Source organism: Plectropomus leopardus, chromosome 13 (assembly GCF_026936395.1).
Source record: "Plectropomus leopardus strain MGB_pleo_1.0 chromosome 13, ASM2693639v1, whole genome shotgun sequence".
Taxonomy (NCBI): domain Eukaryota; kingdom Metazoa; phylum Chordata; class Actinopteri; order Perciformes; family Serranidae; genus Plectropomus; species Plectropomus leopardus.
The window spans coordinates 5,207,415-5,333,580 of NC_142188.1; the positions used below are offsets into that span (position 1 = coordinate 5,207,415).

Genomic DNA, 126,166 nt, shown 5'->3' on the forward strand with positions numbered 1-126,166 from the left:
GTCCCAAGGGGTTGAACAAATAATTATTTTCATTCAGCTTGTATTTCACCTTGATCTATAAAGCCCAATATCTTAGCCTCAGAGGGTTTTATAACATATGATATCCCTTTGTCAGTGGACCCTCAAAGCAGATAGGGAAAAACTCCCCCAAAACTCCTGTAGCTCGCGTTAAAAGTACCACAGTAGACAAGGTGCAACAGATTCATTACCGCTGTATTTTACTAAATAAAGTGAAAGAATGTGGCATCTGGCTGAAGGGAGATTTCCAAGAAGCTGAATGTCTCTGTTAGGTGATGCTCAGCAGAGCTTGCTAAAGCTAGCTTGTTTTACAAAGTGAATATGGTGTTATTATATAGTATGGTAGCTACAAGTTACCCACGATAGTATTGTTGTGAATATGAATAATAACGATGCACATGCTCACCCAATTTTTCAATGGTTACTCTGAGCGCACAGCTGATAGGTATGGTTTGTTTACATGGTATGACCAAGTTCCTTATATGTATGGAAAACGAGTTCATTATGTGTAACGGATCTGCTTGGGACAGAGTGTCCGATGAACTGCGCTGCAGCGTGATAGTCAGATGCTTGCTTGATGTTAGAACATGATGTGAGGAAAACCGAGATGGTTAAACTCTTTGGAGAGAGCTGGTAGATGGATCTTGTTTTTATCTTTGAGATGATAAATTTTGGCGATAACCCAATGGACTGTTTTTTAACCTTTCATCGCTTAGGGTCATACCTTAGTGCGCAAAATCCTGCTGATTTGACATTCTCTGAGGGATTTATGAGGACATCAGCATGGATACAGAATCAAAGTCTCATTTTAAAACCCATTTAGTGTCATAATGATTACAAATAACACCTAATATTACTCTGAATCAAACATGGGTCTGCGTTCAAAGTACAGTCTCAGAGATGGCCCAGCAGGTGCATCACACACTCATACACACACACACACTGGACTCAGAGCAGTTTGATGTGTGTTATTAATTAGATCATATTTCTACAGCAGCAGAAGCAGGAGGCTGTAAATAGGTGGTAATGTCAGGCAGTAAATGTCTGTGGGACAGACAGGGACACTGACGAAATAACACACAAATACCACACACACACACTCACACACACACATTTTTCTCTACTATACTTGGGCGGATCCTAATTGACACTATATTAAATCTTATTCCAATCTTCACCCTGAAGAAGGGGCTGAGAAACGGTCAAAACATCCTCCAATGCTAAAACATCTGAGGGTCCAAACTCAAACTGGTTCTTATAAGGACAAGACCACACACACACACACACACACAAACACACACTCACACAGTGGCCTACTGTGCTCTGGTCCAGAGGGACAAAGTCTCAAAGCTGTATGACAGGATGTTACTAGGTCACCACACACACACACACACACACACACACACACACACACATATGTCAAATGAATCTAGACAAAGGTGCACATATCAGGTTAAAACTTTGCATCCATAATGTCACCTTTCTGACAGATAGGGTCATTTAAACTGAGTTTACTTGTGAATCACTCTCAATCGCTCTCTTTTTGTTTACAGAATGAGGACTATGTTTTGTTTTGTTTTATTTTTTTAAATCCAGTGGTCATGTGAATGTACAGGGCTTCACTTCCACACAGGCCCATCGAATAATCTGTCCATAGTTTGAACGCTCACTTCTGTCAGTCAAACTGCTACAGCTCAGCTACACTGACAGACAATGAAGAAGATTAAATGGTTAAAATCTAAAAATGGACACACCAAACAATGAAAACTGGTGGCTTTCAGCTGTTCAAAATAAACAACCTTACACCTTCTTGAGCGGTCAAATCCACAGAGTCAGATTGCAGCTTGTGATACAGTGAGAACAACTGCATGACAATTGCTGCGAGAGGTGAGAAGAATGCAGACCATGAATCATTGGTAAAGAGCAGCCTCTTGTGGCGAGAGAAGACACTACAAGTGATGTGTAATAAAAGTTACTGTTAGACAAACACTCAGCGGTCCAGTCTGACAACAAACACTATAACAATGTTCTTGTTTTTAAAATGTATTTTCCCTTTCATATTTGTTTTGCAGCTTTTTCTTGCATATATTGTTGCTTTTAACTTAGAGCCTGCACATCCACTTGTTTGTTTATTTTTCATATTTATTTCTTCAATATTTTTCCCTTTTGTAACTTTCACTTCTTTCTTTTCTTCTTCCTCTCATCTTTCCAGTCTCTCGGGGCAGCGCAGACACACTCTTGTGTACTGAAATGTTCAGAACACACCCTCGTGTGCAGGAAATGTGTGCACCATTCACCCTCCTCCTCTCTCTCCTCTCTCTCTCTCTCTCAAACACACACAAACACACACAAACACACACACACACACACACACACACACACACACACACGCTCCTTCTCTCTCTCTGGATCTCAGTTGAACTAGAGTAACCTCTCTCCCTCTCCACTCCGGTTTTTGAGGAAAAGGCGTGTGTGTGTGCTGCTGCCAAAAGGTCTGAAAAGAGGATTCTGCTTCTCTCTATCCCAGATGTTCGTTCTGCTCTCTCTCTCTCTCTCTTTCTCTCTCTCTCTCCCCCACAGTTTAAGGCGTTGCTATGAATCAAACCAAATATTCCTCCTGACAACAGATGCGTCTCCTCCCTCTCAGCTCCTCTGTGTTCTCACATCAGTGCAAACTGACAGTGATCGCAGTGAATGAACAGATGATCCTTACACACACACACGCACACGCCATCAAAGTGAATGTGTTTCTCAATTTGTTTGTGTTTCATTCACTTGCACATTTTTTTATGAATGCGTTGTATGTGTTTCATTCATATGTTTGTGTTTTCTGCATTGTCATTCTCTCAGTAAAGATGACGTCCCCATTTCTTTAAAAAAATCATACGTTTCTTATGGTGGAAATTAAGGCTTATATAAAGAGACTGTGGCACTTTTTGTCAGCAGGACGAAGCAGGTCAGTTCATTTTCTCCCTGACCTTAATTGCAGCATGATTCAAGTTCATCAGTTCCAACAAATAAGATTCGATGCATTCGATGTCAAATGAATTAGTTTTATGTTGACAGTGAGTGGAGATACAGAGGTTCATCTGTCAAATCTTTAACTTTTCTTGCACTGAACCTTCTTTAGGATGAGGATGGAAAACCTGGAGGCAGGGTTCTGTTTTTCTTTTCTTTTTGGCAGTTTTCTCCAGGAGTGCCCAGACTTTAAAAAGTTGTGTAGGTCAGCAGCTTTGATGCTTATGTGGGTTATAAATACTGCAGAGTTTCCTCTCTGCCAACTGGTCCCCGTCTTCCCAACTGCTGCTCAGTTTAGTGTGAGAACACTCGGTTAGAGTCACAAAGAGCCAACAAACACACCAATGGTTTCAAATTAGTCTGTCAGTCAGTCAGTGGATGTCAGTCTTGTTCTTTTCAGTCAGTCTGTGTTCTTTTAAAGAGCAGAATGTCTTCAGTGTAGCGACAAAGCAAGTTCACCTGAGGTCTTTACTTGTTTTATTATATAGCCCCAGTTTAAATTTAATTTTTTTTTTAATACAATATCATAATTTGTCAATTTGTTTACCAGGACAAGCTTCACCTCAAGTAGCTATTGTGGAACTTCACACAAACACACACACACACACACACACACACACACACACACACACAAAACAACTTTACATTAATTATTATCACAAACTATCTGATCAAAGCATTTTGCATAAAGTAACTAAGACAACAAACCTGACACACCTCATTTGGGTAGTTGTGGCTCAGGGGGTAGAGCAGGTTGTCGACTACGTGGAAGTTTTGTAGCTTGCTCCTCGGCTCCTCCTGCCAACATGTCAAAGTACTGATAGTGCATCCCACATTGATCCAGATGTACTATGCTGATAGTGTATTATTGTGTTTTGTTTAAAACATTTTATTGAGAGGGGTCAGTTTGCACAAATTGTTAGCAAATATACACAAACATAGACATCATTAATACATGCACAAATGCCACATGAATATAATGAGTGCATTTACATAACTAATACAGACACCATTTTTACCCAGGATTTTTAAAATAAAACAATGAAAATAAAAATAAAAATAAGACAGTAGAAAAAAGGGAAACAACAAAACCAACAACAAAACAAAACCAAAACACACAACCCACCCAACCTAGACACCTAACACTAAATCAAAGGATCCTATATTAAGTTGATAGCTAAAATCATCATATAGGCCTAACATTACATCATTGTTTTCTCCAAATATTGAACAAAAGGTTTGCATCAAATAATTTTGCCTGCTCATTTCTAATATATCTTATCCTCTTCTCCTTGTGTATGAATGTTAAACTGAGGGGCGTAACGATCCATCAATGTGGTTTATCAATTAAATGATAAATGATGCAAATTGTGTAGTGCAAAGTGAAGACATCAATCCATGTCATTATCTTTAGGATACGCCTTTATTTTGAAAGGAAAATAAAGGGTCAACAGACAGAGCACGTCATACGTAAATATTGACGTCATGGGTACTTGCGTGGGTGGCCGGGAGTCTCCTCTCTCTGTTAGCTGCTGTGATTCAACGATTTTAGACTAAAAAAACGAGCATACGGGCTTAAATTAATCTTGGCTGCTGTGTCAGGTGATGCAGTGACTTAAACTAACGGTGAGTAAGAAAAAGTATAAATAATAACGTGTAAATTGTTGAGATAAACTCCGCTAGCCGGTAGGGTAATTTATGCTATGTAAAAGTGCTTAAGCTAACTAGCAAACAAACATCTGTTGTGTTTGTGCACTTTAGCAGTTATTATTGAGCCTACTTTGATATTTCTGTTAAATGATGTTTTTAAAGCATATTTATGGCTGTTGGGAGACGTTTTAAGTCGACTGCACTTCACTTGACCGTTACACTTATTAACATTATTTAGGTGATATTTGTATCTTTTATGGTAAAAGACAAACAAAGAAAAGGGTGGCAGCTTCTTCTGCAACAGATAGTGTTAAATGGACATGATATTGTCTCATACTGATATCAGCTCCCTGACTGGACCTTTATTCAAAGCACACATTTTGGCTTATCATCATAGGGAAAGCACAGTGGTATTCAATAACATTAATGATGGCTCAGTTACATTAAATGTCCCAGTGAGCATGACTACCATGACATGTCTAATGTCGGCTGTGAAAAAGGTGTGTCGAATTAAATTGAAGTGAAATTGTATCGTGGCAGACTTTATTATATTGGCAAATATTGTATCATTATCCAAAGAATCGATATAATATTGCTTAATATAATATTGTGAGTGAATAGTTTTTAGTACTCTGTGCTTGTGACACGTTTCTGTCCTTTAAGAAGGTATAGGTTCATAACCAAGCATCAATTTTAACTTTATGAGGAGCAAATGAATACACCACTAGTATGAGTCTGTGTAAGACTAAAGGAACAAAGGTGAATCTTTTCTAGATCTTTTTTCTCTGCAAAAGAGATCTCATCTCTCTTTCATCTTCTAAATGAAACAGTTTTGTCCCTTAATTTGGACAGAGCTACAAATATGAGTACCTTCAGAGAAATCAGATGTCAGCCACAATGTTGTGTCTGTGGAGGGTCTGTGAAGGGCTAATACAGTGATACTACATTTATGGCCCACAGGCCAAATCTGGTCTCTAATAGCATCCTGGTTGGCCCTCCAACCATATTCTAATTCAATAAAAATGAAATTATTCACACTTGGAATTGTTTATCTACTTTTAGTATATGTAAGGTGCCAGAGTGCATAAATCAGCATGAAAATAGGACTGCTTATAAAAAAAAATCTTAAATATCCCCAAATCCTAGAAATGCCTTAAAATCCTAGATATGTCTTAAAATCCAAGAAACGACAAATAAATGTCTTAAAATTCAGAGAACTTCCTAGAATCCTAGAAATGTCCTAAAATCAGAGCAACTTCCTAAAATCTGAGAACTGTCCTAAAATCCTAGAAGCATCCTAAAATTCTAGAAAGGTCAAAAAGTCCTAGAAACATGTATGGGGCTGCTGCGACCGGCCCCTGGCCCCCGGTCATTGTGCAAAAGTGGCCCTCAAGCAAAGCGAGTTGAGTTTCTTGGGACTAACGTCTTGCTGAAGGGCATCTGAGGAAGATAGGTTAACCTTCCACATTCCAGTCTCTGTTAAAATAGACCAAATACATTCATGTGTCAGCGCCGAAAAACAAATAAGCCGTCGTTCAGTTGGCCTCTTGTTCATTATTTCACTCATTCATTCATTCACCTGTTTATTTATTCACCTCCTGACTCATGTGTCCGTTCCCCAGCTCTTGTGTCGTGTCCTGGCTGAGCTTCTTTTCCGAACACGTCCCGCAGAAGAAGCCCACAGCCCATAAATCCATGAGTCAGCCACAGCCCATCTGCTCTTACATAAGACTCCCATAATGCAACACTGCCTGCTGCCTCAATGAACAGGTTTGAATCAGCTCTCAGAGTAGGACTGTAAACTATCAAAACAATCTGTGTGTGCTATAAACTCTGTTCAGAGTTCTGGCGCCGTATATTATACCCAAACTCCCAGCAGGCTTTGTGTCTCTACATCAGGTGCAACTGGCTGCAGAGAGGCTGGACTCAGAATTTGAGGCCCAGATGCCATAAAAACTGAAGCAAAACACATCTGCTGTTACAGTAACACACCTTACGCACTGACTGCAGAACGGATTGAGCTCTGAAAACAAACAGAGCTCAAACTGACGCCGAGACTCAACCAATTTTAGAAAAGCTGATGCTGAAAATTTTTCATAAAAGAATAAATGAAATTAATTTTTTTCTTACAAAAACAGCAGTCCACTTGTCAGAAAAGGAAAGGGTCCAGTGTTACATAACAATGAAAACTTTTGACAAAGACACTGTTCATGCAGCTTGTTGTGAAAAAAAAAATCTTTACAAGCCATTCAGGGTCATTTTGGTAAGTTGATGAGGTGTTTCTAATATGTTGTCCTCTTAAAAAGGCAGAGTTGTTTAATTTTCTATTGGCTTGGGAATTAAACCGAACAACAAAAAAAAAAAAAAAAGCAGAGTTGTCATTAAAAGAAAATCAGATCTAAAAGTGTCTTCAAGGCTTTTCCAGGACCTGCAGAAAACTCTGAAGCTGTTTTTAGGAAACCAGACGGAGAGCTCAGATGATCTCAACTTTACCGAGAAACCACACACACACACACACACACACACACACACACACACACACACACACACACAGAGATCTGCGCCATCAGGAGCCCTTTAGTTTCTTTATGTTCAGTGAGAGTTGGCCTGCAGCCCGGATCCTGTTTCTCACTAATTATGGACAGAAGTTAAATTGTAGTGGTGACGCAGAGTCTGCAGAACCACAGTCAAGACGGAGGGAACCACAGCACACTACTTCCTCTCTCAACTGTCAAAATAAAGGCCTTACTGGGTAGTACGGTATAACTGAGTAAAATGAAAAGAAACAGTATTGGGAAATGTTTCAAAAGATTCATATGGCAACAAGTCAATAAATCAAAGTTATCATCAGAAACTCAAAGGGGATTAACGAAACTCAGCAATATGTAGCCTCGTTATTTTCAGATCACTGATCACTGAAAAAACAACACTCAATGTTTGGTTTATTTTATATCAATTAAACCTATTTAATTGAATTAAATTATATTAAGTGTATCTCTTCAGAGAATTTATTATCTGAAGATACTATTTATTATTTTTTTTGTTCCCTGGGATAGTAGATTATTTTTTCAGCGTTTATACTATTTTTTTTAAATACAGACAAAAGTATTTCTTTATGTATTGATACCTGATATGTGACAGGAAAACACAAAAAAAAGAAGATAATTTCCACACGATGAAATTCAATTTCAATATCATAGTCAAAGTTACGAAATAGCTTGCATGTCACAGTTTTTTGTTTTTTTTTTACTTTGGAAGTCATTGTTATTAATTATTAAGTTTATTAAGTCAGTATTGTAAAATAACACTTTAGGTCAAAAGTACATGATACTACATTAACATCTTGATTTTATGATTTGGGACGTCATCATTTTGAAATAATACTATTTTAAAGTCATAATTTTTTAAGTACCTCCTGCTAGTTCATTTATCTTATTGTCATTTTTCAATAATGCATCTATTCTGTATTGTTCTCTGCAGAAATTGTAGGCTTGTTTTATACTTTCTTTATTTTTTATTGTATTTTTTTAATTTAAGTTTTTTTTAATGTTGCGATCGGTAATTTTATCTCTGTCTTTTATTGTGATGAAGCTGACGTTTCCCGTTCTCTCTCTCTCTCTTTGTGTGTGTGTGTGTGTGTGTGTGTGTGTGTGTGTGTGTGCGCGCGCGCAGCTCTGCTGTCTCCAGGCTTTGCTCTCCAGGCGCCTCCTCCTCCTCCTCCAAACATGGCGCCGGCCCGCAGCGTTGCTGCTTCCCCGACAGACGACGTAGAGAGGGACAGAAGGAGGAGAAGAAGCAGCGGGTAGAAACTCACCCTGAACGTGTTTTAAAAACTCTTTAAAACGAACACAACTTCACGCTCTCTAAGATTTCCCTCGGAAACTTTACGCACATTTTTTTTGGAGACGTATACGCGTCAGGCTGTGCGCGTAACGGAGAGCCCACCTGTCCGACGAAGGTAGATTTCACTCCCGTTTCTTCTAGGATGTGAATCTCCCTGATTTAGGTGAAATAACGGAACAGACCGAGCAGACAGACGGGTACCTCGGGGTCAGAGCTGGCTCTGGTAAAAACATGTGCAGCCCTCTGAGGAGCAGAAACACCGAGGCTGTAGAGGACTGAGTGTTTTCAAGGGAAAAAAACAACTTTTTCCGCTCTTTCACACCAAGAGGATGGATGGAGAACATTTTGCGCTTTCAGGAGTTGAAAGGGAAAGAGAGAGGCTTCCACCAATTTACAACAGCTCCGCTCCTGCTGTAAGAAAACTCACTTTTCTACATAATTGTTCTCCCAAAAAGTGATTTTCGCTGTATTTTTTTGTGCAGAAAATGTTTGTTTTTTTTCTCATGTGAAGATAACGTAGTATTTGCCAGTGAGAAAAACAGTAACCCAGCATTCAATAAGTAACTTCTTTTTTTTTCTTTATTTCAAATTGGAAATTACAGTAATAATATCAGTCAAAATGGTGCTAAAATTGCAGAAAGGTAGGGCACTACCAGAAACTTTGTATTGACAAGCAACGATTAACAAGAGAAAAACATCAAAGAAGAGATTAAAGAAATTAATATATATAAAAAACATATATATATATAATCTGCAGCTTTTTAGAAAGCACTTACAATAAACACAATAAACAAAATACTTACAATAAACAAAGCAACAACAACAAATACATAAACAAATTATTTATAATTGATAATAATAATTCAAGTGAATATCACTTGAATCATATATGTATATATATATATATATATATATATATATATCAGTAATTAAGATTGCAGTGGCCAGACAGCGTAAGTTTAAATGATGCAATAATGTATCTTGTTTTGTTAAAATTGATATTTTATTGGTTTTATTAAAACATAATACAGCCAACACAACACCTAATTAGAGAGTATTTCAGAACTACAGAACAGTAGATAATAATCTTCATTTGCATCTCATTTTGAAGCAATTTTGAGGTCAAATGTCACTTCCTCACTTGATCCTGAACCACTCTATCAGTACATCAGATATCCAACAGATTCTGATGATAATCTTTTGAACTTTCATCTTTAACATGCAGTGAATATGAAGTGACAGCGGACTTTAAAGCTGCAGTTTTTCCTTGTGGAAAAAGTGATGCCCTTGTCTTACATAATGACTTCTGACCTCAGCTCTCCAGCAGTGTCTGATGATGTAATATTGTGTTTTAAATGCATAGCACTGAGCTGAGTGTTGGACTGTTTATTGGTGTGTTTTGAGTTTTGTTCTCGGTGTCACTTCGGCGCAGACTTGTGGGTTTGAAAGCTGGTTGGTTGATGTCATCTCCATTGTGTCAGGGAGCAGGAATGTGCAAATCAGATGCTTTTGACCAATAAACAGTCTGTCATTGCTCAGACTGACTCTGGTTGTGCCTGGAAATGCCATAAAGTGGCTGCATGCGTTCGCTCTCCGCAGCTCGTTTCTCTGGTACTTCAGTCAGACCGATTCTCAGATTCCTCCTCAGAAGTCTACTGGCCCCTCAAGCTCAGTTCTGAGGAAATTCAGGCTCAGAGATGGATAAAAAAAGGTCCTACACACTGTGGGCTGTCATTGTATGGCAGACTAATAAAAACAGTAGAATTGAAGGCAGCTGGTATTCAGTGAAGAAGAAAGTTTGTTTTCACCTGAGAAGAAATTAAACCAGAGCTGCTGTTTCTGGAGGTAGCCCCAGGGTTCCAGAAAGTGTCATTTATCCAACTTTCTTAACAAGATTTTCTCCAGACCTCCAAGATTTAAGTCGAGTGAATCTTTAATTCTGTCTGGACTTTGGTGTCATTATTTTGTTTCCGTCTGCTTCTGTCATTCTTTATGTTTATCTGAGCTTTCCTTCTCACATTACACTTTTACACCCAGAGAGCCAAAGGGACCAGCGGTGGCCTAAATCTGTCACCACTGGTTGCTGCACTAAATCCCAGACTTGTGATGAATGGAGCAGAATCAGCACAAGCCCGCTTTGATCGATTCTGTTAGTCATCTCTGGCCCAAAGCTGGCCCGAGTGCTGTTAACAAGAGCTGATTTATCCGCTTAAATTGACCCACATCTGCAGAGCCAAACCTGGTTAAACCTGGCAGCCGCATACGAGGCAGAGTCGGCCCATTTCTGGTGCCAGAACTCAACCAAATGTGCCGACGGTTTAATGCATTTTTGCCCCATTTTTAACCAAGTACAGTCTAAGTAAAAACTTAGTTGTCGTGTTTATGCAGATCTGCTTCTCAGCTGCAGATCAGTCTGTCTGGTGATTCATCACTCAGGAGAAGAAGTTCAGTATAAAGCAATAAAAATGAAGAAACCTTTGGACATAACAGAGTGAAATCACTAGTTGACATGAAAAGACAAGCGTAAAGTTTGCTTATTCTTAGAAAACGCAATATTTCTCTCATGAGCCGTGCCTGATATTGATACACACAGTCTGCAGGATCTGATTAGAGATTAGCCGCTGAGGAAGAGAGGAGGGAAAGCAGAGGGAAGTGTGTGTGTGTGAGAAAGAGAGAATCTGATGTGGAGCTCCTCTTGGTGTGGTTTCTCTCTGGATGACAGCATTTCCTCTCAGACTGAGTGACTGAGCAGAGTTGGACATAACTGACATCACAAGACCCACTGATATAAAAACCGCTGCTAAAACTGTTCTCGGATGTGAACCAGGATGTAGTCGGTGTTCATTTCATCGAGGACAATAAGATAATTAATTGCTGACGACCTTTTTTTCCTCAATGAAAATCAAACTGTGACCGATGTGGAGCTAATGTCAGTGTTTGTTGCTAGGTTAGCGTCACTGTGGCGTCTCTGCTTTCCCCGAGATCACCTGTCAGTCAGCTGGTGTGGGTGGGGCTGTGATGTTGATAATGAGAGAGAAGAGAGTGATGTAGCTGCTTTTTGGCTTCTCTGAGAGGAGAATGTAATTATACACACATCATTGTAGGTGCGAGGATGTATCAAACCAGGGGGCGTTCGGCCCTTATGAAACATTGTAAAATTTAAATGGTGCATGAATACGCAAGTGCACTGCCTTCTCCAAAATGGTGGGGTTTGTATACACATCACTGCTGATTGGGTAACGCCTCCGACAAACCCACTAAATGAGAGACAACAAAACCTCAAAGCCAGTTTCACAGTTTTCACACGGTTGGGTACTGATATCAATATTTGCATACTGATGCAATTGTCTACTCTGCTCATCGGTCTGATTATCTATCGATTCTCATCTTGATCCCTGATCAATTCTGTGTGGGGAATGTTGTAGGCTGATATCAATTTTCAGTGTCAACGCAACTCTTTAATTATCTTTGAGTCTGAACACAGAGTAGAGAAGAAAAAAAGGTATGCATGTGACTCAAGTGGGCAAAAAGCTCCACTGTGGTGCTGCTAATGTTATAATTCGGGCTGGGCAATATTGCTTTAAAATACATCATGCTATTTTTAGGCTGTATCTCAAAACACAATATAAATCTCAGCATTTTAAAATCTCCTCTAAACTACTGTAAACTACTAAAATACAAAATTATTAAATGAGCTACAATTAAACTGAAACAAAGTGGTGCACGCCGCTGCCATAGCAGCTCCATGAGGCTTTGTTTTGGCACTGTGGTGCTAAGTGCTCAACATCAGCATGAAACATACTCACAGTGACATTTGATTTGTATTTGGATTGTATTTATTTGTGTTTGGATAATTTCAGGATGCACACTAGTTGTGCCTATGAGTTCTCATCGCTTTGTCAGTTGACTTTTGCTTTTGACTTTTTTAGATGTTCTGGGATGCCACAACCAATGCCAGGATGTTTAAAAAATGCCCATAATTGGGTTTCAAAATGACACAGAAACATACAACAGATGACAGTAATCTGCACACAGGGTTACTTGCACTTACGCACATTCAAGCTCAAAGTTAATGGGATCGATCCTTTGGAGATCGTGAATATTTGCCCAAAAAATAAATAGCAATTCATTAAATGGTTGTTGCAATATTTCAGTCTGGACCAAAGTGGTAGATTCACTAACCTTTATTACTTTCCTTAGAGTCATGCCACTTACACCGACACACTCAGATTCAAATTTCAGTGAAAATAATAAGAAGCATCTTGTCTGAATGTAGGTCATAATAAATGGACCGGTGCACCGTGTAACCCAGATTTGTTCTGATTTCACAAATGTTTTCAATGATTTCTGTGGATCTGTTTCATAAACCTGTTTGTGTGTTTGACAGTCACGTTGTGTTTTGTGTGCAGATCAGTCTGTTATCTCGGTGTTTGATCTGAATGAAGAGCCTGTTGTATCTCATTAGTGCTCTCCCAGAGACAGAGCATCTGTGTAAAGACACGAGATGAACATGTACATGTGTTTGTGTTCTTTAAGTGCGTGTGTGTTTGTGTCATAACTCTGAAAACACAACCTGTTACTCACCATCTGAGGTTGTTTTCTTCGGAGACAAACCGTCCTTTGTTTTCTCTCTCTATGTGAGAGAAAATGATATAATGACATGGAAACAGTAGAAATTGTGTGCTTGTTGTGTGTGTGTGTGTGTGTGTGTGTGTGTGTGTGTGTGTGTGTGTGTGTGTGTGCGTGAGTGTGTGTGCGTGTGTCGATGCCAAGCCTGTGATTTTGTTCAGATTTTTCCTGAGTGTCTCATTTCTTTGGAAACTGATTGATTCTGAACGTCGGATTAACTGGCTTCCTGCTTCTTCTGTTCTGGAGCCCCTGAACACGTTGCTGCTGGACTGTGTGCGTGTGTCTGCGTGTGTGTGTGTGTATGTGTATAAGAGAGAGAAAGAGAGAGAGAGTGCGTGTGTGTGAGTGTGTGTGTTTGCTGCTGTCAGGAGCGGCTGCTGTGCATCTGTTGATCTCTCCACCTCCTCTTCTTCCGCCTCTTATGCCTGCTCCTCTTCTCATCATCTCATCATACTGTGTGCTCACTGCTCATCTGTCCAGTTTCTTTTTTCTTCCCCCTCTTGATGTCTTCTTCTTTTCATCATTTTTCTTTCTTTTATCTCATTTTTCCTGCTTTCCTCTCCTCTTTTCGTCCTCTCATTTCCACTTTCTTGACAATTTGTCTTTATTTCTTTCACCACCATATCTCCTTTTCCATACCTCTGCTTACCTCATTCCCACTCTCCTTCCTTTTTGTCTGATAATTTCTTTTTTCTTCTCCTAAATCCCTCCCTCCCCTCCTCTTCATGTCCTCCTCTGCCTGCACTTGTGGCCCTTCTGCGGTGTGCAGAGACCTAAAACCTGTCTGACATAGCAGAAGAACAGAAGGTGATTAATCACAGGGAACATTTAGGAAATGTTATGTAAGATCAGTTCAGTTTGGGTTATATAGTCATTGTCTGTTCATGCAGCTGAAAGTCTGGAGTGATTTAAGAAGTTCCCAAGAAGTTCTGGTGAGAAAATCAAGGATGCAGAGAGTTGCTTTAGTTAATTTAACAGTAAACTTGGTAGATGCTTGGTATTTATTTAAGATATTTTTCAGAAACATGCAAAAAATACATTTTTTATTTAGCATCAGTGTTGCTTTTTTTGTCTGTAACAAATTGCAAAATGTTTCATATTATGAGCTCCAGTTACTTACATTGTATTTGAGCTTTACATGTAGCTTCAACCACTGTAAAAGTAGCTTTCGTTCACATTATTTTCAGGTTTTATACATATTATAATTATTGATATTGTTGGCTTTTCACAGATATATAAGTGGATATTTGGAGTATTAGTAAAATAAATTGCAGTGCAGTTAAAAGGTATAGTAAGCAGAAAATGATGGATACATTCATAGATAAGTAATGCCTCTCAAACATAACTGATGACTGATGGTGGGTGAAAAAAATCGATACAGCATGGTATTGCAATATTTTTTGTGCGTTATTACATCAATAGATAGATGCAAAGTATTGATTTTATTATATAAATAATGAATACTACAATTTCAAATTAAACTTTTGGTAGCCTAGTAGAATAATAAAAACAAATGCTTTTTCCAGTCCACTAGATAGAGTTTGCTGCAATAAATAATGACTGAAGTGAGATGAAAAGACTGAACACTATATTTGATAAAACGATCCTTTGTGAGCATAACTTGCAGGTGAAAAGGGTTAATAAATCACAGTATTTCACAATGTATGTTATCAAAATACTTTTCATAGGGCATCACGTTTAAAATTGCAGTAACATTGTATTGTGATTTGAGTATCACGATGTATCGGGACCTCCCGTATTTCCACTCCTACTTTTAACCCACTATTTTATTTATTTATTTATTTTTTACAAAGACTCTGCCTGTATTTTCTTCTCATTTTGCTGTATTCAGGATGTTCTTGGATCCAGTGTGCAGGTCAGATTGGGAATTGTATAGAGGATAGCGACCAGGTACAAGACTCAAAGCATGGGGCATCTAAGAGGGAAGTTACGGAAAATCGTCAATATAGTGCAGAAAAAATGCAAATGTTGCAAGGTGAAATGCCAATGTGAATACATCTTGGCTTGGCTTTTACTTTGCCAACAATACTGTTTACAAACAGTAACCAACAATCCTGCAGAGTATACTTTTAAACATTAAAATATTCTGTGCCTAAAATACACCCGTAAAAAACACCTCAAATTAGCGCATTTGTACAAAATATGAACGTAAACCTCTTTGAAACAGCAGCATTTTCTGATGTTGATTATTTGATATATTTTAATAACATTATAGTGTCAATCAGTATGTCTTCAACATACCTAATACAAGCAGAAATTCTGATGGTGGTGTCATCTACCTACTCCAGGGTTTTGGGCGAGGAGCCAAGCAGCCGTTTCCGTCTCTGGGCACGTTCATCTCTACATTGAGCCAGAGGAGGGACGCAGGGGGACGCGGCTTTGCTGGCGGCATGACGGGCACCCTGACCAACACCCAGTGGATGAGACACGGTGAGTTGACGTCCAGTGTTCTGTTATCTTTCATCAAACAAACAGTCGATTTTGATCTGTTTATGGGGCACATTGGTTTTCAAAATAAATCTGCTCATTTTAATCTTCTTTTCCATTTGTCCTCCTGCCCATCACAAGAAGACATTGTTAATTAAAACAAACAAACAAAAAAAAAACCTCAAGCTCTAAAATGTCTTGTTCTCACATTTGGATTTTCAAACTGTTGCTTGCCATTGAAAATTAAGAAAAAACTTAATACCACACTTTTTTTGCCCCAGTTGTAAAATACACGCCTGTAAAACTGTTAAGCAGCCTCTCAGATTGCAAACAAGGTCAATTATGAATCTTTCTGTTTTTGAGCCATGGCGGTTTTATATTTGTAAAAATGTCCTTAAGCCAAGAAAAGTAACTTAAAAATGAGTGACTTCATCACAATTTAAAGACTTTAAGGTCTTGGGAACTTGCACGTAGAGCCAGCCTGAGAAACATTTTTGTGCATATTCAGTGGGCTGCAAACCATGGAAGTAAACCCGGCATATGCGCCAGGTGAGGAGCTCCATTGGAATGAATAGGCACAATCTTTGGTCCAGTGACAAGGTATTATTAAAGTCTATGATTGAAATATCCGCTTCACCATGTTTCATATTCCATAGTGATTGTGATAAGACGTTTCCCCATTTTCGCAGTAAGTCAGCTATTATTTGGATGTATAACATAATTGGTGAACTGTGTATTTCTGCAGGTGGAAAATGCTTATAATACAACATTTAACTTGTGCTATTGAGATTTTTTTAAAGCAAATGTTACCAATACAGCAGCTCAGCGCCACTGAACTCCAGTGTGAATGTCAGTTGGTGTGTTCACTGTCTGTCTTTGTTCTGGTCGTGGTCTCTGTCTCGTCTAGGATGTAATGATGTGTTACTTCCTCTGTTTACAGCACGCTTGATGTATGTGCGCAGACTCTGTTTATATTGAGTAGCTAGCGACGACATTGGAGCAGCAACTCACGTCTCCGAAATGAAAGGTTTTCAGAAAAGAGAGGATGAGGAAAAGCTGTTCATGTTTTCCAGTTGGTGTCCGTGCATTTAAAGAATCTCACAGTATGCAGAAAATCATAGGATCACACTTCTAATTAGATAGTTACAGGCATTTTATGTGGCTGTAGTTAAGCTTCTGTTCTTGATTTTCTGCCATTTTGACTTTATGGGTCATGGAGAAATTTCAGATTCTCTGTTGAAAAGTGTTGGAATATTCTCCCTGCTCAGTGTTTCATGAAAAATGAAAGTTAACTTGCGTTTGATTCAGCGAAGTTCTCAGAAAATTGGAAGGAAATGTAGTGAAATCAAAAATATAATTTGTGAAACTGAGACAGAGAAAAGAGAAATCAAGATGACAATGATTCATGAGGCTCTTAACAACGGCAATACTGTTTATTCGTCGTCAGCGTTTTGACATAAAAGGGATAAAATGTTGCTTCCTGTTAAAGGCGAGGTTATTTCTGACTGCCGTGAGAACGCAGACCCAGCGAAGTGCTCACCAGCCCGCTTTGTCACCACGGCTACTGATGCCAGAATAATTATGCAAACCTCCGCCCCAAATGAAAACCATATGAAATTGAAAACACTCAACACACACACACATAAGATAGCGTAGCATTCCTCAGGCCCGTTACAGTTACCCGGCCTTCTGGATAATCACCTCAATTTGCTTTTTCATCTGTGAAGTATTACAGGAGGTTTGTATTTCCTTTTAATATTGTCAAATATGGTTTTGTGTGCTGAGCAGAGATCCGTCTGAGTTTCATTTCAAGATCAAAACACAATGACACCTTCTCTAGAAACACTGGCATCAAAGTCCAGCTTGTTATGGAAAGAGATTAAGAACTTTATTGATCTCAGCAGGGAAACTGGGGCACTGGATACAGTGACTGCAAACAGAGCAGGAAATAACAGAATTGGTTGCATAAATGTCTGGTTTCTCTCTTTTTCTTAAAAAGTCACATTTGACAGTCATGCACACCAGTTTCGGTTCTTATTTAGACATTAAACGGCCTCAGTGCTCAAAGAAAATAATTATACATTTGAGGTTTGTAGAATAAAATGTGTCTTTCGCAATATGCAGTGTAATACAACATATAAACTGTGCAAAAGTCAGGGTTTCCTACACATTTGTTTATTAGTGGCGGCCCGCCATTATAACATCTGCTGTCACGTATTGATTTTTTAAATTTTACAGCTGGACTGTTCAGTTGGAGTGCTGCTGGTGTGAAATATACCGTTTGGTTATTTATTTTACCACACAAAATACAAAAAATACAAAATCAAAACAAGCAATATAAATTAGCTGATGGGTTCTGAGATTGCATTTTGGCCAATGCATTCCACCTGTCCACAGGGACTGTTTACCTGCTGCTCAACGTGATTGATGGATACTACTCGGCCTACAAACAAACCAGAATGCTTCCAATACTAAAACCTGGTTACCTACAGATTCTGCATACATATGCAGATATCTTCTTTATAGAGATTAGATGGCTGCCCGTTATTAACAGCTCATATTCAGTCCCATGTTTGTGGACTGCCTCATTCATTAAACCCCAGCATGAACAAAAACATGAATTAATGGACAGCACTTAATGACACTTAAGAAAGATTGTCCTCCTTTAGGAGCGTGTCCTTGAAGGTGAAAATAAAGGGTGTTGTGACGACCAAGGCTCGTTGCAGTCAGGACTAAATTGGGTGATGCACAAGCTGACAAAGAAGGGGTAATTAGGAAGGAGGGGGGGGTGCAGAGATGGAGGGAACAGGGTCTTCTCCTTTTTCCTGCTTTCATCAGCTGTACATGTCTTCCTTTGTGTCCTGTGGAAGAGATGGCCTAATTGGGTCAACTGCTTCTATCAACTAAACTGTAAAGTCAGAGATTTGAATGATCAGCCAGAGAGTTAAGCCGTAGTTTCTTTTAATTAATTTTTTTATTGTCTTAGCTAGTCAGTGTGCAGTGCAATGTACTACTTTTGGTGCCAAAATTTTGCTGTAGAGTGAGTTCTCTTGAATTTCATGGTACTCTTTGGTATGGGGAAATGGGGACATGCAGGCAGTGGCACAGAGGAGGAGAGACCCTCTGCTCAAAAGTGGTGAATTTACAGCACACAGCAACACAACGTGATGTTGTTGGCTTTTTTCTTTTTGATTGCCTCCCATATTTTTTGTAAGTTTTTTTCTTCTTTTTAGGTTTTTATGGGAATTTTTCCTTTGTCTTCTCAAAGAGTTTTTAATGGGTTAGTGAGTGTTTCTGTGTTTGCCCTGTAAAGCTCATTGACACATAATTTGTGACATTGAGCAATAATTCTCAATGATTCAAGTCCGTTGATTTTACAGTGTGCTTAAACAAGTACGGTAAATAAATATTCATACATAAAAATGTTACAATAAACAACAATAACAATGCGTAAAACAATCACAAAGTTGACAAAAATATAGATACATAACAATAAAAGATACCATTAAATAATTAAAAAAAATATTGAACTGAAGCTCTTTAACCTTTTATAACATTTTACATATATCTGACACATTAACATATGACATAGTATTCCAACATATTTTCACTTGTGCACAAAAATGAAAATTAACTGGATAGATTTACATGAAATTTCCTGAACACATTCCTGCTCATCAGACGATGATCTCTTTTAAATAACATGACCCAGTGACCCTTTCTCTTGTGCCACCCTCAGTTTAATGCTCCTCCACTTTTAACACAAAAAGAAACATTTGGGTTCCTGTGATGTAACACCTGCTCACTTTGTCCTGTGTCTGTCTGCTATCCTCTGCATTTGTGTCCCTTTTATCTTCTGCTTGTGCAATCTGTCCTGCCTGCAGAATGAGCACCCACAATGCACCTGAACAGGCCTGCTGGTGGCTATTGTTACTGTGGAGACGGAGACAATGGGATGCTAATTATAAACAGAATAAATAGATGGTCAGAAGTGTGGGAGGATGGAGGACATGTTGTGTTGGTAAATTACCGTGTGTGTGTTTGTACGTTGGGGTCACGTCAAGCAGCTGGACCTCTGTTATTACACACTGATTGCGGCTAATAGCTGTCGTTGGTGCTGTTATGTTTTTGTGTATGTATATGCATAAGTGTGAACATCATCAGTCTGTCCTTCTGTCTCTTTGTCTTGCTGTGTACTATCCACAGCTTTAGATTTTTCCACATAGGAACAGTTGAAAATGTTATGGTTTTTGCTTGTTTTGTTGTTTCAAACATGGTCTCTCTGGCAAAATCACTGATTGTACGGCTAAAAATGGTAGCCAGCACATTGAAATAATGTTAAAAAGTGGAGAGTTAGATCCTTTAACTAGTTTCATGATTGTGATGAACTTTCCGATGAACTTATTACCTTTATCAAGGAGGCCATGTTTCTGGTGCAGTTTGTGTGCTCGATTTTAAGCAGGATTATAGAAAAACTACTGCCCCAAATTTCATGAAACTTGGTGTATGGGTGTAGCCAAGGAAGAACCCGTTACGTTTTGGATGGGTTCCAGATGTGTAGATATGGAACAGCCTCAATAGCAGCGTCTGTCTTGTCTGTAGCAGTTGCCCTTGTTGTTATTTTTCCTCATCAGTTCTTGAGCACTGCTGGACAACAGCTTGACAATAGTGGAGCTGATTGACTAATCAACATCCCCCCTGTAGTGCTTACTGGATCGATGGATTGTCAATCAAAAAACGACTGATGTAAGTCATGATGTCAGAGGAATTAGTCAGTTCAGTTGAGTGGGTGGATTCAAAGTCTGCACCCAGACAGTCATAACTGTAAATGTTGAGTTTTGAGCATTAGATTTCTCCTCTAGAGCTGAAATGAACATGACAGCTCTGCTCCACTGGAAGCTCAGTTAATTAGCATTTTATTGTCTGTGTGTGTTTTTCTCACCCAGGGAGGGAGCTGCCTCCGATCTGCAGCGATGTTCGCCAAAAGCAGCGGCTTTCCATTGACACCCTGCCCCCAGAGGTCAAAGCTCCATTCCCCTCCGACCCCATCATCCCCCTGCGGACTAAGACCACCAAAGAGTTTCAGTGAGTTTCCCTGAAGACTGATCCCCGCCTAAAACAAAACAAACCTCACTTTTGATGCTTGAGACACATTAAAACAAGAGTTATCTGGAGCTGGTTTGCCTTTTTCAAGCTTTGTGTTTGTGTTTGCAGGGAGGACATGGAGCGTGCCGTCCAATCAGGTGACTGGAAGGAGGTCCGAGAATTTTACCTGACCACCTTCGACTCCTTCGTAGAAATCAACGCTGCCTTCAAGGTACAACACATAAACACGCACGCACAGAGTCTGGCTCTCAGCAGATCCCTGTTGTGAGAAAACTGTTTCAGAAGCTGTTAAAACTTAACCAGACGCCATAACTGTTTTACCATGGGAAAGCATTTTTTTCTCTGTTGTTTTTCCACCTTCTTTCTCATGCTCTCTCCTTCCCTTTCTTGCCTCAAATTTTTTGTCCTCTTTTCCTTCCCTAGCGAGAGGCGAATGGATTGTTTAACACCATAGACGACTCGGGAGTCAACGCCAAGTTTGTCAACGCTGTTTACGACGCACTGCTCAGCACAGTAAGAACGTGACACAAAGACCCCACATACAAACGCACACCGTCAAACTGCTTCTACAATCTGTCCCCTTTGTTTAATGCCTTAACCACTTTGAAACCTAAGCAACCTGGCTTGATTTCTATCAAAAACATGGAAAAAAAAGCAAAGCAGCTTAAGAAGAAATTACCCCAAAATTAGCTAGAAATGATTAAAAAGCACAGGAAAATTGCCTAAATATCAAACAAAGAATAAAAAACAAAACAAACAAGGAAATTACCAGAAAAAAATGTTTAAAAATAGTAAGAATTCTGTTAAATAATGTAAAATAAATAAATTAGAGGTATATATAGGATATTATTTAATCATTTTCTAAATCTACAAATTTCTTGTAAAATTAAAAAAAAAAATGTACCCGTTTGCTCAGGTTTCAAAGGTTTATACTTCTGAAGGTGTCTGAATTCAGCGCAAGAAAAGTGATGTTGATCCAGGTTTTAAAGGCTTCATGGTGCATTTCAGGTTTCAGATTCTCGACGCTCCAGACATCAAGTCTGTAACCGAGTTTATAGCGTCTATATAAGTTCACACACATTCTATAAAACTGGCAGGCGATGCTCATTAATGACTTCTAAGAACAGTTTAAGAAAATATTTTGCCTGGATTCATCAGCTCAGTTCAGACAGTGAATATAAAAGCAGCGGAGGATCTTTTCAAGCTGCCCTGTAAACACTTCAGTGTTCTTAAGTGACCTCGCTGGTTAAGTAAAGGTTACATAAATATGGCGGCCAGTGTGTCCATTTCTCTTTGTGGATCCCTGACATTCAGGGATGTTGACTCAACCTTCTGATTCTTTTGTGTTTTGGACGTTGAATATGTTTTGGTGTGTGTGTTTTAGCCTCAGGACATCCAGAAGTCAGTGTTGAAAGGGATCATCAACAGCCTGCTGAGGGAGTGGAAAGGGTGAGAATGCCTTCTGTGACACGTTCTGCATTTTCTTGACCCATTTCCTTAATTTTATATTCTACACGATCTCTGTCAGCTTCAATGTATTTTTCAAACAATACAAATGAAAATTATAGAGTAATGGACGTGATTTCCAAGCTGGTAGATGTGATAGAACAGAAAAGGTGCTACGTATTCGACCACTCAGTCGTTCTTTTGTGTGACAGGTTTTGGTTTGTGTGTATTCTGTTTTCAGGCCTCGGACAAAAGATGACCTGCGAGCTTATTTCATCCTCGTTCAGGTGAGACACTCAGTAAAAAAAAACACCTTCACACCTTGTATAAAAATGTGTCTTGTACCCAGATTGTATCAAGATATGATTTAACCTGATTACATTTACACCTGGTATTAATGTGTTTCCAGTGTCAAACAAATTTCACTCCTCTGGCTGTCCATCGTGGTGTGGTTGTAATATGAAGTTTTTCTGGTAGTAGCTTAGCTCACTAACTGTCACGAGCGATTATATATCCCTGCCCATGAAGCTGTTGTATATTGACTGAAAACAAATGCATTTAGACTTGTTAGGATCCCTATAGTTGTGAAAATCCTAGAAAAGTTTTGAAAAAGAAAAAAAAAAAGTTTTCCAGGCCTGGAAATGGTTTGGAATTAACAAGCGTTTGTTTAACAACAAATAAATACATAGAAGATTATAATGTAAACACACATCAAAATACATTGACAACTATGAAATCTTCAAAATCCTTTGATTTGATTTTCTGTCCTCTAAAAAACTGACGTGGTCTTAACATTTTGCAAACTACCTGTATGTATCGTACTGATCTAATGGCGTATGCAGCTAGTTGGCGGCTGAGATGTCTAATGAGCGAGTAAAGTTAAAAAAAACGCTAGCAGTTTGCTGATCCACAAGGAAATGAAAATGCACTGATGAACACCTGACTGGTGTTCAGAGTGGTCACAGTGTATCCCTGGTTTGGTTGATTGGAATACATTTTCGGTGCATGTACACCTGCACTTTCATGTGGTAAAGCACTTTTTGACTGCAATCCGATCACCCAATACACGTTATTGAACACTATTAAAGGAGTCAAAGGTTTCTTGATATGTAGAAAGAAAGAACTCAATAAAAGGTGGGGAGGCAAGGAATGCTACTTATTCCATGTGATGCTAGAAAATACTGGATAACAACAATGTTAGAGTAGAGTTACAATAAACAGGATCACAAGTGGATTAGGTTTATTCAGTAGACTGATCCATAAATGTGGTCCCTCCTGATCCTGCTTCAGCAGGTCAGCTCAGGATCTCCATACTTGATGGGAACATACAGTTTATTTGCTGGTATCCTTATTTAACACTGAAACTTAAACCGAACAACAGTTTTTTTTTATCTTTCTTTTCCTTCTTTTTTCTCCAGCACCCTTTTTTTCTCCTCTTCCATCTTTTTTTTCTCACCAGCTCTGGTGAACAGACGTCTCCCCCTCGTACCTCTCTCTGTCTCTTTTTTTTTATAATGCCCTCCATTTCTGTCTTTTTTTCTGTTTGTAGAGTCCGTCTTTTATCCTTTTTCACCCTGTTTGATTTTCTCCATCTCTCTCCTGCTCTCTCCCTCTCTCCCTCTCAGTCTGATTTCCATATATGGTTTTGAGGATTAGAATCAGATAAAGACAGGAATCTGCAGTAGTTCCACTGTGGTTCCACGCTCCATCAACACACACACACACACACACACACACACACACACACACACACACAGGCAGAATGTCTGATTTTGTCCCATTTTACTTTGAGGACTCGCCTCGTCTTCCAACTCTCATGAGAACACAACCGCGCGCGCACACACACACACACACACACACAGATTGGGACTGGGTGAGGTCATGTTGGAGTTGAGGACTGCTGGTTTCCTGTCTGATGACGACTCTCCCTCCTTTATAGGCTCTGAAAGCTCCACATTCAGCTCTTCTCTCTCCTTCTCATCTGTGTCTTAAAACTCTGTAGAGACTGGATGGACCGCTCGCTTATTATGTCATGTGTTATTACTCCGATTGCATCCAAACAACGATCTAACAGACAGAACTTCATGTTCTCAAAGTCAAAGTGAGTCATGTTTTCGAGAAAAAACACGCAACAGCCATTTAGATCCAGCTTGAGTCTGACCTGAGGATCCCAAACACGGCTGAATCGCTCTCGCTTTCTGTTTGAAGGACAAGTGACAAATTCTTTTCCCATGACATCAAAGTCATGAATCAGGTGGTGACAACATTATTTGATAAGTTAATGACCTTTACTGAGTCCAATTTTTCCCACACAAAATACTATTTTATTCCTATGAAACCTGAGAAAATTGGCTTTATTTCTTGCAAAAACATAGGAGGATTTTTTTAAGTTAAGATGAAGAAGAAACTAAACTAACGAAAATATAATAATAATAATAATAATGATGCGATGGGTGATAAAATTATTATTATTGTTATAAATGTCATTTTCTGGACATTTTTACCTTTTTTTTATAATTATCTATTATGCTAAATAGAGCTTTTATTGTTGAAAACTAATTGAGGTAATTTTCCTAATGTCTTGCAATTTGTAGGACATCTCTTGCCAAGTTACTCATTGCCTTTTTAGCAGTTTTTTTTAATACAAAAAGAATATTCATGTGAAAGGAGTCTGAACCCTGAACAAGAAATCTTTTCCCAGGTTTTAAAGTGTTATTGAAGCTGTTTGCTTTCACTTTCTCGTCCTTTGAGAACTTGTGTTTTCTGTCGTTTTTAGTGAACAAAATGTTGTTAATACTGCTGATATGGTGGACAAAACTACCATTTTTAATTATGTCTGTGTGTGTTTGCATGTGTAGAATCCCCAGTATTCAAACACCAGCACCTATGTGATCTACGCTCACCTGCTGAGGCAGATCGCTGCTCTGTCCGAGGCCGACCACCACTTTCTGGTTCATTGGCTCAAAAAGTGAGTAAGTGTGAAAGTGGTAATGTGTATGTGTGTTTGTGTGTTTCTGTCAACCTCTGATGTTTGTTTGCAGCCAGGTTGCCATGGTGTTCTTTGTCTGTCTGAAGCTATTTCTGTCTATTTGTCATCTCTTTCTCGACCTGTCACTCTCTTCACTTTGCTGTGCAAATATCACTCACTGCTTCGAGCTTTGATGAATCTCTCTTGTCATTTGGTACAAACCCCAAATTTTGAAAAACTGAAGCAGTTGCATTCTTTTTAGCAACAAACTTCTTTTTTACTCATCTTTTTTGTTTCCCCCTTTAATTCATTTTTTTGACATTTAAAAATGCTGCACATACACTATTACCATATTACATTCCAGCCATGACAGATGTATGGCTTGTGTATAGCATCGCTACCCAGTATGGAATAAGAACTGTCAGTGGCTTTTGTATGTTATTGTACTTATGTAGTTTACGGCTCATTTTGCAATTTCAAATAAACCTGACAATAATAAATGAATTATGTTTGCTGGGTGTGACAATAAATCTAATGAGTAACAATTTAAATCTGTTTTACTGAGTGTTGAAAATGTTCCATAATGTAGGAATAACATTATAAAGTAACATACAGATGCTAATTCTTTATTTTGGAAAACATAATACACTTGCCAGTTTTATCAAACCTCGTAGCTTTATAATTTGACCCACAGCCTAAAATTACACATGTAAGCCAGCTTCTGTGCGTCTCAGCCTGGAGCAGCACTGAAGAATGCATCCTGTATGTGGTGATGATTTACAAGAGAGCTGCTTTAAATTACAAGTTCTGTTTAGCTCTGCTCAGATCCAAAAACCCAATTTTTCCATCCAACTGTGGCTATTTTTCCCTCTTGAAGTGTAAGTATCTATTTTGTGTGTATTTTAGGGTAGTGTTGACAAAAATATCGGTGTGCAGTTTGTGCAGTTTTGACTCTGCCAAGCTGCTGATGTTCACCAATATTAACTCTCAGTGTGTGTGTGTGTGTGTGTGTGTGTGTGTGTGTGTGTGTGTGTGTGTGTGTGTGTGTGTGTGTGTGTGTGTGTGTGTCAGGCTGTCAGCCAGGCGTTTCAGGCAGCTGGTAGAGCGCCTCCTGCAGTTCATCTCCACCCGTCTGTTTCCTGCAGAACCAGACGAACTTCCTCCTCTGGCCAAGTGCTCCTGGTGGATTCCTTCTGCTACCAAAGTGCTAGGCCTGTTCAGTGAGTCTCACACACACACACACACACACACACACACACACACACACACACACACACATGCACACACATTCAGATCACCTTAACTTGATGTATGTAGAACAATGACACACACGTCACAGCTGACTTTGTTTCTCTTCCCTCAGATGCAGCCAACAGTGTCTCCTCTACTCCCATCATGCCATTCACTGACTTCTACAACATCACGCTGGAGCACATAGACTTCATGGAGGAGTACAGGACCTGGCAGAACTACGGCAACTCAAATAGGTCAGATACACTGTTGCCAGCTTGGTGACCTCTTCGCTAGATTCAACAACTTCTCAGACTGTCTTCATGACTTTGGGGTCGCCCACACATTCAATTATTTGCAGTCAGCCACCACAAATATATCATCTGCTGCCACAAATAGATTTTTGGGGCTGGACTGTTAGTTAGGGGCGCTATTGAAATATATATACCGTTCTGTTATTTTAGCGCATTTGGGGCAGAGACATCACAGCAGAAAATCAGGCACATTGTAAATGTAACTTAATTGTTAATTCTGCTGGGTCTAAAACTTTGCTTTCACTTAAAAACATCTGCAAACAGCTCCTCTCATCCACTGATGTGATCTAATCAGCTGTGAAAGAATCAGGAGGTTAATTATCCAACCCACGAGTTACAAACTGCTGCAGAGGAAAAAAAACAAAACAATGAAAAGCTCCGTCTGTAAAACATTGCAAAAACCTTTAGAGTAAGAACACACAAAAAGGTCAGAAATGTATTCTAAATAATCCCCATGCATGCTGCACAGATTAAATCAAACTTTCAGACCCAGCACAATGAATGGTCAAGTTTCTCTTTTACTGCACCTGGTGTTCTGCTGCTCCGTCTGTGCCCAGAGTGCACTCTGCAATACTAGACTGTGGTGCAGTGAATAACCGAATGTTATTTATATTCCAACGGTGCTCCTAATAAACGGTCCAGCTCCAAAAATATAAAATCAGCATGTGGCACAAAATATTGATATTGTGATGGCTCCCCTCATTAAACTGATGTGTGGGAAACACTGAGTGAGCCATTGTTCTCATGCCTTTCAAACAGCCTAAAAATCAGCATGAAATTAGTAAAATGTTATAAATAGTTATGAATGCAGTTATAAATAGTTATGAATAATAATAAGTAATTCTTGTAAATTGTAATTCTTGTAGTTTTTCAATAATATTTTATATTCTTACATTTCTCCCAGCTAATTTTGTTCATTTTGTTTACTTTTTAAATTTTTTTTTCAATGTGTGGGGCATGTCTTTTCAAGTTACTCATTGCTTTGTCTTCCATGATGTTTTCAAAATAAATCAGACCAATCGTCTCAAGTTTCAGAAGTTCAAAGTTTGTGAAAGACGTCTGAACGCAGCACAAGAAAACTGATGTTGATTCAGGTGTTAAAGGGTTAAAATGCTCTTATGTATCCAAAATAACGCTCACATCTGGTAAACTAAAACCAAATCGTGTCATTGATGGAAATAGAGTTTATTTTTTGTTAGAAAAATGTGTCTGCAGGCTGTATAATAGATTTGTTGCTTTTATGAAATGTTCAAGGAAACAGAGAAACACTGACTCACTACTAGTTAATAAGAAATGGATTTTAAGTGTCCGGGGAATGGAATAGACGGGGAGTGGAGACTTTTCCCAGGGAAAGTGTCTCTGCTCTCGCCTGCTAATAAAGAGCAGAAATGCTAACAGATGTGACAACACATTAACTTGACTCACTACCCATGACCAAGATCGATGTGAGCTCCTTCCGAAGATTCCTGGAAGTCAGATGGAGTATCTCCCCCTGAGCAACGGCAAAATAACATTCCCACAGCTGCAGTTTGTCCACAATTGTGGAAATGCTTTCAGAAGCCGTGAAGTCTGTTTCACGCTGCGTCACAGCTCGTTAACGTCTGATAAAAGAAATGGATCCAGAGTTTACAGTTCAAACGATCGGATCTAAAAGTCGCCGGCTGCTTCGGGGGGATTATGCTGTGTACCTCTCAGAGCCTATCTATGATTTTAAAAACACTCAAGAGTTGGTCAAGAATGAAGTGTCTTTGCTTTTAAAATATATATATATACATATAGTTTTAACTGGTAATAGCAAAACCTTAAAATATCTTTTCAGGGTTATTAACTTTCGTATATCATGTCGTCATATGTCAGGTTTTCCTTCTGTCAGTTTCCCTTCATCCTTTCGACTGTGGTGAAGAAAGCAATCATCCAGAAAGACTCTGAGCAACAGATGATCAGCCAGGCCAGGGTGAGACACACACACGCACACACACACACACACACACACACACGCACACACACACACACACACACACACACACACACACACACACACATAAACATCTTTGTACTTTGCTTGTCATATAAATAATACATGCAAGTTTATCCTCACCCTAAAGTAAATCCCAGCCTTAACTCTTAAACAGTGTTTTGGGCAATAACTTTACTTGCTAATTCTGAGGTCCTCTCAAAGTACAGTTCTCATGCTAGAAGCAGACACTTGTGTGTTAAATGTCACACCTCTCATGTGTCCTTTGACTCAAAAAACTGGTCAAGTCGTGCAGTGTTTGCTCAGCTTAACACAGACGTGAAAACTAGAAAGCAGGTAGGATGTTAAGATGTACACAAACAACAAATGCAGCACACTTTAATCGTGTGTGTTTGTGTGTTTTACAGCAAAGCCTGGTCAGCAAGGTTTCTCGCAGGCAGAGAGTGGACATGAACCTTCTGTTTCTCAACATTAAAGTACGACGAGCACAACTCCTCAGCGACTCACTGGATGAGGTTAGTACACACACACATACACTCTCTCACATCTGCTGAGGATGTTTTTAATCCAAAATACTCATAAAAGCAGGAATACATAACAAGGTATCACAACGTAAGAAAGTAATTAACTAGCTTGAGAAGAAGAGTCATTTTTCCTCCGCAGAGGATTCATTATTTCATGTACAACAACACCTGGGAGTTAATCCTGTCTCTCGAGGTGAACGTAAGTGAATGTGCACAGGTGTTATTTCTTTGTTCCAGTGAGATGTTTGCATGGTTGTTTTATACTTGTACAAACATGAACGTATGTTTTTCTTCTCTATTTCAAACTCCCCTCCCAACAGGAGAAACAAATTAGCTTGTTTGATTCTTAGAGTCACATGAAATGCTGTTAACACTTGAAAGGCTCCATTTTATGGGCCTCTATAATCACAGAAAGGTTTGCATGTATCATTCGGTCCAGTGCCAAACTAATTTATGACCAAACCAAATATACATCATTTGCTGTTTAATTACAGAATATCTGCATTTATTTTCCTGTGTTTGCGTGCATCCTCCACTGAAGCATTGTGCAAAGATAATGAAGGAAGGCACTTATCTCACTGAAAACTGGACATTTTAGGGCCCTGTAGAGGTTTTGATGACAAAAACAAAAATATATTTTTTCCTGTGTGTTTTATATTGAGAGAAAAAACGGGCCAATTTGTGGTGTGGGAACACAGACAGGGCGGTGAAAATATTCATGGAGATGAGCCTTTAAAGTTCTGCATTCATGTGTTGACCTCAGACGCTCAATCTGACCTAAACCAAACTGTAAATCTCCTGTAAACCCGCAAATCTAAGTGATGTTAAATGTTAGTTTCATCAGGAAGAGAGATTCAGCCCGGATGTCTTCAGTTTTGAAGACGGTTCTGCACTATTTAAGTTATTTGGTCTGAAGAAGTTTAGGAATATACGATCATAGCATTGACGTACATAGAGTAAAATAAAGGATTGGGGGCCCGTTTAAGCTAAAAAAAAAAAATGGTAGATTTTAAGAATGAAGTCAAAATATTATGAGAATAAACTTGCAATTTTGAGAAAAAATAGTTTTTCTTTTTTATTTATTTTTTTTTCTTTAGCATGGCTCCAAACCTCTGTCATATGAGAGAGTGAAAAACTAACAGCAGTGCATAAAAAACAGCAATTAAATGAAAAGTTAACTTTTTTTTGTTTTTGTTGAATCTTATCTGTTTATCTTCTTCCCTCTACAGTTGACGAGGAAGAGGTGTGATCTGAAGAAGAAGCTGCGGGTGACGTTTGTCGGGGAGGCGGGGCTCGACATGGGCGGCCTGACGAAGGAGTGGTTCCTGCTGCTGGTCCGACAGATCTTCCACACAGACTACGGTGAGACACACTTCCAGTTCACAGAAATCAAAATCTGGGTTGTCAGTGAGTGTGGGCCATCAGTGTGTCTGCAGTGTCGCACAGACGGGCTTCAGCTGACATTGATCATATAAACTATAACCATAATTTAAATAGTTTATGTCTCTCTCAAATGTGAATAAGGAAAATAGAAAAGATGAGATCTCTCAGAGAACAACAGATAACGCTGAGAGTCTGGAGGGAAATCCAGTCTGATGCAAAGTCAATGGAAAGTGAAGCCCTACTTTATTGAAATCAAGTGGAAAGAAAATTTTATTGGATCAAAATGGGAAGTAAAGTTTTATTAGATGGAGGTCGCAGTGGACCAGCGCTGTGAGATTTCAGGTCGGTGGAACTGCAGCAGGAATAAGTGTCAGATGGCTGAGAAAAGCGGTCAGTGTTGGTTTTGGAAACTCTGCAACAAACTGGAGCAGCTTGTGTTATGACTGTCCTCGTCTCTCCGTCTGTTTCTCTTTACTCTTTACTCTCCTGTCTTTATGACTGCCTGACTCTAATTATCTCCATGTCTCTGTGTCACTTTGTTTGTGCGCCCTCGTCTCTTTTGCTTCTTCACGTCTTCTCTCATCCTTTAATAAAATCTTTTGTCTTTGATCCTCTCCAATCAAGCCAATATAAAGGAACAGTCCACCAAAAATTGGTCTTTTACATGATCGAATTTTCCCCCAGTAGTGTCAGAAAGTATCCTTGCGACAACAACAGCTGTGGCAAAGTAATGTTTCTGGGTTGTCGATACGTCTGTACATTTCATCCTAGTGAATGTGATATCTAAAGAATGTATAGAGCAGTGTATGAGCATCAAATACTTCATTTCCTGCAATCTGGGGACTTTTTATGCACCAATTTGTGTCTTTTCTGCACATTTTGTGGTTTAAATATCTTTAATTTTGTGACAATAAAAGTCTCCTGCTTCTGCTAATGCACATGCACTACATATTGATGGTAACATGTGTCTTGCATCCCCCCTAAAATCTACACCTATGGTCATAGGTCAAAGTCATTGTGACCTCATAAAATATGTATTTGGCCATAACTCAAGAACTAATATGCTTATTATGACAACATTTCACACAAATGTGTAATAGGATACATTGATCAAGTGATTACATTTAATATGCAAAAGATCAAAGGCCAACTTTCCAGTCACATCATAATGTAAACCGTAAATACAACTTGACTGGTTTACAGAGACATAAAAGCATTACAAAAAGCAGCAAAATTTCCACAGAAAATTCTCAAATGGCTCCTGCAGCACAATCCACTTTTTCTCTTATTGATCCATATGTTCAGCATGTTCCAAACAGGCCACTTTCCAAAAATAATATAATATATTACTTTGTGTTGCAATGTCACCTCCTCATAGGTCCAAAGATCTGCCTGAAGTAGAGTTTGATTGTTTGGATTTTATTAAAACGTACATCTCAATAGCGGAAAAACCGATCATGTTGCAGGAGTTGGTTAAGCTCTGGAAGTTTTGATACATTTTTGCTTCACTGGATCACTTCTGAAGTTCATTATATCCTGGTTGTCCAGACATGTTTACACCTAAACATGACCTTTGTTAAAGGATAAAACTGGTATTCTGTTTTTTTTTCTTTTCTTTTCTTCTGACATCAATATCCCATGAGAAGGCAGAAACCAAAAATGTGTTGCCTTCCTCCCATTTTTTTGAAAGAAATCATTTATTTATTTTTAACAACTGCTGCTGTCGTTCTTCACTTTAGACACAATCTGAGGCACCAACTAATGTCCATCAGTCGAGTCATAATGCATACGTGACTGGGAGTTGGTGGTTTACAGATGTTATTTTATTCCAAATCCAAATTGAACTGATGTGAAATTCGAGTAAATCATTTCTCCCTTTTTTCATTCAACAAGTGTTTCCGTCACTGTTGCTCCAGTATTTCTTTTGACCACAAGAAATAGTCTCATGTTATGTGAAGAAAAAAATCAGCTTTTTACAATATTGATCTAGAATTTTCTCCAAGATTTGCTGTTTTGATTTAGTACATTCTGTTCACTACATCGGAGTTTGCATAAAAAAAATAGGTCTGCATCTGCCTCGTCTCCTCTCTCTCTCTTTTGCTCACTTTCTATATTTGTGTGTGTGTGTGTGTGTGTGTCTCTCTCTCTCTGTCTCTCTGTCTCTGTCTCTCTCTCTCTCTCTCTCTCTCTCTCTCTCTCTCTCTCTCTCTCTCTCCTCTGGTCGAGTTGTTCTTTCCATCGTCTTTCCATCTTTCCGCGGTCGTCTGTGTTTTTGGTGCCAGGGGACGTCGGCCCAAAGCAACACACTCAATGAAAGCTGTGTTCCCCTCATTAGCAGCACAGGGAAAGCCCCGACTCTGCCTCACACACACAGACACACACACGGAAGCACGTACTCAGCTGCACACAGGCAGGTGTACACACACACACACACACACACACACACACACACACACACACACACACAGGCTCTTTTATGCGTGAAGCGGTGTCAGTTTCTGGTGTTCAGAGATGTGAGTGGTCCAGATGTGTGTCTCCACTCAGAACAGACTGCTGCTGTTTCTCTCAGTCAGAGCTGGAAAAGCTTCAGCGCTTCACAATTCTGTCGAATTTATTCTACTAAACTACCTGCTCATTGTCCTTTTTATCGCTCTGAAACGACCTTTGACAAGTGATGTACTGCTCAGCAGAGAGGAAATATACAGCATGCAGATTTCTGTGTTATTAAAGTAGAAAGAGAGGCCTGTTATTCAGCACTGTCACAATTTGTAATAGCTTTATTTACCAATCAGAATGCAATGTGATAATGTGTGTTTCTTCAATCGGTTTTAGTCGAACTGCTTGATTTTTTTTTAGTAATTCTTCTTGTGAAAACTTCTCTCTTAAAAGCAGCTATAACTGATATTTTCATAATAAAGTATCAATTGTGAAAAGGGGTCACTCCTACTAATGAACCTCCAGATAATGATCAGCTGAATCTGCAGCTCCGTCCGGCCCTACGGAGCTTTATAATGAGTTTCAGCTCATTGTTTATCTGTCACGCCCACAACTCTACTGTTCTGGTTCAGTCTCACTGCTCTCACTGTGTCGTTTTCAGAGAAATAGCTGAGAAAAGCCACGCTACTCTGCCTGTTCAGCAGACAAACACAGTGAAAGACTAGCTGGTGAACTTAGTGGAGCATTTAGCAGCTTAAAGAGACAGATTTCACTCCTTCTTTCCTTAATCAGGGAGTCAGCAGGTTCTTAAAAGGTCTTACAAGGTCTTCAATTAAAATATGTAAATATTGGGCCTCAATAGTCAATAGTAAATCAAGTCTTACATTTCAGTTTGAGCTCATAATTTCCACAAAAGTGATCTTATTGAATTTATCCGTCTGATACTACAAATCTTAAACCCCACTTATCAGTTGGCAAAATGTTCCTACATAAAACCTACCTTTTTACGGGACCACAAATAAACGTACCTTTGTACCTGGAAAGCTGGAATATGAAAAAGACGATTTGTCCTGAAATCTATCTTAAATTTGTGCAAAAATTAACCTTTAAAAAAAGTCCTTAAAAACATTTAATTTAAGTGTCTAATACCTGTAGACACCTTGTTAATGTCCTGTTGTCTCATGAGTCTTTATTTCTTTATTTTCATTTTTCCTCTTTGTCTCCATCCTTCTTCCCCACCCCTCTGTCCCTTGTCAATCCATCAAGTTATTGTTCATTTCGACTTTATTGATTTATTAGCCACCAGAAAAGCTAATTTTTGAATAATTATTCTTTTCAGGAATGTTCACCTACATGAAGGACTCGCGCTGCCATTGGTTCAGCAGTTGGAAGTGCGACAACTATTCTGAGTTCCAGTTGGTTGGGACTGTATCCTTTATCAAAGAAATAAAAGACATCAGGTTATGGGCTCACTGGTTATAGTGTGTGGCATGTAATGCATGTTTGTAGGGGAAGGTGAGTGATATATTCTTGGTTAAGTAAAGGGAGAATGTGTTTTTATCCAATTTTAAATTTAAGGTTTTAAATTCAGTTAGATTTTACATTTTTAGACTTTTTTCCAGCAGGAGTAGCATGTTTAGTGTTTGCACAAACAGACCACATTAGCATTTTAATGTTCCTCCATTATATTTAATATTATCATTGGTCTCCAGGGTTTTCACAGCTTCTGGTTGTAGCTGTTTGTCTGTGGCTAATGTGCAGACGGGCACAACTACACACACTTGCAAACACATACATTCTCACTATTCTCTTTTACTCCTCCCCCTTACATACTTAAACACTCGCCTATTTTAAACCACAGAGGGAAAAGAGATACTATAATGTGTGTTTTTAGGCTGTAAATCTGCTCACTATTCACATATATCTCAAATAAATAAGTCTTTTTTTTCCGGCACAGAATATAAAATAAAACCGACAGGATTTCACACTGAAACATTTCTCCAGAACAAGACAGCCGCAATGATTTCACACCCACATGCTCTTACATAACAAATGCTTCAATAAAATTTGAGCACTCAGCTGAGTATTATAAAAGATTACCGGTAACGTTTTTTTAAAGCTAATAAACACTGTAGGCCTCAGATGCAGCGAGCAGTGCTCTAGTCTTTTAGGTGCATGCAGATCAAATGTGCAGGGAGATTTTTCTGGAGTGTTTTTGTAGTCATGTTTTGAACTGCCAATGCACCGACTGCACAGATGTTTGGACAACAACACCAGCCAACTTAGAGTTTTTCAGCTGCGAGACAGACAAATCTTACCAGGACTGTGGCTAATTTTTCATGTTTCTCTAGTTTCTCTTTGCTTTATACTTGTAACTATAGTTGACATATTTTTTTAAAAAATATAAACAATTGCAGTACTGTGACTTGGAGGTGGTGAATGACATGCAATTTCTGTTGCATTAATGATATAAACTGCTCATCTGTAACACAAAATACTGACAGTAATTAATGTGCACTAACTCTCTCAAGATGGAGGGGCGATTTCAGAGCAGAAATCTAAGCTGTAATCCAGAAAGTTTGTGTCCTTGTAATTATGTTTTTATGCTACTAATTTGTTCTCAATTGCATTTTGTGTAATTACTACCTGGGTTATGTTCAAAGGCAAGTTAGGTAAGTATTTAGTTTTCGTACTTCACAGAAGTCACAGGGAGTTGGCTTGAGAGGTTGGTGGGCATACAAGGCAAGGGACGTAGACACCAGAGGTGGATTCATGTCCTGAATCCTGCATGTTGTCAGGTTTAGGCGACAGAAACAATTTGGTTAAGGTTGCGGAAGGTTGTGATTTTGTTTAAATGTCGATGAAGTATTATATGTCATGTTTCAAGCATAAACTGTATGAATGATGGATTTACTGTCACATCACCCATTGGTTTGTGTATTGCCATTTTGAGGCCTTGAGTCTAGCATTTTAACAGTTGCCACCTTGTTTTTTGGAGCCAGATGTGTCCATATTTGAGCAAGAATTGTTGAAGAGTTAGGGGTGGATCTGACTGGAAGCTGAAAGTTGGATCTGACTGAAACATTACACTGTTTACACATTGCACCATTTTATTACACCTTAACAAAATGTAAACTGGTGAGTTATTCAAAAATTCACCCCCTGCGCAGTTGTCGTGTGTTGACATTAGCTATAGAGACCAGGCATTAAACATGTTTATTTCTGCCCTGAAGCTGGGCTAAGTAAGAAGTTGTAAGAAAAATTACCTGAAAACAATCACAAAAATATAAAAGTAAAAAACAAAAACAGAATTAACTCACAGCCAGCCTCAAGTGGCCATTAGAGGAACTGCAGTTTTTGGCACTTCACGTTGGCTTCATTTTTCAGTCTTGTTAATTGCGGCTTGGTGTCAATTCATTTGACTTTTTCAGTATCAGTTGTATTAATGCTTTGTTGCTACAAGCAGATATTATATGGAAAACATTTTTCTGATGCATTCAACAAAACGTAATGACATACCAGATTTGTTAACAATGTTTCCACACTGTGTTAATAATAGTCTGATATCATTATGTTTCTTTCAAAACATTTTTGCTGTTCAGTATAGATAATATGCATATGTAATTTCTTAGAGACAGAATTGTGTCCAGCAGCTTTCGGACCAAAGAGCACATATTAGACCTCAGAAAGATGTACATTTTTTCCTCCACTTGTAGGTAGTTCGCGCAGGAAATGAGCCTATTTTGGCCAACACTTAGAATAACTACACAGTGTGTACCTACACTCATTAAGAAGTGGCAATACAGAGCAGTAAGAAATGGTTGTCAGCTGGCAAGAAATCAAACATGCTGGTACTCCAAACTTAGTACTCATGGTGGTGGTTAGGGTATTTTTTTTCTTTTTTATTTGAATCATTTTTAACTCACATGAACAAGTCTTCACGCTGAGCCCCACCTACAGCAAACCTGTTTTCTTGTGCATCTTTCCTCTGACTTTCTGCTTTAACACCACCCCTCAAATTCTCTTTGCATCCAGTCTAAACACACTCACAATCTTATTTAAGGTTTGGTCAAAACAGTGAGCTCTTAAGTTTCCCGTTCTGACGTGACTTTCTGGTGGCCCTGAGCCACTGGTCAGCAGCTGTTATTGATAATGTTCATGCTATTGATTTGTCAGTATTATGATACAGAGCAGGAATGAGGTGGACAGAGTGTTCTGCAGTAGCTTTATCTGTTATATTTCTGTGAAATGTTCGTACATGACCCTATGACTTTTTTCTTGTAGTTTTAAATACTGCAGGGTAGCTCCGCTGATGTTCACGCTATCTGTAAAATGTAATTTTTGGAAGATGTGCGTGTGCGTGTCTGTGAGAGTGTGTTTATATACAGTATGTGTGTGTAAAGAGAATGATCCAGCACTTCAGACTTAGTTACTAGCCAGCTGGGAACTGTCAAAAGGTTATATAACCTAATAGCTCCCTGCTCCTCGCCAGGTTATTGTGTGTGTGTGTGTGTGTGTGTGTGTGTGTGTGTGTGTGTGTGTGTGTGTGTGTGTGTGTGTGTGTGTGTGTGTGTGTGTGTGCGCGCGCGCGCACGCGTATGTGTGTGGTTGAAGGCAGGAACATTGAGTTCTATGGGTGTTCCATGCATGTTCCACATGTGCTCACGCTAAGAGCTAATTTATCAATCTCCCTCGTTCCTGTTTAGTCGTCATGGTAGCGTTGTGTCACTATGGAGATTGAGCGGGAACAGTAGAGAGAGGAGGAGGCTGGAGAGAAAATGTGTAACAGAGAGAAAGAGAGAGAGAGTGAAACCAACATAGAGAGATTGGGATAAATGAAAAGCAGAAAGAAAGAGGTGCAGTGGGGGTGAGATGGAAAGATAGAGTATAAACAGATGTAAACAAAATGGAACAAACACTGATGAGAAAGCAGTGAGGAACAGAAACAAAGTGGGACATAAAGAGAGAAAGACAGTAAAGAGACGAGATTGAGGCGGTGCAACTGCCGTGTTTCCCCGCTCTTTGTGTAATGTAAACAGTATTCCTGCGCTTGGGTATTATTTCAGCCCAGTTGCCTGAAAAATTGTTGCAATGTAAGATTTGGCAAACATTGAATTTGCGTGCTATTATGTAGCAGATACACTGAAACTTTATGTTTCAGCAACCCTGTGGTGGACATGCAGTGAAGTTTAGGCACAAAAAACACTTGCTTATGATTAGGAAAAGATCAAGTTTTGGCTTCATATATCCAGTTTAGGAGGCATCGTCCCCATTGGAAAAGCAGCAGTGTCTCGTTAAAAAAACAACCACAATTTGTTGCACTATCCCACCAGGAAACACAGCAATGACCAGAGAAAACAATCGCTATTCATGGCACTATCGCCGCTGGAAAATCAGCATCAGGACACAAAAAATACACACTCAATTGGGAACAAAGAAGCTTTTGGAAAAAAGTCATGGGTCACCAAAACACCAACGTTTGGGGGCCAAAAAGCCGCACCAAAGTTGCAGTCGTTAGGACCGCACAATTAATAGAAATGATATCCAATATGCCCAAGCTGCAATATTGCTGATGAAGATAAAAAACATTGCAGCATACCATTTAAATAAAGCATTAATGTGTGACAGAGATGCCGTGGCATACAAATATACTTCAGACAAAAGGCTTTTTAGGTACAGACCCAGAAAAAAATATATCAAATCTTTTTTCCAATAAAAAAATTCTGACTGAAATCACAACTTATAATGCAATGTCTGTCAAATTTTTTTTCAATTTTATATCGTGCAGCCTTATCAATCATGACGTCTTGCTAACTGTGAATCAGGTGAGGCTCTGCACAGCACCGTGTAAGGAGGCCAACATGTGTGCACAGTCCTTTTTTTTCTCTAAGTTTATGTTACTGGCTGGGCATAGTGGGGAAAGTGCACAACTTCAACGCACTGGAAACTCTAGGTTACTCTGTCAGCTGGCTTTTGCTAATGTAATTAAAATCCGCTTGATAAAAGTCTTAAAGTGGACATTTCTCTGTTTCCTGAGGGTTTTTTGCAGTTTGTTTTTGCAGAATATTGTTGTAGAATCTGTTTTTCACTGTTTTTGTGTTGTGGCTTGATTTGCTGTTGCACCAGTTAAGTAACACCAAGTTTAAAAAACAGTCTGGCAAATAGAAGGAAGTGGGTTGAAAAACAGACGGAGAGATAATGTGAAACAGAGCGGGCATGAATGGAGAGATAAAGAGAGAGAGAGAGCTTTATTCATGTCTGTCCCATAAAGTGAAGATATATGAACGAGGGCCTCTAAATGCTTTTCTGTTACACTCGCTTTGATATTGTGTGTGTGTGTGTGTGTGTGTGTTTGAGTTCATAATGACCTTAATGGTTGCGGTAATAGTACAGTTTCTGTTTATTTTCATGCTGGCGTCTGTGTGTGTGTGCTGAATATTTGTTTATTTGGGTGTGTATGTGTGTCACCTACCTGTAATCAGTAGTTTTCAGTTCACAGACACACACACTCGACCTACACACACAATTACTCCACAGATGGTCACCACATGTGGCAGCTGTGAATACTTTTTGTGTGTGTGCGTGTGTGTGCGTGCGTGCGTGCGTGTGTGTGTGTGTGTGTAGGCCACCACCCCTTAGACTTGAAAAAATGACTGCAGGTGGATGGGACATTTAGTACATGAACTCAAACACACACACACACATGCACACACACACATTAAAGTAGCACAATGAAGTCATTTACCCTACATTAAACTCTTTATGCTACAAAAAAAGACTGGCTGGTCTTTTTTCCAGTTAACACACACACACACACACACAGTCTGTTAAATGAACCATGAGGTCAGATTCTACACAGCGAGTTTCAGACTGAACACCAGTAGAGGAGACGTGTCCTCACTCCAGCTGTTTTCTGTCCGTCTGTTATCGATGTTCTGAAATTCATTTGTTCATCTGTGTTGGATTTTCAGCTTCATGTTTTTATAAAGAACCTGTGTTAGCTTCTGTTCAGCCAACCTCAGCCTCAGACAACTTCTTCTATCAGGTTTTTGAACATCTGAATCATGAAGGTTAGTTTATGGGACTGCTGGAGGCTGCTATACACTCCCAGTGATTCTAAAAAGGCATGAATTAATGATTTTGTCTTGTCTCACTGTGTATTTAAGGTAATGAGTTGACATAGACACTAAAGGATACAGTAAATGCAAACAGAGTTAAGAACACAGTGTATCATTGCCCTAGTAAGTTTATTGTGGAAATATGTTACATTTACAGTGTGTGTGTGTGTGTGTGTGTGTGTGTGTTGGTGTGTGTGTTGGTGTGTGTGTTGGTGTGTGTGTGTGTTTGCTCTGTCAATAGTTTCTTCTTCCTTAACCTGCTGTGTTATCAGCTGATGGGCTTAGCAGTTTACAACAGCATTGCTCTGGACATCCATTTCCCCCTCTACTGTTACAGGTATGTGTGTGTGTGTGCGCGCACGTGTGTGTGTGTGTGTGTGTGTGTGTGTGTGTTTCTGTGTCTGTGTCATATCTTGACAGTGTTTTCTGTAATGACTGCTGCAAGGATCAGATGGACAAGCATCAGCTCAGATTTTCAGGCATCTACTTAAATCACAAATGTTATTAATCATGCATCCTGCATCTCAGTACTTCTCTGTGGCTGTAAAAGCTGCGTCATCTTTAATGATTACATTAAGACAATAAGAGTCTCCATAATACATCTGTCGAGGTAGCAGCAAAACATAACCGTCATAGAAATCTGTCTTTTCTGTTCCAACCCCAAGAGCTATATTTTAAAGGAATTTGGAGTAACTTATATTTAAGATTAGTTCCTGTTTTTTACTTATTGTTTATTTATTTTCACGCTGATTTTGTGTCCACCGTAACAGGAAGCTCCTCACTCCACCTACTGTGCCATGTGACCAAAATGCCCTCATCGGCATGGCGACCGCCACCCTGGACGACCTGCAGCAGATCATGCCGGTATGTTTATCTGCTTGTTAGTGGTTCAAGTCAAAGACTGTGCGTAAGAATCTATTGTGACAGTGCGATGAGATGAGAGCTCAGGTTCTTAAGTGGTATTATTGATAAATTATTGATGGCTCCACGGTCACAAAGACAACCATGTCCCTTTTCATTTTCCTAGAAATAGCACATGAATAGCATCATGTATATATTACTTTATTAAGTATAGGCAAGATAATTACAGACGGGCGAAGTTGTGCAACACGTTTGTTGCAGCATGAATAATCTACTGAATCAACTGAAACTGCTACAGCGACCAAGGAAGGCCCATTTGCGCAGGCTCTCTCTCAACCCTTAAAATCTATAAATAGTACAGTCAATAAAAATACTTAACCTGAGAATAAAAATAGCAGCATATAGCTAAAGCTAAAGCAATCGCAGAATACAATTAAAGCAATAGCAGCTTATAATAAAACATTAATAATCCTACAGTCATTTAGTGCTATTGTGTAGAAATCTGACCACCTGGGAGTAAAATCTGTCTCTGAGGCGAGAGGTCCAAGCTCTGATATTCTGGTGATAACTACTGATACAGGAGCAACTAGGAACACAAAGGTGCTGTCCTCTTACTGTTTTAGTTTGACAATGGTAGACTCACGTACTCAGATGCAGACAGAATTGCATACTAAAATGTAGTTCATACAGAACCAGTCTACACACTGATGTTGTCATTGTTATATAGTAATTACATGGTGCAAACAACATTTACTTCATAGTAATACATTTAAGCAAAAAGTTAATAAGTTAAAGGATGTATTGCCACTTATAAATTTGTAATAAATCAGCACTGGTTAATGTTTTGCTTGTTGATGCATATTTTATTGGGGCAGGAGAAACACCAAAAGTTGAAAAGGACAACTCAACCAAAAATCATCCACAGCATATTTACCTGCACATATACACACACTGTGTATGTTTAGCTTGAGAAAATAAATTTTCAGTTGGAAAAGATGTCAAACTAAAAAGCTCGATCCTTACGTGGTGTGCTCACACTTGCAATTATCTCCACTGCCACTAGATGGTGTCAGAGTTATACTTTTCAATCTCACTCTCACTCCCCGAATCCTGCTAGTAGCATCTTTTCAGAGTCTAAATTTAACTTCATGTGTTGCCGTCAGAGTGAAGATAAGTCTCCCACCAGATAATGTTCAGCTGTGTGAACCTTGAGTCAAAACTCTGGCATGCACTCTGTCTTCTGCTCCAACTTTCACCATGTTTTGAACATATTTAGCACATAGTTTTATAATTCTGCATTATTTTACTGTGAACAAACAAGTTGGGTTGAGTCAAACACTGAGTGTTGAAGTTCTAATTAGGATTTTTTCTTTTTTCGTAAAGTTCACAAATAACACGTTGACGATATAACATCGAGTTACAAAGTTTAGTTTCAGCTTTTGAGTGTTCCCAGATGTGAAGCTTGTTAAACCACTGTGGCCCACTTCCCTCTGTTTCCCTCTCTGTGTCTCTCACACACACACCTAGAAATGTCTATATGGCACACACAGTAGACATTCACAATCACAGTCAGGCGTGCCAATGTATACATCACATCTGTACACACTGTACTCACATGATGTAAGTCTCAGCCGGAGCAGAAGGCTTTACATTAAAGGATTTGGCAGTAAAGCAAAACGTGCGTCTGAACAAGAGCATGTTTCGGATTGTAAAAACAGGATAACGTCCTCTTAGTGTTGTTTGTTTGGATGCAGTTTGGAGATATTAAATTGAAAGAAGACCTTTGCAGAGAAAAAAACTCATTTTAAGCAGTTGTTTTGTAATATTTTAAATTTCAAACTACAGCAAGGTAAAATATATGTTTGCAAGCCAAAATAGCTAAAGTGCAGTTTTAGTCTAATTTAAATGAACGACATAACAGGGCTGCAATATGCAAAGATTTACAAACCTACTTATCCTGACAGACAATGATGTTCTACATGCATTTGCTGACAAAGCCTGAGGTGCACTAGAGTAAAGCATTGTACTCCACACACCTGCTGCAGGGAGCTGACAGTTTTACTCTACAGCTGAGTGAAAATATTGTGCTCAATTTGCAACAGAGACACATTGTGAGACAGATGATGACAATGATTCACCTCTACTGTGCAGCAAAACTGAGGGATGGTTCCTGAACTCTCTTGACATTCACTCGATGTTACCCGATCGTTAAGGTGTGTCACATCCAAGACCTTACTCACTGTGAAGGTCGAAATCTCTGGATGTCACCAGGAAACAAGCACACACACAGTTACACAGACTGGGAAGCTAAAACGGGATCTGTGGTTGCATAACAGCAGGATATAAGATATGAGGCCTGCAGTTGGTGTCCGTATCGTGACTCTGGTGACCCCAGACAAGAAAAACATGCAAACGTTATTCAGCAAATAAATAAATCTGTACAAGCAAGTTCAGCTTATGTTCTTGCTTAAGTGTGTTTGATTCATTCTGATTCATTCATTCATTTGTTCACTCATTTAAAATAGTGACATAAGTGTGTGTTATCTCCTATTAGAGCTTAGATTTAATCACTTATCTTCTAAGTTTGACAGTCTTTCAAAGGGAAATGTGGTTGAAAAGCTGTTTCATGTCAAACATGAAGTGAAAATTTAAATTTGCTACCAAAATCTTTTCAGCTAGAGAGTGCTCCAGTGAGGCCATTTTTTTCCATAGGCTGATGTGCAAGTTAGCTCTGCCCTGGTTCCCTGGTCAAAAAGCTTATGAGATTTTTCGATTGGATTTTGGATTTTGACAGAAAATAAGCTCTGTGGTAAACAAACGTTCATGATACTTACATGTTCTGTTCAGCAAGATAATCTTCACATATGAACACCAATTTTAGGATTTTTGAAGCCTTAATTCAGTCACCAGAAGTAAAAGCTAACATTAGGCTGTGACAATACGGACGTGTCGCCACCACAACCAGGCTGTAAAGTCGTGTTTGACGCAGCTCAGCAAGATGACGTTCTGATGTCTCCGTAAGCCGCTTGTTAGCAATTGCTTTTTTCAAGGCACATAAAAGCTTCAAAGTTCGCGAATGGGGTATTTATTAATGTATCTTATGTCATAGAACAAAATGTGAAAGTCACTTAAGCTTGTGTTAACCTCAGACCTTATTGTAGGCTTCAAATGTAAAATCCTTTCAAAAAAATACACTCACTTGGAGATGAGGGAACCGGTGGTGCTGAAATGCTAACTCATTTCCAGGTTTTAGGATTCATTACTTGGGTTTTCTGTTGATCTGAAAGCTGTTTTCCTCATGGGATGTCTTTCTTGTAAGATGACAAAGACTGTCGGCTGGAAACATGATGTGCCTCTCTCTTTTTCAGAGCAAAGTACTTGTCTGATTCAAATTTTCTCAGTTGATTCAGGACTGAATCAGTGACATCTTTGTCCCATCACTGTGTGTTTGTGTGTTTGTTGTTCCACAAGATGTTTCCTGAACTCTTGTGTCTGTCTGCAGGAGCTGGCTCATGGTTTGGGAGAGCTGCTGAGCTACGAGGGAAACGTAGAGGAGGACTTCTACCTCACCTTTCAGGTATAAAGATACACTTAAAGGTTCAATGTTTAGGATTTACGGGATGTATAAGCAGAAATGGATATAGTTTAATATGACCTCACCTCAAAATAAGAATTGTAGTGTTTTCATTAGCTTATTGCAAAACAGGGAGCAGGTCTCTGTCCCAGGGATCGCCATGTTTCATCCCCATGTTTCTACAGTAGCCCGAAACAGACAAACCAAACACTGGCTCTAGATAGGACCATTCAGGTTTCGGCCCCCCTGTGACAAGCAGCATTTTAAAAACATGTGAAACAGCTTTATTCAGTGTTTTTAATGGTTTAAGTCACCTGATCCGTTGGTTTTGGAAAGGAGGAGACCTCTGCAGATAAAAAGATAAACTTGCTGAATCATGAACACTGAAGGGATTCTAACAGGAAGAAGTTTCAGCTGGTTACAATCTGCAGTCCTCAGAGCTAGACTCCACTAAATCCAACGCACTGCGCCTTTAAAGCTTGGGTAGTAGGTCCATGATGCACACTTATTTAAGTTTAACAGTAGCAAAACAAAGTTGCTTTGTCAAGTGCATTTTACTCATTTTTAATTCATAAAAGTACAAAAATAGTAAAAACAGTGCCACATGGATGAAGAGAACTGTTTTTCTTTGTTGGCGTCACGTTAAGGTTTCAGTTTAGAATCACCAAAATGCCGTTAAGTGTGTTTAACTTAAGTGCAAATCATTACGTCGTTGCCAGGTTTTTTATTTTTATTTTATTACCATTGTTAATGATGTGAGAAAAATTTGAGAACATATTAAACTCTTTAAGGGACTCTGTTAAAAGTCACGGTAGAGACGCACACACATCACAGCTGTCATGACGACATGTCCTGGCAGGTCTGACGGTGCCGACAGACAGCTGTGACTGCTGTCACTGCAGTGTGATTTTAATAACATTAATTTTAAACCACAGGGCGATCTGTATAGTCATTCTGACGTCATACACTAAATGTATTTAAACATCAGAATGTAGAGAATGTAGGATGTAATCCAAAGTATTGAAAAAACTGTAAAGTCTATAAAGCTGGCATTTATGTTCAGTCAGATTATTAATCTTGTTGATTTATCCGTTAATCTAATGCAATAATACATGAGAGAATTTTTTTTTCTAAATTTTATTTTCCAGTATGAGAATAAAGTCAAACCTACAGTATAAAAACCAGGCATAAGAAAAAATAAATCAGAGGCGGAACATTTTTATTATTTTTCAAGTATTTACAAGTTAACTCCTCTTGTGCATCAAATTGTGTCTTGTGATACAACATATCCTCTCCGTATTTCACGCAAGTGTAACCACAGTTATCTTTGCATCTGTCTATTACCAGCTATTTTAAACTGCACAAATGCAGCCACCTCTTCCAGGTTTGTGCAATTTTTTCCCCTTTTCAGATGTTATTTTTAGCACAGTGTCTTCAGAGTACTAATACTTATTACCATGCTGTGTTTATCCCCTAAAAGAGAAATAGTCACTTATTATTAAAACTGAATTATTTCACCTTTTTCTCTACAAAAGGCATTTTTTAAAGGCAGCCATTCCGCTAATGTAGTTTAATTAATTTTCAAATCTTCCACTTTACTCATGAAATGTCCAGCTTATTTTCAAAATGCCAAAAAGAAAAGAAAAAAAATCCTCTGATTTTTAGTTTTTTTTTGTTATGTATGGCCCTAATAATGAAATTTTAATTTTATTCTTGTGTTTTTACTTTACTCTATAAATGCATCATCACAAAAAATCTTTCTCAGTGTGTTTGTTTTTTTCTTCACCTGACTCTGAAACTGTGTGGATCAGATAGTTCCTGATTTTAATCATATTTTGCTAGTTTTAGGCTATTTTATTCAAATGTTTTCTTTCAGGACTTATGTTTAGAAAACAATTAACATTTGAATATTAGCCTCTCTTGTTAAATTAAAAAGAAAAGGACTTAAAAAATAGGCATTTAAAGACATGCATCCTTACCACAACTGAAAATGTTGAAACAATACCAAACCCTTTTTATTTTCCTGTATGGATAAAAGATGACTAATGAGTTTTAAGTAACTGGAAACTCATGTTTATTTGTGTTTTATTTTGACAGTCATAATGATGACCTTCACATAATGATTTCTTTGGCCTGCTCATTATAGATGCTTGGTGCTTGAAAACAACTGACGCTTCTGTTTGATATGCTGATTTAGATCTTTATTCTTTCACCAAAACAAAACTCAAACTTAGACTAAAATTTTAGTTTATTTTGATGAGAGGATGACACACTGCATTTCCTGCATTGAAACTCTGCTGACTAAATTCACAACAAAAAGTGCCCCAAACATGGTGAATTTCCTAGTTAGATATCTGTGCTGATTATCACGACAGGAATGTTTACCAACTGTTCACCAAACCTACCGGGAACTAAATACGTACTATTATAATCTGTGCGTGCTATTATTACTGAAGCAGACTTAAGAACCAGTTTGTTACCTCCGTAAAGGAGGTCATGTTTTGTTTGGTTCGTTTGTTTGTCAGCAGGATTACAGGAAAATTACTGGTCAGTTGTTCATGAAACTTGGTGGAGGGTTATATCATTGGCCAAAGAAGAACCCATAAAATGTTGGGACAGATACAAAATTATTTTTCACTTTTTTAAGGGGTAATTTCAGCATTTTTCAACTAAAATTTTCCCATGGTTAGTTGAAGTTTGTCCTGCATTGAGAGAAAGTGCTGATATTGTGCACTGTCCCTTCACATCCATCAAAAGTGGTTCTGTTTGCCACAGAAAGGCAAAGATTGTTAAAGTGTTTAAAGTGTTTCTTTACCGTCTGATTGAGCCAGTCTGTTTGTTATTGTGTCTCACTAAAGGAGGAGTCTGGTTTGTGAAATCTCACAAGACGTAACTTGTTGCAAAAACATTTGAAACACAAGTTAGAGTGAAAAGGTGATGCCAAGAATAGTTTGTTGTGTAGAAGAACAGAAAACATGGTTTCATGTGATCTAAAGATAATAGAAACAAGGGAAAAAAGCAACGGTTTATGTTTGTGCATTCTTGAACTGTGCAAACAAAAGGTTGTGTTACTCTTGGCATAAACTCATCACAATAATAAAAGCAAATGGTGAAGAGACACTTAGGACACATACAGTAACAACCTGAGCCTGTATGTGGCAACAAAAAGTCTTTCAAATCTGCTCTTTTTTTTAACATATTTTCTTTTTAAAAAATCTGTAAAATCAATCAATTCTTTGTCTTCTTTGTGCATCGAGCACTGTGATTGGCTGTTAAACATTATGATGTCACCACTCTGTTGCAGCTTCACATATAAATAAAACCCCTCACATAATAAAGTCCCACCCCTCGAATGCAGAATTAGCATCAGGCAGTTTCAAAAAGGGTCCACCAAGTATCCCTAGATTCTCACATGCAATCATTTCAGATTTTATTTATTTTCAGGCTGGTTTTATAGACTTCAAGTTAAATGGCATTCTCTGGGGCACATGTAAAAATAAAACTCCTTACCTGAAAAGGCTGTAAGGAGATATATAAAAAAACAGAAATAACGGTCCAAAACTAAAATTAATCCCTGAAAAGGCGCTGGTGGCCCAGGGGAAGCCAAACACGCTGCGATGACACACAGCTGGTAGAAAATCTGCAATGTTTCCATTTATTTTCAGTCATCAGTGATGTCACTCTTACACTGTGATCTGGAGGCTCTAGCCTTTAACTTTTAACCTGTTTTCTTTGGATATATCCTACATACACATATTGTAGACCCTTGCATCTGCTTCTCTCTTAAATCACCTCTCAGTTTCCTAAAAAATTATAATATTTCTTGAGGTAGTACAGTAAGTTATAATGTGGGCTCCATGCTACTTCCAACAGCTCAATGGACACCACACAGCGGGGCGGGGCTTAGCAAAGGGTCAGTTGCCCCATCTGACGACATTATGGTTGTTGCTCGGCTGCAGCCCTCTCTCTCTCAATACTGCACCAGTGTCGAAAATCATTGTCCATGTCAATTACTTAGACACAAATCCGAGGAAATAGTTTCCAGGATGAAAAATACTGAACTTACTCTTTAACATTCACTGCAAACAATACAAAAAGATGCAAATTGCAATTACAAGTCATCAAATGCCTCTTTGAAATTCAGCCATAGTGGCCCACAGTCATCTTTTTTTTTACATGGTGAAGCTCCTCACACTAGGTTTTACGTTACATGACATCTGCATGTTATGAAGCAGGCTTGTCAGGCCGCTCTCTGCCGCTCAGCGTAGTAACCAGATACAATGGAAGACTTTATGGTGCAGCTGAGGTTACATATAAAGGCGGAACATATGTGAGAAGAAACATTATGTAACAGCCGCAGTGGAGATGTTATTTTAACCCTCAGTGTGAGCTGACTGGGAGCTATAGGCTGGTCACAGTCGCACCACTGTGACACAGAGAAACCCAGTGACCTGCAGTACACTGGGTCTCTATCTCACTGTGTCATTTCTTTTTTTACTGTGTTTCCCCGGCTTATTCTGTGTGTTTGTACATCTATGTGTGTCTCTCTTCCTGTATTTATAACCCTCTATTTTTTGAACACATATGTTTGTACTGCTGTTCTCGCAAGAGCCCCACTGACACAATTCATTCCTTATGGCGACTAACCTCAACCGAATTCTAACCATAAACCCAAACTATTTAAACACTGTATATGGAGAGCTGTTGACACACATTTTGATACCACTGCTGTCTGTGTGTTAAATATATAGCTAGTACACATCCAAACCGTGCAATACATGTTGTATCTTGTTTGTTTAATCCTACATTTCTAATCCTATAATAACCAAAGTGTAAAAACGAACAAGCTGCTCTGTGCTAGAAATATTTTTTGGCAAGGTGCAGTGACCTGCTGGAGTCTTGTCCTCAGCGTGAGATGATCACCTCTAATATATTCACTAGAACATCAACATTTTAGACCCTCTGTTACTTAAATGGCAATAAAATGCTCCTTTAAGTGCATTGCAATGCAATAAACTAAATATATATATATATATATATATATATATATATATATATATATATATTGTTTGTTTTCTTTGAGTAAGCTAATGACATAAATGCAAGTATCTACCATTTAATTAGACAAAAAAAGGTTTTGGAAGTTTTCCCAATTAGGGCTTGCAAAAGTTACACAAGGGGTTGCAATACCTTCTTTACAGGGTGTAAGAAAACTTAAAAGAATACATTTAGCATTACATTAATTTCTGTAAAGAAAACTAACAGGATTTATTATTTTTAAGGAAGGTATACGTAGCACGAGCGCTACTGGGGTCCATTAGTCCGACGGTGCTCATGGAAAAAAGGCTGCATTTGTCACAAAATAAGTCTTTTTAATGTGATTGTTAAAGAATATTAAAGAAAATCACATAATGCAAACAAAGAATGGGATAAAAAGTTCCTGAAAAATATCAGGAAAACTTATTTTTGATGTAATATTCACAGGATTTCTTTTGCTTCTGCTTGTTTTGGGTTATTCATACAGTTTTTTAGGTGCTCTGTACTGGTATTGTTATGAATTAAATATAATATCCACAGTCACTGAGTGTGGGGTAGTCACTGTCCTCAATGATGTGAAAGGGGTCCTTTAAGGTAAAAGGTGGGGGGCAGCTGACCAGCGTGACACACTCTGTGTGTGTTGCAGGTGTTCCAGGAGGAAATGGGTGTGGTGAAATCCTACAACCTGAAGCCCGGAGGAGACAAAATACCCGTCACCAAGCAGAACAGGAAGGGTGAGTCCACACTGAGAGTCAAAGCAGCGAGCGCGTTTCTTGACTTAAGCAGTGACTGAATCACATTTATGAAACGTGCTCCCTGGCACACAGACCCCCGTCATACCTGCATGAACCTGCGTCCTGCTGGTTGGCCAGGCCTGAATACACATTAAATCCAGGATGAAATCCTCTACAATGCAATAAACACCAGATCATCTACACTGACACTAAGTACTACACACAGCTGTACATGGCGACAGCTCAAATCTGAAAACAGCTGCACTTTTATCCCCTGGAAGTTTAAAATACCAGCACATCTCTGTTCAGATGACTGGTGGTTAATTTTACGTTAGGAAACTTAATATCTTCTAGACGTTCAAACTCAAAGTGAAGAACATGAGCTGGGGCCTGTCCAGTATGCTTCATTACAGTCTCTCACCTTTGGCATATTCCTCTGCAGAAAATCAACCCGTAACAATAAATGTGAGGGAAAAAAAATAGAAATTTAAAAATAGATATTGATCACAGAGATGTCTGCCAGATGACACCTGATTTGTTGTGCTGTACTTGCCAACAAATACTTCTGAACTCAACAGCAGTGTCTCTTTCTAAAAAAGACATTACACAGACCTTGTCGTAAGCTGTTTTATGTAGGAGCTATTTGCTTTTCTTTCGATCTACACCCACCAACCGAATCACAGTTCAACACAAAGTGTGTATCTACTGCTAGCTCACCTAGCATCACTGAGTGAGATAACGTTACAGCTCGGCTGAGGAGGACATCATTAACTGTCAAGAGCACGAGTCTCTCATCCATGAGCAGATGCACGCTTACTTTTGCGTGGTGACTCAGCTGGCTTAAGTAGGTTGGTCGAAAGCAAATAGTTCCTAAACTGCTCACAAAACCTCATGCATTTATCTTGAGCAACCGGGTCATGATTTCTGCAAAGAGACATTGCTTCTGAGTATCTCAAATGTACTTGTTTTATGTTCTGAGTATCACAAGTCAATTCCCATTTAGTTCCATCATACTGGAGAGAAGGCAAACATCTCTATTGCCGATATCACCAACACTCGTAAACTCACACCAAAACAATGAAGACTAGTAATGTTCATTACAGTTAAGAGGAAGAACATTTGGGTTTTGGAGTGAACTGTCCCTTTAAAGCAAATAGTTTCTTAACGTTTAGTACAAATGACTTTGGTGGTTCTGCAGTGAGTGCAGACAGCGAAAATACGAGCAAGATGCTCCTTGAGTATTTCCATGAGTGACGCACTGCTCTGTAAAGAAAGGTACTGCACTGCGTAAAGGTTATAATCCTCAGTAGCTGTTTAAATCCTCTTTATGTGCCCTTTGACTTCACGTGAGCAGCAACATAGAAATCTGGCGCAGCTGAAAAGCTTCTTTGTTCTTTTTAAGAGGATGAAGTGGAGCTGAGAACGTCAGCTTTATTTCTTTTATTACACCTCATTTTCCATTTGGCGGCTCTTGTTGACGTCCAAGTCCAGCGCTCTGCCAGTGTCCCTCTGTGTGTGAGATGGAAGAGCCGAGACTGCAGGCTGAATTGGCGAAAGTTTGTAATGGAATATTTAAATATGCTTGTGCTCTTTCTGTGTCCACAGAGTACGTCCAGCTCTATGTCGACTTCCTGCTGAATAAATCCATTTATAAACAGTTTGCTGCCTTCTACCACGGCTTCCACAGTGTGTGTGCCTCTGATGCACTCATGGTGAGTCCAATGTGTATGTGTGTGTGTGTGTGTGTGTGTGTGTGTGTGTGTGTGTGTGTGTGTGTGTGTATGTGTGTATGTGTGATAAAGGTTAATGAAACAGGGGAGACTTTATTGTTTGTTACACAAATATTGCCATTAGTCAGTCCCTCCAGTTTCTGAGTATTGAAGGAAAACTATGTTTGCAGACAAATTATGCTCAAGGTTGCACTGATTTTACAGTAGGTCAGTGGTGTGCACTCGCTGACACTCCCTGACAATACATGAGCAGATTAAATGCCATCCTTTTACCTGTAAGCTCCATCCATCAAAAACAACACACCTTAACGTGGAAAAACTGGTATCCCGAATTTCTGGAAGAGAGCAGCATGAGACTGGAACTGTGGCTTGATAGTTAGATTTACTTTCAAAAAATGCCACAAAGATATTGATTTTATATCAATAATTGATGATCAGTAGCTGTAAATGTACATCTGGTACAAGTAACACATTGTTGCAAGTGTCATGCAAGGTAAGTTAGAAACAATGTCAAAGCACATTGTATTTTTCAACTTTATATGCTCTTGCTCATTAAATATGTGAGACACTAGCTAGGTTTTGTCCTGTCTTGTCTAGTCTTGTCGTTTGTTTGTCACAAACGTCCACTGGACTCAGTGATGAACTGATTAGAACATGGCAGTCAAAGGTCAAGGTCACAGAGGCAGAAAACCACATGGTGGTAATTCTGAATTGGTGTTATTTGCCCCAGAAATCCTGTATTGGTTGAGTTGTAGTCAAAATGCACAGTGATGTTTGAGACTGCGAGGCTGAGTATTTGAGGGGATTTTATATTCTCTTCTCACTCATTTACAGTACATCCAGTATTACCAAGCCTCTCTTAAACAGCATTGTTGCATCAGTTAAAACATTGAATTTCTGGTGTAGTGATTCTTAGGTCTGAGGGTTTTATCAATTTAAGGATGAACAGACATCATTGCATCATTGCATTGCATTCCCCTGCTCACTTTTTCAGTGACCTTATTCAGGCTCGTTTCAAGATAAACTGCGGCTAGAAATTTCCTGGAACAGCATTTGAAACAAGCTGTTAATGTTGCGTATCCCTTCCTGTGCAGCAACAGTGAAAACTTTAGTATGTTGAGGTACTAGGTGCATTTAAATAAACCCTGATGTTGCACTAATAATCAGAATTATTGCCCAATCAGAATTTTTAAAAATGCCTTAGGCAAGAGACTGGCCTGATTGGAAAAAAATTGCAATCAGGTTGAGATGTAAATATCCATTTAGCAAGAAAATACTGGCAGCTAAAAACTAAATGCTTAATCCGATCACACTGTCTGGTTGGAATAAATGTATTCTTTGATTGCACCAGGTGGGGATAACATTAAGTGATTTATGGGTGTGTGTGCGTCACACACAACATGCCGAAACAGCTGTTTTGTTTGTTTTTTTTTACAAGATTTCCTCTGCTGATTTTGACAGAAAATGTCCGGAAATTCAAAATTATTTAGCACTATGATAGTGCCATTTTGTCATGTGAGCACTCTGACTAGTAAATATTTCCTCTGATTTTGAAAACTAGCCGCGGTTCTCGGTACCTTGGGGTCGTGCTCTCGATTGAGGGAAGAGTGAAGCGTGAGTTGCATGGCGCTTTGGTGCAGCATTAACAGTGATGTGGGCGTTGAGCGTCCTCCGTGGGGTGGCCGGCTCAGCCTCAGATATAGGGTGAGGAGCTCCGAATTCTAAAGGGAGATCGGAGTAGAGCTGCTGCTTTTTTGGGTCAAAAAGGGCCAATTGAGGTGGTTTGGGCATCTGATCAGCGTCCTCCTGGACACCTCCCTTTAGTGGTGTGTTTAAGCACGTTCATGCAGTCAGAGGCCCCGGGGCAGACCCAGAACACACTGGAGAGATTATGTATCTCATCTGGCCTGTGAACACCTCGGGGTCCCTCAGGAGGAACTGAAAGTATTGCTGGGTGAAGGGACATTCAGAGTACTTTTCTCAGCCTGCTGCCCCCGCAAAAATGAACAGATGAGAATGGATGGATGGATGGATGGATGGAACTTACGTAACGCTGGTAAATTGTAGCATCTACCGAGTCTGCATTTGAGGTGATTATGTGTCATTTGCAGTATGTGTAATATGTGGCTAGTGAAAATAACCTGGGTTACACTTATGTTACTTACTAATAACTACTTGCTTCACAGCTGCTGCAACCGCTTTGCACAGGTCAGAAAGTTATATTCTGATTAAATCGTTTAAATCAGGATGGGGATCAAAACCCAGTTCTATTGATGACCCGGTTCCGCTTTTTTTTAAAACCTGAAAATCAGTAATGTTTGAGCTTATCAATATTGCCGTGAAGTCCTGTGGGTCCTATAACATAACATTACATCTCAAGTCGAGTCACATCATTTAAATCCGATCACTGGTCAATATACATCAATTATTCATCAAATTAAACCTGTATGCAGTACCTTCGACTGTCTTTAGGTAAAAAAAAAACAGCTGCTGCTGCAGCACATCCAGTCTTCATCATCATCCACTCACAGCTGCAGTGGTAAGCACAACTGAACTTTGTAACAAGTCCCGTAGGTTAGAAATAGTAATCAAATGTTGAAATCTGAGTTGAAATCGGCAGGATAAGAGCTAGTTAACTAAATAAATAAGATTTCATTGTGTTGTGTTCAAGGTCCGCTAAGTAAAATGACTATCAGGCAAAGGTAAATACAACATCAACAAGAAGTTGATGATCATTTTCGGCGAGAAACTTGAATAATAGAGTTGTTTGGGTGAGAAATTTGTTTTACCAGAAATAAAAATAAAAAAACAGCCACTTAAGCAATAAAAGCAAAACCAGTTCTGTTAAAAACTTATTGTTGCCTCGTTTTTCCACTGAATAATAGAAAATTTGACAGTGGTATCGGTAAAGACTTGGATCATTAAGGAGTCTCAATAATGGTGTCAATATCATTAAACATGAACAGTCCTCACCCCCACATGTTAGATGCACATCTTATCAGATCACTTTGTTTAGTTATCATGTAAACCGTTCAGTTGGAATCTCTAATCAGGACGAATATAATCAGGTTGAAGAAATATTGCTTATGTAACCGCAGCTGTTGTCGTGTTTCAGTAGGAAGTTATTGATGAGATCAGAACCCACATTTGTGAATTGAACTTTGAATTTTTTCCACCACCTCCTCGATCAGAAATGGAGCTTTGGCAGTAAATTGTGTTTGTCTTCCTCTGTGGTTAAATGTTAGCTCTCCCTGATAAACAGCTGCTGACTCACATCTGATCATGTTGTTGTTTGTTGAACTCTGGGGACCCTGAAGAGAGGCCAGAGGCCCCCGAGGGACCCAGATATTCACAGCAGAGAAATCCAAAACATGCACCCAACCTGCAGCTATAATGTCCCTCCTAATAACGGTAAAATAACGGTTTGTATGTGACTTCACTGCAGACTTTTTTTTAGCGTCATATTGTCTCCAGATTTTATGTTTTGATAAGGAGGGATTTTTTTTTGGGGGGGGGGGGGTATTTTTCTTTATATGTCATTTCTTTTATTGTGTGTGTAGATTATTCCACAACTGTATTGGGTAAGGTCAATGGTATATTATTATTATAAATGTATCGTTATATTTTTGATAGTCTCGGCCTAATTTAACACACCTAACACAAAAATAAACAAACTCTTTGTAGCTGTTGCTATGTTCTCGCTGCTAAAAACAGAGCAGAGAGAAATGTCTTACAGGTCCCTCTGACGTTTCCACAGAAGCTCATTGAGGTGCTGTAGTTTACGTTGACCTCTGACCTCTTGGGTTCTGGCCTACATATTTTGCTGTTTATGGTCTGAGGTCATGTCAGACAAGTTCACAGTGATCCATTCAGGATCTGATCTGCAGCAGAGAGAACACAGTGAAATAATTCAGTGTGTTTCTGACTGCAGATAAGACAGACAGAAGGACAGTTTGACTGCAGCTTATCGACTGAATCTGGGTCAGCGGGGGGACAGGCCGGCCAAAACTGTGAAGACTGAGATGAAAAGGACAAGTTTCAGCTGTGTAGATAATACGTAACTACTACTCTGCTTTTGCTCGCCTCCTCGACTCTGCTATATTGTGTCTTACTTTAAGGTTCCTCACTGTAGCTCTGTAATAATACTAAACAGCACCTCCAAATACAATACAATTTTTCAGAAGTTATCAACAGGGTTGCCACGGTCAGGGAAAACCTGGAAAAGTCATGGAATTTCGAAGTCACATTTCCAGGCCTGAAAAAGTTAGTTATTAGTAAAAATCACTTAAAGTTTTGGAAAAGTCATGGAAATTTTGCTGTGTGAAATGAAATTGTTACAGTAATCTTTCATGATTCAGGTAATGTAATATAACTGCTACTTGTAGAATTATAATTTTATTCTCTGTAGCTGTTGACATAACGTCGCTTTAATATGTGTTCATTTGTGAATATTTGTTTACCATAACGTACATTTCTCCATTTTCGTTTGTTTTTCCATTCCGTCTCTTCTTGTATGCCAACTACCTGACATCATGTTTGAATGGAGTTTGAATTTTATATGTTGCAAAAACACCAAATGTCATGGAAAAAGTTTTGAAATTTTGTCCATGAAATGTGTGGGAACCCTGTATCTAGTTTTCGTGGCAAATAAAAAAAATCCTGTGAATATACTTATACTTTGTAACAAGATAATCAATGTAATTCACTTAATCTGCAGGTGGTTTTAATATTTTGGCCGATCAGGAATACTGTGTATATATCACGCTCTAACTTTAAGAAATCACCTTTTAATATTTGCATTGTTTTTTTGTTTAATTTGGTTAAAGTTCCCTGTGAGGGAAATGTCAGCTCTTCAGCTCAGATCTTTCAGTTTCTTATTCTGCTTGTCTCTGTCTCTTTTGTCTTTGTATTCAATCTCTTCCTCAGTCACGTCCGCACTGCCTGTCTCAGGATGTGATGAGGCAGCCTGTGGGGTGATTTTGATGTGGTTGTCTTTTAGGCTGTGACACAGTGTTGGGGAGTTTCTCAGATAATTAGTGTGTCAGATTACAAAATCAAGGTCGTACTCTGTGTGAGGGGCTGTCGCTGCTGGCGCCATAATGTTACAAGTATTTGTATGAAGTATTTAAACTATTGTCATCGGTATCTTCCTGCTGGAGCCACGACTGAGTTAGTGAGCATACTGTATGTATCACAATGTCAGTATAATCATTAGTGTATTTAACATTAATTATTAGTATAAAGACTAAAAAATACAACAAAACATGGTCAGCTCAGATTTAGAACTTGAAGACTGGGTTCTGGATCACTAATGTGGGTTATAAAAAAGTACAGACTGCAGTTCAATTTGACTTATTAATAGTCAAATTTAACTGTAACCAGCAAAAGTACATCTAAGCAGCATCCCAGCAGGATGTTCTTGTTGGGACCTACTTTTTTCAAAACTTGTCTAATCTACTTTTCATATGAAATGTTTTAGTATTTGTGACCTGCAGAGTGAGATTCCTCCTGTGTGCACACTTGCAAGACATTAACTTATAAATTGGTTCACTTTTGCATTGTTGTTAATAAGAAGCAAAGACTTTTGCTGCTGTAAACTGACCTGAGGTAAACTTTTTGACACATTTTCTGTTATCAGCTGCTCTGATGACGTAGAATTTCCTGTTTCGCCTCCAACATTACTGGTTGTGAGGCTCTTGCAGGATGTTCTTGCACCATGCCTGCAGCGGAAACAGCAATTACGTTCGGCCGCTGTTGTGTTTCAGTGGAAATTCTGCTGAAAGGCTGACGTTACAGCCATCTGGCTGGTTTCATAAAATGCTTTCTCGTGGTTGGTGTATCTTAACGTGTTGAGCTTAGCACTGTCACTTTCGAGGTTAGAAGTTCAAATCCCACTCGAACTCACAACAGATACTTTGATTTTATGTAGCTTTTCACAACTACACATTTTATCATGCTGCGTTGTTACTTTATATTATGTAACTTTTTTTCTTTACATAAATGTGTGAATACTTGGGTTTTTCAAAAACAGGCTGACCTTGTTTTTGATTTGTCCTGTAGTGTGTTTACTTTTTTCTTCAAACACGTGAAAAGGCTTGTGAGATGTTTGCTATTCATTCTGAAAAAACACAATAAAATTCCAATGTCAATGAGTCAATGTGGGTTAAATTTTGCCCCAAATGGCTTGTATGTCAGTATGTCACGAGTGTATATTTATTTTTCTCTTGTTTGTGCAGTTGCTGCGGCCGGAGGAGGTGGAGATGTTGGTGTGCGGGAGTCCAGAGCTCGACATGAGTGCTCTGCAAAAAGCGGCTCAGTATGAAGGATACAGCAAGACCGAGACCACCGTACGGTAAGACTTCTGCACTTCCTGTTTCCTGATACTGATGTTTTCTGTTTCATGTGTTTTCAACACATACTGCACACTCATTCTTTTAACAGTGAGTCAGACCTCCTCCCATTTCTTTGTAATAAACAAATTTAGAAAACTTTTTCCACTCAATGGACCGATCCCACTGTGTGGTAGAAAGTCGGTGCCCAACTAATATTTGGTGATGAGGACAGTCTGCACTCTCAAAATGTGACATTTCTGCGTAGGACTAAAAAAAAAATGTCATTTGTGGCTTATGGGCTTCAAAATCTAATTGCAGCAATTTTGGTCCGTTTGTTTTTTCAATTCAAGTGAAAGTCAGTGATGATTAACTAATGGTTTGCAGTGTGTTTAAACTGCAAATGCTTGCATGCCAAGCATCCATTTTGTAACAGGAAGTAACTCTCTCTCTCACAAACACACATAAACATACACACAAAGACACAGATGTCCTTCAGTTCCTTTGTTTGCAGCGGTAAGGCAGGAAAACGAGCCAGCGCTCGTCAGCCACAGATTAAGTAACCCAGCTTGGTGCCGACAGCTGGCAACAAGCAGCTGCATGCCCGACACGTAACTTCAGCACCGTCTGTCTGTCTGTCTGTCTGTCTAGCTGTTTGTTTCTTAGTCTATAATTTTAGAAACTAGCTGCGTGCAAACATCTTGTTTCTTCGTTTTTCTTGTTCACACTATAATCATACAAGTTAACGTTTTCAAAAAGCACATTTCTTTGAAAATGAGAAACTCCAGCTCGTAATCACACTCAAGGTCAGAAAGCCACATGTACTTCAGTTCTCCCTGCAGCTCTTATTCTGTTCACACTAGCCCCCTTCGCAGCAAATACAATGCATATTTTGTTGTGCTGCACCAGGTGTTTCTGGGATGTGGTGTTGGCCTTCCCTCTGGAGCTACAGAAGAAGCTCCTCCACTTCGCCACTGGAAGTGACCGCGTTCCAGTCGGAGGAATGGCCGACCTCAACTTCAAAATCTCCAAGATCGACGTTTCAACTGACTGGTAGGTTCAAGAGACCATAACATAGCATTAAAAAAAAACTCGTTGACGAGATGCTGGGAGTGTACACTGATACCCCTTTTCCAGCAAATACGCTCTGGATCTTAAAGCACTTCCGTTCAGGACTCTTGAAACGTTGGTGCTCCAGCAACCAGCTCCCATTTCCACCAGTTTTGAGCAGAATCGATGTGTCATCAGTGGAGGGCGTGGTGTAACAGAGCTAACAGTTGTATTAATGTGAATTACATTGATAATATCCTGCAAACTTTTGTTCTGTTAGAACAGATATTTGTTTTTACCCAAAAAAACAAGCATGGACCAACTATCAAAGAGACCACTGCATGCTCGTTTTTGTCTGAAGATTTCTCACTTGACTTCTCCATCCTCTCTTTCCAAATTGTAGAATAAGACACGCCCACTGATTTTTTCATGGAAAAATATGCTTTTTTTTTTGGTTGCAGCTGAGAACCAACATTTTGAGTTCTGAATTTATTTTTGGTTGAAATGCTATTAGGGGTTCAAATTTAGGGAACCAAAAATGAAACAGAACCAAATACAGACTTTTATGGGTTTTTTTAATTGCTTCCAAAAAGCCACAGTGAACACAATAACAGAGGGAAGCTCAGTCTTACACAAAACTTTAATATCTTACTCACACACACAATCTACAGACAAAAGAATCACGACAACACCACAACAGCCTTCACTGACTCAACTGTCTGTCTCTTCACTTTCTGATTTGATTATCTGTTTAGTGTTTGAGTGGCATCACAAATACAGTAGATAAGTATTAAAACAACCGTGTTCAAAAACGGTGTTTTTGAATTTGATGTCCCTGCAGTTCAGATTGTTACACCCCTGTTGTAAATTCAAATTACACCTGTCTTTGAGTGTTTGAGTGCAGTTTTTGGCCTCTGTTAAAACTGTAATACAGGGATGACACAGATAAGGTGACAGCCTACGTCATAATCTTTTAAAATACGTAGTGTCAAAAGAAAACATCAGAGTATGACTTTACAGATGAAGCATTGAGAGAACAATGCAAAAATGCAGTGACTCAGTTAAATGTTACATTCTTCTCCCGGGATATCCGACCTGGCCGCTGAGGTTACATGATGTAATAACAGGCGTTTGGGCCGCACAGTAGGAATAAAAGAGGGGGCATTCTCATTAAAGCTTTTATTTGCAATAAAAAGTTGCATGATATTGTTTGTACTCAGTAACTGTTTTCTCCTCTTTGTGGGTCGTAATGAATCAAATGCACTCACAGTCTGAAGGAGATACCTTTAAACTTTAACTGCAGAGAATTGACAAGTTGCCTCTCTGCTCTTCTTTGTGCTGATTGCTATAAATCCTCTGTGCTATTGAGCTGAAGCATCCAGATTTTAGAATCTGCAGATTATTTGCAGCAACGTCCATATTTGCAGCATTGTCAACTGTTACGGCTACATATGAGTTTGCACAGACATGGATGTAACCTGAAACTGAGCGGTTCTTGGAGACATACAACTTTGGTTAAAACAAACTTTGACAGCTAAATGTTTCAAATCATATCCAAATTATGATTGAATAACTATCTTTGCTATTTCCTCTTCTTTCTCTCTCTCTCTCTTTCTGTGTCTGCAGGTTGCCGATCTCTCACACCTGCTTTAATCAGATCTGTCTGCCTCCATATCGAACCAGGAAGGAGCTTAAACACAAACTCACCATCGCCATCTCCAACGCTGAGGGCTTTGGCTTAGAGTGACACTGCCTGCACACACACACACACACACACACACACACACACACACACACACACACACAAAGACTTATAATCCACGCTAGCTATCTGTCACAACTGCCGCAACGCACATTATGTATCTCTGTGGTCCTGGATCAGACTGTAGAGGAAACAAATCTCTTAACAAGTGAGTTCTCTTGTCAGACAGTACTATTATGGACTGTGATGCAGTGTGTGTTTTGGGAGTTGGATTTATCTCTTTTTTTTTTATGTTGAACTTTTTTTTGCAGGAGACACGATGGGAACTTTTCCTGCAACAGCTTCAGAGAAACACAACATACCCTTTGATTTGCACACAGACTGCGTTCGCTCTATTATGAGACAACTCCAGAGACAGTTATATTTTTGATTTCTAGATGTTACTTTAAAGAAGAGGCCTTCCAAACTCTCTGATCAAATCATAGTTACAGTTTCATAAACATTTCTGGTCCAATACCATTGAAAGCATATCAGTATGTGTTCTGTAAAAACTTTGTAGCAACAAAACAGCAAACGACTCTTAAATTATAATAGGTTGCTGGTTTACTCAGGTGATTATTATTATCAATAGTTCTATTTTTAAACAGAGTTCCAGATATTTGCCGAACATTTTATGGACCAAACTAAACTGAAAGTGTGTCTGCATCTGAACAGAAAATCAAAAGTCACATTACAAATCGCAAAATGACATGGATTCACTGAGCAATATTACATCCTTGAGCGTGACATAAAAAATAAAAAAAATACACAGGGAAGAATTTTAATGATAAGAGGGAAAAACGACAGAGAAGAGTGTCAGTAAAAACATATTTCTGGATGTTTGAGATGTCTGTGTGTTAATATTTCCTGTTTTGTGTTAGTTCTGACTTCACCGCTTTGGTGACTTTTTAAATGTATATTTTTATGAAGGCATAGGAAATGTGTTTATATATTGTTAGCTTTGTTTGCAGCACACGGTCAGGACATAAAGCTTTGCTGGGAGAAGAATGCTATTGTGTATCATGAGATATAGATTGTCTTGTGAAGTTTTGTGATTGTTGTTGTTTTTTGACATTGCTGCAAAAAGCTGCAGCAGAAATTTTTAAATTTCGTCTGAAATGTTGTGATATTATTGTACAGTTGAACCAGAGCTGTTCAGTTGACAGTTCAGTGTTTATGTTGTTTTGTTGAATCATTGCTGCCATCAGGCTGAGGGATGAGCAGCGGGTAGATGTTGCCTGGTAGTCGAGTGTCGTACTGAAGATGAAGCAGGATTGGAAGCAGCCGTTCTCTGGATGTCCTGTTTCTGTGTGTTTATGTAGGTGAACAGTCAGTATAGTTATCTGAGTATTGAGATATTTTGGTGATTGTGGCAAAGTGCTTGCTGATTATTACATACAAACATTACAAAAGAAACTTCAGTTAAGTTCCTATTTCTGGCATTCAGTGTTTATAAACGTCCTTGTCAGATCAATCTGAAAATACAAACCCACTGTGTTTCTTCCTCATTTAGAGACTGAAGTTCTTCTTTCAAGCCCTGTGCTCTCTGCTGCCAAGGTGGTCAGAAATGTGATTGCAGCAATATTCATTACATGTTTTACATGGTCTGCCTGCCTTGTTACTTCATGGAAACCAGTGTAACTTCACATGTTTCTGCAAACCACGAATGTGCTACATTTGCACTTTATTATGTAGCAGCTCTGTTGAACATTGGCGTTTTTACGCAGTGGTTAACCTGGTTAGCTTTATGCACAAAAAACACTTGTTTATAGTTAGGAGAAGATAATGTTTGGGCTTAAAATACCTGTTTTTTGTGGTTCTCAGCGGCTCACCTGGTAGTCAGGCCCTGTATGTGCAAAGCTATATCCTGTCTGCAGGTTCAGTTAAAACCCACAGCCTTTTGCTGCATGTCATCCCCTTAGAAATGTGGGTATGATACATATAAAACATGCAAATGGAACAAACTCCTACTTTGCAGAAATGTACAATTACGACATTTTCTTCTTGTGACTGGGCTGAACACACAAAAAGAAAAACTATTGACAAACTGCACAATGCACAACTCTAAAAAAAATAACTCCAGTAATTGTAGACTGGACTGAGGACGACATCTTTGTTTTTTACATAGAGTGTTTTCAGTATAAAGGCACCGGCTCTTTGTCATGTTTTTTTTTCTTTTGAAATTTAAATTTCATCTTCTTTTGAGTAGGTCCTGACTTTCAAGATTCAATTAACATGAAACTTCATTAGCAGATGCGTCCCTCTCGTTCTCGTGCTTTGATTGTGGAAAACTTTTACTCAGTACGATGATGTCGATTATTTTGTTCTTTCCTACTCTTATGTGATCTCAGCCGCTCCAATTATGAAGGTTAAACACAAATAACTGGCTTATGATCACATGGAATATGTACACATTGTGTTGCATAACTTTCACGTACAAACAGTGCATTAACAGCAAGCGACCGAACAGCTACTGGAGGACTTTGAAAGTCTTGAAGTGTGAATGAGACCTTACTAGAGAATGCCGACTGTAACCTGGTACGAAGTGGAGCTGCTTACACAGCATCCGACTTCTCTAATGCTTTGATAGTTGCCAAGTAGATCAGTGAGGTTTGGCTTTTTTACGTGATCGTTTGTGGTAGCCAAAAATACATTGAAGATCCAATGAAGTGGAAACTGTCTGCCTTTGGTGCAGCTTTATGTAACGTTTTTGGGTCTCAAGCTGCTGCTGTGTCCTGTCTGGAGCTGAGCAGTGCCGGCTTTAAACACTCAGCATTGTCCTGTGTAGAGTTGCCATGGCAAGATGTTCAAAGTCCTAAAAATGAACTGGCAAAGACCCAGAAGTAACCAAGCAACAGTGAAGCAGCTCACATCAGTCTGATCTGGGTCACTCATTGACTCAGTCCCACTGAGCGTCTATAGCTGCTCAAACAACAATGGATCCTTTTTTGTCATTTAACGACAAGTCCAGAGCAACACCAGGAGCCAGAAGTATTTCTTGTCCAAGCATCTGTTCGAGGACATCGTGCCACATTCACATCACGTCGGACTTATCAAACAAGCTGCTGACCGGAAAAAAGGTCGTCATCCTTCTGCTAATTCCAAAACGGTCAAATTTTATGGCTTTGAAATGGGAGAGGATGTAGCAGGAACTCGTACTTGGACAAATGCAATAACAGGACGTCAGAAAAGTAGTTTTTTTTTTTAGATGTTATTCTGGTCTGTTGATTGTAAATGGGACCAAACTGTGTCAGGTTATACAGTGGGAAGGCTGCGTGAAGACCTGGTCAAAAATCAATTTGAAAATAGTTCAAACTGATTGCAAGAGTTTGTTGAGATGTAATTATTTTAGAACGGTGGCGTATTTCTGATGTTTTTTTATTATTATTTAACAAATATAAACCTTCAGGTTCATCCATATCTGTTAAATGTTGTGTACACTTTGTTCTGTTTGGTTTTAACGTGAGTTGCGACAGTTTGTAAAGACACGATGAATGAACATATATACTGTGCTTCTGTGTTGCGCAAGTCTTTTCTAATGTACTGTATGTCCTGCATCGACAGTAAACCTGGGCAGTAGGTCATTGCTCTCGAGTAAAGATTTGCCTTCTGTGCCTTTTTTTTTTTTACACCTCACTTAAAATTAATTTATCCTGACATTCCCACTGAGGGCTGCACACGACAATCACAGTCTTCTGGTTTAGGATAAGTGTTTGATAAAATATTCAGACCCCTGCACTTGTTTCACATTTCAAGTTAAATGTATTTTTTCCCTTATCTCTATACACTCACCTCAGAATAACACAGCAGAAATAAGATTTTATTTTTGTTAAATTAACTTATTTTTGCTTTTTTTGTTTTTTAAGAAAAATTTAATTGACAGAAGTACTTGAATTCTTGGCAGTGACACTTGAAACTGAGCTCAGGTGTCTCCCGTTTCTCTTGATCATCTCTGAGATGTTTCTTCGCCCCGATTTGAGTCCACCTGTGCTTAATTCAGCTGATTGGACTTGATTTGCAGAGGCACACACCTGTCTGAATCAGGGCTCACAGCTTACAAGGCAGAGCACAAACCAAGCTGTGAGGTGGAAGGAACTGCCTGCAGAGCTCAGAGACAAGACTGTGTCCAGGCACAGATTTCAGCAATCTTTTAAAAAATTTTGCTTGGTTAAAGGTTCCCAGTAGTACAGTGGTCTCCATAATTCGTAAGTGGAAGAAGTTTGGAATCTTCTTCTTCAGCAATCCAAAATCCAACCAATAAACACCATAGACTTTTTGAGGAGAGAACCAGGGTGAGGAGAAATACTGTGTTGGTCTTCAGAAAAACGGCATCCCTGAGGCGCCTGTTAGCTACAAAATAAGATGTAGGCTCTAAATTTTAAAAACAGTACATCGGTACAATCCACAATGCAATGTTACAGAAAGAATTTTTAAAAAAGTGTTATTGGCTTCATGGTTGGATTGAGTTTAGGTCATGAACTGTTACCTTTACACCCCACATTCACACACACACACTCTCATATTCTGCGTTTCTCTCTTCTTTACTGTAAACACCAATTAATGCTCGATGATGCTTTTTCTCAGGCCCACTGTCTTTTTTTCCCCTCCGTCTGTCTGTCTGTGTTGGTGAGGTGCCCTACTTTAAACCCGGGACTGAGGGAAGTTATCGTTTATTAAGCAAACAGAAGTATGTAGGCCATGGCCAGCGCCTCTTTGTCACTCAGTAACCAGCTAACAGTCCACTATTATGTTTTTTAATAGGAGAGCAGACGAGCTGACAGGGCAAATTTCACCCTATTAATTTCAAAAATAATCACACTGTTGTGCCAACTGTTTGGACAATGACCTTAAGTTGGTCCCCTTTTCATATTTGCTGTTGATTCAGTGTGGTTTAACACTTAAAATGCCTTCATTCGATCACATGCAGCTCATCCTGATGTGTTATGTCATAAGTGCACGTTACAGACACACAGGGGAGGAGTGGAGGTGGTGCTGGAGTCATTGGTGGCTTGTTATTGACACTAATACATACCCACAAAGTCATTTTTAGACACTTGAGTCAAAGTCTCTGTATTTGTATTTGTTTTGGGGTCGTTGAAGGGGTGTGTGCAGCGACAATTTGACCTATATTCTCCTCAGGAGGCTGCAGAAAGAAAGGCTGTGCCTCCATGATACAGTAGGCAGGTTTCCATAACAGATTTGCAAAAAGCTTAAGCAAATTTCAAAAACCACAATTGCAAAATGAATGCGTTTCCACTGAGTGATGTTATACGACTTCTCCTCTCGCAATAACATTCCAAGAAGCACGGCGATGGATTATCAGGTTTATTTCTATTGCAGCCACCCCACTAGCCGTAATTATTTCCAATCAAAGGCGACGTAGGCGTGTTATGCGAGCAATAATGGAAAGACAAGGCCCTTATACATGGGAACGGCCACGTATGAGATATTTCTGGGTGCTGACAGTCCACGATTTCAGAGAGGAATTGTGGATTCAAAACTTTAGGATGATCTGCTCAACTTTCTCAGAGTTATTTGATGCAATAACAGCTCTTGTAGCTCCTGCTGCATCATGAGAGCCAGTTTTTACTGACAAGCACATAGACATAGCATCATGTGAACAAGTAAAAGCGAAAAAACGTCTATAACATTTATTTGATATTTGCAATTTAAATTTGTGCAGTTTGAGGGTTAATGGAAACCCGCCTAATGTGTCATGAGCTTCTTCCTCCCACATGCCGACAATGATCTTTATTCAACAAATTTGTTATTTGTTCAGTGTTATTTATTATTTGTTGAATAAGTTATTAACATGTTCTTATTACATGACCTGATTTTTTGAACATTTTTTGGGGTATTTTTTAATTATTGGCATTTTTGGAATTTTTATTTCTAAGGCAAATTGGTTCATATCATTATTGCTATTTGAAATGGAAAACTTTGAAGCTCAGTATCTCAAAACCACTCAGACAGAAACGATTAATTCTGAAGTGGCGAGTGACTGGGACTATACCGTGGTTTTAACTTACTGTTCCTCAGTTTTCATCAGATCAGATGCAGAAATGTGAAAAACTACAATTGCTCTAATGGCCACTTGAAGCTGGCTCCAAAACTGAGTAAATCTCCACCGACCCTCATGTTAAAATGCTCGACTTTACAGCTGAAAAAACACGTTTTCAGCCTGGTACAAAAGGTTTTGGTCTCTAAAGCTAATTTCAACATTCATGACGACTGTATGGATGGTGATTTTTTTCTTTTCTATTTTTAAACTCACCTTTTACATTTTCTTAAGGCTCAAAGTTAATCATGTTTGAGAGTGGGGCAACTTGAGTGAGGCTGTCCGCTAATGCCAATGAGGCATGCCATGTCCTCACCACAGCAGCCGTGGGTTCGAGTCTGGCTTCGGCCCTTTGCTGCATCGAGGCTTCAAAACAGCAGTCCACGGCAGCTACATCCATTATCAATACAGTGTATGGCAGTGACTCGCTGGGATCTAACATATCTGTAAATAAATGTGATTGTTTGTTCTTGGTAGTTCGGCTGTGGCTCAGAGACACAACACAGTCAGTGAAGGTGTTTTGTAAATGCTGCCTGTGTTGTCAAGTTTGTGAATATGTTTTATTTTAATAGCCTGTGTTGTGTCTATTTACATGCGTGTTCTCAATTTGCAGTGTGTTGAGCTCTCGGCGCCACCGCACAGAACAACCATTTCCTTCCTTTAGTCATGGCCAACACTTTGAGACAGGGCAAAGGCATAAATGACATCAAATTAAAAAGTCTCACCTAATTATTACAGTTATAACTCTGACCTCTATTAAATTATAGTGTTGCACCTCTTGGGCACTCCTGGTATTGTCCTTTGTACAGTAACACACCTCATACCTGAGAATCAGTCAGGAACAACAATCTGTAAAAACAGATTTCAACATATTACAACAGTATTTCTCAGTAAAGATGTTGACTCAGATGATGATGCCGGGCAGGGCAGGTAGGGAGACAGTTGGTGACGGAAACTGTAACGTATGAAATTCCTTCTTTCTTTTCATTCTTCTTGATGATCCAGTTTAAACTAAATATTTATACAGTATCTGCAACGCACAATTCAATAATTCCTGTGAAAGGTACGTGTAGCTTCTCCGCTCCAGTTTAACCACTGACTAAAGGCGTTTCTGTCATTAACAGGCTTTTGTTACACAAGCATGTGGTCACACATGTTGTCAGTCCTTGTTGTTTCAGATGTTAATGTCACCTGATCACCAAATTAAAGAAGCAGAGAGAAAACACAGCATTACTACTTCTAAACTCCATTTATATAAACTTTCCTAACAAAAGAATCTGCAAATGCACTTTTTTTCTAATGTTAATATTCCATAAAGAGAAATTTAAATATTGTCTTCATGTCAATTTTCTTCTTCTTTTATCACCACAGTTACATTTTGATTTTAATCAAACTTCAATTTCAATTGAGAGCAGAATTACTGAAGAGTCAATATAATTGTAACACTTTTCACTATTTTACCGTGAGATATTTTTGTAATATTATTTGGTTTCAAAGACCTCCATGTGTTGAAGTGCACATGTGTCTTAATTGTGACATTGTTAGTTACAGTCGCAACATGACTAAAAATCACCATCAAACAAATTGTTTTTATGACATATTAACAATATTTAAGTGCTAATATTAATATGTTAAAAAAATACAAGAAAAAAGATTAAAAAATAAATGATTATCATACATTTTATATCTTGTAATGTTTAGCACTGTGGCTGTTAACTTCACTAAATTTTCAGACAACCTCATAAAAGACATGAAGGTGAAGGTGTGGTCCAGTTGTGGGCTGTGCTTATATAATCCATTTCCCCGCAGTGATAATGGGCGTAACACGGAGCTGATGACAGATGATGCAAACTCAGAGTCACTAACGCAATTTGTCGGTCTGCAGACAACTATCAGCTGTGCAATGGGCAAATGATTTCGACCCTAAAAATGAAGCACTCTTCCTCCAGGGGGTCATATTAAACTGCGCCCTCTCCACGGGTCCTGCTGTCTGTAGCATCGCACCAAGTTTTTCCTCCTGTGGTTAAATCCTCCCACAGACCGCGTCCTCACTTGACCTCTGAGGCTGCTCTCTTCAGTCTTGGCAGGTGTTGGTGAAAATAATTCAACTTGATGGTCAATCACCTGCAGAGAGAAAAAAAAAACACGCAAACTGTGCACTTGCATCATGAGTGTATGTGCATAAAACCACAGTTTGTCTATTGTTATTGGGAACGATTAATGAGAAAACAAAAGACGATTTATATCAACATATAAAGTAAATTGTCATTTCTTCAAGGAGATTATGAAGTGCTTAATGATATATTTTCCATTCAAGCTTGTTTTGCTGGATAGTTTGATGGTTGATTTTATTTGTTTTGGAAATGTAAATGCCAAAAAAAAAACAACAAAACACTGTTGTATTTGTTCCCACCATCCTTTTCACTCCCTCATGTTGAAATCTGCCTTTGAAACACACACACACACACGCATGCACGCACGCACGCACGCACGCACGCACACACACACACACACACACAGACACACACAAACACACACACACACTCTCAGCCCTACAAACTCTTGCTGTTTCTGCTCCAGATGTGAAGAAGCGGCCTTTGTGTGCAGCAGACTCTCAGCCCGTTCGCGGTCTGGAGGAGTTTCAGAGCTTGACTCGGCAGATTTACAGACTTTAACACTCTGATTCGGGAGAGAGAAAAAAAGGAGTTGGCAGAGAGCGAGAACGGTTACACAAGCGGCTCTTTTAGCCTCGTCACTGCTTCCTCATCACGCTGAAGGGAGAGTAGTGCTAATGTCTTCTGCTTTTCCATCTCCTCATCATCCATCAGATATTCCTCACATAGATTTTACTTATTTAGCTGAGTGAGTCAGCCGAATGTTAATCAATGAAGGGGAATCTCCTACCTAAAGAAGTATTTGTACTGCAGTCCACATTAGGCTCTGCTTTAGCAAACATTATTGAAATCCAAACCCTTAAATGTGCATATTTAAGACAAGAGGTTACTGATACTGATGTTAAGGGATTTTCTGAGGGCTCTTTTCCAGAATATGACATCTGTCAGCGAGTCCAAAATTAAACAGTGCGAGACTAAGCCAAATTGTTTGGATTCTTTTTACCGTCTTGCATCATTAGTAATGCTGATATATTTATGTGTTTGCTTTGAAAGATCAGCACCTTCTTCAGGTTTTTAACTAAGAGGCGATTAGACAGACCTCACTCTAAATCTGACATAGAAGCAGAATGTAAAATTAAGGTTAAAAGCTGTCACTCTCTGTGATCTCATTGCATTTAAACGTACCACTGCGTTGAGTAATGATTCACTGATGTGATGCATGTAGGAGCTTTAAACAGTCACATAAAAAGCAGAGGGAGCCTGTCAGGGAGCATCAAAGCCTCAGCTAGCTCATAATTCAGCCTAAAATTGGCTACAGTGCTCAGCCGTTTACTCTTGCTCTCATTCTGAAGCCCTGCTAACCTTCATCCTCTTTTTCAACACCATAATAAAAAAGGTCTCTGCACAGATCTGTGCTACTGATGGTAAACATCTAAAGAAGAAGTTGAACTAAAAGACAGAAGCTGATCCAAAAGTTGACATCCAATATCTTCATTATGTCCATCTGATGTCAGTAAAAAGTAAACTGACCTTCTCTGCATGTGAACAACATTTAGTAGATGCCAAATGTCCGGCACTAAACACCCGTCCTGCAGTGGGGTGTACAGGCCCTCCGGTGGCAGGGTGTGAAGTTAAAAGCACCTGCTTTACATGCAGTGTAAGAGTTAGGAGTAAATTTGGGCTGCAGACTCTGAGACTGTCCTTTGAAGAAAGACACTAAATTGATCATTTTACCAGATGTCCCAAAAAAAATTTTGTGAAAAAGTTTGTGTTGTTGTGTCAAAAAAAACAGAAAAAAAAGAGTGATAAAAGGAGGAGGCTGGTGTGGATGGATTGGGTGACAAAACATCAGTTATCTTCTGAATAGCCACTGAGACATGCAGGATACATGCAAATTTGGTGGAAATATGAAGCTGAATTAAATGAAGTTGTATGACATTAACAGAAAATGCAAAAACTCAGGTTAAGTGTCAGTACCTATGATGTGTACAAACATATTGTACTTGAATAAATGTACTTTGTTACACACCATTACTGGATCTTTCTTATTCCTAAGTCACAGCTGCATGCTCCAGTGCTCTGGCTTTTCATAAGAAATTTTGTCATAGAGTTGATTAGATCGCCTCAAATTTTCTGAAAATTGTCTCAAAATTAAGGGAGTTACAGTCGATTTTGTAGTGAAATCTGTATCTCTCAATACACGTATTTGTTTACCAGTGGATCTGGACCTCCCCAATATGACGCAGACACATATCAAACCAGCAATGCCGTATCTACATTACTATATCTATGAGTGCGATGAGTGCAGTGATGTGATTCGCTGGGAGAATAATCATTAATCACCATACCTTCTGGTCTATATTCTACTTCAGCCAGCCCTGATGCACTCTGCTCCACTGCACCTGCATGAATAAAAGCAGCAGGTGGATCTATATCACCTAAATGTTGGTAGGTATGTTTGCTTTATATTCAAATGTTATTGCTTTAAGCAAACATATTAAGTAATTAGTCTTGGACTTGACCTGAATCTATACAGCAATGATTATCAACGTTCTGAAGTGATCCATGAGTCAGGATAAACTGTCTGTATTTTCACGCACATCAGACTGTGCAATCTAAAATCAATCAGATTAAATGACACTGCTGACAGGCAGCTCACGCTCTGTCAGTGCGACTAGAGTACGTTTACAGGGTCAGTCACTCCGATATCAAACAGAGACTTGGTGTTCCTCCCTGCGGACTGCATGTTCTTCATTGATATGCAGCTAATGTGTTTATTTTTTCCTCTATCAGCTGATAGGAGGGAACAAGTGTTCCTTTTTAAATTCAGACGAGGAGATCTGGATATTTTTGGCTTATGTTCAGTTTCGTACTTCGTGTGACGACCTTCATTGACATAAAATGGGACTTGCTTTATCAGTTTTTGTCACATTGACCCTGAAACACATGCACTCCAACTATTAAACAAAATACTTTACATAAAAACAGTCAATGAGAAATGACTGTGAAAGAAAAAAGGCCTTTAAAGTTTGCAGTAATTTTGCTGCAAAGGTACACAGGCCTTCTAAACTGGAGCGTGTGCTGTACTCCAGGGGCTGTACTTTGGTAAAAAATACACAGAAAAGCTTGATAACACTTTTATTTTGTAACCAACAAGGTAATGAAAATAAGCAAACCCAACGACATGGTGCAGGAAGAAGAGAAAATATTGTTTATGTTGGAAGAACTGCAGTCCGTTTGACAAACAAAGTAAGCATAGTTAGCAATGAACTAACATGACAATATTTACAGCCTGAAATGCAGTCATTTTATGAAAACTATTTTGATTTCATGTGTTGATTTCTGAAATAAAGAAATATTTAGTCTGGACACATATTCACACTCTGCTTCACTGACTTTCACTGACTGCTTCAAATGTTGGGGAGTCAACACATTTTTTTTTTGTCATCTCTCTTGTTCACTATGTTGGTAAATCTGAATGAATTATACTTTGGTGTTCATGGTTTCTGTAAATTGAACTGAGCGACTGAGTTGTGGAGAATATAACCAAGCTAACAATGTGTAGTATGTCCATATCCACAAATGTTTACACATTTGATGTTAGGCTATATTTCGATGCTCGAAGCTGCTTAGCTTTTAGCCAATTAGCTCAAACAGCTCTATAGTGGACTTGGTAAGTTTTAAGAGCTTTTATTATTTTGAATGCAAAATTTTGTTCATATGAAATCAGGCGGACCCTGTCTTGATACTGTTAAGTTTTCAGTTCATAAATATATTGAACCTAACAATATTACAGGTTTAACATTTTAAGTGTTGTATTTAAATATTACTCTGTGGTCCAAAATATTTGTTATTTTTTTAATTTAATTTTTAAAATGACCAGTATTACTCAGAACCTGGATACATAAAATGGTAAACAACACAAACAAATTTAAAAACTGGGCATTAAAAGGAAAATATGAGGAGTATGCCTGTTTACTCAGTTTGTTTCTGAGGCTGTTTTAGTTTTTTGACGGTCTCTTAGTTCAGTTCCTTTTTTTTTTTTGCTTTTTAAACTTGCATCACTTTCCTTCACCGGACATCACGTCGTCACTTCAAAGAAAATAAACATTGCATATCCTTCTCCATTTTTCCTCAGAGTTTTGTCATTTTGTTATACTGAAACCTATGAGCTCATTTAGGGACAATCTGAGGGGTTTCCTGTAAACTGGATTTGTTTCATTGATATTTATTATTTTTGTTATTTAATCTCTTTGTTAACAGATTTTGATTAGTAGTAAAATACAGCTTAGCTAAAAGTTTAATCATGTCTTTTTTTACAATCTACATGCTACTGGACCAAATAAAACTGTAAATAAATAAATAATACATTGAAAATATGTTTATTTTACCTCAGACCTAAACAAGAAAATTGCACAAGGAACAATTAAAGCGAAACTAAAATGTCTTTACCCAGTTTGTCCTTCACTTACTTACTACCCAAACAAGACGGCAGGTTCACATTCAGAGTGTCCATCTGTGTCCTACATTTCCTCTAGGACAAGAAATCCCAACAGCATTCCCTGTAGTTACGTCTCTCTCCGACAGTCGACATCTATCATTCTGAGTCTCATGACCTGTTAACCTCGATATTTTACAGACATTTTAGAGACATGCTGGCAGCTAAAAAAAACCTTCTGTACCACAGAAACCTGCTGGCATCACATGATCCCTCAAGACTGGAATGGACCGTTACGTCACTTCTGAGCTTTAACAGTGGATTGAGAAAAAGGGGCATGTTTGGTAAAAAAAAAAACATGATAAACCAATTAAAGAAGTCCAGTCTTTTAATATATCAGTATGCCATCTTCAGTGTTAGGTGTGACTTTTAAGGCCATTTATGATTTACTGAGCAAAAAGTAAAAGTCAATGCAACAGTTCAAAGTCAAATCCAACCTCAAGGCTGCTCAAGTCTCCATCATGTTTGATTTTATTCTTGATTTTTTTTTGCACTTTTGCCACAGTCACAAGTCAAGGCCTTTATGTAACTAAACAGATGGTCATGCTGCTTTGTTTCTTTGTTTACATCTAAAAGGAGGTCCATCACTGTAATCACTGTGTGTGTTTGCTTTGCAATTAGAAAATCAATTCAAGCAGAGTGCTTAGTGCGTACGTGCTCTTTCTCTCCTTTCTCTTGATACTGTGCAAAACTGTTCTCACGGACCATAAACTGCCAGTTTAATGTTTCATTACACACATAAACTTGTGCAATTTCTGCTCGATTACTGTGCAGCAGATAAGCAAGACGAGACAAAGACATATCAGGTGTTCAGAGTCTGACAGACACTGAAAAACGTGTCTTTACACAGCTAATGGTTCTTCTGTCTGCCAAAATTCATTCGCTGCACTTATTGTTTTGGGTATTAAAATGTTCTAAATTCACATGTAAGGTCCACAAGTTAATGTGAGTATTTTTTTGCAGGTTTCTTTGAACCCTTGAGCTGTAGTAATTAGACTAGAATACTGACTGAATTACTGAATTAAAAGGTTGTTCGCTCATTATTGAAGGTGATTTTGCTCTGAGGTTTATGTAGTTTTCCTGGACAAAATCTGACTTTGAATAATGTGAGAAAAAATAAATATTTTTGCAGTTTGAGGTGCCTGGTCCAGTGTCTTCACCATTAGTTCAAATGCATTTACTGAGCTGCCTCTTTGCTGGAGAATCAAGTGCTGTTTGGATGTGACTGATTTGAAAATTATTACTCCCAACATCAAGTAAACCTTCGGGATTTTTAGCTATCCCCTGTCCTTGGTGTCACTGTGTCTTTTGAATACAGGTTGCACTTAAAACTGTTTAATCTTTGCTTTTATTTCTTTCAAAAACATTGCTAGAAGGCAGTGAGCAACTTCAAACTAAATGACCCAAAAAGTCACATAAAAAATCATAAAAAAGTAAAAAAAAAAAAAAAAAAAAAGACCTGAAAATCTGAAAAAAAATAAAAGAAAAAAAGGAAAAGGTCAAGTAAAAAAGAAGGAAAAAAGAACACAAAAGTTCAAATACTTATGAAAGGCGTCTGAGCCAAGTACAAGTGAGATGATGTAGATCCAGGTTTCAAAGTTAAAGGAGACATTAAATGCACAACACCTCCATAACAAACACTAACATCTTCTGTTTCTTTTGATTAGATTTTTTTTTCTGTATTGAGGGGCAACAAAATTAGGTTAGTGCGGCAAGACTATGGATGTATGTACTAATTCTTCCATCTCCACACTGTAAAACACGAGTGTAAGTGCTGCCGCTGATGCTTGTTTGAAATAATCATCGGGAGCAGATCTATCAGAGCTTCACACTGGATTCTTGTCTTTAGTGTGATGTTTTTATCTTTTGTGCACATGGTTTTAAGGTCAGAGAACACCACACACAAATGATATCTCTGAGGTGAAGTCTTAAGTAATCCATTGCTATTATTGAATGCGGGTGCATCTTCCTCTATGCAGACAGCTGGTGACTGTGTGGTGAGTAAACAGAAATCACACCCTGGGAATGTGTGTTGTGTAACTATGGTTGGACTGAATTTCTCACATAACAAGTTTATTCTTGCCCTACTGAACTGACAGATTCAGCAGTGTCCCTGAGACCTAATAATCTCACCTTTTCTATTTTTGACGTAGTTGTGACGCATTAGACAGAGTAGGTCAAGTCCTCCTGCTGACAGACACTGCGTGTGAAATAGTGATATGATGTACATGTGAAGAAGAATGTATTTATAAAAAATGAAACACCAACAAATCTTTGATCCATGTTGTTCATAACTGGACTTGTGATGGTATTAGCTTTGTCTGCAGGCTACAGCACAACAACAAAGGAAATAACAGCAATAAAAACAATCAAAAGAGACAAAAAGAAAGATTTTTAGCTACACAGCCTTTTAACTTTCTTGATAGAGGTACAATTTTTAAGAAAAAAGGACCAAATCAATAAAATATGCATCACAACGCTCTGCTTCTGAAATACTCCTAATTTATAAGGGTGCAGTCTGGCAGAGAAAACAAAATCAGGTTGCAGCCATGGCAGCTGTAGGAATTGTCCCTCCTGGCTTCCTTACATTCAAAATCACAAAACTGGGTATGTGTTGACGTTATATCGTGCCTATTTTTAGCGGTTCATACTGTATCAGGTATGGAATAAATCTGCAAATGCTGTAATTCAAAATGAGACCAAACTCTTCTGTGGACGTCAGTTTTTGGGCCACAACCAAAAATTGGCCTGCATCTGATAGGAAGGCTTGTTGTTTTTAACTAAAAATAATTTCTAGAGAACTTGTGGCCCCACAGCAGCCAGTTAAGAGGAGAGAAGTGTCAGCAGTTAATGACGACATAAAATGTCAATAAAACAGGTTTGTATGTAAGTGTGAGCCACCGCAACCACGAGGAATCCCTGAGCAAACACTCATAAATGTGCACGCAGATTATTAGACGGGTTGGTCCAGAAGTTTTCGAGATTAGTGGCAGACAGAAGCATACTGACACATACACATACAGCCTAATGAACAATTTTCAACACAGAGGCCCTCTAAATGTGGAGGAGAATAGAAGGTATTTATTGTATTTTACTCCAAATCTACAAGTTTTCTAAATCATGTGAACATTGTAAGAAATCCATTCCTCTTTGTTTTGTTTCTCAGTGTTTGCCCCTCCTTCTGGTTCCTGGTTGCTTTCCTGTTTTTGCGTATTTGTGCATTACTTTACAGTATGGTCCAACACATGGTGTCAGATGCAGAATGCCAAAAATACCAGAATGTCATATTACATCTGGCCGGATATGCAAGTCAGCATGATTTTCTGGCTATTGTTCTGATCCACAGTCTTGATGAGAGATGACTCCGGCTCTGACAGCTGATCGGGTGACTCAGTGATAGATGACAGTCCAGTCGAGTCACTGATGACCAGTCCATTAGTGATCATAGGAATATAAATGATTTAAGAAAACAAAAAATCATAATGATGACCAAAAAGAAAAAAATAAATGTTAGAATCCATAACGTATGCAGTTATAGCTTATAAGTTAAAACTGTAGCTGTTACTGCAAGCAGCCAGCATGGTAATAAATGACAGCATCCGGGCCAGATCGAGACATTTTAGTGCCCTCGAAGAGATTGAGATTAGATAGATATCGCCTGTTGGACAATGAGAGCGGAGCGGACATGGCTTGAAGGCATTCTTTCGACATTCTATGGATTATCCTACATCTTGTATTTCAGTCGAGAAAAAGTTGTATCGCAATTAATATTGTTAGCGCTTTATTGCCCAGCCCTAGGTGCAGGGTGCAGTGTTAGGAAGAAGTATGTCTCGATTGAGTGCAAATTGCAAGTAAGGGAAGCTGCAACTTCAATAGATTATTGTATGCAGTTCATAATGCAGCCATTGTGTGCACTGTGTTCACTGTATGTTACAGCTAAATGGCCTTCTCTGGTCGTCCACAGATTCTTGCATTGGTTGGTTTTTATATGTAAGAGTCTACTTGGGCTGGTTCCCTCCTATTTGTATACATAATATGTGTAAAAACAAAAAACAAAATCTATATTGTGTGCACTCACAATATTCTCTTAATGTTAGTCTTCAGGGTTCACACAGAACCTGGCAAAAAAAGAAGCTTTTAAATATTCCTCCTCTTGGAATAACTTACAGAAGGACGTGAAACTGTCTGAGCTGATTACTATGGCTGAATTAAAGTCATTTTGTGGTTGCTACTCTCAATCTCACTGAAAAATTGCACATATCAATGTACTTGACAGTTTTTTTGTATGTTAACTGGAGGTTGTGCTTCCTCTTTGTAATGTTTGATAGTTGTATTAATCTTCTTGTATTTATTGTTGTAAGAATGTTTTATGCTGCCCTCTTGACCAGGTCGCTCTTAAAAAATACATTTTAAATCTCAGTGACCTGGTTAAATAAAGGATATATGTATATTTTTTGTTTGAGTGTCTGGCTGACGCTCCACCTGCCCGCTGCTGCCAATTACTCTGCACACCTGCAGCTCATCCACCAATCAGCACTCAGCAGTATATCTGCCCAGTTCCTCACTTCAGTCTCTGCAGTTTGCCAGTTCACTTCTATGGTCACGTTCAACCAGCCTGTGCTCTCCCTCAGTGTTTTTCTCGTTAAACTTTTGATGGTCTGGATAATCCTTGCTTTCCTGTGCCTCAGGTCCACTTTTCATCCAGAGTCCTCTTTAGCTTCCTTTACCAGCTTCCTGTCAGCCTGCCTGCTCTGCCTCTATGTCCTTGCTTCATCATTCAGATCACTTCTGTAATAAAATTGAACCTTAACTGTCATTTGCACAGAATAAACAATGTCTGTATTTTACCTGAATTTGCTGACATTAGTCCCTGGATATGATGTCAAGGCAAAAGAAAAAAAAAGGTGTGCAGAAAACCAAACAACAGCAACCAACAATTACAAAAAAAACCCAATAAAAAATTCCCACAAGACTATATTATCCTAATGACCTCTGTATTTGTAAATATGGTAGGTAATTTGCCCTGAAATTATAATTATTTTTACAAATTACAGACATGACTGATTCACAAGGGATTAAATTCACAGACGTGCTCCGCATTATTGCAAATTACCACAGGTCCCCATGTAATACTATACTTTAGCAGGCATTGCAGCCGCGTCATAATTTGTCTAAAACCATCCAAGTATGACCCAAGACTAATTTACAGCTCTTGAGGCTAAGCTCTTGATCTCAATTAACCCTAAAACTCCCCCTGGTCCTGGCAGTAACATGTACAATGTTGTAGTGAGCATGTAACTAGAACTCATGAATCACTGGTTTCTGTGTGGTTACAACATCATGACTGACAGGATTAACTTTGGGATTTTCAGCCTACCGTAGCGCTGAAAAGTGATTCAGAGCTGCTCTTCACGGAAACTCGGCTTACAGAAAACAATGGCATGTTGTGATGATGCATCTTCTCAAATGAGGGTGGAGGAAGCTGCACCATAAAAGCAAAGTGTCTTAGTTTTAAAAAGTGACTTAAAAATGTTACAGCTTTGTCACTTCTGAAAACAATGTTATTTTCACAAGAAAAAAAAATCACAAGAGCACAAATATCTCTTTCCACATGTTTAGTTTAATGCACCACATTTTTTTTATCTTTGATAGTTTATTCTCTCTGTTTGTTATTTTTTTGTGAGTTCTTATGTGCGTTTTCGCCTTTTTCTCTTCTCCTGAGCAGGTTGTGACGACCCTGAGTCAGTTGCTTAAAGCATGCACAGATGGTGTAATCTCAAAACAGATGACACAAACGTTCATTTTAATTCATTTTATCACTTTACTCATACACAAAAATCTGCAGAAACTTGAGTTTCCCAAAATACCACACTAAATTTTAAATGACATGCACTTCCCCAGCTTTTTCATCTGATTTGCCTTTTCTTTTTAAACATCAACAGAATTTTAAATAGCCAACAAAAAAAAAAAATGAAACCACAGAAATCATAAACATCCCTTTTGTGTTCATACAAAGCACTTTATGCTTCCTGTACATTTATTTAACTTCCTTGAATAAGCATAAAAAAGGAAATACATTGATAATTTAGCAGCTTAATAAAACTGTCCTCGCTTGAACTTTCTGCTCTTTTTTTTCAGCAGGAACAAACAAGTAAATTTGGATGTTCAGGTCCCATAAAGCCATGTTGCTGGACTGGAGCCCAGATAGTGTTCACAGTGCAGCTCTCTTAGTCTCAGCCAATCAGCTTCCCCCCTCAGTGTAAACACATTCAAGTTAAGGGCACGGTGTGTCCTAGAATCTTGTCCTCTTACATCTATATATTGTAACATGTAGGGCGAGTGACTAGACCAGGATCTAAATATTAAATAGCTGCGTGCTTGTTTGCTTTCTCATTATTTTGTGTTGTGCAGTTTTTAAAAACTCAGTTCCTCTTGCACAAATGTTTATCTTCTATTGAGATGTTTGCTTCATTTATTCTTTGACTTCCTGCTCACTAACTTTTCCATGTTCAAAATATACTTATGCTCATTGAGATTGCAGAGTCATGTGTATAAGTAACAACATCGTCAGCATACAGAGATATTTCACTAACCTGTCCTGTTACCCCAGGCCGGACTTATTTCCAGGTATTATACTAAACTCTTTGTCATGCACTTTGGCTTGTGACACTGAGGGCGCTCTTTAGCACCTCTATGAAATGTACCAGGCTTTCAAATAACTATTATAGTTAGCAAGATCAGAGTTTCAAGTTCCAGCTGTCGTTTCTGTGTCGAGTTGTCTGTTTGGGTTTCCTCCAGGTGCTCCAGTTTTCCCATCATCAAGAACATACATTAGGTTATTACTCTTGATGGTGCTCTTGATCAAGATGCTGGCAGAAGATCTGAAGTTGACCTCACGCTCTCTCCCTCTCTGTCTGTCCTGTATTCAGAGCAGCACATTCAGTCAGCTGAGGACTTGGCTGCGGTTCTGCACTCTGGACGTCCTGAACTGTCTGTGATTTATTTTTTCTTTGCCAGCTCTTTCGTGCAGTACTCCTCTCTATCCAAACATTGTCTTTTCTCTCAACTCTTTTTCCAAAATCACTTTTTTTGTTTTTCCTTTTTTTTCACCCGGTTTCATCTTCTCTCTCACCTATCTCTGAATTATTTTTCCATATTCTGCTCCCTTTCCAATCTTCTTTCATCTCTGTAACACTCTCGTCTTTTCTCCAGCTCTCCCCCCTCTCACTCACCCTGTCACCCTTGTCTCATGTTATTTGCCTCCCCCTCCCTGCAGTGTTATGTACAGTATACAGCCGTTACCCTGCACGGCCTTTCCTCCAGCATGTTCTTTCACAGCCTCCATCTATGTATCACGCCCACCTATTTGAGCCATCTGAACATGTTGTGCTGAATGTATTTCCTGTCAAGAAGTGATAAATTAGAGTTCTACTAGGGAAGTGTGTGTCACATGATAAATTCTATAGAAAAATTACATATTTGGTAATGAAAACAAAACAGTCAAGACATTACATAAGCTGATTTTAGGAGCTAATTTCTTTTTTCTGTTTATGTTGGGCAGACTCTTTGTTTCATATGATTTTTTAAATGATTTGTGTTATTCAAGTTAATTTGGAAAGCTTTAGGAGGCTTGCTATGTCTGCCCCAATTTACGTAGTTTTCTCAGATGTGTTCTCTACAATCAGTTTGGAGAACCATCAACCCACTGGCTAATCATTTTTGTGTCTCCATTATTATGTCTTTTTGCCAGAGACCTGAAAAATAAGCTCTGCCAAATGTATCAGTGGTGAAAAGAAACAAAAAAGGAACAATTAAGATCTTGAAATGATTTTCTTTGCCTGCAACTGATTGAAATAGGTTGGTCATCCAGTTTGCGTCGCTGCTGTGTGCCCTAGCTTCCTGTTACATTTTGTCCTGGACTTTCGTGTCAGCGCCGTGTAGTGTGATTTTTCAACACCTCTTAATCAAGTCAACCTCATTCTGCACCTGCTGTGCTCAGTGAAAAGCGACCACAACAAAGTGAATGACCTCTGTCCGTGTTATATGTTCACCTGTTTGACAGTTAGTCCTGCAGGTGATTTTTAAACAATCCTTCATGCCGCCAAGGTGCAATAAGTTTAAGAATTTGGAAATGCTGACAGCTGTGACAGTGGGACAGTGTTGAAAATCATTAAGCATAAGAAGGTCATAATGTATAATAATAAATGTATAATTCATCCATTGTTATGGTTCGACATTTGAAAGAAAGAGTGCTTCATTATCTGCATGCAGGCATGTGAGGAGGCTCCGGGGTGTCTGAAGATTAAGATACTGTGAGATGAAGACTTTAAAGATCTTCAGACTCCAGTGTTAAACAGATCGGCATTACGTGTGTGATACAGAATACAAACCTGTGTCACTGCTCTGTTACATTACGTTTTTGGTAAGACTGTGTGCATGCATACATAATGCACCAAAATCTTCTCCGACTTCAGAGATTTGTTGTAATAAAGATATTCAAGTAAGAAACTGAGGCTCTTTGGGTTTAATCTAGTATTCATTAAAATGACTAAGTACACTTTTTCTCACATCATCATGTTCATAACACTTATCCTTCTTGCTTCTGAGCAAAGCTAAGCTAAACATTAGGGCTGAATGATATAAAGAAAATAAGATATCATAATATTTTGCCCAAATGCCTTGACATATTGTAACAACATTGTAGCATTGAGTATAAGTGCTTTCACAAAATATTTATGCAACGACTTTTAAAATAAATAATCATCAGTAAAAACAATAATGCTAATATTAATGCTAATGATGATGTTATGAATGATAATTTTACTAGTGATAATAACAATGATAATAATAATAATAATAATAATAATAATAATAATAAGAATAAGAATAAGAATAAGAATAAGAATAAGAATAACAATAATAACAATAATAATAAAGATATCAGCTCAGGTTTATATAGCATCTTTCAGGGTACCCAAGGCCACTTTACAGAGAGAAATAAGTCAAAAATAAAGAAAATTAATACATAACAAAACAAGAACACGAAAAATAATAACACTGACTGTTGTAGATAAGTGGGCAGGAGGCCACATAGCTTTATGATGGTCACATGGATATACACTGACAAGGCACATAAATGGTTAAATAAAGGCTAAATAAAAAATAAATAAATAAAATAAAATAACAGCTACAGTCTGGAAAGTTAAAATTAAAGTACTTTACTGTACATCTGTCTTTAAAATCAGGAAAAGAAAACATTTACAATGTTACCATAAGAAGATACCAAGTCTCATATCACAATATCAATATAATATCAATATTTATCTATAGCCCTATAAATATGTCACACAAATACAAGTTATCTAACTCCTGCTGAAAGAGCACACCAGCACATTTCCTAAAATGGTTAATATAGTATTCACTTGATATTTTTGACATTAAGGTGAGTCAACGTGAAAGGAGCATCATTAAAGGGTTAACTGTACCAGCACACCTCCCAGCAGCCTCTGTAGGTCACAGAGAACAAAGTCAAAGCAACCTGTAAATCTCCCGCTCCTTCACTGGGCCTCATTTAACGTCTGACCTTTAACCTCTGAGTTTTTCCTGCTCAAATAAACAACAGAAAAATGTTGAGATGATTGACGGCGGCCTCAGAGACAGTAAGCATGTAGTCACATGAGCATGTGTGTTTTTGTGTGTGTGTGTGTGTGTGTGTGTTTGTTAAGTGGAAGTAAAGATGAAGTGTGACAACTGCTCACCCCTCGTGTACGTCTGTGTGTTTGTTTGTTTGCATTTATGGGACACAGAGGCTATTAATGTGTATGTTTATGAGTGTGGATGTGTAACATTTTTACTGCTTGTTCAGAGAGGATGTGTGTGTGTGTGTGTGTGTGTGTGTGTGTGTGTGTGTGTGTGTGTGTATTTGTGCGTGTGGTTTGATGAGGCTTCTGCTCCCTTTGTCTCCTCTCTGTCTATTCAGAAACACTCACGTGGATTCAGCTCTTTTCAGACTCTCCTCGTCACATTTCTCTGACAGCAGACACAACAAGACCCCATTAACATTCTCTCAGACAAAAAAACGACAGTGCTGCCCTCCCCGCATGTGCATTACTGCTGCTAATGGATGCTTTTTTCTCTCTCGCTCTCTCTGATGGCACGTAGTCTGAGGCAATTTTTCTTTCCATCCATTTCAGCATCTATTTCTAGAGCAGTCTGCAGACCAGGATCTTTTTGACCTGGACTCTTTTTCATGCTGTAAATGTGTGTTAACTTTTTAAACCTAGGTCGACATTGCTTCTCTTTTGCTGCGGTCAGATGCTTTTCACAAGTATTGAAACTTTTAAACACTGAGAAAATGGGTTTGCTTGTTTTTTTCCCAAAATATTGGAAAAAAAATGAGCAACTCTACAAGAAATGCCATGCACATTGCAAGAAATTGGTAGATTTAAACTATTAATATTATTGAAAATTGTTCCAATCTTAAGCACTTTTTTTCAATTTATTTTCCTTTTATTTGCATTTTCTTTTCTTTCCTTTTCTGGTCATTTTCTTGTATTTTTTATTTTTGTTTTTACCAATTCCTTGCTAATTATTAGGTTATTTTTTCTCAAGTTGCACTTCGCCTTTTACCAATGTTTTCGAAAGAATTTAAGCCAATTTGCTCATGTTTCTCCATTTCAAAGGGTTAATCCTCTTTGATATTTAATGAATCCAAGTTTAGAATTTCAGCCAATTAACCATAATAATCTTGGACAAAATCAGATAATTTTGGGGTCCCTAATTCTTACTGTGTATCTGTTTCAGGGTCTATCATGTACAGGCCTTTAAAAGCTTTGAACGTCTGCTGTGCGTGATTCTCTACATGGTAACTGATGGGTTTGTTGACACTCAGGGCTCAGTGTGGATTTGTACGAGGTCTAGTTGAGGTCAGGGCTCTGAAAGGCTCTTTAGTTCTGCATCACTATCTCTCTCTTTCTCTCTCTCTCTCCCCCTCGACTCTCCAATCTCCTCCACCCGTCCTCTACACTCCTCAGCCTTCACCACTCTCCTATTACCCTCCTCTCCCCCTCCTTCCCCCTTCTCCAGCTGATCACGCTCTCACAGCGTGGACCTGGCGTGGCAGGAACCAGCCGGGCATTGCATTACAGCTGCACACTTCTACAGCAAAACCCTTCATCAGCTGTTGCGCCCTACAGGAATAGCTGCTCTTCGTTAAACGTGACCCCAGCTGACATACAGAAGAGACGACGGTCCTTTATGCCGAAAATGGTTCGACGCTGTTTACACGTGAAGATGTAAAAGGCTCTCAGATGCAGGGTCACCTTTAATTAGACACATGGCTAACATATTCAGGATATATGGCAGATTACTTTAGGGTGCAACACTCTGACAGGAAGCAGTCAGTTCTGAGACGTGTCAACTTGCGGTTAATAAATGGACGCAACAGGAACATGTGACTTACAAGAATTACAGATTGCAGATTGTCCTCCTGACAGCTGATTAGACTTTCAGACTGCTTTCAGACTATATGTCAAAGAAAATACTGCATTATTGCATCTATATTTTGTTCAGATTCTGCACTTTTTCCCTGCATACACCATTTTTATTCAAGTGTATAATGAAGGAGAGTGGTTAAGTTTTGCTGTCAGCTGAGAATCTCTTTTGGGGAATTTATGCTCTCAGATAAGCTGAAGACTGAACAAAAGAGGATCTTATACAAGTTGAGTAAATTCTCCCAGCTTGTGAAACTCTAAACCCTCCTGTAGACAGTGAGATATCTGCAGTCTTACAAGTTTAGTGCATCTACACTCTGCGACATGGATCTTAATAAATTTGGGTACATAATCAAGTTTGATGTATGTAGACTGTGAGATGACATCTACTGAATCATCAAAAGAATCACGCTACGACGCATCATGGCACTTTCAGAATTTTATCCCCAGCTGTCTTTGGAGGTTTGGTGTAGAGAAATTACAAAGTGTCACAAACTTAAAATACTGAAGTACCAGACTCTCAAAGATTATCAGTTTTACTGTCTAACTGTAGCTCGTGCAGCAGAGAGCTGATGGTCATGGAGTGAGATTACTCACTGACCTTCTAAATGGGCCGTTTGACACAGCAGCTCCTTTATCATCATGAATAAGTTGACCTACAACAGATACGACTTTATAGATACTTAGAACTCCAAACACTAGTTAGAAAAAGGGTGGAGATGTTGAGATAAAGAATATTTCACAGCTACAAAGATTTCTTTTAATTGTTACTATCAGAGCTTCATTATCTGCCTCGCTTTGCTTATCAATGACCTGTCGACGGTCTCTTTAGATCTTATCATCTATAGCTGCTGACTTTTGCCAAGTTGTGGCTATTACATTACAGATTGCATGAACTATGTTTATTTGTGATCAAAAATAGCTCAAGACAGACATCTTTTCCTAACATGAAGTGAACAAGTGAACTCTGGTGACTGGATCGCCAAAAAAAAATGTCCAGGTGTATTACGTGGGTCCAACCTGGTCTCATTCTGAAGTTATCAAATACAGCTGGTTGATTGATGGATTCCATATCGGACACCATAAAAAAGCAATGCTTTCGTGAGACTACGAAGGATTAAAATAGTGTAACTTAAGGAGCTGGAAAGTCTGTATATGGTTGTTGGAGGTGGTGGTGGATTGGTCCAAAAGCAACGGACTAACACCCAGGAAGTCAGTGTTTGCTTTCCACATGAACATAAAACCAAACCATGACAGCTTTTCTTGACCTAACCACGTGCTTCTGTTGCACAAGGAAATAAACATAAATAAAAGGTGTTTTACCAGTCTTGTTCTATTATTTTGAAAAACACTGTATGCATCAACAGATGCAGCCAGGATACCAAGAATGTCATTCATAGACATCAAAAGTCCACTGAACATGTGGTCATATGTGGCAAGTTTGAAGTGAGAACATGTAGGTGCGATAACAAAATTCAGGGAGCCTATCGAGCTGAAGCAACAGCTTGCTGTTATTCCTTGAAAAGGTTGGAAGTGGAGCACTTGTGCAAAGCTTCAACAAAATATATAGCCAATAAGAGTAGTTTTTCAAACAAGAGGCATGCAGCTTGGCCTGTTAAATGAAGCATGGAGCAGGTTAGGATGTCTTCATTGGGGAAAAAAAAAAAATCAGAAACAATCTGATGTTCTAACACATTCTCGTCCAAACTCATCACTGGGTACTGCTCTGTTAGTGACCTTACATATGACGTTTTAAGTATCCTTTTGCGTCAGCTGTTTACACTCTGGGACGGCGTTACTGTGATGTCAACAAATTCACATGGTGGGATGACACAGCATGTTGTTATGTTTACACAACAGTCAATGGCAACCAACCGGACTGTCCCGATGGTTGGGGTTAGGCAATGAAGTCACAGTTGTTAAGGTTTAGGCAAAAGAGGCACATTGTACAACATCCGTGAAGTGATCTCTTGACTCCTGCACGAAAGAAAGTTGTTCACGGACCCATCCACCTCCACGCCTGTCCACCCTATGAGCACAATCACAGCAGCGTTATTACCTGATGCTGTCCTTCAGTGTTTCATGTGCACGCCACCGGTTCTGTCTGGCTGCATCCTCAAGTCCAGCTGTGCGTCAGCGTAAATAACAACGCCGCCTTGTTCAGGTTAGGCGTGGAAAGTGGCTTTTGACATCGTGCTTGTTCGTCAAAAGCAATGACAGAGCAGTGCTAGTTGACAAGATTGGAGTGATAATGGGCTGAATGTTCGCTTGTTCACTTCACGTCCAGAAGGAGGTGTAATGTTTGGTAACAGTATGTTGACCGACTTATTAGAACACTTGTGCACTGCTTATGTCTTGCTTATGTCTCACTTCCAGTGGGGATTCCCAGTTAGTTTGCATTTAGGTACGTGCAGACACACACACACACACACACACACACACACACACACACACACACACACAAAACTCTTTCTGCCACACAGGAATGTGAACCTCATGCCTTTTTAGCTCCGGAAATATTTCTGTGTTGTTTTTGCCCTTTAAAGCTCATTGCTCAGACACAAACACACACTGATGCATGAACTGCTCACATGCCAAAAACATACACACACACAGGCACACGCACGCACAAACACACACACACACAGCAATTACTCTGTCTACATTAAAACCTGACCTTTTAAACTGAGCAGTCTTCACAGAGAACAGTGTTTATCATCAAACAATGCCACATGTAAGCGATGACTGGACAGAGCTGATGTGAGAGGGATGGAGAGGAGTCTTCGTGACTACTGATATTCCCAATTAGAGTTCAACAGATGAGTATTTACACTTTGCTATCACCTGAAAGAAAGCTTATCAAACACTCTGCAAACACTGTGTAAACCTAACCCTGACCCCTGACCCTCAGAGACACACCACAGCACATGTTAGACCATGCTACCTCCTCATATGCTGTACAGAAGGCTCACATGTGATCTGAGCTCGAGCAAAGAGATAAAAAAGTTTGCAGTCATTTGCTTTACTTTGGCAATTAACAATATACAAGTCTCAATTGAAAAAATGTGTTTCTGATTGGCTGACAGATGTCACTTCAAACACAGTAAATGCTCAGGGTGTATTAGTTTGTAGGTACTTAGGCATCAGGCCGCGTTAGCAATATCTCATGATGTTATGCTGCTTCTCGTACTACAATAACAAGCCAAGAAGCATGGCAGTGGATGGTGACGTAAAAGTGAATGGTGGGATGAAGCAGCATGATCCTTAAGTTTGGCAACCAACGCGGCCTGTCACAATTGTTCAGATTAGGCAAAAGAGACACATGGTAAGGTGTAGGGAAAAAATGTGCTTACCGGCAGTGTTATTACCTGACGCTGTCCTTCAGCATTTCATGCACACACAATGGGTTCCGTCCATCCGTGTATGAACCCAACGCCACCAATTCCATCGAGCCTCGTTCCAGTTGGATGTGGAAGGTGGCTTTTGGCATCATGTTCCTACATCAAAAGCACTGACAAAGCAGTGCTATTTGACAAGTTCGGAGTGAGAACGGCCCGCTGATACACACTTGACAACAATGTCTGGGAGAAGATCAGCTCTGCACTCGGAAAGTAGGCTGTGATATGATGTTGGTTTTGTTTGCTTAGCAACAAATGCAACCTGCGTCTTGGCCCTTGGAAGTTGACACAGAGTTGGCACAAGGGTTGCACCCAGCACCTGACCTCATGTTTGCAGGCAGTTACAGATGGGCCATGTGTCCTCGCTCTATGTGCAATAATGCAGTTTTGATGATACTGTGCCATTCCTAATTTATTATTCTCACTGTACTCAGATAATCATGCTGTGAATCATGCACTGAGTGGGATGTTTATAGCAACTGTTGCTGACAATTCAATGATTCAGGTTTATGCCCAAACAAGGTTTAATAGCAATCTGTTGACACTGCATGACACAGCATTAATGGCTTGTGGACTTTATATTAACTAAGATGTGCAACACAGACTTATGCATAAACAGTATTTTTTTAATATGTTTATGAATAAAAGGTGCACACATTTCGTCTTTCATTCCATTTCTCTTGTTTCTTCCTTTTCGGAACAGAAAGCCGTACATGTCTCCCAGGCAGCCTGTCTCTGTTTATTCCATTTAATAAAGTGCTACTGCCTGACGTCAGGTCCTGCAGCAACGAGCTTTATTAAACACAGGATGCCATTACACATTCTTTTTACTGCATTATGTAACTGAACTTTCAAAAAAGGAGCTCTTTGAGGAGCAACAATCGTCCACTCTGCTTTCTTTTGGAGCACACAGAGACCGAGCTGAAAGGTTTGTATCAGATGTGAAGGCTGATAAGGGTGAGACAGCTTTCAGTAACCTCTTTGTGCCATAAACTCATTACAGTTCATTCACACTCGCAGAAGCAAACAAAGATATTTCTATGAAACAAAGGAGATGGTTTCCACTGGTACAGAACTATTTTATTGTGTGTTATACTCCCGTACCTGAGCCAGGAAAGTTCCCAGTATGAAACTCCCAGCACAGTTAAACCTTGGACACATGCAGGCCGTTTTCTCACTGTCACTCTAAAATCTGCTCTTTCCTGCAGCAGCTGAGGAACATTTAGTCCTGCAGAGCTAATCCTGTACCTGAAACAGCACTTTGTGCCCAAATTTGGGGTAGTGGTCCAGACCACAAACCACATGGTGCCCTGCTAATCATCCATAAGATCCAAAGGAGAAACCTGTTTCATGATCTCCTCTGCCTTTCTGTTGTCTCCAAATAGTGCTTTACTTAACACATTTTTTTTTCCTAAATCAGAAATCAGTTCCTAGCAGTTGTTCAGGTCCTTGTGCGTGAAGCTCGACCCAAGAAACACACATGCAGGTTCTGTGACCGAGCCAGTGCTGGAAACATGGGAACAAGAAGGTCTTTGTTGTTGCTTTTTTATAGTCCCACCTGAAGGCCTACTAGAGTAGAGAAACTACTGTATTTGCATGCGGTTGGCTGTTTACAGAAGTGTTTGTGTCACAGTGGAGATTTAAAGACTTCATAAAGTTGACTGTTTGTTTTTTTGTGTTTTATAGGTAGTATTCCTTCAGCTTTTATTGTTTAACAAATACTTCTAAATGAGCATTTCCTATATCCTTGGAGCCTGAAACCACCATAATTATTTTTTGTATTCTTTGTGATCAATTTTTCAATTTAGTTTTGTATAACAATAATTCATATACACACAGCTGCACCTCGTCCATATGTGGCCACATATTACAAATGTTGCAGGTATTGATACTCCAGAAGGAAAGTTAAACTTTTACTTAACCATTATTTCACTATTTACACTTCCTACTGTGAAAAATCTGAATCTTTTACAAAAAAGGCCTATTTTAGTTCCACATCTTCAATGTACTTTCCTCTCCTGCTACATTGTATCTCTCCTGTCATTTCAGCCACCCCCCCCCTGCTCTGCAGTAACACCTGTGTTCCTGCCATGCCTCGTCACCTGACCTCCCCCGCCCACCTGCACACCTGCTGCCACTTCCCCATCAGCCCTGCAGTATATATACCCACCCACTTCACTCATTTTCCAGCACATTGTCTTATGTTGTTGCTACTAGGTGCTTTTGCCAACATCTCTTCCTGCCTGTTTCTTTGATTTCTGCCTTGTTTGATCTCTACCTGGATAAAGTTTGCTTCACTGTCTGCTGGCAACTTTTGCCTGTTTCTGACCAAGATTAAAACTGAGCCTTGAACTCAACTTGTTTAGTCTCTGAGTCACACTTTTGAGGCCAAACTTGGTAATACTGAACCGTAGCACAAACAGCCAACAGACAAATCTGCAATGTTTGTATCGTGCTCCCAAAACGAGAAGTCTGGATCAGTTTGTGTTTCTGTCTCTTTTGTGTTGCATCAGGTTAGAATTTGTTCTTGAATTTACACAATTACTGGTCTGATTTCTATTAAATTTAGTGTGGATACTCCAACCTGATCCCATCCATTTTCATTATTTTTTGCCACTTGGACACAGCTGGAAAAGCAGTCGTTAAAAAAAAATCAACCAGCTTTGTGAGGCACAAATGCCACAGTGTTGTTTGTTGGACTCAAACACCAATATCCTGTGTCAGAGTACGATGTTCGGACCCATCCACGTCCCCTTTCACCCACCTAAGTGTGTTCTTGAAACTACGTTTGTTGCTCTGAGCATCTAATTATATCGTGGATTGGTTTACATAGCTGGTAGAAAGCCCAGTGCATCTCACATAGATGCTAAACAGTGCCCCTGGTGTCATTACGGAGACACTCGGTGCAATGCTCATGCAGCAATTTTACTACTTGATAGTGAGGCCAGGCTGGATCTTCATCACCTTGTTTACGCTTTCCTGAAAAGTGTCGCTGACCTCTCAGTAGCAAAGGCAAAACTAGTGTGATGTGTTATCAGTGGTGGAATGTAACTAAGTAGGTTTACGCAAATATTCTACTTTAAAAAAGTCATTTAAGTTATTGCCTATATTCAAGTATTTGAGGTGTTTTTTAAGTTTAATTTTTTTTAAATTTAAAAAAAAAAATTTGATGTTTTTATATTTTTACTTTTATAATTTTGAGGTTGTCGGGTTTTTTTCTCATCAAAAATATCAGATTTTTGAATGTTGGTTTTTTTTTTAAACTTCTCTACATTGGGTACTTTTACTTTTAATACTAATTTAATACTTTCACTTAAAAAGCTAAAAGAAGTAGTCCAAACATTGCAGTTCACATCTGAACATGTACTAGTCGACAATCTTTTTTTTCTTTTTCTTTTATCATAGCTTTAATCACCATTAAAATTCACCCCGGGCTATCTATTCCTGACTCCACCTTACTTTCTCTTATGACACCACATGTGATAACATGAGTCATGTGTGAGCGCTAATTATAGTTTTACTCTGCGTACGTGGGTGTATTTCTGGTTCACATGTCCCCTCATATGTCTTCATGTCTCATTCATGTACAGACATGGCCATATTCCAGCTCAAAGACACACCGTCTGTTGCAGCGTGCAGCTCTTCAGGCCTCAGCAGACCAACAAGGACTATTTCTATCCTGGTTAACCACCTTCAAGCACTCCTCCACCTCATAGCAGAACAGAGCGTTTGTGCTAATACAGTCACATCCTCACACAACAAACCCGCGAGCCTTTAAAAAAAGCAGCTATAAAATTCTAAATGCATCGCAGCTGGTGGACTGTCTCCTGGACAAATCCATTGCTCTTTGTGCCTAATTATTTCCAACACTTTCGACTGTGTAAAACATATTTTCAAATCTATTGTTGGTTAATTAACCTAAAACTGGAAGTGTTGGCATCATATTCTACGAAAAAAACTGACTGTACTATTTGCATATGTACTTTTTTTTGTTGTTAGAAATTGTATTTAGATATATTTTTGGGGGGACATTTTGGATTTTTGATCCTACAAAAATTCGTTTTGGGCCCACCTCTTTGGTAATATCAAAATCAGATTAAAATAAATGTTCTACAAAATTTTAAGTGTGTTTTCCAAAAATAGCTCAGCACATATAAGCTTTGTGAATGCATGTGAATGCTCAGTCAGTAAAAATATTTCCACCTTCATTTATTCAACACACAACATACTGATCCAAAAGATGTTTAAATGTAGAAACAAAAAGAGAAATATTTCTTTAGCTTGTTCAGACAAGCTCAAGGTCACTCTGTGTCACAAAGAAAAAGAGAGAAATATTAAATGCAGCAAACCACAGCGGAAAAAAAGTGGATGGAATAAAAAGATCATTTTCATTCCCCACTTTGGCAGGTTTTTCATCCTGCTTTAAACTGGATTTTTGATTTTATCCCAGTAGAATGGAAGTAAACCAAAATATTTTCTGCTTCATAAAGTTTGGAAAATCTATTTTCAGAAATTACACGGCGCAACTGGCTTTACAGAAAAATTTCCCAAATACTCAGGGATAATCCTTCGACCTCACTGTGAGGACTTTATATCACTGCAGAACCTCCATTGTTAGAAAGTGCTTCTGATAAAGTACCTGGAAAAGACCCCCTGAGGGTGATCAGTAAAACTAATCAAACACTCTGACACACACACACACACACACACACACGCACACACACACACACACACACACACGCTGTAATAATACCACTTGTCCCAAATAGCTACTTATCTGTCTGGTCACGTGCTAGAAAAAGATCTGTGCAATGTGAACTTTGACCTTACAACTTAGACAACATGCATACACGCACTTTATACACACACGCGCACACACACACACACACACACACACAGTCAGATAGAACATAAACAATTTGTTCATTTGTGCAGCCTTGTGTGAAGTCCAGGTACAAGCGCACAAACAAACGTATGCATCTCAATATAAAGTACAAATGAGGAGCTTATTATGCTAACCTTTGTTCAAAACAACACGGGCAGGTAAGCACCAGCATCCACCTGGTCACCTACTTCTCTTTTCCTTTCATACGAGGAGGTGCAGCAAGCTTTTATTTGTTTTGGGAAGAGAACATCCGTCTATTAATCTCGCTCGCATGCCGTCCTGCAGGTTGTGTCTCTGCTGAGGCTTGTCGGCCCGCCATGTTGCTGAACAAAACACTAATTATATGTTTAGGTTTCACCTGTGTCAGCCTTCAGCTGAAAGTAGGACAGTTGTTATTCTCCTCAAGGTCCTCTGTAAGTATGTCACATTAAATTACTACATTCATTTTGAGATATTACTAATTACTGAAAAACATTCTGCAAAAACTTTACAGCACTTAAAATGCCCCCCCTGAATACACTATTTTCCTTTCCTCCACGCTGGGAGCCCTTGCCCTCACCTGAAAAATGTGGACACAAAATAACTGCAAAAGTGGAAAAAAAAAAAAAAAAACAATTACAGTATGACACAAAACGACCAAATAAAACACAAAATTACTTCCAAAAAAATCCAAATGACCACAAAAAGACACAAAATATCTCAGACACAAAACAACCACCAAAGATGGAAAAGACCTGCAACAGGCAAAACAATCATTTGACAGCAAATGATCAAATAAGATAAGAAACAACCAAAAAGACACACAATTACCTCATTAAGACACAAAATTATCTCAGAGATTCAAAAGAACCAAACAAAGATGCATAAGCAACTACAAAGACACCCAAAATAAATACAGAGGAACACAAAACGACCAAAACAGACACAAAATTTCAACTTTTTCCAGCATCATGTAAATGCATTGACTGTCTCTCTTTCATAAAGGCGCACACAAAATACTCCTCTACAGGCACATTCCATCTTTACGGTCACTGATCCCACATCGCAAGGGGTCACAAATGTGTTTTTCTTTCTATAAATCCTCTCTGAGTCTTGTCCAATAACCACAGTCAAAACTGTTATTAAGATTGAGCCACAGCCTTCACTACAGCTTGTTATTAAATGCAACTTTTTTGATCTTTTTGCTTTTGCATTTATAATTTTTTATTTTGGAAAGTTATTATGCTGATTCTGTAATTGTTTTCCAAATGTATGTCACCTTTTTAATGATCCTTGTTGTACTCTGAATCAATTTTATATGAAAATGCCATCCATAGCTCTAACAGAACAGCACATTTGTGTATATAAAGACAACAATTTGTCCTCAAATGACTCTGTAACTTGTTTAAATCACACTGATTTTGGTTTGTTTTTGTGACCTTACTATGACTGCATGGGAGGATTCTGTCTTAGCATCCTCATTGCATCATTCCAGTCCAGTCACTCTCCGGAGGCAGCCCGGCCTCCATTAATATTTGACCAGCGTTGGACTGAGTGCCACGTGAATCCAGCTGCACATTTCTGTCTGGCAATGAAACGATCTAGTAAATAGCTATAAGCTCTGACTTGTGTCGCAACACTGATGCTTCAGGTAAAAAGAGTTGAAGAATGGGCTTGCGAGGTTTCTGATTCATAACACTGATATTTTACTCGATGCTGAACGAAACACAAAAGTTAAATAGAATAAATGAAACACAATTGGACTGATTTAAACCATGTTTTCACCATCTGTTGGTCAGCAGTCTTGGAACCCATTGGTTATCAGTCTGATGACAATAAAGCATCTGGGGGAAACAACAAATAATTCGGGAGATCCGATGTAGCCGGCGGATATCCAGGCCACTTTGTCAGCAGACTTTCTCATGAACGTAAGCTCCAGGTATGCTCCTGTGTCTGCTGTTGATATTATGGGATGACGCAACCAACACCAGGATGTCAACAACAGCACATGATCAGGTTTATGAAAATAACATCGTGTTTTGGCTCCGGGCTCCCATGAGAAAGTCCAGGGTTTGTAGAGGTCTACTACCCCTCCTGATCGGCAGAAAGGGACCTTCAAACTCCTATTATGTTTGTATCAGCAGCATTTCATCCTGATGCCGTCCAATGGCGTATCATATGGCCGGGACAGGTTCCGTCTGCCCGCGTTATCAACTGATGCATCCGGTCCACGTATCATACTGCCTTGCTAGATGCCGACTGACTGACCGCCAGCATATAATAACACTGTGAAAGGTTTTGTCCAACTGCGTTACAAACTGGCAGCCTATCTTCCCACCACAAGAGGTGACTTTTGGCATTGTGTTTAATGCTGAAATATGACAAAGCGGCAGTATTTGACACTTCCTGAATGACATGTGTGCGGGCTGGTTATCAGGGCCAAGACGACTTCTTCTGCACGCTGTTCATAGCTCACAGTTAGTTTAGCAGACGATGAGCAATGGGTTCCCAGATTGCAATTCAGATGATTGTCAACACTAATCGAACAACAAACACAATGCTTCCGATACCAAAATCTCTTACTGTTGCCCTCAGATTTGCGCACATTACAACATGAGTAAGGATAAGCTTTTGGCATAAAAGACTCGGTATTTCCTTAATTCTTTGCTGTCATACCTTTTGAATTCACAAAAAGGAGAAAGGAATGTAAACAGGAGAAGGAAATGAGAGTAAGACATGCAATAACCAGAAAGTGAGTAATGTAGAAAAACAGCAGCGACATACGTATGTAAGCAAAGGGAATGAAAAACAGAAAGATGGAGGGTTGGAGAGAAAGAGGCGGTGATCCATCAGGAAATTACAGGTATTAAAGGAATGTGGTTCCATCAGCCAACAGGTGGAGATGAGCTGTAGCCTGGGGGGGCAGGTTGAGTTCAGGACGAACCTGTCTTTTGAAGCTGATACGGGATCAGCTTTTCCATTTTCCACAGTAAACCCCACAGTGAAAAGTGGAGGTCCACCAGGTCAGACTCACTGCTGAAGATCAAGCTGGAATATATGTTCACTGTATAGCAGATCCAACAAATGAAAAACTGATATGTATATACAAAAACACATATTAGAACGAAACTAGTAAATTGAGAAAATGACTTTTTAAAAACCTAGGGGAAAATTTCTTGGGAAATTAAGAAAAAAAGCTAGTGAAATGTATTCATAGCTAATTATCATAATAACATATTCTAATATTCTATAATTTTATTTTTTAATGATTTTTAAGCAATTTTTCATGTCTATGTATTTATTTACTAATTTTCTGCAATTCCTCTGTACTTTTTACTAATGTCTTGATATTTTTCTTTATTTTTCTTTATTTTTGGCGGAAATTTCTTCTTCCCATGTTTGCTCAGGTTTCAAAGGGTTAACCTACCATATAGGATGCTCCGGGTTCTGCAAGTTGTCCCATGTTTAGAGAAATGTTATTTGTTTCTTTTTATCAATACATTCCCATGACGAGTCATGACTTTCAAAGAACATCCACAGAGCGGAGGCCAAGGCTTGAAAACTTGGTGAAAAATAACAGAAAATCTAAAATTAAAAAAATACTCCTAAAGTAGCACTATAAACCGTAAAAATGTTATGTCATGGTGGTGTTAGGTGCTTTGGGTAAAGATTTGCTATATGTAAGATAAATAGCCAAAAAGGCCCTGTTAAGCCTGTGCTTAAAGAGTTAAACTTTATCATATAAAGCAGGAATTTTCAGGCTTCAGAGGGTCATCCCAGTTCAGCCGGAGGGTTTCCTTTGTGCATGCCAAAGAAAGGGAGTGAGCATTCTTCCTGCTGAATATGAATCCAGCATGGTCAGCAGCATGCACAATTGAAATGAGTCTGAGGAAGCAAAGAAAAACTGCTGCAGGCAACTGAGGCTTCTGCTCTCGTCCTCGCTCCAAATGTACAGTAAACAGAGGGTTTTGCATTATTGTGATAACTTTCCAGTAAAGTGTGTTTCAACTGTGGAGTCTGTATGTTGAAGTCAACTAATTATTAATTTAAGGGTTTTTGTAAATTAAGGGAAGCTTTGCAGGTCATAACTTCGAAATGCATGAGTCAGATTGTGTGTGCACAATACATTTGCATGGAGAATCAGGATTTTTGCATGTGCAAGATTTTTTTTTCTTATTAATGGTTGTGTTGGTGGCTCTAGCATGCTTGAGTGCATTGTTCAGGTTAACTCTGAACTGACCTACTGATGACTGGTCACACTGTTGTGAGTTTTTTTTTGTGTGTTTTTAACTCTGTGAAACCTGAATGGACATCTGTTTTTTTTGCACTACAGAAGCTATTTAAGCCTATGAAACCCAAGCATATTGATTTGATTTCTTTTAAATAAAATGGGGGCGAAAGGCAAACAGAAACTGCCAAAAATTGCGAGAAATTAGAAAAAGGTGACAAGAACATGCCCTGAAAATTACTTTTTAAAAAGGAGGGGATTAAAAAACTCTATATATAAAATCATTAAAATTCCATTTTTTTGAATTTGTAGATTTATTTATTTATTTTTCAATTTCAGGCTCTTACTGAAAATCACTGTTTTCTTTGTATGTTTCAAAATAAAAGCTCTCAGGGAAAGGTAATGCATTACGCTTCCACCCTAAACATCTGTAATGCTTTTATTGTGAAAAAGATGGAGGGGGTGTTTATTTTGTAATAAACTTACTGGATCAAAATCAAAAGTAAAACCACTAGTAGTTGCGTTAATTATGTATTATATATAAAATAACACATAAAAACAGGAAATGCATAAATAAAGTCTTGTAAAGTCTTTGTATAACAGCTGTTCTCAAATAAAAGCCTTTTTTTTTGTTCAGCTAAGTAAAGGCTCCTCCCACTGATTATTTATTAACATGCATAAATTATTGATGTAACTCTGATGTTTGTAAACACAAGTTTGCTCTAATGTTTACAAACATCACTTATGTAATAAACCTCTAAGAGCAGCAATAATCGTGAATAACTTGTTGGTTTGTTGTTATGTTTTAGTCACAGTTCGAATGGACCTGTTGTGTTTTTAACTTTTATACTGGTAAACTGATTAAATTTCGACAACTATCTGTCATTTTATTCATATCCACATTTATGTGCTGTTTTTAATATACAAATTGAGCTGGAGCTTTTACCAGCATTTCACTGAAATCATATTTTGTGTTTTCATATGAAAAAATTATTTGTACTTTGTAAAAGACTCTAAGTTAAAAAAAGAAGCAAGAAATGTATAAATAACTGATAAAAAATACTGAAAAGGAAATTAAAATGACAATTTTTCTGGATTTTGTTTTGTGTGTGTGATTATCATTGTATGTGTATAATAAATATTTTTAAATATCTAAGCACATGCGCTATAACACGGAATAGGTTTTTCCTGATTCGTTTTTCTTTAAAAATGAATTCAAACATCATAGTGTGCAAAAACAACCAAAAACTTTCATAACAAAAGTGTCGGAAGTCATGAATATTTTAACACAAATATAGAAATTTATTTCTGATTGAGAAGTACAGGACTCACACCTTCAAGTTATACAAAATGCTGGGGCACAGACCTTTCTTCACAGTGAGGAAAAAAAATAGATTCTTTCATAAAAGAAAAATCTTAATTCCAGCCACACATACTGTACACTCATTACAGAATTGCACTTGTTAAAACAAGCAGATACACACATTCGATCTTCGATCATTCTCAACATACTATAACCACCGAAATTTCCCAACATCTTCCCTGTTCGAGACAACCAATCACGTGCAGAGTCTCTCTCTTGTGACACCTCTGTTGTTATAGCAGCTCGGCTTCGCAACAAACTCACCTCAACATTACATCATCAAAACATTTTGTCATCGGAAATGTGCAATTTACATGGAGGGAAAGAAAGGGCTGCATGACTCAAAATCTGAAATTAAGGCCATTTTGAATAACGCTTAATTATTTGCTCATTATAGGGTGCAAGAGTTTAGTGTGCATTTTTCATTAGGTATAAATCAGCTGAGTTTCTCTAGAGAAGCATTTTGTCGCCATGCACTCCCCACACTTTCCCTTCAATATGAAGGACTTAATCAGCTCCATTCCCACTTCTTCCGTTTACAGACATCACATTGAGTAGGACGTCTTAATCAGTGCATATTTAACCAAGATATCAGGCCCTATTTGTTGTGGGCTGTACAAATACTCTGTATTTTAGTGGGCAGGCACTCTGAGAAGGCACATTAATATTTTACAAAAGAGGAATATGTGAAACATGATAAATTTTTTTCTATTTATCCCTCATCCTCCAACCACAGGTCATTAGGTCTCTCAGGCCGAATGACCAGGATACAGCAAAAAGCAGGTCAGTTGAGCACTTTACAGTTCGGTTTCTGTCTGGTTTGTACACCGCCTCTGCTAAAAAAGCAGAGCTTGTTTGCTTCAGTTTACTGTCTGGCTGAAAGCCAGTCTAAGCTCAAACCCGAAGCTGGATTTGCACTGAATGCCCCGTCAGTGTCTGTTATCTCGTTTCAATGCCATTTCAGCAAACATTCGGATGGTTTCACCAATAAGGCACAGTGTTATCGATCTGACCCCAACTCTGCCAGCCGGGAAAGAGTCCGCTTGACATGCGAGGGCTGCCGAACTGATCGAACTCCATCTCCAGCACTTTCACACCCCCGTTTTTGTGCTCGGACGGCTTCTTCTGCTCAACAGAAGTTAGGGGCGCCGCATTGTTCAGGTCCTCTCCGTTCCAGCCGACGTGCTTGAGGACGTAGTTCTTGCCGTCGTTATTGTCCCAGAAGGTCTGGCCCTGGGCTTTGTAGCAGATGCAGAACTCGACACGGTTCGGAGGTGGGATGTATGTGGGCAGCTCCAGCACGAATGCAAAGGTGTCAGAATCCTGACAGCCGTAGACGTTGTTCATGAAGGTGCAGTCAACGTCAGTGAAGGTGGCCCATGAGTCGAAGGTGGCGCGCAACTGCACCGACTTCTCAAACCCCATGTTCCGGACCTTGACGGTGCCGGTTAGTGATCGTTCCTGCAGCGAGCAGTTCTCCAAGCAGACCGAATTCTGAATCAGGCGGTTCCGGAAATCCAGGTAGTCAGCTGAGGGCTGTTTAAAGTCCAGCACCAGGCTGCGCACCGCGCTTATCTTTAGATCCATTGTGGCTGTTTCCAGGTCTGTCATGTCAAACTGCAGCTCCTCGCTGATTCCGCGACGCTTGTTTTGATATGGCTCGTCGTCAAACTTGGAGAAGACGTGGATGGCAGTGAGTGACATTCCCTTCGTGTCTGCGAACACCACCTTCTTCTTGCCGGCCTTGTTGGTGTTCCAGCCCACACAGCCTCCATCGTCCACTGCTTTCTGCTGGTTGCTGAGGCAGGGCCTCAGGGGCTTGTAGAGCTGCTGGTTGTGGCTAGTGGTCTGGTTGACCCGGTTCCTGGTCCTCTGGAGCTCCTCATAGGAGCTGAGGAAACCTCGCAGAGGAGGCGGAGAGTGGCTGATGTAGAATCTCATCGCCACGTCCATCGGCATTACTGGGCCCGGCATTGCTGATGGACTGAAAGACCTGAGCACGCTGAGGGAGGGAGAGGGGAAGAGACAGTGCGAGGTGAGAGGGAGGGAGAGAGAAAGAAATTTGAGGTGGAAAAGAAAGACAGGGGAAAGAAATTAGAACAGCAGCTTCACTTTTTCTGACTTTTAGAAAGTTCTGCTGGGATGTAACATGTTACTTCTGCAATCAGCAAGATGCCAAAACTTTACAATTTCTACACAAAATGTCCCTATCTAAAAACCATAGTTCAACTATGCAGATTCAATTTAAACATGAAGACCTAAAAACGATACAGATCTTCAATTTTACATTTCAGCATGTCATACATCACTTTTGTAAAACTCTTTCTGATTCTTACCTTGCAGCACTCATGGAATAAAGAAATGAACGGCTTCAAGGAGAAAAGATCTTTTAGAAAATCTTTCTGTCCTTTTGACTTCTCTCTGCAGAACAGCTTGTTCTATAAGCGCATGCTGCCGTCACGCCTCCTTTTCTTCCACCTCTCTCTTGCTCTTCCTGCCTTTCAGTGCTCGGGTTTGCTCAGCACTCTGGGATTTCAACTGCCACATAGAGACAATTTGCATATGCTGTCATATGGTCCCTCAAACAGCCAATGAAAAGTTAGTGGAACTCCTCGCCAACCAATCAGCACAAATTTGGTCTGGATGGCAGCCAGCTGATAGGGGAGTGTCGCCTGCATGGGCCTCATGGTTGGGATGCCTCAGGCTGTTGCCTCAGCTGCTATTTGAGAAACATGATGGACCCCTGCTGGTGTCAGAGATGCTCTTCACTTAGTCACCGCAGACTGCTGCTTAGGGCCTCTGGCTCCTCATGACTGGGATTCCCACATTGGATCACAGCAGGATTATTTCTGCCACAGTGACTTTGTCACTGCCTGGCACAAAGTTGAACTCATTAAAAAGATGTTCTGTAGAGGAATCCTAAAACAAATCACAATTATGAATAGTCTTACATGATGGCACTTTTCGGTTTTAAAGTTACTCTTTAATTTTATGCCCAGAAAACATAAAGCAGTTGACTTTTAAAACCCAATTTGTAAGTGATGCTTTTATAGAACATGGACTCATGGTGCTCTTTTTGAGATATCCACCATTTTTGCTCTCTTTAACCCTTTCAAACCTGGAATTGCATCACTTTCTTGTGCTGCTTTTACAGGTACTTAAACTTTTGAGCAATGAGCAAACTGGCTTAATTTCTTTCATAAACACGGAAAAGAAGGCAATGAGGAACTTGGTCAGAAATGTTCCAGAAATTGCACGAAATCAGTAGATTTAGAAAAATATTTGAAAAAAAGCCAGGGAAGATTGTTTAGAAAGCTACATTTTCAATTATCATAATGACATATTTAAAATGATTTTACATAGTTGTTATAATTTTATGCACTTTTTTCATGTAATATTCTTCCTTTTTTTTAATATTCTTTCTTTTTTGTGCTAATTTTCATGTAATTTTCAACAAATTATTACTTGTTAATTGCCGTCTGCCGTTGTTTTTCAAAGAAATCAAGCCGATTTGCTCAGGTTTCAAAAGGTTAACCATTCTATAGTGATAGCCAATTACCTTTAAAAAATGCTTGATGTTTTACCTTTCGGGTTGGAATTCAATTTATTGCTGGGTCAGTACATTTGTGGATTAACAAGAAAAAGAAAAGCACTCAAACATTTTTTTATTTTCCTTAACATCCCAAACAAAACATTATTTAAAAAATAAAGACAACTGAAAAGTCAGCAGTGAGAAATTCCTTATATAAATACCAAAAATAAACTTTGACCTAAAAGAAATGTCACATTGACACGAATCGTGACTTCTGAAATGTGTTTTGCAGTGTTACATAATGAGGGTGATGAGTTGATCAGATGTGATGCATCTGAAGGCTTTTTTAACACCTCAAGTATGAATAAAATAATTATTGATGTCACTTTGAACCCACACACTTGTCTCAGTCTTGGTCTTACCAGGATGTCAATGCAAATCAGACTCAAACACATTTGATATGAGAAAAAAACTTTGTTTAAACGAGTGGTTACCGAAGACTTTAATACTTAGATTATGTACATTTTGAGGATGTTCAGTGAAATATACCCATGCCCAACATGCCCATAATTTTTTTTAAAAATCTACTTAAAAAGTAAAAGTTGAAGGTTTCAGGTTCCTTTTCTCGGTCAGAGTTGTTTTGACTTCTGTACATGTTGACAAAAGTGCTATTTTTAAAAGCCTGTTTGCTTTATTGATTCTCAGCTGTGAGTTAAACATTATCCTCACAAACATCAAATGGAGCCGATTTTATTTGGAGAATGACGGCCAATCAGGGAAGTTTCTTCACATCTGACAGGAAAGGCTAGATCCAAATCATCCTTTCTAATTTTAATTTGTGTACCAGACAACAATTGACTCAGTCACACTGTGAAACCTCAGTTTAGGGTCATTATGTGTCAGGGGGCTGCATTTTTTGGAAACAAGGCTGAGAGTTAAAAGCTCTGTTTGTGCCCCCTGGAGGCCGCACAGTTTCATGACTCAGGGATCCTGTTTCTGTCTTTCTTTCTTTAAATCTAACTCTAAATAATTTCATTGTCTTCAGAGTTTATCCCAACATAGAGTCAGAGGCAGACTGCTTTCTGATCTCTGCAAATCTCCAGGTCAGAGGTCATCACTGATGAGTTTCCCCCCTCTGCTCTGCCTCTGTGTACCTCTGGATCACCTGCAGGGAGACTTTAGACTCCAAGTGCTAAACATGCCACTTTCACATGCTCATAAAGACAACAGGCTGTGTTTTTTACAGCTGTGGTTGCCAAAATCAATGTCAACAAGGCCTCAGAGTTGCATCAGAGAATATATTTCTTTATTTAGCAGTAACTAAGTAACCTCAACAGACATAGAATAATGCTGTAAAAAACAATTAAGTCAAAACAAAACCTCATTTATATAGCACTTTTCATTCAAGGTAGAAGCAAAATGTGCTCAACAGAGTGAGTTTGAGGCTGCAGGTTCAAAACAAAGCCGACGATTGACCATAAAAGTGAATCAAACCAAAACTAACAATAAAACCTCATAAAATAATAATTTAGATGAAGGATTGAACAAAATATACAAAGTCATGAAAATCAGACCTGATTAAAAAAAAATGTTGAAATTCAATTAAATAACAATATAAAAGAAGAGTATTAAAAGAGAATAATTCCTAAATAAATAAAATAACTAAAAACAGAATAAAAATAGATATGTAGTCTAAAAAATGACAATACAAGTAAAACCAACAAAATAAAATAAAAAATAAGCCAATAAACTAAAAACAAAATACACAAATAAAATAAAATAAAATAGTTGAAACAGAGGGTAACAGGGTAAATAATAAAACATTTCAAAACATAGAAAACAGGCTTAAAAGAAGACAAATACAGTAAATATGACTTATAAAGAGACCTTGGTTGTACTAAAGTTATAAAATAAATTTTAGATATTTAGACATACTGTATTTCACATCATGTTCTTTTGAGAGACATTTGGTGGACATGTCCTGTCTCCAAGGATTAGCTGATCATTTTGGTGATAATGCAAATACGGGTTTTCCAACATTGGCTGTTTACGCTCACTGAGCTCTAACTGTCATGCAGTGCTCATGTGGTCACTCCCAAGTTAGAAGTCTGGGATTTCAAACAAAGGTTAAACAAACTAAAATTCATACTTGGGCAACAGATATTCAAGTCAGGACGGCCTGAAGTTAAGATCAGATCAGTTATAAAAGGAAGGATATGACAATATCTGGGCGGAGTGCTGCAGTTACCATCTGACTCAGAAGATGTTACCTCACAGCTTGTTGCATTTTTCTGGTTGTGGGTGTTTATCAGAAACAGTCTTACACAAGAATATGATTTATCTTAAACAAACAAATGAAAGCTTTTGTCATGACACAATACGTAACATATTATATAATACAATACAGCAAATTAATCTCTCCATCTAGATACATAACGTACATACATTTAGCCATTTTACATTTTATTTAAAAAAATTCTCCGATGCTGTCCGGCTCATCCCAGATGGGCCACTTTCCCGGCACCTGATAATGTGTACTCACTTTTTTTATCTGATTTTTACTCAGAGCTGAATGTCTCCTCCTTCTCCTGAATAAACAGACCCAGTGATTCAACACATGAAATAAAGCAGCTTAACATAAAAAAACTGTGTTTTGCCGATGCTGCTCATTGGTTAAAACTTTCATGGCCGATGTGAAAATGTACAAACAGATTAAAGTCCATTTCTGCCAATATATCCCCCTAAATTCTTCACACTGGACCTTTAAATGATGAAGTGTTTGGTCCATAAAAAGTCACAAATAGTGAAATGAACTAAGGTAACATCTTCTATTTCTTTTGTTCCACCAACAGTAAAAAACAAAAACAAAAAAATAGATAAATAATAATAATAATAAAACTGTATTTATAGTACTCGCATTTGAGAACCAGATTATAAAAAATGATATTTGCCCTCATAAAAATACATTTAAAAAAGTTAATTTCCTGGCTACTTTATCCATCAATGTTTATCACTTCTTTTTCTAAACCCATTTACTTTAGAACAGGAGGCCCGAGTCCAGTAAGCACTGAGGGGAAAAAGGCAGGTAAAGAGCCATGTCCTCACAGACATCATTAATACACATAACAATACCAAATCTCAAGTGAACAATGGATATGTTGTATAAAAGCCAGTAATCATAAAAGAAAATGTTTAGCTCAGTTTTATGCTTCTTGTCGGAGCTTTTCACATTGCATTTAATCTCTCTTTCTCTCTTGCAATTTAAATTCAGTGACCTTTACTGGCTCACCTGTGCCACCTGTGCACATATTGCTAAAGAAATACAAATGTGAAGCGGGGACGATAAACCGTAAAAAGCAGAGATTAGCAATAAGATCAATATTTGTAATTATTTACACTGTTGCATCACTGCGCTTCAGATTGCAACATATCAAACAAAAAATGTTTTTATCATGAAAAAAAGAGAGAAACTTTCAAGCAGTTGTGCTGCACACGTTCACAAAGTCAATAATAAATTCAGAGTAATGTATGAACTGTATTAGTTTTAAGGTACTTGTACTTAAAGGTCCGATGTGTATCTTATGGAGGGATACACTGGCAGAAAAGGAATATAGTATAAAAAGTATATTTTCTTTAGTGTATAATCATCTGAAATTCAAATTATTATTACTTTTTTTTCTTATCCTAGAATGGGCTGTTTAAATCTGCATAAGGAGCGGGTCCTTTTCCGTAGATTCAAACATGCTTCTACAGAAGCCCGGAAAGGACAAATCAAACACTGACTCTAGATTGTTCCATTTGTGTTTCACATCAGATATCAATGAAAAAACACCATTTTTTTTAAAGGTAAATCTACTTCATTCTGCGTTTTTGATGGTTTAGAAAACCAAATCTGTTTGTTTTGGAGGGGAGGAGACCTCTGCTGAAAATACAGTTTCTACAACAATGAACCTAATCAGGAGAAGTTGGTTGCATCTGTAGTCCTCACAGCCAATAAATCCCCCTAAATCCCTTTAGATTTTATACACTACACCTCAGATTTTAGATTTTTTTCTGTAACATAACAATAATATTAAATAATTTTGTTCAGTATATAACCCTTTGAAATCTTAGCAATTTGAATACTTTTTTTCAAAAACATGTAAAGAAGGCAATCAGCACCTTAACAAGAAATGAAGCCAAAATTAGCAAGATATTTATAAAAAATTAAAAGTAAACTTCCTGAAATAAAAAAATGACCGTAAAAAAACTACAATAAAATAATAAAATGAGAAATATAATGAATGACGATATTTTTTTCTGTAATCAAATTTTAAAAATCATAATAATAATAAATATAAATTTAATTTAGTTTATACATTTCTTTATACATTCCTTTCTTCTTTATATTTTTCATTTGTCACTTGAGAATTTTCTTTTTTTTCTTTTACATTAGTTTAATGTCATTTTCTTGCCACCTTTTAATCTTTTTTTTTTTTTTGCAAAGTTGCTACTTGCATTTTTTCCATGTTTTTGAAAGAAATCTAATTTCAAAGGTTTACATTCTTGTGAAAGATGTCTGAATGCTGTACAAGAAAATTGATGTCCATCCAAGTTTTAAAGGGTTATTTTTGTAAATTTCTGGTACAACTTACTTTGCAGATGTATACTTTGTCTCAAAAATGTAATAATTTCATTACCACCTGGACAAATCACAGACTAAAATTTGCATTAGTATTGTCTTTTTGATACTTAACATTCACTGATTATACTGTATTTTGTAATGGCGTTTAGTTATACCATGGTATTGCTACACTTCACTCTGTCTAAACAGCTTCATGTTCCAGATTGATAATATTGATTTTGTGGAATGATCTAATCTAGGAATCCACAACAGGGAAGACAGTCTGTGCAAACATCACAGAAAACGTTCTTCTCACGCTGTTTGGAAACATCAGTGTTACAACAGAAACCTGTCAGACGGCGGGAAGGTTGTGACAGTTTGGTAACAGAGAGAGAGAGAGAGAGAGAGACAGTGAAACACAGAGAGAGAGACCCTGTAACACTGTTGGCTCTTGCGGGATGTTGTGGCTGCCAGTTGGCATGGTTACCACTCACGTAGCAACCAGTTGATGGCCTACAGACAAAAGGGATCAGGAGAGGCCATAAGGGGGAGTGATTGGCTGACAGCTGTCACATGACCTGCATTTCTCCTAGTGTTGGCAGCTCTGACGTTGTCTTCGACTCTGTTTCCCACAAGCACTCAGGTCCAGCAGAGCAGAGTGTAATGTCAAGCATACCTGTAAGATAGCCAGAACAAAAATAGTCCCTTGCATGTGTTATTCAACTCCATCTTAATACATTCAGGTCATTACAATGAGAGTTATGGAGATCCAGTTTATAGTGAAGGTCAAACCGTATCAGTCAAGTCAGTGTTGGGTCAAAAAAACTGAAATTCAAAGTTTTTTGCAGTTTTATAAGTGTTAGCGGAGGGCTGCAAACTTTAGGCTGCATCAGTGAATTATAACTGATCAAACAAGAGAAGTGTTCTTGCAACACATAACTCTTGAAGAATTGAGCAGATCGTCCAGAAGTTTTGAATCCACAATTCCTCTGTGAAATCATGGACTATCAGCTCCCAGAAATCCCTTATATATTGTTGCACTGCTTGCGTTTGAGGAGCAACCGTGCAGCCGACTTGTTGAGGTTCGGATGTTTGGACAGTTAAATCATTCCACACACAGACAGCTATAAAGCAGGTGTTAATGGAGCTGATGGGATCACATTTCACTGGAGTTGTACCTTCCATGTGACAAATAAATGATTGATTGACTGATTGAAATCCTGCAAAACCATTTAGTTTTGAGGGGTTGTATTTCTGTTTTATAGAAACCAACTTCATTTTGAGTGATATTTGGGAGCATTCTGAACTATACTGAGTATTAATGTACACATTCAACTGAATTTAATTCATTTTGGACAGACACCGGCTTCCAGGCAGCTGAGAGACACACTGGCTGGAATACAATAGACACTAAAAATACACATTTATTCTACTTATTGTGAGGTCAGTTGGCTAGAGAAGCTTAACAACTACAGAAATAGAGCACAGGCAGATCAAACGGGTCAGACTGCTGCATGCTCAACATGAGTGATACGAGGCGCTAACTGTCGGATTTAGATGACAGACATTAAGCAGGAGGAAGTAACAAGCACTGCGGGGAAAGGGAAGACATTGGATTTCACATTGTAATTGTAGGTGTCAATGTAATTTTCAATAACCACACAATGACACGCTAACCGTAACCAGTGAGCTACCACACAAGCCAAACACTATTCTCTGAACCTGCGGGAGACATCGAATTAACCAAACAGCCATCATCTGTGCGAGCTCTTGCATAAGCAGATTGGTTTCAGAGGTAGGGACGGAAAATAGAAACCTCAGTCAGTCATTAATTTGATTGTGTTGCAGCCAAAATAAATGTTAAACATGACTCTGCACAGTGGCAGCAGGAGTGGCCTAACCTGATTATATAACTGTGTTTGAGGGAGGGGTAGATCAAAAAAGGACAAATTTAGACGTGTTTTCAAACATGAATGTAGACTCTAATGATCAAAAGACAGACTTCATGTCTAGTCACACATCGACATTCAAAGCTGTCAAACTACTGCAGCACTGCAGCAGCCATGAGCTGCAAAACGACACTGTTAAATGCACAAAATGTTCAGTTGTTTTGCTCTTATTCCAAAGCCGTTTGCATGGCTGCTGAAAGTGAATATTCCACTCATACTAGTGTGTACATGCAGCCGTGCACACTATGATTAATCTGCCCAAACAACATCACAACAAACTATGTGAAAGTTGAACCGCTTTTTTTGCATCAAACTCTTTTTTTCCTTCAACCACCTTCCTGCAAAGATGGAAGACGAAATATTTAAGCACATCCAGTTAATATCAAAGTTTGTTCAAAATGTTTAAAATGCGGGCATTTATTTCTGGCATGCATCTCTACACAAGCCCTATTGGCTCATTGGTTCATGTACAATGCTTCAATGACAACTCACAGAGCTGACTGTAAACGGGCTGCAGTTAAAAAAAAAACACTTGAATTATTCCAAATGTGCTGTATACTAGCTCAAATAATGCTAATAAAACCCACATAACAGTGGTGTATCCCACATGTCTCAGTCAGACAATGCTTAATTTAAAAAAAGGCCTTATTTGAAATATCTAAGCAGAATATATTGTTAAAATGATCCATATCAATTTCAGTATATTGTTCTATGATAATAATTGTAATGATTTTGCTTTGGTTTTGGTTTTGTTGTATGATTTTGTATGTGTTCTCTCCTCTGTGTGTGTGTGTGTGGCCGGCTCCTCCTGCAGCAGCAGATGAGGCATACCTGACTCCACTCAGCTCATCAACCTGCCAATACAAGCCTTGTCATCACTCCACCACTCATCATAAATGGTTATTTTACTCTTCACATTCAAATAAAGTTAACTGTGCAGGGAATGTGGGTTTCAAGCTGACCCAAGGTAACCCTGGATACACACTACATGTTAACAAACAAGTTTTTAATGCAAACTAACAAATGTTTTTGTCTGAACTAACAATGTAATTGCTGTGCTCATGCACACAACAGCAGCAGGCTGCATGCACAAAGAGTGTTCAAATGCCAAAAACAAGATCTAATGTGAGCTGGTAAGACTTGGTAAAACTTGTAATGCATTTTGAATTACAAGTTTAACAAGTTTTATGTCCACCATGAGAAAGACAAAAAAGGCTTCCATCACAAAAAGATCAAAAACAAAAAGCAAAGTTAAGCTGAAACTGAATTTGTTGAGCATTATTCACCTTTGCGCTTTCAGACATTAGACCCATTATCAATGTGATAATCTTATTGCTTGAATTAGGTCACAGATGCAAATATTAACATTCAGATTAAACATGTGTTATTGTCTTTATGTTTGTGTATCGTGCTGTGGGTGACTCTGCAGCAAATGTGCTGATATGATGAACGTGCATGCAGTCTGCACGTTGGCCAGGCATTATTTTCTGATATTTTATGAGCTCTATAAATGTTTATTTGGCCCCTCAGATTCAGATGACAGCCGACTGTGCAGAGAATCTGGGTTGCATGCTGACCCAGTGTTACCCCGGACACACCTCCATGACACTGCACAACACACACACACACACACACACACACACACACACACACACACACACACACACACACACACACACACACACACACACACCTACTCTTATGGCCCTGAGGACATTGGTACAGTGATTAGCCAACTGAAGCACCAGCAGCCTCAACTGAACTAAATCCGGAGTCTAATTTGTGAGGACAGTTAATGCTAAGTGAACTTAAGTGAATGTGACCACTTTTTAGGTCACTGGACATGGTAAATAGTGATTATCAAACAATATGAACCCTCAGTTGAGAAACATAGACTACAGATATAGATGTTCTGCAGGAAATTGATGCCTAATGAAGGTCCTTGACAGTATCTATAGACTGTTATGTCATCAACTGGCTTGTAAACTACCTTTATTTTTGCTTCTTTGCATCAAAATAAGATTTTTCTAAAGAGTGGCAGACTTATTGGACTGTGCAAACACAGCCTCCCTCTTTCATTCCTTCAACCACCTTCTTGAAAAGATCAGCGTATGAGATATAACATTTCTTTTGGGCATGCATCTCTGTTCCAGCCCTGTAAACTGTTGGCCAGATGGTTTGTGTACAATGCATCCATGACAACGAACAGAATTGACCATAAACAGGCAAACTGTAAACTTCAAACTGCAATAAAAACCCTGGTTGAAATGCACATCCTTAATGTGCAATATATGTGATTAAATAATGCCAATTGCAGATGAGCTGCAAAGTCTTGCACAGTTTGTATCAGATTGATGAAGATCAAAGTTCATTTATTGACATTCCTGTAAATGAAATGTGAACGTTTTGGAAGAAAGGAGGCTTGTGTGCTGTTGTCGAGTCTGCAGCAAACGTGCTGATATGATGAAGCTGCACTCAGGCTGCATGATCGCCAGGAATTATTTTATGATATTTTATCAACTTCATCAATGTTTATTTGGCCCATCAGATTCAGATAATAGCCAAGTGTGCCGCTTGACTGAAAGACTGTGTTTTTGATAAACGTATTATTGACACTGCTAGGGAGGAATTTCACACTTTGTTTTACTGCTGTTCATCTGTAACATAGACTTAAAAGTTTTATGAAAATATCACATAATTGAAGAGCAGAACTGGGAAACATGGATAATGCTTACTTTAAAACTGATTTAAAGAGAATATGATATTCAGTATCCTTCACTTTTAGTCACTTTAATAAAGCTTTTTCAGAAAAATTGAAGATGAAAAAGCTTATAATAAATCTAGAATACCACAGTGTTTCTTGGTTTTAATACATTCATTTTTCTTGACTGTATTTGTCCAATTATGCTTTGCATAAATACTCTTTCTCAGCTGCATCCCGCTCTGCACTTGTGCTATTCTTTTATGTAGACATACTAGGAGGCTGTAGTATTTATTTATTTATTTATTACCAATACAAATGCAATACAATGCAAATAAAATGCTCAATAGCAAACACAGGCTCATCAATCCACACAGTTTATGAAGTCACCTGCAATGTTATTCGGAGAATTTCACGGACATCAAACCTAGTTTGCTCATAAGAATCATCAAGGTGTAATCTGTCTCACCCAATCAACCAACAAACAGAGAAGCATCAGAGGAATGTCATTCACATGTCAGTCTGAAAAGGTCTAATCAGCCAGAATAACTGAAAACACCTGTGCAGGTCTTCAGAGTCCTGACTGCTGTCTTGATTAAGTTGCACATGTTCAACAAATAAAAGTGACATGAGGAGAAAATCAGGACCACTGCACGCATTGCACGACCCCACAGTGTTCAGAGACAGCAACTTTTAACTGTTTCAGACTGAGTTACTAATTAAAGTCCTCAAGAGATGTGACCTGTCTTAAAAATATAAAAGGGATTTCTGTTAGAGCTTCTGTGTTTTTTGGGCTTTTGTTGTCTTTAATGCACAGGACAGTTTAAGTGTGAAAGGGGGAGAGAAAGAAGTGAATGTGAATGGACGTACAAACTGCAAAAAAAGTTGAACTTTCCATTCAAGAACCATTGCTGTGTAAATGCCCCCTGAGACTCTGCTCGTGGCTTCAGAAACTTCAGGTCCTTGAATCAGCATCAGTTGAAGTTGTTTAAGTTTTCACACAGAAGCTTTTCTTTGAGCAGACAACTCCAAAAAGGTCAGGTGACCTGCAGTGGAGAGTTGAGGACAAACTGGTTTGTGTCTCTGCTGAGCTGAGCCTCTCTGTTCTCTGTCTGGTGCATCTAGACATGTTTTTTTTTTATTTCAGTGTCCATGAGTTCAGGGCTTTATTTTTTAAAATCGCTTGTTTGCCTTGCAGTGTTACTGAAGTCAATAGAGTTAAAAGTCAAAAATATCAGTCATGCAGTTTCGGCATGCTGATTTGTGTATCCCTCTTTAACCCTGCAGTCTGGCACACCCGAGCATTGTGGGGAAATGAGGTCAGCCCTGCCCACACACACACACATGCGCGCGGCATTTGTAGTGTGACAGGAATGCAGCATTATCTAACTTCCATTACATACAGGCTGACCATATGCCTTTTGAAACACACTCTTGTCCTTGTGTGAGCTACATTAGCAAACACTCACAGGCAGTGTGTCAGCTCAGGCTCGGCTGCTCTTGAAATATCCAGGCGTTCTGTGCGTTATCTGACTGATGCTACAGCCTGTGTAAATATCCTGACAGCAGCATGAGCGACTCTCATGCTGCAGGAAACAATCCAGACGGGCAGTCGCTTCAGTCCAATGCAGGGGGGCAACACAAGGTCACCAAGACCATCATGACTGTTGTATGTGTAGGTGTGTAAGGGGTTTCTTGTGATTACATCAAAGCTGAATTTATATAAACCTTAATCTTGTGCGTGTAGAGTACATATTCAGAGTAAGTTATGTTTTTGATGCTGTCTTGTTAATATCTTTGTCCTATCACAATGAGGCACCTAAAGTTACACAGATAAAATGTGTAAACTTACAAATAACATCTACTTAAAGGTCCAGTGTGAAGGATTTAAGGGGAAATATTGGCAAAAATGGGATCAAATATAATATGTAAGTATGTTGTCCTCAGTATATAATTGAAATTATGAATTGTTTTTGTTACCTTAGAATGAGGCGTTTATATATGTGACGACTTGTGATGACAATGTTTCGCCTCGTCTCAGGAGATTGCCGTGTTGCGTGACCAGAACAGAACAGACCAACCAAACATTGACTCTAGATAGGTCCATTCATAATTTCGCATCAGCATAAAAATAAAACAGATTTTTTTTTTTTTTTTTTTTTTTTTTAACATGAAACTGCTCTATTCAGTATTTTTATGGATTTAAATCACCAGAGCGGTTTTAATTTGTAGAGGCAGAGACCTCTCCTGATACAACCCAGAATGTCTGGACCTTAACTCTCTTTACTTTTTCAAAGGGAAAAGTCGTGCAATTTCCGCGTCCACTTTTTCTCTAAACTGAAGTAACCTCTTATTTTTCAGCTCATAAAACATAATGCATAGTTAGTCAGCATAATGGAAAGTAGTTTAACTGGTTGCAGCATGAATGTGCACATCGAGGCTCTAATCACAAAGGTTGTGATTTTCAGGTTGTCAGGAAAGCAGAATTACTTTTTTATACAGGGTGCAGTCTGATTTCTGCACCATAAACAAACATATTCCTACAGGAAGACTGTACACATGCACTGTTTGTTTGTTTGTTTGTCCAAAATACAAAATTATGTAAACATCAGATTCTTTCAGGCCCGTTTTCATAACTTTGTTCAAATGTTTGCTTTAAAATATCATTTCTGTGCTCTGTATCTATACGGCTAAAAACATTTCTGACGATTCCCATCGTCAAATTTGTTTGCTCAGTTCGGAGGTTTTGTAATGTAAGCCAGATTCATTTTTTTCTCTGAGATAAAAGTTTGTCTGTGTGGTAGCTCATCTTGAGAGCTGTGACGGCAGACTGGATGCCGGGGGCGATTTGTGTGTCTTGAAGTAAATGAGTAGCCAGACCTGCTCAACTCATTTATCTCACAGGTGGTGCTGAGAACGAGGTCAGGATAAGTTACCTGCTCCGCCTGTCAGCCTTTGGGTGAAGAAAGTAGATTATGATGTAAGAGGCAGCAGCTGAGTGAAAATGCTCACTTTTCAGTTTTGGACGTGCACGCTGCAATCAGGTGGACAGTCAGAGTTCAACAAGACAAACTCATCAGTCAAGGTGAGATAAGACAGATGATCAAATGACGGGAAAACAAAATAAAGTCACCTTTTCTTCAACATTGTAATGTAATCAATCACCAGTGAGAGTTTAAACCTTTGAAATCTGGATCAACGTCAGTTTTCTTGTGCTGCATTCAGAGGCCCTTCATCTAAATTTTTGAAACACAAGCAAATTGTTTTATTTTTTAATTTAAAAAAAAGTAATAGCTGTTTGAGAGACAGAGAGAGAGCGAGAGAGTCAACGAACATTTTAAAAAGACCAGGGGAAAATATCAAGAAAACTATATTTATAATTATCATAATTTCATATTTAAAATTATGTCAAAAAAGCATGATACTTTTTTTCTCACTGTCTGATGTCCACTGTGGACCTCTATTTCAGTCCCTCATTTGTTGTCCACATAAGTAATTTTCTATTCAAGTCTTTATACTGCACACATCTGACGGTATGGTCATTAGTTTGTGCTCTGTGTGCTCACTCTACTTGATGTGGTGTTTCAACTTCAGTGATCCAAAGGTGACATCTGCTGGTAAAATCTTGCTGCTCAATAGTCTGTTGCTATGCTAAAAATGCTATGCTATGCTTTTTTTTTAAAAACACGAAAAAGGTTTTAAAAAAGGCCAAAGATAATTTCTTGCAGTTTGCAGAACATTCTTGTCAAGTTGCTCATTGCTTTCTTCCCTTGAAAATATCAAACCAACTTGCACAGGGTTCAAAGATTTAAGTGCTTGTGAAAGGCGTCCCAATGTAGCACAAGATCAGTTATGTCACTCCAGGTTTCAGTCATCATTCACACTTTTGGGAAACACAAGAGCTTTATTGCTTTAAATAGCCAGGGCACATTTTAATAGACTTTTGCTGTATTCATTTTGATGTTCTTGTCTGTTCATATCCTGTGTGTTACCTGTCCACATTTGTACAGAATGTGGAAAGAAATCTACTCTATAGGACAATAAAAACAATCCGAAAGTATCCATAATGAGCACATAATGGATCAGGTTTTATCTTTGTTTGGGAAAGCTTCATTTACATACATTTATATATTTTCATTTATTTGCCCCCACCCCCCTAGACTTTAGATTTCATTCAATTTTATATGTAAAGCTGTGTTGGATTCAATCTTTTTAAAACTGTGTTAAATGCTAATATCAAGTTATATCACAGTAAGAACCTGCGTCATTCATTTCTGGTAAATATCAAAGCTTTATTCACAATTTACTGCACTGGACTTTTGACTGACATTTTGTAAGATGCATATTTTCCAGCAGAGAGCAGCAGAGATCCGTCGCACGCAGGATTCAAAGTAAAGCAGCTGCTGGAAATTTTTAAGTCTGGTTGGATAAACATGATTAAACATGAGAGAGGAGGGTTTCAAACTTTTCAGTCTTTTCGATAAAACAGTAAATGAGCTGAATTCATGAATGAAAACATTCTGTTGCCAGAACACAGAGACAGACTTTTGTTTACTAATTGAATGACGTCATGATGAGGGCTTTAAAACTTTAAAATATCATCCAGTTGAGTTAATTTAATCTTTTGATTTGGACCCTTTTTCTTTTTTCTTTTGTTTTTTTTTTGTCTTTTTTAGATGTTTGTTATTGTTTGCTCTTTTGCATGTGCTTGTGTAAACTCTTAATCTTTGTAAATTACCTGATTACACACGTTATTACAATAATGCAGCAGAAACTGTTTGCAAGTTCTTACAGGTCTGAATTCAATCTCTGATATTAAAGAAGGCTGTTATTCCTTTTTATGCATCACAGCACAAAAACTCAAGGCCGCCTCAGTGGTGAGTTTCCTCAATAAACAGTCCTCAGCACTGATCCCCTGAAAGAAAATTTCGACTGCAGAAAATTAATCTATGAAGGATAAACTTTCTTTTATATAACACAAACAATAAAATACATGACAATAAGTGAAAGTAGAGACCAAAATTAAAGAATTATAAACAAAGAAGGATGACCTCATATTGATATAAAAGCAGTTAGGAGGTTAAGTCAGTGTTTGTTTCTTTTGACAATGACTATGATCTGTGTTTCTAACCAGTGTTTGTCCTTTAACTTGACCAAATTTTATTCATAATGGTGGCAGATAAACAAATTAAACAATATAAGTAAGTAGTCTATGACTGTTATATATGTATGTAACAGTTTTGAAAGTTGACACTAATAAAACAATGTCCTACCAAAAGAGGCGTCATGTTGGAAAATACTCCATTTTGTAGTTGAAGCACTGTTTGAAAATGGCCATATGCAGACTACAATAGGTAGATAATGTAAAGAGTAACATGTTTATTTTTATGATTATTTTGATGATGAAGATTTTAAATCAGCTGATGTACTAATTTTAACAATAGGTTGTTTTTTTTTCTCTGTGTGAAAGCTGATGTAGCTCAAAGAGTCCTGATTTTTCAGCTGCTGAAGATGGTGACACAGAGGTTGTTGGTTCAAATCCAGCCTAAATGTACAGTTGAACCACGAGACAAGAAACTGTTGTGTTACAACAGAAGCACCATTTTTAACTGCTAGACTACAAATTTGTGTCTCTACGTTTCTTGAAAGCTGAAATTCTGACAAGAAATGTTTCCCAGAAAGATTCTGTGATTTCATAATAATGTAGATAATCTGGATTTTGTTTGGCAGTTTGTGTGCATGACCAAAAGGGTGAGGAAAAATGAGGATGGTGGAGAAAAGCTGAGGAATAAAAGCGGAGCTGAGCCCAAACAGAGAGCTGCCAGACCCTCACTGTGCCTGAGTCCCTGCAGGCAGGCAGCCAGCGTCCAACATGGGGGGTCTTAGTGTCCTAATCCATGGAGGATCTGACCCATGCTGCTCCCTGCTGAGTGTGTGTGTGTGTGTGTGTGTGTGTGTGTGTGTGTGTACAGGGACAATCAGACCACGGTGGAGATGTGAGGTGGAAGAGGTAATTACGATGTGAGTATTGGAGTACTGGATTTGAAACACCTGCAATAACAGACAATCCATCTGATTGCTTTTCCCCAATTGCGCTCTTGTGACCTTTAGATTTTCTACATCTAAAACAGTGGCGTCTATTCTGGGCTGGTCCAGCAGAGAATCTCAACTACACCATAAACACTCTTGTGGAAAAAGGGAGCCCATGAGACAGATGAGACAGACAAATTCAGTGCAATAACGTCCCACTGCAGAGCTCCATGCCTGGGCCCGCCTCTGGTGCTGAGACACATGGTCCTTCCTTATCAGTAAATCATGTTTAAACATCACAGTATTATATTACACAGTGTATTGTTCGGTCATGCTAATCATTAATAAATAAAGTAGCCTACTGAACATACATTCAATATGTTGTATCACGTCTGTGCTGCTGTTTTTAACATGCATCACAAAATGATGATAATTATTATGAACTGACTGATCACATTTGGGTTAATTTTTTAGGCTACATATGTATTGTGCGTCATGCTTTTTGTTGATAAATGAGTGTATTTTATGTTTAGATCCCACTGTATTACGGGCTACATGCTGTAAAGGGTTCATTTATATGCCGCATAACACAGAACTAAACAATACAGCTTTTATATTTTGATAAAGCTGTAACTTATAAAATTAGGTGGTAAATAACTGCAAGCCAGGAGTATGTAACATTTACATGTTAATGCCTAACGTGTGGTTAGGTTAAGATGCAAAAGCACCTTTATTATGGTTAGGAATAGATCACATTTTGCCTTTAAACACCCAGTTTTAGAGGAGAAAACACAACGTCTTGATAAAAGCATAAATCCCTGAATAACAACCAGTTTTGTTGTTTGTTGGTCTCAAACAGTGATCTGCAGCAGGTGAGTTGCCATCCACCTCCCGATGATAAAGTAATTATACTACATCATTTTAGCAATGTTGACATGATACGTATGGAATTTAGAAATTGTATGTATTTTTAATTTGCAGAAATGTAAAATACAAACATGAGTTTGCTAACGTAAGTCAATGTTTCTGTACAACAACAGCATAGCCGGCTAATGTGACTTAACGAAGAAAACTAAGATTAGTTGAGTTAGTGGATAACTTAAATATAAGTTACAACTACACTGAAACAGGTCTTGTGGGTTGTTACGACTGAAGAACACACGCTATTGTATCGTGATGATCATATCTGAGGGAAACAAATTACTTCTAAATTCAGGACAACTAATTGTCCAACAGAGGAGATGGGTCCGAGTCCGGAGCTCTGCGGCCCTGACCTTCTCGCTCCTCAATGCTCAACATGGGTGACAAACTAAAGGAAGAACCTGAATGAGTGGAGAAACATAAAGAGTGCAGATCTCTCCGTACATGGCTCGCTGAACGGTTTGATTAGTATTCAGATGATGTGTGTTCTGGCCTTTGCCGTCCCCAGCTCTCAGCACTGTTGAACATCTAATGAGGGAATATTTTTTGGAAGAAAGATCTTTTGGTCTTCCAGTAGGGCATCACAGAATTGGAGGATCTGTGCCAAGAAGCGCCAACGTTGTCCTGGAGACTGCAACAACACCTCATTAAGTTGCTTTTTGTTTCTTGTGATTATCGATCTATCTGTATGTCTCATTGCTATAGGGTGATCTTGTAAATATTTTAATGCTGACTCAGGTGTTTTGCACCGCATGCTGACAGTCTGTTTACCTGCAGACTGAGAGGTCAAAAAGCTCCCCAGGTTCACTCTTAAGTTCTTTCGACTTTTAGTGTGTGTGCATGTGTGTGTGCGCACGTGTGTGTGTGTGTGTGTGTGTGTGTGTGTCAGCAAGTACACACACACTTTTGCCCACAGGGTTATACAACCCCTTTTAACAAATTGTAGGCTGCACTATACATCCTGCCAAATTGCCATAGATCCCACTATGACATACACACACACACACACACACACACACACACACACACTAGTGCACTAGAATAAACTCTTAAAGGGCTCTGACACACACCCTTGGGTTGTTGGCATGGTAACTACTGAGAGGTGTCCAGGCTCTCCAAATTCCCAGTTTTTCGCTCCTTTGCTGTCCTTGGGACTAATTTCACTGCAGAGTTAGATGTTCTGTTTTTCAAAGCTGCATAGTTGTTTTGCCCTGTTGTTGACAACACTAAGTGTGTCTTATGAATTTAAAGAATTCATTCAAATTCCAACAAGCCAGCACAATTAGACACTTGACCGGAAAACCACCCACAAATCACCACACCACAAATCCTTCAACAGAAATAAGCAACATGAGGAGAAAAGACAAACTTCAGGAGCGTGGAGCAGGAACAAAGGCCAGTGAATTAACCCTATGAAACATGTGAATATTGGCAATGAGCAACTTAACAAGAAATGAGCCAAAAATTAGCAAGAAAATAGTAAAAAGGTACAAGAAAATTTCCTGAAAAATAACTCATGACCTGTGAAGACCAATGACCTCATCTTTTTTCAAGAAAAAAATATTCTTTCTGTAAAATGTATAATGACATTTATAACTAAATATTTTCCCCTGGTTTTTTTTTTTTTTTAGTTTTTTTTATCTTATTTCTCATTTTTGCCTTTTACAGTTTTCTTGCATTTTGTGGGACATTTCACTTCATTTGCTCAAGTTTCAGAAGTTTGAAAGCTTGTGAAAGGCATCTGAGAACAAGAAAATCCAGGTTCTCCCTGTGGACACCTTCTCTTCAGCATATTTACAATATTAAAAAAACAGCCCTGTTGTGGCAGTAAGTTCAGAGAAGCACATATAGAACTGAACTCTTCTTTCAAGGTAACAGTTTTGCAGAGCATGAATCACCCATCGATCTTCATTAACCTCAGGATTTTTTTTTTTTCTGACAGTTCAAGCTGTTTCTTTCCATTTCACAGAGCACAACAGTTCACAGCAAAAATACATCTACAGATCAGTGCAAAAACCAAAGGAAGAAATGTGCAATGCAGTAATCACAAAATAATGGAACAGCAGTGCTCCCTAAATCTCATACTCACTTCTCATTTCCTTTCATTCCCCTGTCTCCGCTGTCCTCCATTCTTCACCTTTATGCTGCAATACTGCGTCAGCAATTAATTAATAAACTGGAAAATTACCAGAAAGCTGAAGAGGGGTGAATCAAAGTGAGACAGAGGGAGAGACAGAGAGACAAAGAAAGGGAAAAACATGGAGCAAGGACACATCAGGTCGCTCTGAGCAACTGCCAGTTATTCATAATTCATAACTTTATGAGACAGAGCGATGAAATATCTGAGATGTGGCTACACCTGAAAGGTTTCACCTGAATGAATCCCCTGACAGGTACACAGGTTCGGTTGATGGAAAGATCTTTGCAAAAATAAAAGGAAAAATAAAGGTTTACTGGAAGTCCAGTGTGATTGTGAAGTTATTGCATGGTTATAATGGGATTAAAAAGATTATTACCATGTTTTTATTGATCAGTTCTGTGCCGTTATAACCCTCATTCTTTCCCCCTTTCTAAATAATTTTAAACTGGGCCTTAATACAGCGGAAACCTATTATAGTGATCATGTTTGTCCCATTCAAATTGATCACCATAGAGACCTGAGACATATAAAATGTTGACATTGTACATTTCTGCAAACCACAAATATATTATGTTTGAATATTTCATATACACCATATCAGTGTAGTATATATAACCAAGGGATTTTTGTGCTGTAAATAACCACAAACTAAAAACAGCTACATTACATTTTACAATATGTAATGTAGCTACGATACATTTTGGAGGGATTTTGGAATTAGACTGAATGAAAGGAATTATCATTGTTTTGATTTTTTTTTTCATATGTTGTCATTTGTGAAAAGAATCAAAATGAACACCATTTGATTAGTATAAGCACATTATTTTAACAGCATTTGCATCGGGATGATTCTACCCAACGTTATTTTTCCGTATAAGCAGCTGATCACTGTTTTACCAAGATATTCTCATTGATGTAACCAAAATACCATACGGTTAAAATCTCAGTAAATTCTATGATATCACTACATTTCATTTGTGTCCTAAAATATCACCCCATTATACCAGTGGGTAACAATGTGCATCTGTGAGTTGACTGTGAATGTCTCAAATGACTTAGTAGCACTGGAAAAGCATTTTTCACATTTAAGCATTTTATTTTTATTGTAGAGTTCCAGAAACAGTGTTAAAATGCTTTTGAAAAATATAAAAAAAATCATCAGTAACCAGATTGTTTTTACAAAAGTAACACAGAGTTTACAGAAAATATTAGTTACACACCACAAAAATAAACTACTCATCTAGTAACGACTATAATCACCTTTATAAACTGTGATTATTGATTATTAATTGTTCACCAAAACACTAGATATACAGTTCCAGCATTACACAGTTTCTTCTGATTAAAGATTTCTAGAGAGCAAAACTACAACGAACTTTAGGCAACATAAACCAACCCAAAGCTAAATAAACTCAACTCAAACATCAAATATCACAATTTCCATTTTCATCTGTTTCCTCCACTGTGGATTCACATCAGCAGATGGTCAGCGCAACTTTGAGGGACATTTAAAACAAACTGTGGCTTTCATTTAGTATTGATAGGCTTGATTTAATGTTTTTATATAATTCAGATTGCTAAGTTTTAATTGTCGCTCCGCTATAACATTGCAAATTAGATGCCAGGTGGACCCATTGTAAAGTAATTCATTTACTTTTGACCAAATCCAAGTCAAAGTGGCTGAAATCTTGACTCCATTTTGCACTTTAAAACATCTTTCTGTAAGTTGTTTTCAGATTGTGAACTCGCCCCATCATGTACCAAAAATGAGCTTTTTCAATTTCTTCATTATTTCTTTTCAGCCCTCAAAAAACTTGACAAAGAACGAGCAGACAGAGTGCCATCCCTCGCTGCAGTAACTCTGCACCGGTGCCATGTCATTCATCACCCCTTCGTCCTCAAACCCAGTCCTCTCCTCCCTCTTCTTCTTCTCCTCTTCCTCCTCCTCCTTCTTCTTTTTCCTCTCTGCCCTCCCTCCATCCGAGCTCTTAGTGGTTGCTGGTCCTCTCTTCTTTCCTCCTTCCTTCCCTCCCTTCCTCTCCTCCTCTCCACTGCGCTGGGCGAGCTTCATGTGGGCCTCAGCGGGAGCCTTCTTGCAGGTTTTGGCCTTCAGGACTTTCTCTCCGTCGCAGGCGTTCTGCCTCTTCTTCAGCTTCCCCACCAGTTGCTTCCAGTACTGGCTGGACTTCACCCCGTAGGCCTGACAAAGGTCTGGTTTACCAGCGTAACGACACCAATATCTGGAGAAGAAGCAGAGAGAAAAACAAGGAGAAATAGTAGGGCATTCAGAGAGCTCAGACCCCTGCCAAGACCAAATGCCCTATCTCACAATGTTAACATTTTTTTTTCTATTGCCCGAGCTCCACCTCTCCACCAGGTTTAATGAAAATCAGGGCATATGACTTTTCAAAAATCTGAAGACAAACAAATTGAACTCAAAACATGACCTCCATGGTGGAAGTAATAGACAGGTTTAGCACAAGAAAAGAAGAGAAAGCCAAGGTGGAAGACAAGTGGAAAATGTCCCTTCGCTCCAGTTACATTTTCTATTTCTCAGTCCCTTTGGACGCCATTTTCCAAACATCCACTAGATGCTCTCAGACTTTCCCTCCTCGTCCCTTCACCTGACTGCCACACCGTCTGCACACCTGCTTCCACTTCTCTCATCAGCCCTGCAGTCACCCGACCTGCTCAGCTGTCCTCACTTTCCACGTTCTGCAGGTATTTAAACAGCCCATTTTCACTCGCCCTTTGTTTGTTTGTCTGAGCTGCTGTGTTGCTCTGTGCGTTTGTGTTCTGTCCCTCTGCAATGATTTCAGGGATTAAATCACTCGAGTCTTCCTGCTTAATTCTCAGCCTGTGTTTGGGTCATAGCTCCATTCCTGCGCAAACCCAGCCATGACAAAGTGTTTATGTAACCCTAACCATGCTTAGGATGTGAGCCGCGGTCTTCAGTATCAAAGTGCTCCGTCTGTTAGACTTGTTTAACTTCTCCAACAAAAACTGCCCCAAAAAGTAGAATCCTGAAACATCCCACGCTGTACGGTTTTATCCTCCTGGTAGTTCCAGACATGAACAGACTTCTAAGTCTTTCCCATTGGGCATTTGTCCAGAATTAAACTACTCAGCACAGAATTGATTTAAATAATAAGCTCCACTTTTAAGTGTCCTTCTCACTACTCCTGAATTATTGAAACAATTTGAAATTAAATTGATGGTTTGGTCAGTTTTATAGATTACATAAATGTAAGGGCACTACAAATGAAAAATGCTAATGTCTTATCAAGTGTAATGTCCACCCAGAGACGTTTGACTCTATGACCTTCAGTGAGTCGAGATATTGCGGGTAAAACTTCCCTCACCTCTGCTGGTCTCCCAGAGTTTCAGTGCTGCAGTTCACTATCAGGCTCACCATGCCTTCACCAGACGTCTGCCAAATGCAGCGATGGCCCTCCTTGGTGGTCAGTTCTCCAGAGCCGGGCACTGAGCGATTTCTAGCTCTCTTGGCCAGTGGGGGAGACGTTGGTGGCTGGCGGGGTTTGTCTGGTTTCCCCTCACCAGACTGCCGCTTGGCTTCAGTTAGGGTGGGGAGGCAGAGGAGGAGGAGGAAGAGGAAACTCCACGGCAGGATGCTCATGGTGGCTGGGAGGAGAATTTGGACACAGAAATAAGTATTAACATAAATAATAGTATTTTATGAAGTACTTTTTTAATATGACAGGACAACATTTTAGCCTCATCTTGATCTTCATTTTCATTTTGAGGCACCCAAATAAATTCTGAGAGTTCCTTTTAAGGCTCATTTATGCTCAACGGTAGATACGTGTATGAACATGGATGGGGCATTCCTCATGTTGTCCATGCTGCACATTTTCTAAAAAGTTTTTGGATAAAACCAAGCAGTACCACCCAGAACCTGTAGTGAGGATTGTAAAAGTCCTGTGTTTGTTTGACTCATCCATCCACCCAGACCTCCCGCCATGCATACTTTGTCCCTCTTTATTCAATGTCTCCTGACTTCCTTCCATTCTCGTGTTAAATGGCCACTAGAGGGTGCTACCTAATAATAGCACATGGGTTGTGATAAGCTGCTAGTGGATATAATCTATGTGGTCATTTTTTGAAGGAGAACAGTATCTGCATTTCCCCAAATGCAACTTCATGGTCTTTTCATTCAGCAGCGTATTTAATACTCCAAAAAAGAGCTTAAATTAGAGCTCAATAAAATTATATCCCCTCTTGCAACCAGCAGCTTCAACACCAGAAGCCCTCCATCACAATCCCAGAGGACCCAAATGTCACTGAGTGACACGACACAAGTGTTAAATGTTAAGAAAATGGACAATGGACAGAGAGTGGGGGTGTTAGTCCCTGTCAGCAGCGTATTGAAAATCAGCCAAGCGTCAGAAACACTCCCCCAAGAAGAGTCCAGACCGGACATGCAGCTATCAAACAACAAGCAGGGAGTGAGGAACGGAGGAGGGGAGGATTACTACTGAACCATAGTTAATAAATAGTATTCCAAGTACAAATAATATGAAAATACTGCATGCAGTAGAATACATTCTTCGAGCAAAAACACAAATCCACAAACGTAGATCAAAACAATTTTAATCAAGAACTGGGAAGTCAAATATACATAACGGTAAGATTTACTGCTGCTCTCAAATGCTCTGCAGTATTTCTTTTTACATCTCTGTCAAAGTCAGATGACAAGAATCTGTGATAGCTGATATCAGCCAATGACAGAAGAGAGAAGATGAATCATTAACCCTCTGAAACTTGGTTTGATTGGTTTGATTTCTTTTTAAAACATGGGGAGAAGGCAATGAACAACAAAAGAAGAAATTACCCAAAAATAGAAATTTGCAAAAAGGTACATGAAAATTACCTTAAAATTGGAAAAAAAAAACCCAAAACATATAATAAATTCAAAAGGACATGATCTAAATGTTCAGACTGTCCTTTGTCTCTTGTTTTGCCTGCAGTCTGTTTCTCAGGTTAGTTGTTTTGTGTTTAATTAACTGTGTTTGCGATCAGCACTCTAAACACTTACTGTGGATTAATGAGAGTAAAAGCATTCATAACTCGTGTACGGCTGTGCCCTTGGGTC

At 38.7% G+C, this 126,166-nt stretch overlaps 3 protein-coding genes and 1 long non-coding RNA gene across 7 annotated transcripts in view; 2 read left to right on the top strand and 2 right to left on the bottom strand.

Annotated features, from left to right (window-relative positions):
* Positions 1-4,503: 4,503 nt before the first annotated feature.
* On the top strand, positions 4,504-64,761 carry hectd2 (HECT domain containing 2). 4 transcript variants are annotated; one of them, XR_006106576.2, is made up of 25 exons: positions 4,504-4,662; positions 6,309-6,456; positions 8,359-8,942; positions 15,468-15,609; positions 20,553-20,691; positions 20,821-20,923; positions 21,136-21,225; positions 22,097-22,161; positions 22,400-22,445; positions 25,017-25,126; positions 26,198-26,346; positions 26,490-26,613; positions 28,528-28,624; positions 29,053-29,160; positions 30,399-30,531; positions 34,328-34,416; positions 40,379-40,443; positions 40,877-40,970; positions 44,470-44,544; positions 50,225-50,312; positions 51,918-52,024; positions 58,279-58,394; positions 59,281-59,424; positions 61,048-61,331; positions 61,435-64,761. XR_006106576.2 is itself a non-coding variant. In XM_088086334.1 (24 exons), exons 3-24 carry the CDS (start codon positions 8,859-8,861, stop codon positions 61,166-61,168), a joined length of 2,289 nt encoding a protein of 762 aa, XP_087942460.1. In that variant the 5' UTR covers positions 4,504-4,662; positions 6,309-6,456; positions 8,359-8,858; the 3' UTR covers positions 61,169-64,761. The 4 variants fall into 4 exon arrangements, 3 of the variants coding, with proteins under 3 accessions (XP_087942460.1, XP_042358110.1, XP_087942461.1); XM_088086334.1 differs by having other exon boundaries at positions 61,048-64,761; XM_042502176.2 differs by lacking the exon at positions 6,309-6,456 and having other exon boundaries at positions 4,506-4,662; positions 61,048-64,761.
* A 34,332-nt stretch (positions 64,762-99,093) lies between these two features.
* Positions 99,094-101,701, bottom strand: LOC121954512 (protein phosphatase 1 regulatory subunit 3C-B-like). The gene is made up of 2 exons (XM_042502056.2): positions 101,514-101,701; positions 99,094-101,179 (listed from the first exon to the last, which is right to left on the bottom strand). The coding sequence occupies exons 1-2, from the start codon at positions 101,525-101,527 to the stop codon at positions 100,159-100,161; spliced, it is 1,035 nt and encodes a 344-aa protein (XP_042357990.2). The 5' UTR covers positions 101,528-101,701; the 3' UTR covers positions 99,094-100,158.
* A 13,121-nt stretch (positions 101,702-114,822) lies between these two features.
* LOC148187641 (uncharacterized) lies at positions 114,823-118,789 on the top strand. The gene is made up of 3 exons (XR_015778454.1): positions 114,823-115,047; positions 117,693-117,983; positions 118,074-118,789. It is a non-coding gene; the product is annotated as an uncharacterized LOC148187641 (long non-coding RNA).
* A 3,343-nt stretch (positions 118,790-122,132) lies between these two features.
* fgfbp3 (fibroblast growth factor binding protein 3) overlaps positions 122,133-126,166 on the bottom strand; it is a 6,868-nt gene continuing 2,834 nt past the window's right edge. The window contains exons 2-3 of the mRNA XM_042502729.2: positions 124,416-124,695; positions 122,133-123,293 (exon numbers count right to left, since the gene is read on the bottom strand). Of these exons, the coding sequence (XP_042358663.1) occupies positions 122,852-123,293; positions 124,416-124,690 (717 nt within the window). The 5' untranslated portion in view covers positions 124,691-124,695 and the 3' untranslated portion in view covers positions 122,133-122,851. The remainder of the gene's footprint in view (positions 123,294-124,415; positions 124,696-126,166) is intronic.

Bases quoted from the DNA above. Each gene is read 5' to 3' on its own strand.
- hectd2 (XM_088086334.1), top strand. From the start codon at position 8,859: ATGGATGGAGAACATTTTGCGCTTTCAGGAGTTGAAAGGGAAAGAGAG. The intron at 15,610-20,552 runs GTGAGTTGACGT...TTTCTCACCCAG, and splicing joins CACCCAGTGGATGAGACACG to GGAGGGAGCTGCCTCCGATC. The intron at 34,417-40,378 runs GTATCCTTTATC...CTGTGTTATCAG, and splicing joins AGTTCCAGTTGGTTGGGACT to CTGATGGGCTTAGCAGTTTA.